The sequence below is a fragment of the Salmo salar genome, chromosome 07, assembly GCF_965601325.2.
Source record: "Salmo salar chromosome 07, fSalSal1, whole genome shotgun sequence".
Lineage (NCBI taxonomy): Eukaryota > Metazoa > Chordata > Actinopteri > Salmoniformes > Salmonidae > Salmo > Salmo salar.
The window spans coordinates 60,407,601-60,551,779 of NC_138297.1; the positions used below are offsets into that span (position 1 = coordinate 60,407,601).

At 44.7% G+C, this 144,179-nt stretch overlaps 2 protein-coding genes across 4 annotated transcripts; both read right to left on the reverse strand.

Moving 5' to 3' along the window:
* Nucleotides 1–26,846: 26,846 nt before the first annotated feature.
* On the reverse strand, nucleotides 26,847–112,856 carry LOC106576495 (voltage-gated potassium channel KCNC2). 3 transcript variants are annotated; one of them, XM_045722299.2, is made up of 5 exons: nucleotides 111,684–112,856; nucleotides 45,356–46,295; nucleotides 43,444–43,620; nucleotides 28,820–28,910; nucleotides 26,847–27,923 (listed from the first exon to the last, which is right to left on the reverse strand). In XM_045722299.2, exons 1-4 carry the CDS (start codon nucleotides 112,233–112,235, stop codon nucleotides 28,852–28,854), a joined length of 1,728 nt encoding a protein of 575 aa, XP_045578255.1. In that variant the 5' UTR covers nucleotides 112,236–112,856; the 3' UTR covers nucleotides 26,847–27,923; nucleotides 28,820–28,851. The 3 variants fall into 3 exon arrangements, with proteins under 3 accessions (XP_045578255.1, XP_082833926.1, XP_045578254.1); XM_082977800.1 differs by having other exon boundaries at nucleotides 26,847–28,910; XM_045722298.2 differs by lacking the exons at nucleotides 26,847–27,923; nucleotides 28,820–28,910 and adding an exon at nucleotides 32,196–32,386.
* An 8,081-nt stretch (nucleotides 112,857–120,937) lies between these two features.
* On the reverse strand, nucleotides 120,938–125,707 carry LOC145850135 (uncharacterized). Its single transcript, XM_082977801.1, has 6 exons — nucleotides 125,360–125,707; nucleotides 124,845–125,071; nucleotides 124,514–124,586; nucleotides 123,207–123,297; nucleotides 122,578–122,687; nucleotides 120,938–121,308 (listed from the first exon to the last, which is right to left on the reverse strand). The coding sequence occupies exons 1-6, from the start codon at nucleotides 125,496–125,498 to the stop codon at nucleotides 121,007–121,009; spliced, it is 942 nt and encodes a 313-aa protein (XP_082833927.1). The 5' UTR covers nucleotides 125,499–125,707; the 3' UTR covers nucleotides 120,938–121,006.
* Between the last annotated feature and the right edge of the window lie 18,472 nt (nucleotides 125,708–144,179).

Genomic DNA, 144,179 nt, shown 5'->3' on the forward strand with positions numbered 1-144,179 from the left:
TTACGCAGGTGGGACGATTTGGTGCCACCTACCCTAGAGAGGTTAAGGAAGTTATTTAAAAACCTCCAAATAACCTTTACATTTCGTTCAAAAATATTCAGAACATAATAACGTATAATTTAATTCTCAAAACGTTAATAAAACCTCCTGGTGACACCTACTCTTGCTCCCTCCCTCCGGCACGCGACGTCACCAGTCTACTAACCACCGGCCTTGGCAACCCATATTGTGCTCCCCATCGTTAAGCACACCTGGACTTCATCACCACCCTGATTACTCTCCCTTCATATAGCCCTCACCAACCTCAGTCATCAGGCTGTATTGGTTCTGCTTTCATGTCCAGACACGTCTTTTGTTTTTGTAAAGCGCTATGTTTGTTATTATTAAACTCACAATCTGCACATACTTTCCTGACTCCCTGCGTCTTCGTTACACTCCCAGTAAAACCTTCTGGGAACCATAGTAAAATGTTCTCCGAACCTCCCTGTAACCAAAAAATGTACATTCCCAGAACAGGCAAAATTTGTACTTCAGTTCTCAAAACTTTACGTTTTACTGGTTATGACACTTGTGGTTTCATTCTCAGAACCAATGGGAAACCAAAGTCTTACATTCCCACAACTGCCAAGGAGCCTAATGTGCTAGCTGTTATGCTTATATGGATGTTTTGTTTCAGCTTAGGGATTTAGACTGAAACCCTGAAGATGGTTCCCTTTGGAAATATCAAATCAAATCAAATCAAATTTATTTTTATATAGCCCTTCGTACATCAGCTGATATCTCAAAGTGCTGTACAGAAACCCAGCCTAAAACCCCAAACAGCAAGCAAAGCATGTGAAAGAAGCACGGTGGCTAGGAAAAACTCCCTAGGAAAAACTCCCTAGAAAAGGCCAAAAACCTAGGAAGAAACCTAGAGAGGAACCAGGCTATGAGGGGTGGCCAGTCCTCTTCTGGCTGTGCAGGGTGGATATTATAACAGAACATGGTCAAGATGTTAAAATGTTCATAAATGACCAGCATGGTCAAATAATAATCATAGTAGTTGTCGAGGGTGCAACAAGCACGTCCGGTGAACAGGTCAGGGTTCCATAGCCGCAGGCAGAACAGTTGAAACTGGAGCAGCAGCACGGCCAGGTGGACTGGGGACAGCAAGGAGTCATCATACCAGGTAGTCCTGAGGCATGGTCCTAGGGCTCAGGTCCTCCGAGAGAAAGACAGAAAGAGAGAATTAGAGAGAGCATATTTAAATTCACACAGGACACCGGATAAGACGAGAAATACTCCCGATGTAACAGACTGACCCCAGCCCCCCGACACATAAACTACTGCAGCATAAATACTGGAGGCTGAGACAGGAGGGATCAGAAGACACTGTGGCCCCATCCGATGATACCCCCGGACAGGGCCAAACAGGCAGGATATAACCCCACCCACTTTGCCAAAGCACAGCCCCCACACCACTAGAGGGATGTCTCCAACCACCAACTTACCGTCCTAAGACAAGGCCGAGTATAGCCCACAACGATCTCCGCCATGGCACAACCCAAGGGGGGGCGCCAACCCAGACAGGAAGACCACGTCAGTGACTCAACCTACTCAAGTGACGCACCCCTCCCATGGACGGCATGGAAGAACACCAGTAAGCCAGTGACTCTGAGGCAGAGAATCCCAGTGGAAAGAGGGGAACCGGCAAGGCAGAGACAGCAAGGGCGGTTCGTTGCTCCAGCTTTTCCGTTCACCTTCACACTCCTGGGCCAGACTATACTTAATCATAGGACCTACTGAAGAGATAAGTCTTCAGTAAAGACTTAAAGGTTGAGACTGAGTCTGCGTCTCTCACATTGGTAGGCAGACCATTCCATAAAAATGGAGCTCTATAGGAGAAAGCCCTACCTCCAGCCGTTTGCTTAGAAATTCTAGGGACAATTAGGAGGCCTGCGTCTTGTGACCGTAGCGTACGTGTAGGTATGTACGGCAGGACCAAATCGGAAAGATAGGTAGGAGCAAGCCCATGTAATGCTTTGTAGGTTAGCAGTAAAACCTTGAAATCAGCCCTTGCCTTAACAGGAAGCCAGTGTAGGGAGGCTAGCACTGGAGTAATATGATCACATTTTTTGGTTCTAGTCAGGATTCTAGCAGCCGTATTTAGCACTAACTGAAGTTTATTTAGTGCTTTATCCGGGTAGCCGGAAAGTAGAGCATTGCAGTAGTCCAGCCTAGAAGTAACAAAAGCATGGATGAATTTTTCTGCGTCATTTTTGGACAGAAAATTTCTGATTTTTGCAATGTTACGTAGATGGAAAAAAGCTGTCCTTGAAACAGTCTTGATATGTTCTTCAAAAGAGAGATCAGGGTCCAGAGTAATGCCGAGGTCCTTCACAGTTTTATTTGAGACGACTGTACAACCATCCAGATTAATTGTCAGATTCAACAGAAGATCTCTTTGTTTCTTGGGACCTAGAACAAGCATCTCTGTTTTGTCCAAGTTTAAAAGTAGAAAGTTTGCAGCCATCCACTTCTTTATGTCTGAAACACAGGCTTCTAGCGAGGGCAAATTTTCAATTTACAATTGATTTGTCAGAGGACAAACCATTCACAGAGACAAACTGATATCTTTCCGACAGATAAGATCTAAACCAGGCCAGAACTTGTCCATGTAGACCAATTTGGGTTTCCAATCTCTCCAAAAGAATGTGGTGATCAATGGTATCAAAAGCGGCACTAAGATCTAGGAGCACGAGGACAGATGCAGAGCCTCGGTCTGACGTCATTAAAAGGTCATTTACCACCTTCACAAGTGCAGTCTCAGCGCTATGATGGGGTCTAAAACCAGACTGAAGCGTTTCGTATACATTGTTTGTCTTCAGGAAGGCAGTGAGTTGCTGTGCAACAGCTTTTTCTAAAATTTTTGAGAGGAATGGAAGATTCGATATAGGCCGATAGTTTTTTTATAATTTCTGGATCAAGATTCGGCTTTTTCAAGAGAGGCTTTATTACTGCCACTTTTAGTGAGCTTGGTACACATCCGGTGAATAGAGAGCCGTTTATTATGTTCAACATAGGAGGGCCAAGCACAGGAAGCAGCTCTTTCAGTAGTTTAGTTGGAATAGGGTCCAGTATGCAGCTTGAGGGTTTGGAGGCCATGATTATTTTCATCATTGTGTCAAGAGATATAGTACTAAAACACTTTAGTATCTCCCTTGATCCTAGGTCCTGGCAGAGTTGTGTAGACTCAGGACAATGGAGCTTTGGAGGAATACCCAGATTTAAAGAGGAATCTGTAATTTGCTTTCTAATGATCATGATCTTTTCCTCAAAGAAGTTCATAAATGTATTACTGCTGAAGTGAAAGCCATCCTCCATTTGCGAAGGCTGCTTTTTAGTTAGCTTTGCGACAGTATCAAAAATACATTTCGGATTGTTCTTATTTTCCTCAATTAAGTTGGAAAAATAGGATGATCGAGCAGCAGTGAGGGCTCTTCGATACTGCACGGTACTGTCTTTCCAAGCTAGTCGGAAGACTTCCAGTTTGGTGTGGCGCCATTTCCGTTCCAATTTTCTGGAAGCTTGCTTCAGAGCTCGTGTATTTTCTGTATACCAGGGAGCTAGTTTCTTATGACAGATGTTTTTAATTTTTAGGGGTGCAACTGCATCTAGGGTATTGCGCAAGGTTAAATTGAGTTCCTCGGTTAGGTGGTTAACTGATTTTTGTCCTCTGACGTCCTTGGGTAGGCAGAGGCAGTCTGGAAGGGCATCAAGGAATCTTTGGGTTGTCTGAGAATTTATAGCACGACTTTTAATGCTCCTTGGTTGGGGTCTGAGCAGATTATTTGTTGCAATTGCAAACGTAATAAAATGGTGGTCCGATAGTCCAGGATTATGAGGAAAAACATTAAGATCCACAACATTTATTCCATGGGACAAAACTAGGTCCAGAGTATGACTGTGGCAGTGAGTACAATTTATGCACAATTCAAGGACAAGCTAGCCTAGCACTCACATGCTAAAGAGAGTGCCTCCATTTCACTCATTGACTGTGCAACACAGAATACTGTATTACAGGCCAGTGAGACATTCCAGAAAGCAGGATTATTAAATTACCATGGTGCTAAACAGCCACATATAACTCTCGATTGTCTGGTTGATTAAGAAAGCAACATTTGTATGTTGGTTGCTGTTGTCAACTCAATTATACCTTGCACATTTTAAGTGAATATTTCTCAAGCACTTTTGGACAATTGGCTGGCTATCTCTTTGATCAAGCTATCTGGAATAGTCCCCAGTGCAGGGAAAATGTAAACAGGGTAACATTCAATGCAGCAGTGCTGTTCACTCATTTTAAAAGTAATTTTAGTAATTTAGCAGATGCTGTTATCCAGAGCGACTTACAGTGCATTCATCCTAAAACAGCTTGGTGAAACAACCACATATCTCCATAATAGTAAGTCAATTTTTCCTCAATGAAGTAGCTATCAGCAAAGTCAGTGCTATTAGGAGCTAAAACCTTTTTTAAAAATGGGGGCGGTAAAGTAGCCAGGCAATAATGAATGGTTCTAATTAATTTCCCTGCCATCATATTTAAGAGAAACTAAAGTAGGCTATGATACTACACACGTGGCTTCACCAAAAGTGGGAGACCGTTCCATCAGGTAAATGGTCAATACAATTTCCATTTCATGTGGGCGTATAGTAGACGCTTTATCAAAACACATAACACCTAATGTGTCTTGTGTGTTAATGACAATACCTAAAAGCTAGAGCCAGGACGATACCAGTGGTGCAATATTTTTTCCATGGCAAAAATGAAAACACGAAGAAGACCTGGCTGCTCACTGAAACATCCTGTCCTGATTTGTCATAGACGCTTGCTAAAAAACTTTCATGAGCAAGCCTTCCTTCATGACCTGGCCTCTGTAAAATGGTATAGAATCAGCTTGATTGTAACGCCCTGGCCATAGAGAGGGGTTTTTTGTTCTTTATTTTGGTTAGGCCAGGGTGTTACATTGGGTGGGCGTTCTATGTTCTTTTTCTAGGTTTTTTGTATTTCTTTGTTTTGGGCCGTGTGTGGCTCCCAATCAGGCACAGCTGAAGTTCGTTTTTGTTGATTGGGAGTCACACATAAGGAGCGGGTTTTTCCTTTGGGTTTTGTGGGGGATTGTTTTCTGTTTTGTTCATTTGGGACCAGACAGGACTGTTTGCTGTCGTTGCTATCGAGTGTTTTGTTTGTAGTGGTTCATTTTTATTAAATATCAAGATGAACACACAACCTCCGCTGCATCTTGGTTTTCTTCCGACGACAGCTGTTACATTGATCCCCTCTATCGAAGAAGCTGGGACCTTCTTTTTTTATATCTTCAGTGATATTGTTAACAAACGCCCCGATAAAGAAAATGAGAATTAAAAACAGGTTCAGCCCCTGGTTCAACCGTGATCTTGCAGAGATACTCCACCTCAAGAATTGCATTTGAGATACTCCAATCCCTTCTAATGCGACTAGCCCCGATACTCCTCCCTTTTTCCCCCCAGCCCCACTACAAAGTTTCTCCCTGCAGGCGGTCACTGAGTTCGAGGTGCTAAAGGAGCTCTCTAAACTTGACCCCCAAAAAACATCTTGGTCAGATGGTTTAGACCCTTTCTTCTTTAAGGTTGCTGCCCCTATAATCGCCAAGCCCATCTCTTACCTTTCCTGCCTCTCCTCTCTGGTGAGGTTCCCATTGCTTAGAAGGCAGCCACGGTGCATCCTTTATTTAAAGGGGGAGATCAAGCTGATCCTAACTGTTAAAGGCCTATTTCTAATTTGCCCTGTTAATCGAAAGTGTTGGAAAAACTTGTCAATAATCAACTGACTGGCTTTCTTGATGCCTATAGTGTTCTCTCTGGTATGCAATCTGGTTTCTGCTCAGGTTATGGATGTGTCATTGCAACCTTAAAGTCCTCAATAATGTCACCATTGCCCTAGATTCTAAGCAATGTTGTGCTGCTATTTTTATTGACTTGGCCAAAGCTTTTGATCAGGTATTCCCAAACTGGGGTACGTGTACCCCCAGGGGCACGCGCAATGCTGTCGGGGGTATGCCAAATAAAAATATGATTCACATTTTCTTCACATTTTCAAACAGTCCATTTATATTTTCCAACAGGGCTATACATTTGGGAGAGTTTTTTTCCTCACCTGAGTAGCCTCGTTTCACTGCCAATAATAGAATTAAACCATCTAGTGTTCAGTGAAATAACACAATGTCAAATACAGGTAGCCTATTCAAATAATTAACAACCAATCACATTAACCGTTACTCTCTCGCTGGAATTCCACTAGTGGTCCGTATGTAGCCAAACGTAGCTGCTGCTCATGTTGGTATCTGTACTGATGGCGCAAAAGCCATGACAGGGAGACATAGTGGAGTGGTAACGCCCGTGCAAGCAGTTGCTCCTGACGCCACTTGGGTCCACTACAGCTTCCACCGAGAGGCTCTTGCTGCCAAGGGAATGCCTGACAGCTTGAAAGACGTTTTGGATACTACAGTGAAAATGGTTAACCTGTTGGGTCTAGGGGGCAGCATTTGCACGTCTGGATAAAAAAAATGTACCCGATTTAATCTGGTTACTAATCCTACCCAGTAACTAGAATATGCATATACTTATTATATATGGATAGAAAACACTCTAAAGTTTCCAAAACTGTTTGAATGGTGTCTGTGAGTATAACAGAACTCATTTGGCAGGCAAAACCCTGAGACATTTTCTGACAGGAAGTGGATACCTGATGTGTTGTATTGACTTTAAACCTATCCCATTGAAAAACACAGGGGTTTAGGAATATTTTGGCACTTCCTATTGCTTCCACTAGATGTCACCAGCCTTTACAAAGTGTTTTGAGTCTTCTGGAGGGAGATCTGACCGAACAAGAGCCATGGAACGGTGATGTCCCATTAGACACCTGGCGCGCTACTTCATGTTGGGTACCCTCGTTCCAATACGTTATAAAAGACTATGCATTCGTCCACCTTGAATATTATTCATGTTCTGGTTAAAAAAGGCCCTAATGATTTATGCTATACAACGTTTGACATGTTTGAACGAACGGAAATATATTTTTTCCCCTCGTTCATGACGAGAAGTCCGGCTGGCTTACATCATGTGCTAACGAGACGGAGATTTTTGGACATAAATGATGAGCTTTTTTGAACAAAACTACATTCGTTATGGACCTGTGATACCTGGAAGTGACATCTGATGAAGAGAATCAAAGGTAATGGATTATTTACATAGTATTTTCGATTTTAGATCTCCCCAACATGACGTCTAGTCTGTATCGCAACGCGTATTTTTCTGGGCACAGTGCTCAGATTATTGCAAAGTGTGATTTCCCAGTAAGGTTATTTTTAAATCTGGCAAGTTGATTGCGTTCAAAAGATGTAAATCTATAATTCTTTAAATGACAATATAATATTTTACCAATGTTTTCTAATTTTAATTATTTAATTTGTGACGCTGACTTGACTGCCGGTTATTGGAGGGAAACGATTTCCTCAACATCAATGCCATAGTAAAACGCTGTTTTTGTATATAAATATCAACTTGATAGAACTAAAAATGCATGCATTGTCTAACATAATGTCCTAGGAGTGTCATCTGATGGAGATTGTAAAAGGTTAGTGTATCATTTTAGCTGGTTTTATGGTTTTGGTGACCCTGTCTTTGACTTGACAAAACATTACACACAACTCTTGTAAATGTACTGTCCTAACATACTCTAAATTTATGCTTTCGCCGTAAAACCTTTTTGAAATCGTAAAACGTGGTTAGATTAAGGAGATGTTTATCTTTCAAATGGTGTAACATAGTTGTATTTTTGAAAAATTTGAATTTTGACATTTATTTGGATTCAAATTTGCCGCTCTTGAAATGCACCTGCTGTTGATGGAGTGCACCACGGGTGGCACGCTAGCGTCCCACCTAGCCCCAAGAGGTTAACTTTGTTAAAGCAAGGCCCCTGAACTCTCGTGTATTTTCTGCACTATGCAATGATATGGGCAGCGACCACGTAACGCTTTGACAAGATACAGAACTGCGCTGCTTATCAAGGGGCAAAGTATTGACACGTTTTTTTTAATTGAGAGACGAGCTCAAAGTTTCCTTTACTTACCATAATTTTCACGTGTCTGACCGATTGCATGATGACGAGTTTCTCACACGACTGGCCTATCTGGGTGATGTTTTTTCTCTGAATGATCTGAATCTAGGATTACAGGGACTCTCCGCAACTATATTCAATGCGCGGGACAAAATTGAGGCTATGATTAAGAAGTTGGAGCTCTTCTCTGTCTGCATTAATAAGGACAACACACAGGTCTTTCCAACATTGTATGATTTTTAGTGTGCAAATGAACTTAAGCTTACGGACAATGTCAAATGTGATATAGCGAAGCACCTGAGTGAGTTGGGTGCGCAATTACGCAGGTACTTTCCTGAAACGGATGACACAAACAGCTGGATTTGTTATCCCTTTCATGCCCTGCCTCCAGTCCACTTACCGATATCTGAACAAGAGAGCCTCATCGAAATTGCAACAAGCGGTTCTGTGAAAATGTAATTTAATCAGAATCCACTGTCAGATTTCTGGATTGGGCTGCGCTCAGAGTATCCTGCCTTGGCAAATCACGCTGTTAAAACAATGATGCCCTTTGCAACCACGTACCTATGTGAGAGTGGATTCTCGGCCCTCACTAGCATGAAAACTAAATACAGGCACAGAGTGTGTGTGGAAAATGATTAAAGACTGAGACTCTCTCCAATACAACCCAACATTGCAGAGTTATGTGTATCCTTTCAAGCACACCCTTCTCATTAACCTGTGGTGAGTTATTCACCATTTTCAATGAACAAATAAGGTTTTATATGTAAGATGGTTAAATAAAGAGCAAAATTATTGATTATTATTATATTATTATTTATGCCCTGGTCCTATAAGAACTCTTTGTCACTTACCACGAGCTGGGTTGTGACAAAAACTCACACTCATTCTTATGTTTAATAAATATATAGTGCGAGTGTGGCAGGCTTACAATGATTGCAAAAAACAACCTTTGAGAGTGCACTGACCCTGGTGCTAGAGGGGGTCGCAGCAGGAGGTTGAATGTTTGAAGGGGTACGGGACTATAAAAAGTTTGGGAACTACTGCGGTAGACAGTAGTTCAATCTGGACCCTCTCTTTCTAAAATTATCCGCCGCCATTGTTGCAACCCCTATTACTAGTCTGTTCAACCTCTCTTTCGTATCGTCCGAGAGGGTGTACCCCAAGGCTCGATCCTAGGCCCCACGCTCTTCTCAATTTACATCAACAACAACAGCTCAGGCAGTAGGAAGCTCTCTCATCCATTTATATGCAGATGATACAGTCTTATACTCAACTGGCATCTCCTCAGATTTTGTGTTAAACGCTCTACAACTAAGCTTTCTTAGTGTCCAACAACCTTTCTCTGCCCTTAACCTTGTTCTGAACACCTACAAAACAAAGGTCATGTGGTTTGGTAAAAAGAATGCCCCTCTCCCCACAGCTGTGATTACTACCTCTGAGGGTTTAGAGCTTGAGGTAGTCACCTCATACAAGTACTTGGGAGTATGGCTAGACGGTACACTGTCCTTCTCTCAGCACATATCAAAGCTGCTGGCTAAAGTTAAATCTAGACTTGGTTTCCTCAATCGTAATCACCCGTCTTTAACCCCAGCTGCCAAACTAACCCTGATTCAGATGACCATCCTACCCATGCTAAATTATGGAGATGTTATTTATGGATTGACAGGTAAGGGTGCTCTCGAGAGGCTAGATGTCCTTTACCATTCGGCCATCAAATTTGCCACCAATATAGCTCCTTATAGGACACATCACTGTACTCTATACTCTTCTGTAAACTGGTCATCTCTGAATTCCTGTCGCAAGACCCACTGGTTGTTGCTTATTTATAAAACCTTCTTAGGCCTCACTCTCCCCCTATCTGAGATATTTACTGCAGCCCTCATCCTCCACATACAACACCCATTCTGCCAGTCACATTCTGTTAAAGGTCCCCAAAGCACACACACCTCTGGGTCGCTCGTCTTTTCAGTTCGCTGCCACTAGCGACTGGAACGAGCTGCAACAGATACTCAAACAGGACAGTTTTATCTCAATCTCTTCATTCAAAGACTCAGTCTTATTGACTGAGTCTTTGACTCAGGACAGTCTTACTGACAGTTGTGGCTGCTTTGCGTGATGTATTGTTGTCTCTATCTTCTTGCCCTTTGTACTGTTGTCTGTGCCCAACAATGTTTGTAGCCTGTTTTTGTGCTGCTACCATGTTGTGCTGCTGCCATGTTGTGTTGCTACCATGCTGTGTTGTCATGTATTGCTGCCATGCTATGTTACATTTACATTTACATTTAAGTCATTTAGCAGACGCTCTTATCCAGAGCGACTTACAAATTGGTGCATTCACCTTATAATATCCAGTGGAACAACCACTTTACAATAGTGCATCTAAATCTTTTAAGGGGGGGTTAGAAGGATTACTTTATCCTATCCCAGGTATTCCTTGAAGAGGTGGGGTTTCAGGTGTCTCCGGAAGGTGGTGATTGACTCCGCTGTCCTGGTGTCGTGAGGGAGCTTGTTCCACCATTGGGGTGCCAGAGCAGCGAACAGTTTTGACTGGGCTGAGCGGGAACTGTGCTTCCTCAGAGGTAGGGAGGCGAGCAGGCCAGAGGTGGATGAACGCAGTGCCCTTGTTTGGGTGTAGGGCCTGATCAGAGCCTGAAGGTACGGAGGTGCCGTTCCCCTCACAGCTCCATAGGCAAGCACCATGGTCTTGTAGCGGATGCGAGCTTCAACTGGAAGCCAGTGGAGAGAGCGGAGGAGCGGGGTGACGTGAGAGAACTTGGGAAGGTTGAACACCAGACGGGCTGCGGCGTTCTGGATGAGTTGTAGGGGTTTAATGGCACAAGCAGGGAGCCCAGTTGCAGTAATCGTCTTAGTTGTCGTCTTAGGTCTCTCTTGTGTTGTCTCATGTCGTGATGTGTGTTTTATTTAATACATTTTTATTTTTAATCCCAGACCCCACCCCCTCAGGAGGCCTTTTGCCTTTTGGTAGGCCGTCATTGTAAATAAGAATTTGTTCTTAATTGAATTGCCTAGATACATAAAGGTTCAATAAAATAAAATAAAGAAATAACTCTTTGTTCCTTTAAAAATCTGCTGTATGTCAAATATTGTGTTACTGGATGAAAACTTGATGTTTGTTTCCAACATTAGGGCTGTTAAATCCGCTTCGCGTTTTGTTTCCTTGCCATGATATTAACAAGTATCTTAATACTGGTATCGTAACGGACCTACTAAAAATAGTAACCTCTTTTGAGGATCCGTGGAAAGAAGCAGAGGAGGCTGGTGGGAAGACCTGAAGGAGGACGGGCTCATTGTAATGGCTGGAATGGAATACATGGAACGGTACCAAACACATCAACCACATGGAAACCACGTTTGACTCCATTCCATTGATTCCATTCCAGCCATTACAATGAGCCCGTCGTCCTATAGCTCCTCCCACCAACCGCCCCTGGAATGAAGGTATTCTCCTCTCTCCTGTCTAGTTCCAGTTTCCATCTAGTACTCTTTCAGAGGTCTCTTAAGTACACCTAAAGAGAGAGAACCAGCTGTACCAGCTGCTGATAGTGTATAACATCAGATAAAACCAGGGGTGAAAGTCCACACACACACACTCCATTCACAGGGACAAGCAATGGGTAGCTACAGTAACAGACTGCTAAATTGGCAAAAAAAAATGTTTATCTAACCGAGTGTGTAAACAGTCAGTGACACATGGCTCAAGCAACATCTCTAGGGGTTTTCTTCCCGGTAGACTCTGGTTGTCTCTGATTGACCATGCTCAGCCAGGACTGAAAAGCTGAGGTGTTGAGGTACTGTAGGTGTTGAGTGGGCGCCAGCTTGCCACAATGTTCATAAAAGGTTTGATCCATAATACCAGGGAGGGAAGATGGGCCGAAGAAGCATCTGTGTTCTTGCTAAAACCCAGAATCTCTATATGGCCACTCTCTATTCCATTCTCTCTCCTTTCCCCTCTATTTCTCCGTCTCTCTCCCTCCCTCTCCTTTCCCATCTATTTCTCTCTCTCTCTCCCTCTCCTTTCCCCTCTATTTCTCTCTCTCTCTCTCTCTCTCTCTCCCTCTCCTTTCCCCTCTATTTCTCTCTCTCTCTCTCTCCCTCTCCTTTCCCCTCTATTTCTCTCTCTCTCTCTCTCCCTCTCCTTTCCCCTCTATTTCTCTCTCTCTCTCTCTCCCTCTCCTTTCCCCTCTATTTCTCTCTCTCTCTCTCTCCCTCTCCTTTCCCCTCTATTTCTCTCTCTCTCTCTTTCCTTTCCCCTCTATTTCTCTCTCTCTCTCTCTTTCCTTTCCCCTCTATTTCTATTTCTCTGTCTCTCTCCCTCTCCTTTCCCATCTATTTCTCTGTCTCTCTCCATCTCCTTTCCCCTCTATTTCTCTCTCTCTCCCTCTCCTTTCCCCTCTATTTCTCTCTCTCTCTCTTTCCTTTCCCCTCTATTTCTCTCTCTCTCCCTCTCCTTTCCCCTCTATTTCTCTCTCTCTCTTTCCTTTCCCCTCTATTTCTCTCTCTCTCTCTCTCTCTCTCTCTCTCTTTCCTTTCCCCTCTATTTCTCTCTCTCTCTCTTTCCTTTCCCCTCTATTTCTCTCTCTCTCTCTTTCCTTTCCCCTCTATTTTTCTCTCTCTCTCTTTCCTTTCCCCTATATTTCTCTCCCTCTCCTTTCCCCTCTATTTCTCTCTCTCATTCTCTCCTTTCCCATCTCTCTGTCTCTCGTTCTCTCCTTTCACATATATTTCTCTGTCTCTCTCCCTCTCCTATCCCCTCTATGTCTCTGCCTCTCCCTTTATTCATTCTATTCTAGCAATGCCTCATTTTGCCAACATCCTCCTATTGTTTCTGTGTAAGCAAGCTGTATGTTTCATTTTAAGACACCTCTCCTTTCTTTGTTTCTTTCTCTCCAAGAAAGTGTCTCACTTTCACTCTTCCCTTCTCTCTCCCTTTCTCATCTCGCTTTCATTTTGCTTGCATCCTTCCCTTCTCATGCCAACTCTTTCTGTGTAAGCAAGTTGTACCTTCCTTACCAAGACCCCCCTTCAATCTCGCTCTCTCTCTTTAATCCCACCTCTCTCTCTGTAATTCCCCCCTCTGTCTCTCTCTCTCTATCTCTCTCTAACCCCCCCTCTCTCTTTCTCGCTCTCCGACTCTGTGCAAGTTGGAAGAGAACCAGACATCTGAAGCCTGTCTATGAATAAACAAAGATGTCACTGTCAGAGTGATTATGTTTCATTATTCTGGAAATGAAGGGCAGTGTTGTCTGGCGCCTCACGATCAATAGCCCCTCTGAAGTTTGTTTGCATTCATGCCTGGCTGCTCGAATGGCAGTTTATAAAGAACCTAGTCTCCTCTTTAAAGTTGTAGTCTGGGATTTATCTAAAGCTAGGAAGGGTTTATCTAAAGCTAGGAAACATCAGAATAAGCCGTAGGGACTATACAGTAGGTATGCTTTGTTTTTGTTCATCAACACTCAATTATAGAATTATTTCAACATATACTGTACGTAGTCTTGACATTGCACATGTGGCAGTGATGGATGTGGTCTAGAGTAGTTACCTGTCCTAATTAAAACGTTAGATAGACAAATGTATTTTATTGTCTAATCAGTGTCAACATATTTCAGTAAACTGCCATATCCAAATACTGTACTAACTGTAAGATACTGTAGTGTACTAACTGTAAGATACTGTAGTGTACTAACTGTAAGCTACTGTAGTGTACTAACTGTAAGCTACTGTAGTGTACTAACTGTAAGCTACTGTAGTGTACTAACTGTAAGCTACTGTAGTGTACTAACTGTAAGCTACTGTAGTGTATTAACTTTAAGCTACTGTAGTGTATTAACTTTAAGCTACTGTAGTGTAGTGTATTAACTTTAAGCTACTGTAGTGTACTAACTGTAAGCTACTGTAGTGTACTAACTGTAAGCTACTGTAGTGTATTAACTGTAAGCTACTGTAGTGTATTAACTTTAAGGTACTGTAGTGTATTAACTTTAAGGTACTGTAGTGTATTAACTTTAAGGTACTGTAGTGTAGTGTACCAACTGTAAGCTACTGTAGTGTACGAACTGTAAGCTACTGTAGTGTACTAACTGTAAGCTACTGTAGTGTAGTGTACTAACTGTAAGCTACTGTAGTGTACTAACTGTAAGCTACTGTAGTGTATTAACTTTAAGCTACTGTAGTGTAGTGTACTAACTGTAAGCTACTGTAGTGTACTAACTGTAAGCTACTGTACTAACTGTAAGCTACTGTAGTGTATTAACTTTAAGCTACTGTAGTGTAGTGTACTAACTGTAAGCTACTGTAGTGTAGTGTACTAACTGTAAGCTACTGTAGTGTACTAACTGTAAGCTACTGTAGTGTACTAACTGTAAGCTACTGTAGTGTACTAACTGTAAGCTACTGTAGTGTAATGTAGTCAACCCCATCTTCCAGGTAATGTAGAGTCAACTGCAAGATGAGAAGTCCTTAATTTGACATGGGACAGTCTCATCTTAATCGTTCCTAAGCAGTGTTATTTGAAGAGCTCCTGTTATACTAATAGCAGACTAGTAATTGGTATGCTGTTGGTGCCTGTCCCCTTGGTGTTCACTGATGAAGTTTCTAATCCTTTTGGATGTTGCCAAATTACTGTTTTGAAGTCAGTTTTCTGGGCAATTACTAGACAACTGGTGTATTAACGCAGACAGACATACATCTTACGGCTGATCTAAGTTACTGGGTTATTGGATTTCCAAACAAGTCTAACTGTACTCTAATCTTCCCCCCCAAAAGAATTGGATTATTCCTATCGGCTCCAAACGCGTCATGTCATTTAGCTGCCATGCTTACACAGAAGAGGGATTTTCCGGGGAACAAGAGGAGCCTGGGCTGGTGATGTCACGTTCCCTGAGTCCTGGGGTGCAACTCAATACTCTCACATTGCTTCCTCTCCTAGTCTCCTCTGCACTACATTGTGGCACCACCAGGAGTTGGGGGCATCACCAAGAGTTGCTTCCTCTCCTAGACTCCTCTGCACTACATTGAAGCACCACCAGGAGTTGGGGGCACCACCAGGAGTTGGGGGCACCACCAGGAGTTGGGGGCACCACCAGGAGTTGGGGGCACCACCAGGAGTTGGGGGCACCACCAGGAGTTGGGGGCACCACCAGGAGTTGCTTCCTCTCCTAGACTCCTCTGGACTACATTGAAGCACCACCAGGAGTTGGGGGCACCACCAGGAGTTGGGGGCACCACCAGGAGTTGGGGGCATCACCAAGAGTTGCTTCCTCTCCTAGACTCCTCTGCACTACATTGTAGCACCACCAGGAGTTGGGGGCACCACCAGGAGTTGGGGGCCCCACCAGGAGTTGGGGGCCCCACCAGGAGTTGGGGGCCCCACCAGGAGTTGGGGGCACCACCAGGAGTTGGGGGCACCACCAGGAGTCAGGGCAACAGCGGGACAGTTTGTTTAGGGAATGTAAAAAATTAAAAATATACATTAAAAAAGAAATCACAGAATGTGACTTAATCCTTGACTTTAAGTTTTGCAAGGAGGACCGGCAGCATGCTCCCTTGCATCCATCGTTTTCTTCCTGTAACATGCTTCTGTGCCAGTCTTTATGGTGTGGGGAAATCCGTTTCAATGATTGGCACCTGCTTGGGATAGAATTGCAGTGGCCACATTCCACATTGCAGCCTTGGGAGAGGGACTACAACTCTTCATAGAGCTGCCCTCCAAAATGTCTCATATAGCTGTTCTGGTTTTCTAGTATGGTGACTTTATTGACTGACAATAAAGTCTAAGAGCCTGCACTCTTAGAAAAAAAGGTGCTATCTAGACCCTAAAAGGGTTCATCGGATGTTCCCATAGGATAACCCTTTGAATAACCCTTTTTTGGTTTCTGGTAGAACCCTTGTGAGTTCCATGTAGAACCTTTTCCACAGAGGGTTCTACATTGAACCCAAAAGAGTTCTACCTGGCACCAAAAAGGGTTCTCTTATGGGGATAGCCGAAGGACCTTTTTGGAACCCTTTTTTGTAAGAGTGTAGTCTTCATACTACACTTTACTAAAGGTTGACTTCTTTCCGCAGTTCAATCATTAGTGAGTGACCACTGCTTTATATATCCGGAGACAAACTACTATTAAACTACTGTTTAGTTGTTACTGTTTACTTCACCGTAGACTTCGTTAGAAGATAAACCATTTTGTCTGCTTCATGTATAAGTCTATGAACCTATCTAACTTCAGAGTATATTAGCTTTGAGGAAATAACAGCCATCAGAATTTCTCACTGTTCATAGGAGAAGAGGAGGTTGGGGAGTCCACAGCTTTAATTAACACTGTTCCTTAACGTTGTACGAGGCTCCAACACTAATAATTGAGTGCATTAGAATTTATCTCCAGGAAAGCTGTTGGCAGCAATCCAGTATCTAATTAAAATAAGGTAAAAATGGATTTCGTTAAAAACATCTTGCCATCTCTTAATTCTCCAATTGAGATCCATTTTCTCACCCATTCACACATTCTCTCCAAGGTATGAGAAGACAAATGGATGCTGGCTTGGCCTAATACAACTGCTCCAAATATGTCAAAACTACACAGTGGTTCAATACACACTGTAGACCACAGTTTCCTGTCTAATTCGAGTGGCTGCTCTGATGTGGTTTCTCTGACCTACAATTCTAACGTTACTCAGACATTACTGCAGCTTACAGAATGTTGAACTTGTTAATTCTAGGCCTGATGAAAATGAAGTTTCTGTTTGTATTATGGATCATGACAGATTTTATATTAGGCACAGAGCATCGCCCAAGCTTCTAAAATAGTGTTTTTCAATACTGGTGGTGAAAATGTTTTATTCCAGCCCGGCACTAATTATTATAATTATAATTTTAAATGTATTTTATTTAAAACATCTCTTTTACTTTTTTATTTGTTAGGCCATCATTGTAATAAGTATGTGTTCTTAACTGACTTGCCTTGTTAAATAAAAAATGTAATAACATTTGTCTAGAACTGCTCTGTACTTTGTCATATATCTGTACATTTTATGTGGACCCTAAGAAGAGTAGCTGCTGCATTTTGCTACACTCGCAATAACATCTGCTAAACGTGTTTGTGACCAATAAAATGGGATTTGATTTGATTTGCATGTGCAGTAGCTAATGGTGATCCTAATAAACTACACTACACTAATAGCACAGATAGAGAAAGGAGCAAGATGTTTTACCAGATGTTTAAATGTGAAGCATCCGGTTGGAATCTCCACTCCCCACCAAATATGGTGAGGAGAGGAAGCCCAGTGGCCGGCAGTGGGAGAGTATGGAGCGAGATGGAACTAGGCCGACGTTCTGCTGATTTTCTCAGTACAGTTTTCTGTTTCCAAAACTAGAATGTGTTACGAACAGAGTGCACTAAGTTTTGTAGTCGTAACCCTTTGCCAAAGTTTCTAAACATTGCATTGTTTTCAAGGAGTGCAAGGGTGAATTGTGTTATTGCACACGTGCACTTCACAGAGAAGGCGTTCCCTAACGGAAATATGCAAATAAATACTACCAAGCGCCAATAGAATCTCGCTAGCTCATGCTTGACTCTGCCCACCTCCTTGCTTGTTCTGTCCCCTATGCTTCATTAACTCCCCATAGAAAATGACTCAGATGAACTATCTTGGGTTAGTTAATAATATCTTTACTAATAGGCCTATATTTGATTTAACTAATCAACCAATGATCAAGCCGTTGATGAGTTCTATCGGGTGTGTTATTAGTACTGGGTTGGGACAGAAATGTGCACTCTTGTGTGACCCCAGGATTGAAAAACACTGTCTCAAACAAAAGGACAATCTTTACGAGACTGATATAACAAAAACAAAAAAACATTTGTTCGATGTCATTTCGGATCCTGGAAGTCACAATTCACAATGATTTCATCACTCGGATCGCAATACTTGGCTTTGCCGCTGGATAAATCTCTAGCCCAAATGGAATAAGATATAGATTCATGTGTGTGGCTCACACTCTCCACAATAGGAGTGGTTGGGGAAAATGACAGCTTAATTGCCTGTTACTTCATCAAGTCTATAAATGCTCAACATTGTTAATGACATGTCTGAGATGTGTTTTTCAATAACCCGCCCCATTCACAGTATGTATGGCACAATAAATCGGCATATTCTTATGTGCTGTGCCTCCACCAGGACAGCCTACTCTTCTGCATGTAGATTCAGTTTTTTGGCTGCAGGCCTAGTAGACACGGGTTCCAAATTGCACCTTATTTCCTTTTATAGTGCACTATTTTTGACCAGAATAGAGTGCCATTAGGGATGCAACCATGAACACATTTCAGTGAGTTCTTCTGAGGCAGAAGCTGTTATAAACAGTTATTTATATTTTTCATGATGATACAGTGGAAGGTTACTGCAGACATAAAGGTTGCTATAGGGAAACCCCTTACTTATAAACCAATGTGGAAGAGAGGCTATCTTAAATGGATACTTCGGGATTTTGGCAATGAAGCCCTTTATCTACTTCCCCAGTCAGATGAACTCGTGGATACCATTTGTTATGTCTCTGTGTGCAGTTTGAAGGAAGTAGCTAACTAGCGCCAGCGCAATCACTAGAAGTCTATGCCCATAGACTTCCAGTCAACGCTAGTTAGCGCTGGCTCGCGAAACTACCTCTAATTTACTTCAAATGCCGAAGTATCCCTTTAAGTGCTCTAAATGGGAGAGCGACAGTGTTCTCTAATTTGCCATCTGGCTGCACAGCAAAGCACAAATAAAAAAAATTAAACATGGCTTTGAGGTATTTAATGTATGAAAACCATTAAGATTGTGTTGACCTGAGTTAAGACAAACAAAAAAAGTAAAGTAGAGTAAAACATCCTAATTAAGTGAGTTAGAGTTCTTGCATTTTTTATGAGATCAATTGTTAGTTTAGTTTAGTACCTGTTAGAGACAATAATGCATTCTCAATGTAACCTCTTTGATTTCAAACAGCTATGTAATTCCTGACAACAGAGACATCTTCTCTCGTTGATCATATCAACTGTATGTACAGTGCATTTTGGTTGAGCCCATTGCAGTGGGCTTGATCGAGCGTGTAAACTCATTTGTTGAGCTAAGTGCAATCACAGAGAGAAGATCATGAATACAAGCGGCCAGTCCTGCAGATACAGGGAACATGTTTACCTCGGCTCTGACCTTGAGAATGTACATACATAATTCACCATTACAATGCCCGATTTAATCAAGTCATCTGTCCAATAGTAACAGACCATTTTGTGGGCGGAGATACTGTATGTCCCCAGTGTAATGGGGCCACTGCTTTGTAATTGGACGGTAAGGAAAAGTTTTAAACGGCTAATTTGTGTTATATAGTGGATATGATAAGATATAGATAGACAGTACCAGTCAAAAGTTTGGACACACCTACTCATTCAAGGGTTTTTCTTTATTTTTACTATTTTCTACATTGTAGAATAATAGTGAAGACATCAAAACTATGATATAACACATGGAATCATGTAGTAACCAAAAAAGTGTTAAATCAAAATATATTTTACATTTGAAATTCTTAAAAGTAGCCACCCTTTGCCTTGATGACAGCTTTGCACACGCTTGGTTGGCATTCTCTCAAACAGCTTCATCTGGAATGATTTTCTAACAGTCTTGAAAAAGTTCCCACATATGCTGAGCCCTTGTTGGCTGCTTTTACTTCACTCTGTGGTCCAACTCATCCCAAACCATCTCAATTGGGTTGAGGTCGGGTGATTGTGGAGGCCAGGTCATCTGATGCAGCACTACATCACTATCCTTCTTGGTCAAATAGCCCTTACACAGCCCAGAGGTTTGCTGGGACCTGTTGATTGTCCTGTTGAAAAACAAATGATAGTCCCATTAAGTGCAAACCAGATGGGATGGCGTATCGCTGCAGAATGCTGTGGTAGCCATGTTGGGTGTGCCTTGAATTCGAAATCAATCACAGACTGTGTCTGCAAAGCAACCCCACACCAGCAAAGCAACCCCACACCATCACACCTCCTCCTCCATGCTTCACTGTGGGAACCACCCATGTGGATATCATCCGTTCACCTACTCTGCGTCTCACAAAGATACGGCGGTTGGAACCAAAAACATCACATTTGGACTCATCAGACCAAAGGACAATTTTCCACCGGTCTAATGTCCATTGCTTGTGTTTCTTGGCCCAAGTAAGTCTCTTCTTCTTATTGGTGTCCTTTAGTAGTGTTTTTTTTTCAGCAATAAAGGCCTGATTCACGCAGGCTCCTCTGAACAGTTGTCTTAAGATGTGTCTGTTACTTGAACTCTGTGAAGCATTTATTTGGGCTGCAATGTATGAAGCTGGTAACTCTAATGAACTATATCCTCTGCAGCAGATGTACCTCTGGGTCTTCTTTTCCTGTGGCGGTCCTCATGAGATACAGTTCCATCATAGTGCTTGATGTTTTTTTGCAACTGCACTTGAAGAAACTTTCAAAGTTCTTGAAATTTTCCGCATTGACTGACCTTGATGTCTTAAATTAATAATGGACTGTCGTTTCTCTTTGCTTATTTGAGCTGTTCTTGCCATAACATGGACTTGGTCATTTACCAAATATGGCTATCTTCTGTATTGTAATGTTTTGAAAATTGTATAACCTGCCTTAATTTTGCTGGACCCCAGGAGCTGGGGTCACCCTATTATTCATGTTGTGTTATAAAATATGTATCATGTGTTATTACATTGTATTATAAATTTGATAGTTTGGATCCTGGATGCTGATTGGCTGAAACCGCATTCCAGCCATGTGTATATCAGACAATATACCATGGTGTAAAGCTAAAATAGTTGTTTACTATTCTTTTTGAAGTATCACTATGCTGTTTGTGATACACCGAAGGGAATCACAAGAGAAAAATGCCACTGTCTGTCCCTATGCCCAGCTTAATCTCTCCAAGGAACTAAGAATAACCAATATGAAAGCTCCTGTTGATAATGACACACACACACACACACACACACACACACACACACACACACACACACACACACACACACACACACACACAAACATTTATAGCTTCCTGCGCTGGGGAATTGTCACCAACATCAGACACACTCACCAGAGTCACACTGGGATGCGTTTCTATGGTGACGTGAGGAGGGGCTGAGGATGTGCAGGATTTAAAAGCTTAATCTCTGTCATGCAGCTGTGCTTCTAAACCACCAACATATGCCTGTCACTCTAACAAGGAGCTAATGGTGAACTGTTACCTGAGATCCCTGATTTAGGAGACTCGATCAACACCCAATGAGCTGAACCTCCAGCCCTTGTCATTCCTGGGACATACAGAGTGCCTGACATTCTGTAGCTTGATTAGTGGTATCTGATGCATTCTAACTGGATGCTTTTGCCTTTGATGACTACAATTTGCGGCTTAATTGTAGCAATGTCATCTGGGTAATATTGCTCGTCAATCATTCAAATACAACTTCTAACTGAATGTTGTACGATAAACTGAAGACACAAAACCATTGTTTACTGACACACACATAAAACAAAATGTTTTACATTTCTCATGGCGTTTCTCATTTTGTGTAGGCCTATTTAAATAGCAGATACATTCCATTATGTTAATCTGATAACCAAATCTAAATGACACATTAAAAAAAGTTACATTTCCCAAGAGCTATTATGGCATAGGATTTTATTTCAATGTGTAGCCAGCCGTCTGATCCAAAGTGCCCAGCAAACACTGAACAGTACCGTCCCTTCAAGTTTCTCCTTTGGTTATTTGAGAACAACATCCACGGAACCAAATTAGCTGGGTGTTATTTGTTGAGAGGCAAATCTTCCATCTGTCTAGTTTAGGGGTGTCAGACACCATGTCGTTGTAAAACAGATGTGAAGAATTCTGTTAATGATTTCTGTGTCTGGGGCTGCTGCGATTCAATGTGTTTGTTAAACAAGTGGTCAGACACCATTAACCATTATTAACCTCTAACCTTGATACTCACACCAAGGCGTCTACACAGGCCTCTGGACCCTCACCATCTCATCATACAAGAAAAAGCCCCATTTCCACATATCAGGAAAAGTCTGTAGCAACACTGAATACTAATATGACGCCTTCCCAGCAAAAGAGGTAGTATAGTCCTTCTAACGAGACCTTAGAGAAAAGATTAAAGGTCCAATGTAGCCGTTTTTAGCTCAATATCAAATAAGTTCTGGGAAACAATTAATTAAGTACCTTACTGTGATTGTTTTCAATTAAAATTGTCAAAAAGAAACATAAATAGCCTCATAGCAAGAGCAATGTCTCAAGCAAGAATTTAGTAAGGACTTTGTGGGAGTGGTCTGAGTGGGGAGGGGGAAATTGAAAACTAGCTGTTATTGGCAGAGAAGTTTGGAACTTTCTTTCTTATTGGTCAAAACTCCATCCCACCAAAACAGGCTGAAATTTCAGGTGGTCTTTTCTAACAGCTCTAACACTAAAAGGAGATTGCCATCATTTTCACAATTTCACAGTATTATTCAACCTCATAGTGTGGAAATATACACTGAGTGTACAAACCATCTTAATATTGAGTTGCACCTCCCCATTTTGCCCTCAGAACAGCCTCAATTCATCGGGACAAGAACTCTGCAACGGTGGACCATTCTTGATACACAGCGGAAACTGCTGAGCATGAAAAACCCAGCAGCGTTGTAGTTCTTGACACAAACCGGTGCGCCTGGCACCTACTACCATACCCTGTTCAAAGGCACTTAAATATTGTGTCTTGCCCACTTACCCTCTGAATGGCACACATGCACAATCCATGTCTCAATTTTCTCAAGACTTAAAACCCTTCTTTAACCTGTCTCCTCCCCTTCATCTACACTGATTGAAGTGTATTTAACAAGTGACATCAGTAAGGGATTATAGCTTTCACCTGGATTCACCTGGTCAGTCTATGTCATGGAAAGAGCAGGTGTTGTTAATGTTTTGTACACTCAGTGCATATGAAACACAGAAACATCACATGTTGGACTATACTGGACCTTTAAGGAGAAACACATTGAACACTATCAACACTACACTTACACATTATACAACTATAGCAGTGTTTAACACTATCAACACTACACTTACACATTAAACAACTATAGCAGTGTTTAACACTATCAACACTACACTTACACAACTATAGCAGTGTTTAACACTATCAACACTACACTTACACATTAAACAACTATAGCAGTGTTTAACACTATCAACACTACACTTTCACATTATACAACTATAGCAGTGTTTACCACTATTAACACTAAACTTATACATTAAACAACTGTAGCAGTGTTTAACACTATCAACACTACACTTACACATTATACAACTATAGCAGTGTTTAACACTATCAACACTACACTTACACATTATACAACTATAGCAGTGTTTAACACTATCAACACTACACTTATACATTAAACAACTATAGCAGTGTTTAACACTATCAACACTACACTTACACATTATACAACTATAGCAGTGTTTAACACTATCAACACTACACTTACACATTATACAACTATAGCAGTGTTTAACACTATCAACACTACACTTACACATTATACAACTATAGCAGTGTTTAACACTATCAACACTACACTTATACATTAAACAACTATAGCAGTGTTTAACACTATCAACACTACACTTACACATTATAAAACTATAACAGTGTTTTTTTTCGACTCGCTGAAATGACCAGGCTGATGTAACTGTTATCAGGCGATGAATCATATTTTAACTGGTGGGCCATTATAGCAACACTCATCTCATTGCTGTTTGGGAGAGCTATAACGCTATCATTACTGCTGTAGTGCATCCAGCACTCAGCACACACCACTACAGCAAGCCCCTGTGGTTGTCCACAGAGGCCTCTGTGTCAGTAACTGTAATTGAGAGCATTTTCTGTGGCTTTCTGAGTACAGAACCTGAAACAATGGCTGAAAATGAGACCCACTCTATTCCCTGATTCACTTTGCTCCCTACTCAACTACACCTCTCTCATACCACACTCATTACACTGTGATTATGAGGATTAAAGCACCACTCTGACGTTGAGAGCTTCGGTTCGATGATCTAAACTTGTTTCCATTCATCAGATATAAATATATTCGTCAATGAAGGTTGGATTCCAACTGATTCTGACATGTTAATCATAATGGGTTGTGAGCTCATTGACCCCAGTCCCCATCCCCTCTCAGCAGTGTGTGTCCCCGTCCCCTCTCAGTGGTGTGTGTCCCCATCCCCTCTCAGCAGTGTGTGTCCCCGTCCCCTCTCAGCAGTGTGTGTCCCCATCCCCTCTCAGTGGTGTGTGTCCCCATCCCTGTCCCCGTCCCCTCTCAGTGGTGTGTGTCCCCATCCCTGTCCCCGTCCCCTCTCAGCGGTGTGTGTCCCCATCCCCTCTCAGTGGTGTGTGTCCCCATCCCCTCTCAGTGGTGTGTGTCCCCATCCCCTCTCAGTGGTGTGTGTCCCCATCCCCTCTCAGCAGTGTGTGTCCCCGTCCCCTCTCAGCAGTGTGTGTCCCCATCCCCTCTCAGTGGTGTGTGTCCCCATCCCTGTCCCCGTTCCCTCTCAGTGGTGTGTGTCCCCATCCCTGTCCCCGTCCCCTCTCAGCGGTGTGTGTCCCCATCCCCTCTCAGTGGTGTGTGTCCCCATCCCTGTCCCCGTCCCCTCTCAGCGGTGTGTGTCCCCATCCCCTCTCAGTGGTGTGTGTCCCCATCCCTGTCCCCGTCCCCTCTCAGCGGTGTGTGTCCCCATCCCCTCTCAGTGGTGTGTGTCCCCATCCCTGTCCCCGTCCCCTCTCAGCGGTGTGTGTCCCCATCCCTGTCCCCGTCCCCTCTCAGTGGTGTGTGTCCCCATCCCTGTCCCCATCCCCTCTCAGTGGTGTGTGTCCCCATCCCTGTCCCCGTCCCCTCTCAGTGGTGTGTGACACAACATCATGTGGAGAACCTGGCACAACTACTCCGCAGAGTTACTAAGACACACAGTATACCACTCAACCAGCACTTATCGTCTGACACCAACACTTCCTTCTCTGTCTTTCTCTTTTTGTCGTTGTTTGTTTTTACGATCAAACCTGCAGACGATCAAAGTCTTTCACTGTAAGTTGCAGTAGTGCCCAGTTCACAGAGACTTTTAGTACAAGTCTTTCACTGTAAGTTGCAGTAGTGTCCAGTTCACAGAGACTTTAAGTACAAGTCTTTCACTGTAAGTTGCAGTAGTGTCCAGTTCACAGAGACTTTTAGTACAAGTCTTTCACTGTAAGTTGCAGTAGTGTCCAGTTCACAGAGACTTTTAGTACAAGTCTTTCACTGTAGGTTGCAGTAGTGCCCAGTTCACAGAGACTTTTAGTACAAGTCTTTCACTGTAGGTTGCAGTAGTGCCTAGTTCACAGAGACTTTTAGTACAAGTCTTTCACTGTAAGTTGCAGTAGTGTCCAGTTCACAGAGACTTTTAGTACAAGTCTTTCACTGTAGGTTGCAGTAGTGCCCAGTTCACAGAGACTTTTAGTACAAGTCTTTCACTGCAGGTTGCAGTAGTGCCTAGTTCACAGACACTTGTCTGTGATGTTTCTCACGGCCCAGGAACAGCGCTCTGATGCTATATACATAGTCACTATTTTGGTATTTAGAAAATGACGGTTGTTATTTCCCCCTGGCTGTCTAAGGATGTCTCGCGCTCGATCTTAAGGGAGTTGGGTACAGCCCGGGGTGTGTGGAGTTTCTTCCTCTGTAAAACACACTCCTATCCCCAGCTGTTTACATCTCCACCACACACGTTTGCTGTTTCCATGGTGACGGGTGTAAAGATAGTTGAGATGTCTCTGAGTTACCGGCACGGAGGGGCTGATTGCCGCCGGACGCCAGCTGGAGAATTAGAGGCAGCACAGGAGAGAGAACTGGGAAAAGGCATATCATTATCACAACGACGGCTATCATTATCGTTGACGATAGGCCGTAGGAGTACAGGGTGACGCTAGATATCTGAATGAAAATGGATCCTTCTTCAATTCGTCAACAGCGTAAAATGGTGTAGCTTGAACAAAGACAATTACAATACAATTACCTGTGTGAGTCTTATGAAAAGGATGGATCTTAGTTGGATCAGCGTTGCGCTATAGCGCTTCCTCTATCATAGACAGTACTTCTCCTGCATTTGTGTGAAGTAAAGAAACAACAATGGTTTAAAAGTTAAATATGTTTATGTGATTTTCTCACATGGCATTTCATTTTACACATCGCTTTGAACGTGATATATGTTGTCATCCTGTTTTACAATTTGACATGTTTTCTTTTTTTAATAGCATGCACTTCAGAATGCCAACAAATGGCTCCACAAATACAGACTTCAAACTGGAAATGTCCTCACATTAAAAGATACAGAACATGAAGCTGGATCAAGCCCAAGTGACAGTTGCGGACGTAATGGACAGAAACACAGTGTTGGGCTACCATGACTTTCACAAGTAAACCAAGCACTCCACAAGAGACACAAAATGACATGTTCTGGATTCCAAAAAATAAACACATTTAAATCACTTTTGTCATAGAAGAATAGATACTGATTGGTGCCCCTTGACATATCAAAGAGTTAAGCAGCAATGTACTACACAGAGAGTTGTGTGTGTGTGTGTGTGTGTGGGGGGGGGGGGGGGGGGGGGGGGGGTCGTCACAGTATTCCAATCCCCCAATTACTGATGGTCAAAATCAACCCTCACTATCAAGTCAATGGAGGGGTGCTTTAGCATTGTCCTGTTATATAGGCTGTACTAGACCAGTGTATCATTTCTTGTGGCAGGTAGCTAAAATCACAGTGCAAATCGGTGCCTTTCGTTTGGGTGTCATTATTGCAAATTGTATCTGATTGTTGGGGTATGGTGTCCAGGATAACACATCTCTACAGGGTACTTTAAGCTTCCTCGTTCTATGTGTTCAAACTAGCTGGAAGAGTGAAACGGGTTTCTTATAGGTTTTCATTTTTCTGCTTTACAACAGCATGTTGTCTAGATGTTACCCTGGAGTTCAAAACACACGCATGTAAACACACACCACAGCAATGACATGGAATCCACCAAAACGTCTACGGGAAACAAAAGCATTGATGAAACCGTATGTCACATTTATTCAACTTATCCCACGCTATTCTCTCTTTACTGTATATTAAGCAGAATTCAGATATTAATACACTCCATTTTCAGAACACATAGTGCCTCAACTGATGCATCTTAATAACACGTATTGCGAGGAGGGATATCATGGAGAGTGATTGATATGGAGCTCTAAGCATGACCCTTTTACCTGGCTTGCAATCCAAAGGACAGATGAGAGAGAGAGGAGCTTCTTGACCCATGTGCTGTATTATGTTATTATTTACAAATACAATATCTAAATAAAGCAGCTAGCCTCGTCTTCCAAGAAGGGTCCTTTTTTTTTTTCTTGTGACAGTTTTATGCTTCACTCAATATCCATGACATTGAGAATCTGGGAAAAAGACAACTTTCCCTGTCCCATCTATTCCCAGAATTCCAATTGACCTCAGTCTTGGACAGTTCATGTTTTCCCAGGCAGCGTCATTGGACCTGACAATCCTTCACCAACAATCCTTCACCGATGTGAGTGTTCTGGTTGGTTCACATCCTTGAGTGACGCTGTGTGATCCAATAGGATCCACACACCAATAGGTCTTGTTAGTCCACTGATTGGCTGATGACTGCCGTCATTCCAATAGGACACGTAAACGGCTAAACAGAATGTAAAGCAGGTGACATCTCTAAATATCAGAAATGCATCTCTCTAATGATAATAATCTATAGTCATTATACCAATAACCACATGCAGATTCATGCTATTTTTGTGTTCAGATATTTGCTTTTCATTTACAGTTTATATGTAAAGATGAATATATACAAATCGATGGCATTCTATGAAGTCATGATCGTAAATGCTCAATCAATGCACAGTATTGCAATGGGAGAGGGGGTGATTCAATAATTATTTTTATATAGAAATATGGAAAGCGCTGGTCGTGAGCTTTTCGTTTTAATTAGGAGACAGTTTGTGTGTTCAGCAACTGTGAGATGCGTCTGACTATGTGCCAGTTGCTTAGCAACCTTCCTGCTACTAGTATAGACAAAGGATTGGCTGAGGCACGTTGCTGAATGGTAATGTCCTCTGTCGTGCGACACACCTGTTAGCATCGGCAACAATTTATGTGAGTAGTAAATTCTCTCATCAATAATGAATTACATCGCTATTAATAAAACAAAGGCTCGGGTTTGATAGGACCATCAAAGGCATTCCTGCTGTCTTTGAAAGAATATACAGAAATAAGTGTGTGTGTGTGTGTGTGTGTGTGTGTGTGTGTGTGTGTGTGTGTGTGTGTGTGTGTGTGTGTGTGTGTGTGTGTGTGTGTGTGTGTGTGTGTGTGTATATGAGTGCACATGCACGCATGTGTGTATAAAGCCATGAGTCATGATGCAGAGGGGGTGCCGGTGTCATTTCCGTGACTACAATTGTTGAATTACCCCCTTCTGCACACACACTAAAACAAAAGGCCATTAGCCAGAGGTGACCACCAGGGATCAGCAGCACAGTGTTCAGCAGGCAGCTCACATGCCATCCAGAATGACAATGTTACCTTTCCGCCAGGGATGTGCCTATCCCCAGCAATTAAAGAATGCTGCTCTCTGCTTGCGTGAAACCAGTAAAGACAATCTCTTTGCAGTTATCTGTGAGTAAACAATATCAGAGACACTTCAGCTTGGCAACACAGCGATTGACAGTTCAATAAGAGCACAATAAAACATTTGAAACAGTAACAAACCAGCATAGCCCACATGCAGAGAAAACAGAAAAACACTGTTGTGCATTTTATGTTGTGTGTTCAGTCCCCCAGGTGGAGGCCAATGGCACGATGCAGACACACAAGTCCCATGCACATTCCCACGGCCCAGGCCCACCGTTTTTAACCTGTCTTCTCTTTAGTTTTTATCTCTCCTTCTCTCTTTCTCACCACACCGCTGGCAGATGATTACACAGGATGATCCATGCAAACAGGATGACCGGGCCCAGCCAGAGGCAGGTGAGAGCAACAGGGTGGCAAGTGAGAGTGACAGGGTGGCAGTTGAGATGGACAGGGTGGCAGGTCAGAACGACAGCGTGGCAGGTCAGAGGGACAGGGTGGCAGGTGAGAGCGATAGCGGGGCAGGTGAGAGTGACAGCGTGGCAGGTGAGAGTGAGAGCGACAGCGTGGCAGGTCAGAACGACAGCGTGGCAGGTCAGAACGACAGGGTGGCAGGTTAAAGCGACAGCGTGGCAGGTGGGAGCGACAGCGTGGCAGGTCATAGGGACAGGGTGGCAGGTTAGAGGGACAGGGTGGCAGGTGAGAGCGAGAGGGTGGCAGGTTAGAGGGACAGCGTGGCAGGTGAGAGCGAGAGGGTGGCAGGTTAGAGGGACAGGGTGGCAGGTGAGAGTGACAGGGTGGCAGGTGAGAGTGACAGGGTGGCAGGTGAGAGTGACAGGGTGGCAGGTGAGAGTGACAGCGTGGCAGGTGAGAGCGAGAGGGTGGCAGGTTAGAGGGACAGGGTGGCAGGTTAGAGGGACAGGGTGGCAGGTGAGAGGGACAGGGTGGCAGGTGAGAGTGACAGGGTGGCAGGTTAGAGGGACAGGGTGGCAGGTGAGAGTGACAGGGTGGCAGGTTAGAGGGACAGGGTGGCAGGTGAGAGTGACAGGGTGGCAGGTTAGAGGGACAGGGTGGCAGGTGAGAGTGACAGGGTGGCAGGTGAGAGTGACAGGGTGGCAGGTGAGAGTGACAGCGTGGCAGGTGAGAGCGAGAGGGTGGCAGGTTAGAGGGACAGGGTGGCAGGTTAGAGGGACAGGGTGGCAGGTGAGAGTGACAGGGTGGCAGGTTAGAGGGACAGGGTGGCAGGTGAGAGTGACAGGGTGGCAGGTTAGAGGGACAGGGTGGCAGGTGAGAGTGACAGGGTGGCAGGTTAGAGGGACAGGGTGGCAGGTTAGAGGGACAGGGTGGCAGGTGAGAGTGACAGGGTGGCAGGTTAGAGGGACAGGGTGGCAGGTGAGAGTGACAGGGTGGCAGGTTAGAGGGACAGGGTGGCAGGTGAGAGCGAGAGGGTGGCAGGTGAGAGGGACAGGGTGGCAGGTGAGAGCGAGAGGGTGGCAGGTTAGAGGGACAGGGTGGCAGGTGAGAGTGACAGGGTGGCAGGTTAGAGGGACAGGGTGGCAGGTTAGAGGGACAGGGTGGCAGGTTAGAGGGACAGGGTGGCAGGTGAGAGCGAGAGGGTGGCAGGTGAGAGCGAGAGGGTGGCAGGTGAGAGCGAGAGGGTGGCAGGTTAGAGGGACAGGGTGGCAGGTGAGAGTGACAGGGTGGCAGGTTAGAGGGACAGGGTGGCAGGTTAGAGGGACAGGGTGGCAGGTTAGAGGGACAGGGTGGCAGGTGAGAGCGAGAGGGTGGCAGGTGAGAGGGACAGGGTGGCAGGTTAGAGGGACAGGGTGGCAGGTGAGAGTGACAGGGTGGCAGGTTAGAGGGACAGGGTGGCAGGTTAGAGGGACAGGGTGGCAGGTTAGAGGGACAGGGTGGCAGGTTAGAGGGACAGCGTGGCAGGTTAGAGGGACAGGGTGGCAGGTGAGAGCGAGAGGGTGGCAGGTGAGAGTGAGAGGGTGGCAGGTGAGAGTGACAGGGTGGCAGGTGAGAGTGACAGGGTGGCAGGTTAGAGGGACAGGGTGGCAGGTGAGAGCGAGAGGGTGGCAGGTTAGAGGGACAGGGTGGCAGGTTAGAGGGACAGGGTGGCAGGTTAGAGGGACAGGGTGGCAGGTTAGAGGGACAGGGTGGCAGGTTAGAGGGACAGGGTGGCAGGATAGAGGGACAGGGTGGCAGGTTAGAGGGACAGGGTGGCAGGTTAGAGGGACAGGGTGGCAGGTGAGAGGGCAGGGTGGCAGGTGAGAGCGAGAGGGTGGCAGGTGAGAGCGAGAGGGTGGCAGGTGAGAGCGAGAGGGTGGCAGGTTAGAGGGACAGGGTGGCAGGTTAGAGGGACAGGGTGGCAGGATAGAGGGACAGGGTGGCAGGTTAGAGGGACAGGGTGGCAGGTTAGAGGGACAGGGTGGCAGGATAGAGGGACAGGGTGGCAGGTTAGAGGGACAGGGTGGCAGGTTAGAGGGACAGGGTGGCAGGTGAGAGGGCAGGGTGGCAGGTGAGAGCGAGAGTGTGGCAGGTGAGAGCGAGAGGGTGGCAGGTGAGAGCGAGAGGGTGGCAGGTTAGAGGGACAGGGTGGCAGGTTAGAGGGACAGGGTGGCAGGTTAGAGGGACAGCGTGGCAGGTGAGAGCGAGAGGGTGGCAGGTTAGAGTGACAGGGTGGCAGGATAGAGGGACAGGGTGGCAGGTTAGAGGGACAGGGTGGCAGGTTAGAGGGACAGGGTGGCAGGTGAGAGGGCAGGGTGGCAGGTTAGAGGGACAGGGTGGCAGGTGAGAGCGAGAGGTTGGCAGGTTAGAGGGACAGGGTGGCAGGTGAGAGTGAGAGGGTGGCAGGTGAGAGCGTTGTGAATCAAGACATACTCCATGACAAGTTCTCCCAACCCCCCCCCCCACAAAATAAAGTGACATTTTTCTTATTTTTTTTATGGAAGCACGTATTTTCAAAGTATCTAAATATAGCAACATGTAAATCTCCCTGATTATGAATACGTATTTACTAAATGTTGTGGCTGCTACTTTTAGAACCACCATTCAAGAGTCCTTTTATTGCCATTATTTAAGTACAACAAAACTGAAGTAATGGGAATTCAAAGTGATGCACAGCTAAGCTACTTCAGGGGTGGTCACCACATCTACCGTTCAAAGCAACGTTTGTATGGAAGAGGAGAAGAGCAGGGTTAGTCTGTTGTCGAAACCACTAAGGTTAGTCTTTAAAGTATATTATATGATTCCAGGATGCTACAGAGAGCTAACGCCTATGAAGCTGGCTTCTGTCGGGTGTTTTGGTGTGGGGGAGGGGGGGGGGAGGGGTGGGTGGGTGGTGCTCAGATGGAAGGCAAGCCTCGCTCTGGGCCGGGCCTCACAGGACGGATGGTATTGGGGAGCGGGAGCGCCTCAGCGGGCACGGTGAACCGTAGGGTGAGGTCACTGGAGACAGCCTCAGGGCGTTACCAGCCAAGCCCGCTATGTTGCTTAAGCTTGGGGACTTCTCACAGCCTTCGGAAGAGCGGGCGAGGGCACAGCAACGGGACATGAACACACACCGGCACGCGTGTATTCCAAGTCCAAGCCAGCCACGTGAATGAAACAAGACAGGAGACAGGAGTGAGACAGACAGCAGTACATACATATGGTGATTCATGCACTTATGTAGTTTCTCATGACACAGGTTAGACGGCAAATGTCCATTTAATTGAAAATGTTGACAGAACTTTGCTTTAATTACTGCTTTTGAAGTTATGCCAATATGAATGTCTCATATAATGGCATCATTACTACGTTTTGTCACACACAATTTATTCAAGCAATAATCTCCTACAGATGTGTTCATATTTCAATTGCTAATTAAAGAGTTTTTATATATATATATATATATATTATATATACACTGCTCAAAAGAATAAAGGGAACACTTAAACAACACAATGTAACTCCAAGTCAATCACACTTCTGTGAAATCAAACTGTCCACTTAGGAAGCAACACTGATTGACAATAAATTTCACATGCTGTTGTGCAAATGGAATAGACAACAGGTGGAAATTCGAGGCAATTAGCAAGACACCCCCAATAAAGGAGTGGTTCTGCAGGTGGGGACCACAGACCACTTCTCAGTTCCTATGCTTCCTGGCTGATGTTTTGGTCACTTTTGAATGCTGGCGGTGCTTTCACTCTAGTGGTAGCATGAGACGGAGTCTACAACCCACACAAGTGGCTCAGGTAGTGCAGCTCATCCAGGATGGCACATCAATGCCAGCTGTGGCAAGAAGGTTTGCTGTGTCTGTCAGCGTAGTGTCCAGAGCATGGAGGCGCTACCAGGAGACAGGTCAGTACATCAGGAGACGTGGAGGAGGCCGTAGGAGGGCAACAACCCAGCAGCAGGACCGCTACCTCCGCCTTTGTGCAAGGAGGAGCAGGAGAAGCACTGCCAGAGCCCTGCAAAATGACCTCCAGCAGGCCACAAATGTGCATGTGTCTGCTCAAACGGTCAGAAACAGACTCCATGAGGGTGGTATGAGGGCCCGATGTCCACAGGTGGGGGTTGTGCTTACAGCCCAAAACCGTGCAGGACGTTTGGCATTTGCCAGAGAACACCAAGATTGGCAAATTCACCACTGGCGCCCTGTGCTCTTCACAGATGAAAGCAGGTTCACACTGAGCACGTGACAGACGTGACAGAGTCTGGAGACGCCGTGGAGAACGTTCTGCTGCCTGCAACATCCTCCAGCATGACCGGTTTGGCGGTGGGTCAGTCATGGTGTGGGGTGGTATTTCTTTGGGGGGCCGCACAGCCCTCCATGTGCTCGCCAGAGGTAGCCTGACTGCCATTAGGTACAGAGATGAGATCCTCAGACCCCTTGTGAGACCATATGCTGGTGCGGTTGGCCCTGGGTTCCTCCTAATGCAAGACAATGCTAGACCTCATGTGGCTGGAGTGTGTCAGCAGTTCCTGCAAGAGGAAGGCATTGATGCTATGGACTGGCCCGCCCGTTCCCCAGACCTGAATCCAATTGAGCACATCTTGGACATCATGTCTTGCTCCATCCACCAACGCCACGTTGCACCACAGACTGTCCAGGAGTTGGCGGATGCTTTAGTCCAGGTCTGGGAGGAGATCCCTTAGGAGACCATCCGCCACCTCATCAGGAGCATGCCCAGGCATTGTAGGGAGGTCATACAGGCACGTGGAGGCCACACACACTACTGAGCCTCATTTTGACTTGTTTTAAGGACATTACATCAAAGTTGGATCAGCCTGTAGTGTGGTTTTCCACTTTAATTTTGAGTGTGACTCCAAATCCAGACCTCCATGGGTAGATAAATTGGATTTCCATTGATTATTTTTGTGTGATTTTGTTGTCAGCACATTCAACTATGTAAAGAAAAAAGTATTTAATAAGATTATTTCATTCATTCAGATCTAGGATGTGTTGTTTAAGTGTTCCCTTTATTTTTTTGAGCAGTATATATATATATATATCAGGCTAAAGACTGCTTTTCATTCAGGAGCTCTAGCATTTGTGCTGATGTTTACAAAGTCTCTGAAATAAAGCCAGCATCAAAAACACAGGGCGTGAAAATGTAAAATAACTATGTTTAAATGTACAATAACTGTGTTTAAATGTAAAATAACTGTGTTTAAATGTACAATAACAGTGTTTAAATGTAAAATAACTGTGTTTAAATGTAAAATAACTGTGTTTAAATGTAAAGCAAGATGATGAGGAGTATGATGATTGTGGAAATGACGGTGATGATAATGGGAAAGAGAACGGCGCTGACGAGCCTGTAATAATGACTGTAACGACAGACAGTAATCAGGGAAATATCACACTATCCTTAAATGGCCTGATCAGCAGGTGGTGCACACCAACTAAATGTACATTAATTTATATCAGCAGTCCTTTTTAAATGTCCAGACACCAGTGAGAAACAAACAAACGGCAAACCAGCCAGACCATTAACAGAGCTGGCCAATCAGCTGGCACAAAGACAGAGGGAGAGGAAGAAAGACAAGCTAATGGGATTGCAGCATCATTACCATACTGCAGACGGATCCGTTTGTTTCAGCGTTTACTCAAAAGGGACGGCGCGCAAATGAGGCCGCTTCAGAACCAGCCAAGCTGGCAGAACAAAGGGCAGCTTCAGCTTGTGCCGACAGGTAGTGCTGGGGACTAGAAAGGACCTCATGTTTTATGCATTAACCGCTGCACTGCTGCGACCGCCACCGCCGGCTGTGGAGGCTGAGACGAGGGCACAGCTGGACGCTCGCCTCGTGGCACCCAACTGTTCCGTGGGCCATGATGATGCAGAGTCGCCCTGTGGTGGGCATGGGTCCAGGTGGTGGGAGGCCCAGGGTTGTCTCATGCCTGGCAGATTGCCTCAAGACCCAGGTGGGCTGAGCATGGCACAGCACTGTCCCGGTCAACACGTGGGGGGCTGTGAGGTTTATGAGTTGGTACCCCAGAGAGATTTACTGACTGGCTTTGTGTATGTCTCCATGTAATGGATGGTTGAGTTAAACAGGAGCACTAACTGTGCAGACATCAGAGCTGCCGTCAATATCAAATCAATGAATCAACCATAACCATTTGAACCATAGAATGAATCATAATAAGAAAAGACTCCTGCAACAGTTAAAAGTATCCTATAGTAATAATGCTATAATTAACATTAACTCCAAATGACAGTTTTAACCATGTCCTTCTACAATTACACACAGAGGAGTGGGTTGATTGCCAGGCCATACAGCAGACCCAGTGTAAGCATGAGATTTAGATTGCCTTCTGGAGAGGCAGTTCACTTCTGTTAAGAGGCAATTAGCAAAAGCGTAACGGAGTTCCATATTACAGTGTAGAATAGATTAACACAGAATCAACTGCTCAAGATGACAGAGATAAAGCTTGGGAATTAAGATAGTGAAGTACGATTTAGGCCTAAACGTTCATTAGACCCAAAATTTAATTTCTCATTCCAACAAAATGGTTCTTTTGAAGACACTATACAGTATGGTAGTGACTTCTAACTCAACACAGGCATCACCTGTACAAACAGCAGGTCATTCTAACTCAACACGGGCATCACCTGTACAAACAGCAGGTCATTCTAACTCAACACGGGCATCACCTGTACAAACAGCAGGTCATTCTAACTCAACACAGTCATTACCTGTACAAACAGCAGGTCATTCTAACTCAACACAGGCATCACCTGTACAAACAGCAGGTCATTCTACCTCAACACAGTCATTACCTGTACAAACAGCAGGTCATTCTAACTCAACACAGGCATCACCTGTACAAACAGCAGGTCATTCTAACACAACACAGGCATCACCTGTACAAACAGCAGGTCATTCTAACTCAACACAGGCATCACCTGCACAAACAGCAGGTCATTCTAACTCAACACAGTCATTACCTGTACAAACAGCAGGTCATTCTAACTCAACACAGGCATCACCTGTACAAACAGCAGGTCATTCTAACTCAACACGGGCATCACCTGTACAAACAGCAGGTCATTCTAACTCAACACAGGCATCACCTGTACAAACAGCAGGTCATTCTAACTCAACACAGTCATTACCTGTACAAACAGCAGGTCATTCTAACTCAACACAGTCATTACCTGTACAAACAGCAGGTCATTCTAACTCAACACAGGCATCACCTGTACAAACAGCAGGTCATTCTAACTCAACACAGGCATCACCTGTACAAACAGCAGGTCATTCTAACTCAACACAGGCATCACCTGTACAAACAGCAGGTCATTCTAACTCAACACAGGCATCACCTGTACAAACAGCAGGTCATTCTAACTCAACACAGGCACCTGTATAAACAGCAGGTCATTCTAACTCAACACGGGCATCACCTGTACAAACAGCAGGTCATTCTAACTCAACACAGGCATCACCTGTACAAATAGCAGGTCATTCTAACTCAACACAGGCATCACCTGTACAAACAGCAGGTCATTCTAACTCAACACAGGCATCACCTGTACAAACAGCAGGTCATTCTAACTCAACACAGGCACCTGTATAAACAGCAGGTCATTCTAACTCAACACGGGCATCACCTGTACAAACAGCAGGTCATTCTAACTCAACACAGGCATCACCTGTACAAACAGCAGGTCATTCTAACTCAACACAGTCATTACCTATACAAACAGCAGGTCATTCTAACTCAACACAGGCATCACCTGTACAAACAGCAGGTCATTCTAACTCAACACAGGCATCACCTGTACAAACAGCAGGTCATTCTACCTCAACACGGACATCACCTATACAAACAGCAGGTCATTCTAACTCAACACGGGCATCACCTGTACAAACAGCAGATCATTTTAACTCAATACGGGAATCACCTGTACAAACAGCAGGTCATTCTAACTCAACACGGGCATCACCTGTACAAACAGCAGGTCATTCTAACTCAACACGGGCATCACCTGTACAAACAGCAGATCATTTTAACTCAATACGGGAATCACCTGTACAAACAGCAGGTCATTCTAACTCAACACGGGCATCACCTGTACAAACAGCAGGTCATTCTAACTCAACACGGGCATCACCTGTACAAACAGCAGGTCATTCTAACTCAACACGGGCATCACCTGTACAAACAGCAGGTCATTCTAACTCAAAACAGGCATCACCTGTACAAACAGCAGGTCATTCTAACTCAACACAGGCATCACCTGTACAAACAGCAGGTCATTCTAACTCAACACAGGCAGCACCTGTACAAACAGCAGGTCATTCTAACTCAACACAGACATCACCTGTACAAACAGCAGGTCATTCTAACTCAACACAGGCATCACCTGTACAAACAGCAGGTCATTCTAACTCAACACAGGTATCACCTGTACAAACAGCAGGTCATTCTAACTCAACACAGGCATCACCTGTACAAACAGCAGGTCATTCTAACTCAACACAGGCATCACCTGTACAAACAGCAGGTCATTCTACCTCAACACAGGCATCACCTGTACAAACAGCAGGTCATTCTAACTCAACACAGGCATCACCTGTACAAACAGCAGGTCATTCTAACTCAACACAGGCATCACCTGTACAAACAGCAGGTCATTCTAGCTCAACACAGGCAGCACCTGTACAAACAGCAGGTCATTCTAACTCAACACAGGCATCACCTGTACAAACAGCAGGTCATTCTAACTCCACAGAGGCATCACCTGTACAAACAGCAGGTCATTCTAACTCAACACGGGCATCACCTGTAAGAACAGCAGGTCATTCTAACTCAACACAGGCATCACCTGTACAAACAGCAGGTCATTCTAACTCAACACAGGCATCACCTGTACAAACAGCAGGTCTTTCTAACTCAACACAGGAACCTGTATAAACAGCAGGTCATTCTAACTCAACACAGTCATTACCTGTACAAACAGCAGGTCATTCTAACTCAACACTGGGCATCACCTGTACAAACAGCAGGTCATTCTAACTCAACACAGGCATCACCTGTACAAACAGCAGGTCATTCTACCTCAACACAGGCATCACCTGTACAAACAGCAGGTCATTCTAACTCAACACAGGCACCTGTATAAACAGCAGGTCATTCTATCTCAACACGGGCATCACCTGTACAAACAGCAGGTCATTCTAAATCAACACAGGCATCACCTGTACAAACAGCAGGTCATTCTAACTCAACACAGTCATTACCTGTACAAACAGCAGGTCATTCTAACTCAACACAGGCAGCACCTGTACAAACAGCAGGTCATTCTAACTCAACACAGGCATCACCTGTACAAACAGCAGGTCATTCTACCTCAACACGGGCATCACCTGTACAAACAGCAGGTCATTCTAACTCAACACGGGCATCACCTGTACAAACAGCAGATCATTCTAACTCAACACAGGCATCACCTGTACAAACAGCAGGTCATTCTAACTCAACACAGGCATCACCTGTACAAACAGCAGGTCATTCTAACTCAACACGGGCATCACCTGTACAAACAGCAGGTCATTCTAACTCAACACAGGCATCACCTGTACAAACAGCAGGTCATCTCTCCCCACACCTCAACACAGCCCCCCACATCACCTGTACAAACAGCAGGTCATCTCTCCCCACACCTCAACACAGGCCCCCCGCATCACCTGTACAAACAGCAGGTCATTCTAACTCAACACAGGCATCACCTGTACAAACAGCAGGTCATCTCTCCCCACACCTCAACACAGCCCCCCAGCATCACCTGTACAAACAGCAGGTCATTCTAACTCAACACAGGCATCACCTGTACAAACAGCAGGTCATTCTAACTCAACACAGGCATCACCTGTACAAACAGCAGGTCATTCTAGCTCAACACAGGCAGCACCTGTACAAACAGCAGGTCATTCTAACTCAACACAGGCATCACCTGTACAAACAGCAGGTCATTCTAACTCCACACGGGCATCACCTGTACAAACAGCAGGTCATTCTAACTCAACACGGGCATCACCTGTACAAACAGCAGGTCATTCTAACTCAACACGGGCATCACCTGTACAAACAGCAGGTCATTCTAACTCAACACAGGCATCACCTGTACAAACAGCAGGTCATTCTAACTCAACACAGGCATCACCTGTACAAACAGCAGGTCATTCTAACTCAACACAGGCACCTGTATAAACAGCAGGTCATTCTACCTCAACACGGGCATCACCTGTACAAACAGCAGGTCATTCTAACTCAACACAGGCATCACCTGTACAAACAGCAGGTCATTCTACCTCAACACAGGCATCACCTGTACAAACAGCAGGTCATTCTAACTCAACACAGGCACCTGTATAAACAGCAGGTCATTCTATCTCAACACGGGCATCACCTGTACAAACAGCAGGTCATTCTAAATCAACACAGGCATCACCTGTACAAACAGCAGGTCATTCTAACTCAACACAGTCATTATCTGTACAAACAGCAGGTCATTCTAACTCAACACAGGCATCACCTGTACAAACAGCAGGTCATTCGAACTCAACACAGTCATTACCTGTACAAACAGCAGGTCATTCTAACTCAACACAGGCAGCACCTGTACAAACAGCAGGTCATTCTAACTCAACACAGGCATCACCTGTACAAACAGCAGGTCATTCTAACTCAACACAGGCATCACCTGTACAAACAGCAGGTCATTCTACCTCAACACGGGCATCACCTGTACAAACAGCAGGTCATTCTAACTCAACACGGGCATCACCTGTACAAACAGCAGATCATTCTAACTCAACACAGGCATCACCTGTACAAACAGCAGGTCATTCTAACTCAACACAGGCATCACCTGTACAAACAGCAGGTCATTCTAACACAACACGGGCATCACCTGTACAAACAGCAGGTCATTCTAACTCAACACAGGCATCACCTGTACAAACAGCAGGTCATTCTAACTCAACACAGTCATTACCTGTACAAACAGCAGGTCATTCTAACTCAACACAGGCAGCACCTGTACAAACAGCATGTCATTCTAACTCAACACAGGCATCACCTGTACAAACAGCAGGTCATTCTAACTCAACACAGGCATCACCTGTACAAACAGCAGGTCATTCTAACTCAACACGGGCATCACCTGTACAAACAGCAGGTCATTCTAACTCAACACGGGCATCACCTGTACAAACAGCAGATCATTCTAACTCAACACGGGCATCACCTGTACAAACAGCAGGTCATTCTAACTCAACACAGGCATCACCTGTACAAACAGCAGGTCATTCTAACTCAACACGGGCATCACCTGTACAAACAGCAGGTCATTCTGACTCAACACGGGCATCACCTGTACAAACAGCAGGTCATTCTAACTCAACACGGGCATCACCTGTACAAACAGCAGGTCATTCTAACTCAACACAGGCATCACCTGTACAAACAGCAGGTCATTCTAACTCAACACAGGCATCACCTGTACAAACAGCAGGTCATTCTAACTCAACACAGGCAGCACCTGTACAAACAGCACGTCATTCTAACTCAACACAGACATCACCTGTACAATCAGCAGGTCATTCTAACTCAACACAGGCATCACCTGTACAAACAGCAGGTCATTCTACCTCAACACAGGCATCACCTGTACAAACAGCAGGTCATTCTAACTCAACACGGGCATCACCTGTACAAACAGCAGGTCATTCTAACTCAACACAGGCATCACCTGTACAAACAGCAGGTCATTCTAACTCAACACAGGCATCACCTGTACAAACAGCAGGTCATTCTAACTCAACACAGGCATCACCTGTACAAACAGCAGGTCATTCTAGCTCAACACAGGCAGCACCTGTACAAACAGCAGGTCATTCTAACTCAACACAGGCATCACCTGTACAAACAGCAGGTCATTCTAACTCCACACAGGCATCACCTGTACAAACAGCAGGTCATTCTAACTCAACACGGGCATCACCTGTACAAACAGCAGGTCATTCTAACTCAACACAGGCATCACCTGTACAAACAGCAGGTCATTCTAACTCAACACAGGCATCACCTGTACAAACAGCAGGTCTTTCTAACTCAACACAGGCACCTGTATAAACAGCAGGTCATTCTAACTCAACACGGGCATCACCTGTACAAACAGCAGGTCATTCTAACTCAACACAGGCATTACCTGTACAAACAGCAGGTCATTCTAACTCAACACAGTCATACAAACAGCAGGTCATTCTAACTCAACACAGGCATCACCTGTACAAGCAGCAGGTCATTCTAACTCAACACGGGCATCACCTGTACAAGCAGCAGGTCATTCTAACTCAACACGGGCATCACCTGTACAAACAGCAGGTCATTCTAACTCAACACGGGCATCACCTGTACAAACAGCAGGTCATTCTAACTCAACACAGGCATCACCTGTAAAAACAGCAGGTCATTCTAACTCAACACAGGCATCACCTGTACAAACTGCAGGTCATTCTAACTCAACACAGACATCACCTGTACAAACAGCAGGTCATTCTAACTCAACACAGGCATCACCTGTACAAACAGCAGGTCATTCTAACTCAACACAGGCATCACCTGTACAAACAGCAGGTAATTCTAACTCAACACAGTCATCACCTGTTCAAACAGCAGGTCATTCTAACTCAACACAGGCATCACCTGTACAAACAGCAGGTCATTCTAACTCAACACAGGCATCACCTGTACAAACAGCAGGTCATTCTAACTCAACACAGGCATCACCTGTACAAACAGCAGGTCATTCTAACTCCACACAGGCATCACCTGTACAAACAGCAGGTCATTCTAACTCAACACAGGCACCTGTACAAACAGCAGGTCATTCTAACTCAACACAGGCACCTGTACAAACAGCAGGTCATTCTAACTCAACACAGTCATTACCTGTACAAACAGCAGGTCATTCTAACTCCACACAGGCATCACCTGTACAAACAGCAGGTCATTCTAACTCAACACAGGCATCACCTGTACAAACAGCAGGTCATTCTAACTCAACACAGGCATCACCTGTACAAACAGCAGGTCATTCTAACTCAACACGGGCATCACCTGTACAAACAGCAGGTCATTCTAACTCAACACAGTCATCACCTGTTCAAACAGCAGGTCATTCTAACTCAACACAGGCATCACCTGTACAAACAGCAGGTCATTCTAACTCAACACAGGCATCACCTGTACAAACAGCAGGTCATTCTAACTCAACACAGGCATCACCTGTACAAACAGCAGGTCATGACCTCATAAACAACCTTGATTCTATTTCTATTGTTTCTATTTGTCTAGTGTTTAGTACTGTTCTGTGTTGTGTTCTTTAGCCTACATTTCAGTGACGACATTTAGCATGCCTTTCAAAGATAGAAGGCTTGTCGTGCACTTTGTCTGCTCTGTCTGGTGCTGCAGACGGATACTACCTTCCTGATGACCTTTAGGGCACAGTGGTGGGAAGACTGGGTCGCCACACAACATGACCTTTCCACAGACACACTACAGGACTGCGCCACTGCAACATCCCCCTATAGCCTCAGGCTGGATTACATTAGTTGACGAAGGCCTCTCTGTCTTCCTCCCCTTTCCTGGGAGGAATTCAACATGTGGGCAGATGCAGGAAGGAGACTTTTCGTGGATCATCAGATTATTGTCCATATCCCAAGGGGTGAGTAGTGTCAACTGATTGCAGCAGTAGGTCTCCCTTATCACACAAGCTAGACTAGTGGATTAGGTTTGGTGGCGGGATTTAGTGACCAATACCACAAATTAAGCCCCACAGCCTTGAATGAGCAATGACAGAAACGCCTAAATGATTTAGTTATGAATCACCATTAATGAATGATGATTTATGAATTCCCAATAATGATGTAAGAATGAATAATGGATAATGGACATTGACATTTGCCATGCCTTTCAAAACCAAACAAAAGCCATGAAAATAGACACGTCCATGATGACGGGTGCTGGTGCACATGCATAAAGATCCTGATCCAGAGGGGTGGTGCAGTACCTGTCTTCCTGACCCCACCGTCGGCAGGGCAGGTGTAGTCACTGGCAGCCAGCAGGAAGCACGTCCCCCCACTCCTCCGCTCCTGCTCTGGGGTGCTGGACCTGCGCATGGGGACCCTCTCCTCTGTGCTGGGGGACATGGTGAGATCACTGCCTCCACTGCCGTCCCCTGACAGCACTGGTGACCGCAGGGAGAGAGGAGGAGGGGGAGGAGGTGGGGTTAAGGGCGGTAGGGCGGAAGAGGGGGCGAGAAAAGGCAGGTCAAGGGATCGAATCAGGACACATCAAACAACCTCCCACATCAAGAGCGCTCGCCAAATGCCACGAGGACCAGGTGCGCTGGGGGACAAGGGTCAAAGGGTGAAATAGACAGGACCCCAATCGATGGTGTCAGCCACCTAGTGCCTGTCTATTAAAGAGCTTGCCAATGTCAAATTAAAACAGGCTGAAATTTAGCATTTATCACATCTTATAATGAAAAAGCTTAATAAGAATTCATCTATTGAAAAAATTCCACTTTGAATTCAGCATATCATTTTATTGCACACAGCATGTTAAAAATAAATAGCCAATGCTATTGTCTGCATTTCAAATTACTCCCCGCCCCCCAAAAAAGAAAATCATGCTGGCTTCTCAACAGATTTAATCTGTGTTTGAATAGATTTATTAAAGCATGGCTAGTTCTGAACTTATTAAATGTTAATATTTCACATCTAATAAAGCAACATATTGCAAAGAAACCAGAGCATGTGCATACCCTGAGGACTTTCTGGATTATAGTTCAAAGAAATTCAATAATTCTCACTAACTTCATGGTCATGTTAACTGACTGATAGTATCTCATAGAACAAAACGTATAAGATCTCCGAAGCCTGTGTTAACCTCTGATGTTATTTTCAGCGTTTATTCCAAAACCCTATTCTTTCCCCATTAATGTTCCCCATAGGAACGTTCTTTTCTTTCCCCGTTAATGTTCCCCATTACTTTTTCCCATAGGAAGGGCTGAACGAACCAGAGGTAACTCATTTTTCCCATAGGAAGGGCTGAACGAACCAGAGGTAACTCATTTTTCCCATAGGAAGGGCTGAACGAACCAGAGGTAACTCATTTTTCCCATAGGAAGGGCTGAACGAACCAGAGGTAACTCATTTTTCCCATAGGAATGGCTGAACGAACCAGAGGTAACTCATTTTTCCCATAGGAAGGGCTGAACGAACCAGAGGTAACTCATTTTCGGTTTTTAGGACTACAAGCTGGCGAGCTCTATAACCTGGAAAAACTCCAAACACCTTTGACAGAACTACTGAAATGCAAAAGATGTGTACCTCCATGATGTGAAGAAAATGTATGAAATGTATGCATTCACTACTGTAAGTCGCTCCGGATAAGAGCGTCTGCTAAATGACTAAAATGTAATGTAAATGTAAATGTAAACCAAGGAGACAAGGGTCAACACTCATTTCCATCAATATCAGACGTGTCAGAGTGATTTACAGATGAACGCCTGCAGGGGAAAAACGGCCACCTACAGTCAAGTCACAAATGAACAATCCCTACTTTAAAACCTCAAGAGTCAAAGGCTTTTTCTGTTTTCGTCCAAAATCTTATTAGTGAAGAAATATTTCACAGCAATCATTCTCATCTCCGACCCATCAATTCCTTTCGCATCATTCTCTTATCTCCGTGGCAACAGAAGTGCTAAACATTCTAAGGACATCAGCAGTGCTAGAGTCTCTCAAGAGGAAAACCATGTGTAAACCCAGGGGGTCTGTTAAAAGGCCACTGTTTTCCACCTGAATGAGATCCCTTATAGATTCTCCCCTTGCCCTCCCCTTCTGTCTATACATGAATAACCCCTAGCCCACTGACAAATTCCACCTTAAGATACAATGGTGGTGTGCTGGCGGTCTCACCTGATTGGTTGCGCTCCAGCACCCTGCTCCCCTGCATGTTGCAGAGGTCCCCCTGGGGGCTGTTGCAGGGGGTGTTGAGGTCTACTTTGAGGCAGGTTGGGGATCCCCCCAGTGCGACCTGGGGGATGTGCCTCTTCCTCTTCTTGGGAAGCTTCTGCTTGGCCATGGCCAGCGAGTAGTACATTCCAAAGTTATTGACGATGACGGGCACAGGCATGGCTATCGTCAGCACGCCCGCCAGGGCACACAACGCGCCCACCAGCATGCCCGACCACGTCTGCGGGTACATGTCACCGTAACCCAGCGTGGTCATGGTGACCACGGCCCACCAGAAGCCAATGGGGATGTTCTTGAACATGGTGTGTTCGCCAGCCGTGGGGTCGTTGGGGTTGGCGCCGATGCGCTCGGCGTAGTAGATCGCGGTGGCGAAGATAAGCACACCTAGGGCGAGGAAGATGATGAGGAGGAGGAACTCATTGGTGCTAGCCTTCAAGGTGTGACCCAGCACCCGCAGCCCCACAAAGTGTCGCGTTAGCTTGAAGATACGCAGGATCCTGACAAACCTTACCACTCTGAGGAAGCCCAAGACGTCCTTAGCTGCTTTAGACGACAGCCCGCTCAAGCCTACCTCCAGGTAAAAAGGCAGGATAGCCACAAAGTCGATGATGTTGAGCAGGCTCTTAACAAACTCCAGCTTGTCTGGGCTGAAGATGACACGCACCATGAACTCCAGGGTGAACCAAAGAACGCAGACACCCTCCACGTAGGTGAGTGCCGGGTCCGTCTCGATAATGTAATCAGGACCCAGGTCCTGCAGGCTGCCGTTGAGCACCGCCTCCGACTTGTTGATGATGGTGATGGTGTTGAATGCCTCATGGGTCTCCAGGCAGAAGGTGGTGATCGAGACCAGGATGAAGAACAAGGAGGCAAAGGCCACAAACTGGAGAAGAGAAGATAAGATAAGGAGAGAGAGAGGGGGGGGGGAGATTAGAGAGAGAGGTAATTAGAGAGACTTTTGAATGTCAAACTCTGTTGTGTCATTGCAGCTCATAAAGCACAATACATACAATCTGGATAACCTTCTATTTACTAATTCATTTATTCACCCATCACACACACAGAGAGAGAGAGAGAGAGAGAGAGAGAGAGAGAGAGAGAAAGAAAGAAAGAGAGAGAAAGAGAGAAAGAAAGAGAGAGAGCGAGAGAGAGAGAGAGAGAGAGAGAAAGAAAGAAAGAAAGAAATAGAGAAAGAAAGAGAGAGAGAGAGAGATAGGGAGGGAGGGAGGGAGAACCATAGCAACGTTAATTAACATCACCTTCATCAAATACAATACACTCCAGAGAGAGAGAGAACAATCTATTAGTACTAGCAATAAACCCAGCCAGTGGCTCACTGGGACGTGGCCTGGCAGTCTTAATGCAGTTAAACCCGCTGACTGGCCCACTCATTCCCTTGTAGTGGGTACCAGTCTGTTTCTGCCATCATGCCACTCCTTTCCACCTTGTCATGCCATGTTTGGTTTGCATGACTGTATGGAGTAGGTAAGAGCTCAAACAGATAAAGGATCAGGCTGGGTTTTTGTTCAGCACATGAGTCACAAATTGTGAAAAATATATTTCTAAAAAGCCATATACAAAAAGAAATACTTGATTGATGGATCTCATTGTCTGAGTTTAAACAGGCAGCACAATTCAGATGTTTTTCCTCTCCACTATTAGGTCTTTTGACCAATCACATCAGATCTTTGGGTCATAAGACAGCAATTAGTATGGAAATGCATCCCTTGTCCTCCACATTACAGATTTACAATCCAGCCACAATGACTGAGTAGAAAGCAGTATAGAATTGCCGTTCTACACAGCACAAGCCCACATCCTCTGTGTAATGGACTCAGACGATCTCTTCAGGTCAGTTCAGATTGTCTCTCGAAAACTAGTCTGTACACATTGCTTTAGATGAGCAGAGTGGCACAGGGGAATTCAGCTTATAGGTTAGTCAATAACAAATATTTCAGTTGAATGTAGCTAAAGGCAATAATTACAAGAGGAAATCCTTGAAGTATATTATTTTCTAATACAATAGACAACAACAAAACATTATTTTTTACATGTGGTGAATGCCAACCTTTTATTAGTCCAGAAAACCCCCTAAATAATAAAGCATGTGTGATTTTAACCAAAATATCGATGCAGAGAGAGAGAGAGACAGAGACAGAGAAGGATATATATTCCTAGGAATGAGTCACCTTTTAATTAAACATCAGCTGTTGATGAGACACAGTGAAGGTTCTTTAATCAGTCTCTCTGTCTACTGCCTATACCTCTGTTTCAGTCTTCACTAGCTGAAATCTCTCTGTCACTCACAAAACATATCTCAGGGTCTGCACAGTGCCCCCACGGCAAAGTCAAGCAGAGACAGGGATGACTAAATAGCCCTCATTGGTCCTATTCATTAACACATGTATAACGATATGCGCTGAGAGTTGGAAAGCAAGTTCAGGGAGTGAGTGTTTTAATGACATAAACAGACCATAATACAAAACACGAACAGAACACAGACAGGAAACAAAAACAATAACGCCTGGGGAAGGAACCAAAGGGAGTGACATATATAGGGAAGGTAATCAGGGAAGTGATGGAGTCCAGGTGAGTCTGATGACGCGCAGGTGCGCGTAACGATGGTGACAGGTGTGCGCCATAACGAGCAGCCTGGTGACCAAGAGGCTGGAGAGGGAGCACATGTGACACCCTGGGTCTAGTTTACTGACCAAAGCCAGAGGAAGTGGGAGATGACAGGGGGATTGATTTCATTGGGACTATGTTGTACAGCCTCAGTGGCAGAGATTGTGACCTTTCTGGTTTGCATGCATCCCTATCCATGTTTTTATGACTACCGTGAAACATTCAATGAATTAGTATATTCTTCAGTGGAAGGCTTTCAGCTTTGCCCTTTAAAAGTAGCCACTATATGTATGAATGTCAACAGCATGGTCGCTACACAAAACAATATACTTCAAAATGTCCACTGCATCACGTGGTTTTGACTTGAGCTCAAAACAGCCAGACCTGTTGTACTCAGAAACTGATTTCCTTGGCAGACAAACTTCAGTCTGTTTGACCCAGATGTGTAGACTGTGTGCGCTGGCGTTTGCATTTGTGTTTGTATGTGCAAATGGAGCTGGGTCCAGAGAGGTGTACAATTTGCTCCTCTCCTCCCTCCATCGCTCTCCCTCCATCTCTTCTAGAGCTCAGAGGAAGTGGTTTCACACCCTCCCTTGTTTTGAATTGTATGCATTTCTGGTAGAACAATATCTAGGGAATAGGGTCCCATTTGGAACGCAACCGATGACTCATGCAGTCTCAGAACGTCATTCTGCACTGATGAAGTCTATCTGTGCATTCATCCTGGCAGTCACTGGTTGCATGCAGCCTTTCACATGTATTATGCATGTCTTTTTCAGAACGTGACTTTATTTTATTCATAAACTTTCTGTATTCTTTTCACCAGGTGGACAAGTTCTAAAAAGGCAGCAGGCATCAGGCAACTGAGAGAAACTATAAATGAAAACCCCTGAATTTACTTTGCAAAGTTAACAAGCATTCGTTGTTCCAGAACCGAGGTACTAGCTATTTAATAATGGATCTCTACAGCGAGCCAAGTGAATAGTCAAGGCCGCAACAGAACAGAACATGAAATCGTGAAGCACATTTACCATTTTGAAGTAAGAGGCAGGCATGGGAGCCATACAATGGACAGAAGCTCAGATGTTTAGTGATTTACAATGTGCCACCACGCCATCTGTTCTAGACAACATCTTTACTTTCCAGAGCTTCACAAAAGCCTTCACCTTTTTCTACTGCATCTACTTCAACATAATATTGAGCACTGAAAACAGATTCATAACGCACTTCCCCCTAACCACAATCTTCTGAAACTTATAGGCACAAAAACACCACTTTGACCAGAAAAACTGTGTGGCGGTATCAACAACAGCTGGGTTAAGTGTGTAAACTGGTCCTCAAAATGGGGAATATCCTCCTTTTAAAGTAACAACTTTACTAATAAATATCTAATGTATCTTGTCTTTATAACTCATACTATTTCTCTTTCTCCTGCCATTCTCATGAACACAAAACAAGAAGACTGCGGCCATGATGCTTCCTTCCTTCCTACCCATGATGCTTCCTTCCTTCCTACCCATGAGGCTCCCTTCCTTCCTACCCATGAGGCTTCTTTCCTTCCTTCCCATGATGCTTCCTTCCTTCCCATGATGCTTCTTTCCTTCCTTCCCATGATACTTCTTTCCTTCCCATGATGCTTCTTTCCTTCCTTCCCATAATGCTTCTTTCCTTCCTTCCCATAATGCTTCTTTCCTTCCTTCCCATGATGCCTCCTTCCTTCCCATGATGCTTCTTTCCTTCCTTCCCATGATTCTTCTATCCTTCCTTCCCATGATGCTTCCTTCCTTCCCATGCTGCTGTGAAGAATAATGGCAACTGTCATTTCACGCTGTGGTGTAATTGTCTCGAATACGCACACACACACATCATTCCCAGAGATGGGGTATATTATATAGTCTCCCCAGCTTCTGTTGATTAATACATAGGAGTCTGCCCCCTGATGACCTGTAACAACTGAATCATGTCATATATCAACTGAATCATGTCATGTAACAACTGAATCATGTCATATATCAACTGAATCATGTCATGTAACAACTGAATCATGTCATGTAACAACTGAATCATGTCATGTAACAACTGAATCATGTCATAAAAACAACTGAATCATGTCATGTAACAACTGAATCATTTCCTGTGACAACTGAATCATGACATGTAACAACTGAATCATGTCATATAAACAACTGAATCATGTCATGTAACAACTGAATTATGTTATGCAACAACTGAATCATGTCATGTAACAACTGAATCATTTCCTGTAAAAACGGAATCATGTCATGTAACAACTGAATCATGTCATATAAACAACTGAATCATGTCATGTAACAACTGAATCATGTCATAAAAACAACTGAATCATGTCATGTAACAACTGAATCATGTCATGTAACAACTGAATCATGTCATATACCAACTGAATCATGTCATGTAACAACTGAATCATGTCATGTAACAACTGAATCATGTCATGTAACAACTGAAACACGTCATATAACCACTGAATCATGTCATGTAACAACTGAATCATGTCATGTAACAACTGAATCATGTCATGTAACAACTGAAACACATCATATAACAACTGAATCATGTCATATAACAACTGAATCATGTCATATAACAACTGAATCATGTCATGTAACAGAGGGGCTGCCGTAGACACACAGAACACACACATGAATCATGTCATATAACAACTGAATCATGTCATATAACAACTGAATCATGTCATAACAGAGGGGCTGCCATCGACACACAGAACACACACTAATCATGTCATATAACAACTGAATCATGTCATATAACAACTGAATCATGTCATAACAGAGGGGCTGCCGTAGACACACAGAACACACACATGGGAAGGCAGACATAATGCACACATACACTCTCTTGCATACACACACACACACACAAGCATACACACATCCTCTCTCTCTCTCACACACAGAGAGACACACACGCATACACACATCCTCTCTCTCTCTCACACACAGACACAAACGCACGCATACACACATCCTCTCTCTCTCTCTCTCACACACACACGCACGCATACACACATCCTCTCTCTCTCTCTCTCTCTCTCACACACACACACACACACGCACGCATACACACATCCTCTCTCTCTCTCTCTCTCTCTCACACACACACACACACACACACACACCACACACACACACACACACACACGCACGCATACACACATCCTCTCTCTCTCTCTCACACCCACACACACACGCACGCATACACACATCCTCTCTCTCACACACACACACACAGGGACACACGCACGCACACACACGTCCTCTCTCTCACATATACACACACACACGCACGCACACACACATCCTCTCTCTCTCACATACACACACACACGTTATGTATGACAGGCATCAAAATGCAAAAAAAAAGAGATGCTGCTTCCATTCCATCTGATTTAAACACTCTAAACACAGTTGGTATGCCTAATGAGTTTAGGGAGCATTAGCATGTGGAAAGCACCCCACCATATAAATCCTACTTTGTGGTGCGTGGAGGTTTGACGTCCCTCCTGGCTGAGTGTTTGGCCCAATGCTCCCCGCACTGAAACAAGTTCCATCCCTCTTAAGGCCTCCGTAGTGGCCTGATCCAATCAGAGGGCTCCATCAGCCAACCCAAATATTTGACGGGAAGCAATCACATGCCCTGGCAGAGAAGACGGGGCAAGACGGGCCCTCTTGATAAAATTAATCACTGCACTTTGCCGTGTGGATCTGTCGCGTCCGTCGCCTCTTGGACCTACGCATGTTCTCAGATCACAGCAGAGACTTGAGGAAAGGGGCCATACAACACAGTTCCATTAGACCACTGCCCCACAGATTAGGTTAACCCCTTTGACTAGAGAGCTGAGACGAGAGCCAAGCTGCATCCCGAATAGCACCCTATTCCATACATAGTGCACTCCTTTGGACCAGAGCCCTATGGGCCCTGGTTAAAAGTAGTGCACTACATAGTCAAATCAAATCAAATTTTATTTGTCACATACACATGGTTAGCAGATGTTAATGCGAGTGTAGCGAAATGCTTGTGCTTCTAGTTCCGACCATGCAGTAATATCTAACAAGTAATCTAATCTAACAATTTCACAACAACTTCCTTATACACACAAGTGTAAAGGAATGAATAAGAATATGTACATATTAAAAAATATATGAATGAGTGATGGCCGAACGGCATAGGCAAGATGCAGTAGATGGTATAGAGTACAGTATATACATATGAGATGAGTAATGTAGGGATGTAAACATTATATAAAGTGGCATTGTTTAAAGTGGCTAGTGATACATTTATTACATACATTTTTCCATTATTAAAGTGGCTAGAGTTGAGTCAGTATGTTGGCAGCAGCCACTCAATGTTAGTGATGGCTGTTTAACAGTCTAATGGCCTTGAGATAGAAGCTGTTTTTCAGTCTCTCGGTCCCCACTTTGATGCACCTGTTCTGACCTCGCCTTCTGGATGATAGTGGGGTGAACAGGCAGTGGCTCGGGTGGTTGTTGTCCTTGATGATCTTTTTGTCCTTCCTGTGACATCGGGTGCTGTAGGTGTCCTGGAGGGCAGGTAGTTTGCCCCCGGTGATGCGTTGTGCAGACCTCACTACCCTCTGGTGAGCCTTACGGTTATGGGTGGAGCAGTTGCTGTACCAGGCGGTGATACAGCCCGACAGGATGCTCTCGATTGTGCATCTGTAAAAGTATGTGAGTGTTTTTGGTGACAAGCCGAATTTCTTCAGCCTCCTGAGGTTGAAGAGGCGCTGTTGCGCCTTCTTCACCACGCTGTCTGTGTGGGTCGACCATTTCAGTTTGTCCGTGATGTGTACACCGAGGTACTTAAAACTTTCCACCTTCTCCACTACTGTCCCGTCGATGTGGATAGGGGGCTGCTCCATCTGCTGTTTCCTGAAGTCCACGATCATCTCCTTTGTTTTGTTGACATTAAGTGTGAGGTTATTTTCCTGACACCACACTCCGAGGGCGCTCACCTCCTCCCTGTAGGCTGTTTCATCGTTGTTGGTAATCAAGCCTACCACTGTAGTGTCGTCTGCAAACTTGATGACTGAGTTGGAGGCGTGCATGGCCACGCAGTCATGGGTGAACAGGGAGTACAAGAGAGGGCTGAGAACGCACCCTTGTGGGGTCCCAGTGTTGAGGATCAGCGGGGTAGAGATGTTGTTTCCTACCCTCACCACCTGGGGGCGGCCCGTCAGGAAGTCCAGGAACCAGTTGCACAGGGCGGGGTCGAGACCCAGGGTCTCAAGCTTAATGATGAGTTTGGAGGGTACTATGGTGTTAAATGCTGAGCTCTGATCGATGAACAGCATTCTTACATAGGTATTCCTCTTGTCCAGATGGGTTAGGGCAGTGTGCAGTGTGATTGCGATTGCGTCGTCTGTGGACCTATTGGGGCGGTAAGCAAATTGGAGTGGGTCTAGGGTGTCAGGTAGGGTGGAGGTGATATGGTCCTTGACTAGTCTCTCAAAGCACTTCATGATGACGGAAGTGAGTGCTACGGGGCAGTGGTCATTTAGCTCAGTTACCTTAGCTTTCTTGGGAACAGGAACAATGGTGGTCCTCTTGAAGCATGTGGGAACAGCAGACTGGCATAAGGATTGATTGAATATGTCCGTAAACACACCAGCCAGCTGGTCTGCGCATGCTCTGAGGACGCGGCTGGGGATGCCGTCTGGGCCGGCAGCCTTGCGAGGGTTAACACGTTTAAATGTTTTACTCACGTTGGCTGCAGTGAAGGAGAGCCCGCAGGTTTTGGTAGCGGGCCGTGTCAGTGGCACTGTATTGTCCTCAAAGCGAGCAAAGAAGTTTTTTAGTTTGTCTGGGAGCAAGGCATCGTGGTCCGCGACGGGGCTGGTTTTTCTTTTGTAGTCCGTGATTGACTGTAGACCCTGCCACATACCTCTCGTGTCTGAGCCGTTGAATTGCAACTCTACTTTGACTCTATACTGACGCTTAGCTTGTTTGATTGCCTTGCGGAGGGATAGTGAACAGGGTTCCATTTGGAACACACTCCTAGTCCAGCTAACAGACACTATAGTTATACTACTGAGCTGCAGCCGTAACGGATACCATGAGAGCTCTAGCGAGGAGTAGGACATGTTGTTGGTACTGTATAGACATCCTGGATGCAATTTCTACTGGATGCAACAACATACTTACAATTGAGCTATAACTTTACCATAGGGAGTTTGTGAGAACAAATGAGCCACAAGCTTGCTAACCCTCTGAGCTAATGCCATAGGCTTGGGGAGCTAATACGAGTCTTCAGGTATCCGGCAAGGTCATTCGTCATGTGTGGTTCACCAAACCTCTGTTACACTTACAATGAAGCACTATACAGCGAAGCACTATACAGCACAGTCATCCCAGTGGGGGCAAAAACCAGACGGATCCATCTCAGCCTGGAAACAGAACGTCCATCTTGGCTCCAATTCCACACACATTGCTTTGACTGCTGGCACAACAGCAGACGTGGATGGGCAAACCCTGGCGTCAGTCCATCAGAATTAAAACCCGATCAGGCTACTACTCCTTTGCTATCCGTGTCATCATCAGCCCGACACATTCGACCAATCAGAGGGCCCATTAGCCCTATCTCCTCTGGACACCCATCATCTGTAGGAGATGGAGGTTGCATCTTAAAATGGCACCCTATTCCCTAGTCAAAAGTAGTGCACTATATAGGGTGTAGGGTGCCACTTGGGATGCAAACGTAGAGCTCTGTAGCTCTACCAACCATGGGGAGTCCAAGTCCTGCCTATGAGCCTCCCCATACTGCCCTGGCCTAGTGCCCAAAAGACCCATCCAGCACTAAGCCTTTGTGACGTCATCTCCCACCAAGGGGAACCCAGAGGTTTCCGACATTAATATGGAACCCAGGGGGGCACTGTTTATCTCCTGCTTTCCAACCCAGGGGGGCACTGTTTATCTCCTGCTTTCCAACCCAGGGGGGCACTGTTTATCTCCTGCTTTCCAACCCAGGGGGCACTGTTTATCTCCTGCTTTCCAACCCAGGGGGGCACTGTTTATCTCCTGCTTTCCAACCCAGGGGTGCACTGTTTATCTCCTGCTTTCCAACCCAGGGGGGCACTGTTTATCTCCTGCTTTCCAACCCAGGGGGCACTGTTTATCTCCTGCTTTCCAACCCAGGGGTGCACTGTTTATCTCCTGCTTTCCAACCCAGGGGGGCACTGTTTATCTCCTGCTTTCCAACCCAGGGGTGCACTGTTTATCTCCTGCTTTCCAACCCAGGGGGGCACTGTTTATCTCCTGCTTTCCAACCCAGGGGGCACTGTTTATCTCCTGCTTTCCAACCCAGGGGGGCACTGTTTATCTCCTGCTTTCCAACCCAGGGGGGCACTGTTTATCTCCTGCTTTCCAACCCAGGGGGCACTGTTTATCTCCTGCTTTCCAAACCAGGGTGCACTGTTTATCTCCTGCTTTCCAACCCAGGGGGCACTGTTTATCTCCTGCTTTCCAACCCAGGGGGGCACTGTTTATCTCCTGCTTTCCAACCCAGGGTGCACTGTTTATCTCCTGCTTTCCAACCCAGGGGGGCACTGTTTATCTCCTGCTTTCCAACCCAGGGGGGCACTGTTTATCTCCTGCTTTCCAACCCAGGGTGCACTGTTTATCTCCTGCTTTCCAACCCAGGGGGGGGCACTGTGCATCTCCTAAAATGATTACTGTCGCACACAGACCCTCTCATCAAACATGCCATATGGAACATGGAGTATGCTGGTGGTGTCATGTAGACTGTATGGTTTCAGCTGAATGTGTTAAGACAGGATAACAAGTCAAGAGAGGGATGATTGGTAGCACTAGTGCACCACCATACATACTAATACTGAATAAGAGAGGGATGATTGGTAGCACTGGTGCACCACCATACATACTAATATTGAATAAGATAAATGAATAATGTCAACCATATTTGCTCGTCTTGTCGGCTCAAGTTTCCTGTGCCTGTTCCAGAAATAAACAGTAGTTAAAACCTACATCATGTACCGCAGTTTCCGGATCTGTTCATTTACAAACGACATAACACATATGTAATTAACCTGCCAAATAATAGATTTTCATCTCAGCTGAATTCTTCAGAGACCTTGAAGAGTCTGGCGTTCATAATAAGGTGAAGCTGATGAAACAGTATTCCCAGGGAATATCCTCCGGAGGAAACAGGAGTGAATTGTCCCCATGTAACAATGAAGTCCCACACAAAGCCATTGTCACACACCCTGCCTGCTCTTCTCTCTTGATCAAGTGCATGGCGCCATGTTAACGGCAACTTTTCTGACAACTTGGCATGGTAAAGTTGTGTTGTCGAGAGAGAAAGAGAGAGACAGGGAGAGAGAGAGAGACCAGGCTGAAGAGAGAGAGAATGAGAGAGACAAAGAGAGAGAATGGGGGGGTGAATGGATGTGTTCATGGCAGAGAAAGGAAAAGGGTTTCCCCCTCTTTTCCCCAAACACAAACGCAGCGGAGAAGAGATTTATGTGCTGACAGACTAAGAGACAGTATCCATTGGAGTAAAAATAGAAAAGATGGAATCAACCTCAACTGAAGATGATTAGAGGTAGAGAAAACCCTTCCTCTATGATAGACATTTGCTATTCTCTCCCTCGCTCTTTTTCTCTCCCACTCTACGTCACTGTCTCCCTCTCACACTTACCCTGGCTTCCGTTCTCATTATGCATCTCGCTGTGACATGACAGCAGATGCGCTCGGGGAACCCTTCTAAAACCCCATAGCTTTTGGCAACCAGCCAGATACCGGGTCTAAAAATAGCCTATCAAACATTTCCAAACGTTCTAATTTGAATAATTCATTATTACGTTCTCTCATAAAGTCGATGTGGAGGGATGAGAAACTGACAGTTGGATCCTTGCCAGGCATAATACTGTCTGTCCATAGAGCTTCTCAGGGCCAGGCAATAATAATACTCAAAGCAGCTGTCCAACAGAGACGAATTGTAAACTGCAGGCCTACACGTGTGCCCTACCATGTGTAGGAAATCAGTCGGAGAAGAAACACTGGCCCATTAGAGGTCAGAGGTCAGGGATTGCACAACTACAAGACCCAGGTCATCCTGATGCTGGGGCAATGACATCAATGGCGGAGACATACACGACAACAGCAGGTAAAAATAAACATAGTTCGTGGCCTGCCCAATGGGGAAACTATTTGGTTGTCATTCACAGGAATGGTGTATATAGGAAAGGAGTGGTTCAAACACCTTAAGAAGTACCAATGTGCAGTTTGACACGTTACAGAGACTGAGGAATGAGCATTCTAAACACGTGAGTATGTCTGTGGCATCAGTGAAGGTCTTTCTTGAAATACCCTCCACATAGAGCATCCATGTGTTGTCATGCCAACATCACACACAACATACTCTATACGCCGTACTGTTCTTCATTCACTCATCTGGCCGTCAATATTTCAAGACGAGCTTCTATCGACAGACATGCTATTGACTCCCCAGAGCTTGTGTTTATGAGAGCACATGTAGAGGATGCATAAATATCCATCATGACACAGGTGATGTTCACCGATGGGGGGAAACCCCATGAAGAGTGCATCACAGAGACATGACCGATGCATGGCGGCGTTATGGTGATGTATTGCATTGATGGACTGTCTATATGAGATGTAATGAAACACGTCTGTCTGTCTGCACTGCATTACTTGACATTTTTAAGGGGCTTGGTGGAGATCCTTGTCCCAGAGACCATACTGAATACTGTCCAGTATTTGGACAAAAACACACACTTCCTACTCATGAGCAGGTAGCCTGGAAGTTAAGAGTGTTGGGCCAGTAACCGAAAGGTTGCTGGACGAATCCACGAGCTCACTAGGTGAAAAATCTGTCAATGTGCCCTTGAGCAAGGCACTTAACCCTAGTTGCTCTGGATAAGAGTGTCTGCTAACTGACTAAAATGTAAACACAAAAAGTATACCTATTCTATTCGAGTAGCCATTTGGTAAATTTGGCTGGGAGAGTCCAGTCCAATTGCTTGTAGCTACTTGAATGCTCTCCTACCAACAGCCTTGTCATAAAACAAGGAAATACATAAAGGAAAACTTCACCCCAAAAACAATATTTTGGTATTTGTTTCATTAGTCCATTGTTGACATAGTCCCAAATGTTTTGCTTGTCAGCATTCAAGTTTTCAAGATAAGTAACTTTCAAAATACACAAATCAACCCCGTAGGATGCATTTTGCTAAAACTAAAATATAGTTTTTGGGTGAAGTTTTCCTTTAATAAAAGACAACTCTCCTCAGACTAGTCTGTAATGTTCTAGTCAGGTTCCCTTCCTCCCTGACTAAATATCAACACATGGAGAAGGCTGTGGCCGGCAGACATCTTTTGCCTGCAGTCTTCTCCAGGTAGAGAACACAAGGGAGATGAAAGTGGTACATGCTCCAGTTTCTTGATCAATAGTGTGTGTGTTTATATACGTGTGTGTGTGTTTATATACGTGGTGTGTGTGTGTGTGGTGTTTATATACATGTGTGTGTGTCAATGTCAGAATCCAGGCTTTTTTCCTCTTTGATAAAACCTAGTTGGCAGGCATTTGTTCAGCCCTCCCAGAGCTTCCGGAATACATGAATATATTATTGTCATTTTGAAAACCAACATGCTATCACCGTGTGAGGAGAAATACATGGGGGGGAAATCCTTACAGTATGCGTCAATGCCTTGTCAGATGTATCACACGCACGCACACACACACACACACACACACACACACACACACACACACACACCCTGCATGAACTCAAGAACAGACATCCACGTTCACGTGTACACACAAACACACACACCTTCCTCCCGGCAACTCTTGATGAAAAATATCCGCTCCTCGAATGAATAGCTCTTTAATTTGTCACTTAATGGACTGATGAATAGTTTGTTCCAGATTTAACATTCTGCTTTTTTTAGTATAGCATTAGCAAAGTGGGTCACCTAAAAATAGCGGGTTGGGAGGAGGGTCAGAGGTACAGGCTGTCTGGGTAATTTCCCTTCCCACTAGCCCCAGTGCTGTTGGCTGATTGGCGTTGGCATAAATAATCTGTTTACCATCCACGGTGTCCAGGCCATCCGTTATACAGCCAGTGGGAGTGGATACTGTGTATCCTGTACCATCCACGGTGTCCAGGCAATCCGTTATACAGCCAGTGGGAGTGGATACTGTGTATCCTGTACCATCCACGGTGTCCAGGCCATCCGTTATACCGCCAGTGGGAGTGGATACTGTGTAACCTGCAGACCTGAGAAATAAAGCTTGATGGGGCATTTAACAGTTTAGAGGTCAAGGCTATGGAGGATGGGAGGGAGGGAGGATGGGAGAGAGAGGGATTGAGGCAGGGGTTACTTTTCTGCCTGGCTGGATTTCCCTTGCCCTTCCCTTGTTTGCTTGACCGCAAAGAGGACTGGTCATGATGACAAAACATCTAGGCTGCATCCCAAATGGCACACTATTCCCTACATAGTGCACTACATTTGATGCAACCCTTGACTAAATGTCACATTAATTCAGAGATGTTTTGATCTCGGAGGAGTACAAATCGATGGAGACATGCATTTAAAATGTAAATTCACATCCACAAGATTTAGTTGAGTTATTAGGGAGAAGTCCACTCCATTGAGCATGTCGTCGTCCCCCCCGTCATAAAAACAAGCTGCCAGATCTCTTCCTGAGAGAGCAGCACTGGGTCATTATACCTGCCAGATCTCTCCCTGAGAGAGCAGCACTGGGTCATTATACCTGCCAGATCTCTCTCTGAGAGAGCAGCACTGGGTCATTATACCTGCCAGATCTCTTCCTGAGAGAGCAGCACTGGGTCATTATACCTGCCAGATCTCTCCCTGAGAGAGCAGCACTGGGTCATTATACCTGCCAGATCTCTCCCTGAGAGAGCAGCACTGGGTCATTATACCTGCCAGATCTCTCCCTGAGAGAGCAGCACTGGGTCATTATACCTGCCAGATCTCTTCCTGAGAGAGCAGCACTGGGTCATTATACCTGCCAGATCTCTCCCTGAGAGAGCAGCATTGGGTCATTATACCTGCCAGATCTCTTCCTGAGAGAGCAGCACTGGGTCATTATACCTGCCAGATCTCTTCCTGAGAGAGCAGCACTGGGTCATTATACCTGCCAGATCTCTCCCTGAGAGAGCAGCACTGGGTCATTATACCTGCCAGATCTCTCTCTGAGAGAGCAAGTCTAGTTCACTCTATCTGCCAGGCTGAAACATTGCCCACCCGAGAGCCATGATTGATTTTCTAAACAGATGGGTTATAATGCATTTATTTTGATGTTGTTGTTTTTCTCTCTCCCCGACACCAATAAAGGAATTTAAAAATAGAATGTTGGGGTTAAGAGCAGATACGTATAATGCCCACGACGTGAAGTCTGTGTGATCACATTTTTCAATTTTAGCTTTGAAGCGAGAATAAATATAATATCAGGACAACTATTAAAATCTGAGTCTTATCACACACACTGATAGTCCAACAGATAGCAGCACTTTCAACACTTTCTCCTCTTCCTTTGACATGCCATCTAGAAGCATCGTTACTATCATCTATGACATATTATTGGGGCTGCGGCCCTGGCTGGAAGAGACGGATGAGGATGATGTAGTTGCTATGGTGATGCGGAGCATGAGGCCGGGGTTACATAAGTTGTCATTGAGGACAGCGGACAGGTGTGACGAAGCCTGCCCGTTGTCCCAAAGGCTAGCGGTTGAGTATCATTACTTTTGACAATGTTCAGTCAACGTTCAGAGGACCTTATCGCAACTGCTTACTTTCCAGGATGGCCGGACACGGTCGGAAATGGTGGTTTCCATGGTGAGGGTCCCAACCCAATCACTCACCCAACTAAATGTATTTATAAAGCTATTTTTACATCAGCAGTTATCACAAAGGGCTTTACAGCAGTCCGGCCTAAAGCCCAAAGACCAAAACAGAAGCAGAGGCACAGTGATTAGGAAAATCTCCCAGAGGAAAGAAACCTTGAGAGGAACTAGGTTCAGAGAGGAGGCCCATATTCTTCTGGCCACCCTTATCCCACCCCCAGGCCAGTTGATGTGACTACCCTGCATTTTCACACTTATTTATACACAGCGAGATGGACTCCCAGAGTTAACCACTACTATTCCACACAGTGATGTCTCAGGATGGTAAGTTGGTGGTTGAAGATATCCCTCTAGTGGTGTGGGGGCTGTGCTTTCGCAACGTGGGTGGGGTTATATCCTTCCTGTTTGGCCCTGTCCGGGGGTATCATCGGATGGGGCCACAGTGTCTCCTGACCCCTCTTGTCTCAGCCTCCAGTATTTATGCTGCAGTAGTTTATGTGTTGGGGGGCTAGGGTCAGTCTGTTATATCTGGAATATTTCTCCTGTCTTATCCGGTGTCCTGTGTGAATTTAAGTATGCTCTCTCTAATTCTCTCTTTCTTTCTTTCTCTCTCTCAGAGGACCTGAGCCCTAGGACCATGCCTCAGGACTACCTGACATGATGACTCCTTGCTGTCCCCAGTCCACCTGGCCGTGCTGCTGCTCCAGTTTCAACTGTTCTGCCTGCGGCTATGGAACCCTGACCTGTTCACCGGACGTGCTACCTGTCCCAGACCTGCTGTTTTCAACTCTAGAGACAGCAGGAGCGGTAGAGATACTCTCAATGATCGGCTATGAAAAGCCAACTGACATTTACTCTTGAGGTGCTGACTTGTTGCACTCTCGACAACTACTGTGATTATTATTATTTGACCATGCTGGTCATTTATGAACATTTGAACATCTTGGCCATGTGCTGTTATAATCTCAACCCAGCACAGCCAGAAGAGGACTGGCCACCCCTCATAGCCTGGTTCCTCTCTAGGTTTCTTCCTAGGTTTTGGCCTTTCTAGGGAGTTTTTCCTAGCCACCGTGCTTCTACACCTGCATTGCTTGCTGTTTGGGGTTTTAGGCTGGGTTTCTGTACAGCGCTTCTGTACAGATCTAGGACAGGTAGCACGTCCGGTGAACAGGTCAGGGTTCCATAGCTGCAGGCAGAACAATAATGTTCAGAAGAATAATGTTCATATAATAACATGCATATGAATGCACACCATATTCCCTGTTACTACAGGCCTATAACTTTAAGAAGAATACATCACAATACTCATGCATGTGAACTAAACTGGACAAATCTAGACCTCTGTATATTTCATTATCAACAAATTACTGATAATTGATTCATTATATCAACCAACCAACCAACAAATAAAGTAATCAACCAACTAATCAGCCAACCAATTAATCAATTAATTAATCAACCAATTAATCAACCAACCAATGAATCAATGAATCAATCAAGCAACCAATGAATCAACCAACCCCTATCAATCAATTTACTGAGCGTTCTGTGTGGATATTATTAGTATCATTCTATGACTGATGCATTGTCACCTGTCCTTAGTTCTCCATTCTAGCACTGTTTGATTCAGTGGGAATTTATGACACTGCTCCACAAGCTTTAGATTACATTTGTTCCCTAAACAGGATCAAAGTGAACAGAGCGACAGCAAACTGGTGTTTATCGCTTCGCCATCAATCTATTCATGGTGTATCTGCTGAATTATTAATATCACTCGTGCTTACAGTCTGATCCCAGATCAGCACCAATTAGTGCACAGGTAAAAAGTGTTGCCTAATTCCCCCCAAAAATGTCAGTTTACTCTGTGTTGCTAAGGCTGTGTGTAAAATGTTGATAACACTGAAATGAGCCATGTCTCTATAAATGGTACTTGGACATCCATTTGTATTAGGTGATCCTCATTTAGAGTCAGTCCAGGTAGGAGGTGCCAGTTGTCCATATCTTTGAGGGTCAAATGATTTCCTGTCATTAAGGCTACAGGTGACACAGTCCTTGCAATTCACTACACAAGGTGGCACAACCATTTACCAAACTGCATATTCATGAAGTAAACTGATATTCTAAATCAAATTTTCCTCATTGGTTTTCAATTTCAGTTTATTTCATGTGTTGATTGAACTGAAATGCATGCAAAACATGCAGTATATCTCAGTATCTATCATAGCTCTGGACTGTGGAATTCAGAATGGGAATTCCGTTAATGGAACCCCCAGTCTGGAAAACTCTAATGAAGAGGGATGATGGATGACCTAGACACCCAGAAACCAGCCCAACAATCCATCTCCCCACCCTCCTCCTTCAATAATGGAGTTCACATGAAGACACTCAGCATACACGCTACTGAGTGGAGCAGCGGTCTAAGGCACTGCATCTCAGTGCTAGAGGCATCAATACTGACCCTGGTTCGATCCCAGGCTGTATCACAACCGGCAGTGATCGGGAGTCCCATAGGGTGGCGCACAATTGGCCCAGTGTCGTCCGGGTTAGGGGAGGGTTTGGCCGGGGTAGGGGAGGGTTTGTCCGGGGTGGGGGGGGTTTGTCCGGGATAGGGGAGTGTTTGTCCGGGGTGGGGGGGGGTTTGTCCGGGGTAGGGGAGGGTTTGTCCGGGGTAGGGGGGGGTTTGTCCGGGGTAGGGAGGGGTTTGTCCGGGGTGGGGGGGGTTTGTCCGGGATAGGGGAGTGTTTGTCCGGGGTGGGGGGGGGTTTGTCCGGGGTAGGGGGGGGTTTGTCCGGGGTGGGGGGGGGTTTGTCCGGGGTAGGGGGGGGTTTGTCCGGGGTAGGGGAGGGTTTGTCCAGGGTGGGGGGGGGGGTTTGTCCGGGGTAGGGAGGGGTTTGTCCGGGGTAGGGAGGGGTTTGTCCGGGTTAGGGGGGGGTTTGTCCAGGGTAGGGGAGGGTTTGTCCGGGGTAGGGGAGGGTTTGTCCAGGGGAGGGTTTGTCCGGGGTAGGCTGTCATTGTAAAATAAGAATTTGCTCTAACTGACTTGCCTAGTTAAATAAAGGATAAATAAATAAAAAATCACTATCTAATCACTGAAATGCAGAAAAAAATAACCTGATTAAGAAAGATTCATGAAGATCCCAGTCACTGTCACTGTATATAAGGTCCTAGGGAAATAGTGTGTCATACTGGAGAGTTTTGAATGACTGAAAACAGTCCTATGACATGTATCCTCAAAGTGATAAATCTTTAACTACAACGCAAAATTCAATCTACAGGGAACGCTTCAAGTATAGCATTTAGTCATACATAAGGATGTTTCAAACACAGTGCATTCAGTTTAGCAGTCCTAATGATGCACTAACTTGTATTTGGTGCATTTTAATAAGAGTGTTTAGTGAATTAACATGCTTGCCTGACTTCTGTGCAGGCTGCCATGCAACCTGAGAGGCACAAAATGACATTTGGGAGCAGCATTAGCTTGGCTCGCTAGCAAGTGCATCACGCAGGCACCCACTGGCAGACAGTGCACGGCCGTATGCATATGCCTGCCTTACCTTGCTCAGAGGCAGGCAGAGAGGTAGGCAAAGAGGAAGACAGGCAAATAGGCAGGCAGGCAGACAGAGAGGCAGGCAGAGAGGCAGGCAGAGAGGCAGGCAGAGAGGCAGGCAGAGAGGCAGGCAGAGAGGCAGTCAGGCAAAGACTACAATCCCCTAGCGGATACATATCAACTCTTAGCGTTAGGGGGAAGCTATCTAGGCATTTCACATCCAGTTAGCCCAATTAGTCTGTAGGGAGCCAGGGAGCTCATGGAGAGCAGGGTAGAACAGTACAGTACACAAAGAACTATGGAGCCTCACGGCACCAATTACCAGTAGTGGGGGTGGAGGAGTGGAAGGGGTGGAGGGGTGGGAGGGTGGGAAGGGTGGAGATGGGTGGAAGGGTTGTAGGGTTCTAGGGGTGAAGTGGGAGGGGTGGGGATGGGTGGAGGGGTGGATTAAAGGGCGACTGCACTTCTTGATTTGGCCTCGTTTCGAAGATTGCTCATTAAGAAATGCTAGTGGCCATGACTGAAGCCAAACAAAAGCTGTCTTGGGGGTGTGGTTTGATGTGGGTGTGTTATGTCGTATACTGTACCCTGGCAGGTACTGTTGTTTGTCCCTCCGTAGCAACAACATAGCCACTTCCTCAAAATAGTCACTTCCTTAAAATAGTCTGAATTAATCTAAGATAAAGAAATCTGTAATTAATTTAGACGTTTCTGCCTAGGTGGAGGGTTTGATGATGCAATTCTACATTTAGCTAAGGTGTTTGGTGCAGCATTTCTCATGTAAAAATAGACATTGCACTGCATACAGTCTATCGAGTCGGGAAAGTCTGGCTGCGTGCTCAGGACTGATTTCTGAGAACAATAACACGTCTACAACAAACAAGTTGTCATACTATTGTAAATTAAGCACAAGTTACAGTACACGCTTTTTATCAGTCCCCAAAATCTCTTGCTAACTAGCTAAGTTCCAACTGTGTTTGTTAATGATGCTAGCAAGTAGTAGCTAACAGGCACGTTGAGCAGCCAGGCCACAATCAGCTTATCAAGTCACTGGCGAGTGGCGACGTGTGAGCTTCGGTACCGTTTAGCTTTTTACAACTTTCTCACTATCTTTTACCAGAGTGTGCATCTGTCTGGCAGTGTTTCATTGGGAATCATGTTACTAAACAGATCACGGGGCGACACAAGATATTTATACAAATAAGTTTTGGAATATTGACAAGTTGCAGTTGGTATTCAAGTGCTCTCTGATCGTCTCAATTCTCATTTTGCCCCAAAAAGTGGCAGACTGGAGTGATTGACACTGTCAAACACATCAGCAAGTGGCCACTCCATAAAGGGCCTAGGGCCAGAGGTTATTTCAACATAACTTTGGGGACGTGTTGTCTTATGAAAACAAGTCTGAGGCGCTGTGTAATGGGCAGGTATGTCTCTGTGTGGAGGTTCTGGGAGCTGTGATTGGATAGAGCGTGTGCAGCTGATAGAGTGCAATCAACACAGCTGCTTCTGTCTTGTTAGTGGGCACGGTGCCAGTGGGCATGGTGCCAGTGGCCATGATCTTAATCCATACCCACTACTCCAGTAAGTCGTGAAGAACTCACCTACAAAACTCAGCTTTGGACAAGACTGACTTTATGACCAAGATGATCCTATTTATACTTTGTAGTCAATTTTGAAACTAGAGTTTAAAACCAGAAGAGTTGGTTCTAAGGGGCAGTTTACCTTTTTACGGGTGTCAGCGCAACAGACATCCCACTGGGCACAGATGTCAGTTCAACGTCTATTTTTGCTTAAGTTGTCAACTAACGTGAATTCAACATGAAACATAAAATAAAAAATCACAATGTCATTGGATTTAGGTAAAAAGTTAGATATAAAAAAAAAGAAATGTCTTGACTTTTTGCAAATCCAATCAGTTTTCCACGTTGATTCAACGTCTTCACATAGATTTTTTGTTGTTGAAATGATGTGGAAACAACATTGTTTCAACTACTTTTTGCCCAGTGGGATTGATTTAAATGTGCTTGTATAAAAATAAAAATTCAGCAGCATCGCTGTGAGGCAGAATGGATAATGTGTACAGTTCGTTATCCCAACTCGACTATGATAAGCATCACAGCAAGGCTGCGTGCATCCAGAGCACAGCCCTGGAGATTGATGTGGGGTAAACATTAAAGGGATTGCTAGCGTGATGCAGACGGCTACAGTTCAGATAAGAAATCAAATAGCAGTGCAGTGTTGTTGTTGTTGTGTGTAAATGAACCGTTGTGTGTGTGTGCGTGTGTGTGTGTGTGTGGACAGAAGCAGCATGGACACTCAAAAGACTATGTCTCTGGCGTTACCAGTACCCTGCCTCCTGTCTGTACTGTAGCCTGCTTGGTGCCCCTGCACTTGGCTGCTGGTGGGTATCACCTTGCGTAACCAAAGCACACACTTGCTCGCTCTCTCTCCCCCAAATCCCTAATGTGAGGATCCTGGACTGCTCCTTCGAACAAACGGGTGAAATGAATCCCTTAAAACACTCCTCGAGTTCCTTCGCCCCTCTCCCCAAGTCTCCAAGTGGATGATTCTTGCAATTCCCAGCTGCTTCAAGGTCATTGTTTCTCCATGTCAGACAGAGAGAGAAGAAAGAAAGAGTAGAAGGGAGGGAGGAATGAAGGGAGGGAGAGAGGTAGGAAGGGAGGAATGAGTGCATCCTCCACTCGCTCCTTGATTTCCTCAGTCTCTCCAGGCCCGAATAAAGGCCATCTCATAAATCGCCACGGCAACCATCAGTCACACCCCGTCGCCAACCGGCGATGAGTGATGACCAATGTTGCTTCTCCATTGTGGAAGTGTGCGCTACGCCCTAGCGCTCCTGGCCATACCAGGCAACAACACCAACTCTCTGTATGTGCTATTAACAATCGTTAGAATTTCTAACCCCTCAGGAAGGCTAAAGTGCTTTTACCACTGGCAGGTGGACAATGGGTGATATTTTTATGAAGTGACAGGTTGAGTGATGTGGGGTTTTAAATAAGTGGAGTCATTGTTGCCGGGGTTACATATTTGAACCCAAGGAACTGGCTCCAAGCTCCCTGGTGAGTGAATTGCTTCACACCAGTGGAAGTCTAAGTGGCAATAGGGTTCGTCTCAGAAGGTAACAGCCAAATGTCTCCTCTAATGGCACTTATCTCAGTCTTCATGACGAACTGACCAGTCTTAATCCTTAATGAGAGAAATGCCATTAGAGGTATACTGGACACCCAGTGGAATATCACTCCCGTAGAGAGGACGGTGTGCAATTCTGAGGAGAAAAGCTAAAAAGGAGTTATTCACTATGAGAGTCCATAACGTGAAAGCAAGCCATGTGGAATGGTGGGATATTTCTGGGTTTGTGTGCAGGCAGGGCTCATGGCAGCCTGTGACAGGTGTTGGATGAAGGAGACCCTGTAAGATATGGAGAGCCTGGAGCTGCCTGGTGACCCGGACAGCACCACCCTGGGCCCAGTCTTCCAGTACATTGGCTGGAGATTACTTGGCAGTCAAACGGGGCTATTTCTGTTTTTAAAGCTTCATTTACTGCTGCTGGCTGGTGACAAATGGTCAATATCTGACCTCTCAGGCTTGCCATTTTCCACCTTCACATGGAGTTTTCACTTCACATCTAAAAATATTGACGCTTGAAATAACAAACCACCACCACGCTCCCTCAGTGTGAGAGGAAAATAAACCCATTGAAAGGCGCTGGTTGGCTAAAGACCCAACAACTGAAGAAGTCTATGAATAAATACAGCCATGCTGTGAGAATTGGATGATACAGCCCACCAAACGCCTTCCCTGGGTTTCTTGTGGTACAGACGGAAAGTGAGAGGCAGAGAGATGCATGCTGTCTCATAAAAACAGGGTGAAACACTTCTTCTTCAGAGTGGGAGAGGAGGAGAGGAGAAAAGGAGGTGTGCCAGGGGATCAGTGCCAGCCAGACTTGCAGCGAAACTTGCCACACGTCTTGTCTTACAGCACTGGGCGGGGGACCGAATAGCGCTACAGGGGGGATTACATGGGGGGGAAAGGGGATATGGGGAGAGAGGGAGGTGAGTTGGGAGATGCACATGGATTGGACTGTTCACACTGTTCCATAAAAGGGGAGAAGTCCAGAGGAGAGTCAGAGGATGGGTGGGGTGGAGGCCTGGGGTACTAAGGGTCAGGGGGTGCTGTTGATGATGATGATGAGGATGGTAATGATGATGGTGACGAAGATGATGATGCCTTTATTTGTATCCATTAGGAAATGATTTCTGTCACACAGCCACACAGCATACCAATGCATACCTCTGTGATCACTCTCAATGCTTCAAAACCATCAGAGCAAAAACTCTATAATATCACAATGCTGCCTTTAGAATCATCAAGCTCCATTTTACAATGATGTAAAATGTATTCAATTATATGAAAATGTAGGTCAAGGTCAAATGTGGCACAGTCAAAGTCACAGAGGACAGGATGGGGGTTCCCAAACTTTTTTGGTATCAAAAAACTCCAGCATGTAAAGAAACGGCCAATCAACGGCCAATGTTCTTTTTAATTGAGGCTATGACAGTCTATTAGAAATCAGTCGGACGGTATTTGAATCTGAAGGAAATATGGTTTGAAGTGACTGAAATGCATCAGAAAGGTAGAAAAGATCTTCCTTGTAGAAAATAACATCATTATTACATGTCTTACACGGCTTGTGGACATTGTAGTGTCTTTCAGGGAGTCTTTCAGTGATGGGGTCAAAATGTGTGTGTGTGTGTGTTCTACCTGTTCTGACAGATCACTTCCAGTTTCCACAAGTGAGAGGGTGCTCCATTCTCATCACATGCCCTGGGATGGACCTAACTGCACAATTAGGTGAGACTGAGGAGCTCTGGGAAACAGCAAACACACACAGGTCATCCAGGAACACAAGGAACGAGTTCAGCTTTCCTGACTCGCTCCTCTCCCATCCTCTCACTGTGGAATACATTACTTCATCATTACGGGGCGGAGTGCGGCTGACAGCATCGGTCTCAAATAAAAAGTGATCCCATTGATGGGTAATCATCTTGGTCTTCTGGTTTATTCTGGGTGACAGCTCATCCCCCTTCTCCCTCATTTACAGCGAGACAATGCGTCCGTGCATGTTTAAGAGGTAATAGCTACATGTCATTTTCCTGCTTTATCCTCAGCGTTTAGTGAGACTTGGCCCCTGTTCAGGGTTGCGTTTGACTAGACTGAAGAGTACACACCGAGCCACTTTGAGTCATTCTAAGCGCGTAGTGTTAACATTTCCCCGAGCACTTAAACACTTGCCCTCTGGTTTAATGGCTATTGATTCATCTTCCCTGTTTAATACGTATAAAAAACACTGTTATAAAACAGTGCCGACTGAAGTCGGTGCCAAGCCATAGGGAAAATATAGAAGTTGGCCAGCAGACAAGGATTCCCAGAATTAAACCGTTAACTATTGAAAAGAAGCATCCCTCTTTCTGAGAACGGTTTCCTGTGTAGGTTGGCACCGTTTGCCATTAGAACGCAGTGAGGGAGGAGGCATTTTGGAGAAAGTTCCCCAGGACTCCTTGAAGTCATCATTTAGCAAAACCCCTTTAGTGTAGGCCTAATCCCTCCTCTCTCAATGATATACAAACCAAGGCTATAATACTGTTAACAATATAATACTATAATATAATACTGATATAATAATTAATATAATGAGTAATTAATATAATATAATAACTAATATAATAAAATATAATTAAATACTAATATAATAAATAATAATGTATTATATTATTATAATATAATAATATAATAATATATATAATACTGTTAAGAAGTCAAAGATGTGTCAACAATGGTCTCCTGCTCACTCGTCTCCACGGGGCTGGGGCTGTGGCACTGCCGATGCCAGGATATATCAATGAGCAACTCTATGACTCTTGGTTGGAGTTGGATAGGATGTACGGCCGGAGGGTGACAGACCGGGGCTGTAATGGCCTTGTCACAGTGACAAACGGTGCAGCGTTTGCTATTGGGTCATTCTCACGAAACGGACATTTGACCAACAATTTCTCATGTGTCATTTTCACAAACTTTCCTCTTGGATCACTGAGATTAGGATCTGTATTTAGCTATTTCATAATTATTATGATGTTTTTTCATCCGATTTGATGTATTTTACTACAATTGCCACAAAATACCAAAACAGTCCAAAAACGTTAAACAAATCAAGTTCTAATATTTTTTAACATTGCTCCCCTAATGAAAAGGCCTGATTTAAACATTACACAGAAATTACAAATATTTTAAATGAAATTATAAAATTATAATACATATAAATTCGACTTTTTCCCCAATTTAAGCTTTTTAGTTGTTTTGGTAATGAGAAGGCCAAGTGGGGTAAAGGGAGTGTTGGAGAATCAGAACCTCATTTTGAAGGCATTTAAGCAAATAAATGAACTAAACCTCTACTTCTCCTCTAGATGATGCATCATGGGTGAATAAAAGTTTATTTAAAAACTGATTGGAGTTTTTACAGGAACTTGATAAAGTGTTACGGTAATGAGACGTGTCCACAGACACTGTGTTTGTACGTAATAAATATTATAGTTTAATGTAAACTTCAACAAGTATACAATTTTTATGATTTATGGACAAACTACAGCAACATACTTTGTGTTTCATTCAAAGAAGTTAGGTTTTTGTAAAGTAAAATTGTATAAAATGACCTGAGAATTTAATCTGGATGCATTTCAGTAATGACAGTTTGGGGTGAACATGTTAAATGTATCTAAAATAAGACATCTTAGTCCTCAGAATACTAGTTGATTTTTGCAGATGCATCTTTACACAGTCCCAATATTATGAGAGCACTGGGTTAAGTGTAACACAATGCCACTGTGGTAGTTCACCGTGTCATTGGACTCCACAGGCCATAATCACCTCTATTTGGAAGGGTTAGGAGAGAGGACTATAAAACGTGACCTTTGCTTGGGCGCTAGTGATTCTCGTGGGGCCAGAGACCTTCCATTCCTATCCTGACAGGTTGAAACCTCCCTGATGACACTATGTAGACAGGAGGAACACTATACAGCCACAGTCCCAGCTACAGGCTTGGATAATATGTAGGCAGGAGGAACAGTACACGGCCACAGTCCCAGCTACAGGCTTGGATAATATGTAGGCAGGAGGAACAGTATACAGCCACAGTCCCAGCTACAGGCTTGGATAATATGTAGGCAGAAGGAACAGTACACGGCCACAGTCCCAGCTACAGGCTTGGATAATATGTAGGCAGGAGGAACAGTACACGGCCACAGTCCCAGCTACAGGCTTGGATAATATGTAGGCAGGAGGACAGTATACAGCCACAGTCCCAGCTACAGGCTTGGATAATATGTAGGCAGGAGGACAGTATACAGCCACAGTCCCAGCTACAGGCTTGGATAATATGTGGGCTGGGGGAAGGGGTGAGGAATGGGGGGATGAGGAAATTGAGAGAATTAAGGGGGAAGAGGAATTGGGGATGAGGGGGATGTATTCACAGTCACACTGCGAAACCGCATCTGAAAAAATCTGCTCATAGAGTTGTTTTACCAATGATAACTTACAAAAGGAATTCTGGGCTTCTCGGAAAGAATCCAGTCCTTGGATTTGTCCATTCTTGTCGTTAACTCTAGATGGGGCAAGGCTATAAATACTGAGTTGCTGGATTTTTTGACCTTATAAGCCAAGTCTTCTCAGAGACTTCTTGTAAAACATACACATCACAGACTGCCAGGGAAGGAAATAGCTCAGTTTGTCTCTCTCTCTCTTTCATTTAGTCTCTCTAAGTTATAGCCAAGAATATCCTAACCAATCTGAGGTACTGAACAAGAGAAAACACATGCTTACCTTCACAGAGAGACAGACAGAGAGAGAGAGAGAGAATTTAATCAATTTTAGAATAAGGCTGTAACGTAATAAAATTTGGAAAATTGAAGGGATTTGAATACTTTCTGAATGCACTATATATTATGACACGTGTTTGTTCAATTTGGTGTTCGGCAGCGTTCGACAGGGTTTTTTTCGGCTGGTCGAGCACACCATTTTTTTTATTGAATCTCGTCGAAGTTCAGTAGCCAAAGTCTATGCCCCTAAGTCTGTGATTGGTCAACAGTAGGGATTCTTCAATGAGGTGTTGTCACGACTTCTGCCGAAGTCGATGACCCTCCTTGTTCGGGTGGTGCTCGGCGGTCGACGTCACCGGTCTTCTACCCATCATTGATCAATTTTTCATTTTCCATTGGTTTTGTCTTGTCTTCCTACACACCTGGTTCCAATCCCATTCATATCATGTTGTGTATTTAACCCTTTGTTTCCCCTCATGTCCTTGTCAGAGATTGTTTGTTGTTTTGCGCGTGTTGTCATTTTGGGTGTGCTACAGGGTTTTGATACCCATGTTTCTTTTTTATTGTACTTTGGTTTTTGGAGTTTGTTTTACTTTATTAAACTACTCCAGTTCCACCAAGCTTGTTTCTCATGCCTTGACTTCTCTGCCACCTACATGCACGTCTTGACAGGTGTTTGCAGTTAGATATAAAATTGCGCGACTAAGACCTTGGCAAAAACGTCTAAATTAATTACAGATTTCTTGAGCCATCTTAGATTAATTTGGATTATTTTGAGAAAGAGTACTGGCTATGGCATGTAAAGAGGGACAAACAGTAATATTGATAGTTTTTTCTCGATTTTCAAGCGAACCTATGTATGCAAACCCCTTTATACTCCTGTAACACCTGAATCCACTCTATGAGCTGGCCAATGTCCACTGACGCTACAGTTGAGTTGAGTCCCAAATGACACCCTATTCTCTACATAGTGCACTACTTTTGACCAGATCCCTATGTAGCGCACTATATAAGGAAGTAGTGCACTATATAGGGAATAGGGTGCCATTTAGGGTGCAGCCTTGGCCTCTGTGTGACGGCCCACACTGGCTATCGATGGGCGTTAGGGTGGGTTGGAACCCACAGTCCAAACACATTGCATCCTGGGTGTGGGGGAGTGAGACCCTGAGGGCCATGGCTGGGATGTCCCAGAATACCACTACCGTTGCTGGGCAGGAGACGCCACCTTTCACCCCTGTCCACACCACCATCACCACCCCCTCACACACACGTGGCAACAACGCCCAGGGTTGTCAAAGTCACTGGTTTCTCCCGAGTGATGTTATACATCAGGGTCCATAAAGAGGCCCACCACGTATTATATCTCCTCAGCCGTGGGCTCAGAGGTTTACAGTACACAGGTCAGGGTTATTCCATCAACAACAGTACAGTGATATTGGAATGCATCCAGAAAACAAAACGTAGTTGAACAGTGTGGTAAAGAGAGGATTACCAGGGATACTTGCTTATGAACCGTTTAGACAGCATGGGTCAGGTATATTCCATGCTTGATAGTGTAGTGATATCAAGTATACCCAAAATGAGATAGTGGTAGTTGTACAGCGTGGTTTGTAGACAGAGGATCTGTAATGCTGAGGTGCTATTCTGTTGAACCACCTCAGACTTATGGTCACTGTTAAGATACCAAATGAATGACTGGAGTGCATTATGCAACAAGGGGGAGATAGTGGACTCAGTCTCTCAACGGCAGTGGTTCCCAACCCCTCACAGTTTCCCGGGATGGTTGTTGGGCCTTACTTGATTTGAGAGGTGGCATGAAATGTACCAACTGTGAGATATGTGAAATAGGGGTCCCTGGGGGGAAAAGCTTGGGAACCCCTACTGTAAGGTACAAAATGGCCGACATTATTGCTCCGCTTCTTTGCGTGCTATGGACTAACCACATCATACTTATTTCCCTGCTGTCTCTCAGCAGATCCATTAGATCCACTCAGCCTGCCGCGCCAGGGTTCTGGACAGACATCAGGGCAGCGGCATGTCGACAGTCACGAACAAACGATGCATCGTGGGACAGATCAAGGCAGCGACTCTGACATGCTCAGCTGAGGGAGCCTCAGATCTGCCGTGAGAGATTAGGCCAGAGCTGTGGAGACAACGAGGCTTTTTCCTGATGGCTAGTGACATCGTCTCTTAACATTTACTATGAGCTGATCGCAAATGTATTTATTTTCTCTTTTCTCTCTCAGGACTCTCGGGAGTCTGAGGTGTGATGCTGTAATGTTATGTCTGTCTGTCTGTCTGTCTGTCTGTCTGTCTGTCTGTCTGTCTGTCTGTCTGTCTGTCTGTCTGTCTGTCTGTCTGTCTGTCTGTCTGTCTGTCTGTCTGTCTGTCTGTCTGTCTGTCTGGCTGGCTGGCTGGCTGGCTGGCTGGCTGGCTGGCTGGCTGGCTGGCTGGCTAGCTGTCTGTTCCTCTCTCTCTGTCCATCTGTCTGTCTGTCTGTCTCTCTGGCTGGCTGGCTGGCTGTCTGTCCCTCTCTCTCTGTCCATCTGTCTGTCTGTCTCTCTCGCTGTCTGTCTCTCTGTCTGGCTAGCTCCTGTAGTTAAGGAGTGGGGAGTGACGTTGGTGGCTCATGTGATCTTTCGCTCGCTTGGCTAGGCCGAGCATGGCACAGATGGTGTCAGTGCAGGGCTTCTCCAGTGCCACAGATATCCTGTGGTATATCACTCACTCTAAAACTGTCCAGTCAGTAACATAACAATGGTCTGTTTACTAAAAGGGAAAGAAGACTTAGAAATGTAGAAAATAGGAGGAGAAATCCTACCCTCATTGAACATTGATAATGGTAAAAACATTTATATATTACAAAAAGCACACGACACCTCAAACAATGCGCTTAGAAAGTGCAATAGTGGTTTGACATCTACACCATCCAATTAGCTGGATGCTACATTGAGGGGTTGAGAGATCCATGGGAGGCGAAGCAAAAGCTAACCGGAGTCAGTGCCTCTGAGAGCAACACACACTCTCATTACAAATCACTAATGAGAAGCGGGCAGGAGGACACAAGACTGTGAGATAGCAAGATAGTCGCTAGACAGCGCGAGGAGGAGCTGCTATAGTGATCTGTTCTGGAGTGCCAGGAGAAGAGGGAGGACAAGTACTGCATCCTGAATGGCACCCTATTCTATTATATAGTGCACCCTATGGGCCCCTGGTCAAAGCTAGTGCACTGTATATATGAATAAGATGCCATTTGGCACGCAGTCCAGCTGTGTAATAGACATGGATACAGATGGGGTCCCTCCACTTCCCTGTCGAATGTCTCATTGGTGTTGATAGCCACTCAGATGGAGTGGACCTAGAGCTCAGTGAGAGACCCTCTAACAAGAGTCACTCCAGCACTGTGCTAAAGGGACTTCTAGACTGCGTCCCAAATGGAAACCTATTCCTTATATAGTACCCTATGATCCCCGGTCAAAAGTAGTGCACTATATAGGGCATAGGGTGCTATTTGGGACGCAGTTATAACAAGAGAAATTCACGGTTCAGGCAGTGTGTTTGGCTGTGAATGGAGTGAATAGCACAATTGTTTGAGGAGGGAGGGGATAAGAAGGTGCTGGAGTGAAAAGGGTATATTTACATGCTGAGAGTGTTGTCAATGTAGCTAGACACAGAACAACGTTTATACCTGATACTGTCGTTAGTAGGACAGTACAGCTGTCAGACACAAGGAGAACATGTAGCAGAATGTATTTGGTAACACTTGTAGTTACTAAGTGGTTACTATGTAACTACATGTTAATACAATGCTACTACAGTTATTACTGTGTAGTAACATACAGGTATGGGGACAGATTAATTGTGGATAGGGGGCAGTATTTTCACGTCCGGATGAAAAAACGTACCCGATTTAAACTGGTTACTACTCTTGCCCAGAAACGAGAATATCCATATCATTAGTAGATTTGGATAGAAAACACTCTGAAGTTTCTAAAACTGTTTGAATGGTGTCTGTGAGTATAACAGAACTCATATGGCAGGCAAAAACCTGAGAAGATTCCAAGCAGGAAGTGGCCTGTCTGTGAATTTGTAGTTCTTCTTTTGGTTCTCTATCGAAACTACAGTATCTGAGCTGTTACGAAGTACTTTCTAAGGCTTCCATTGGCTCTCTAAAGCCTTCAGAAAGCGGATTGAGGCATCTCTGGGCAGAGTATACTAGCACAGTTTGTCAGTGGTCTGCCTGGTGACAAAGAGATTGGATATGCGCGGTCCATGCTGTTTTTTCTTTTCCTCTTTGAATGAATACACTATTGTCCGGTTGGAATATTATCGCTATTTTACGAGAAAAATAGCATAAAAATTGATTTTAAACAACGTTTGACATTCTTCTAAGTACGGTAAAGGAACATTTTGAATTTTTTTGTCTCGAAATGGCTTTACAGCGAAAGCAAAACATTAGATTATGTCAGGAGAGTACCCTGGCAAAAATTATCACACAGCCATTTTCAAAGCAAGCAAATATGTCACAAAAACCAAAACCACAGCTAAATGCAGCACTAACCTTTGATGATCTTCATCACATGACACACCTAGGACATTATGTTATACAATACATGCATGTTTTGTTCAATCAAGTTGATATTTATATCAAAAAACAGCTTTTTACATTAGCATGTGACGTTCAGAACTAGCATACCCACCGCAAACTTCCGGTGAATTTATTAAATTACTCACGATAAACGTTTACAAAAAACATAACAATTATTTTAAGAATTATAGATACAGAACTCCTTTATGCAATCGCAGTGTCAGATTTTAAAATAGCTTTTCGGCTAAAGCACATTTTGCAATATTCTGAGTACATAGCCCAGCCATCACAGGCTAGCTAATTTGACACCCACCAAGTTTGGCCCGCACCAAACTCAGATTTACTATAAGAACATTTGGATTACCTTTGCTGTTCTTCGTCAGAATGCACTCCCAGGACTTCTACTTCAACAACAAATGTTGCTTTGGTTCCAAATAATCCATAGTTATATTCAAATACCTCCGTTTTGTTCGTGCGTTCAGGTCACAATCCGAAGGGTGACTTGCGAGCGCATTTCGTGACAAAAAAATTCAAAATATTCCATTAGCGTACTTAGAAGCATGTCAAACACTGTTTAAAATCAATTTTTATGCTATTTTCTCGTTGTATTCATTCAAAGGCTGAAAGAAAAAAATGGAGTAGTCTCGTGGACGCGCATCTCCAGTGTCACTGTTCCCAGCCTGACCACTCACAAAAACTCCTGCTGTTTTTCGCCCAGAGACTGCAGACACCCCATTACACTTTCTGGCGCCTTCTGAGAGCCAATGGAAGCCTTAGAAAATGTCACGTTACAGCACAGATGCTGTATTTTCGATAGAGATGCTACAGAAGGACGACAAATTGTCAGACAGGGCACTTCCTGTATGGAATCTTCTCAGGTTTTGGCCTGCCATATGAGTTCTGTTATACTCACAGACACCATTCAAACAGTTTTAGAAACTTTAGAGTGTTTTCTATCCAAATCTACTAATTATATGCATATTCTAGTTTCTGGGCAGGAGTTGTAACCAGATTAAATCGGGTACGTTTTTTATCCGGCCGTGCAAATACTGCCCCCTATCCCAAACAGGTTAATGAGAGTCTTGTCTTTAAAATGGTTGAAAATAGTCGTATGTTTCAAAAACTGAAATTATAGCATTTTTGAGGTTTTTGTATTTCGCGCCACGCTCTACCATTGGATATTGGTGAGGCGTTCCGCTAGCGGAACGTCTGTCCTCAACAGGTTTTAAGGCAAAGTGTTACCATGTTTTTTTACTCCATAAACTGGTCATGTAAAGCAATGCTATTTTGAGAGGAAACACAGTATTGCTTGAAATAAGATATAAATTAATTGCAGAAAGACGGCCATGGAAAAAGTAGTGAGGATAAATAGACAGCGGTCTTTGAAATTCTATCTGTGTCACAGATTACATTTGAAGCCTGTGATGTCTTCAGTGCTGTTTGTCCACTACTAACCTAACGTAGCAGGCGTATAAGAAACGCCTGAAACTAGATGCCCTACATACTGGTCTTGACAAGAAGAAACAACCTGTAGGGGGAGGTTCTCTTCTGCACTGTTCGACCAATCCAGTAAATGTGGAGGAAGGGTTAAGATGGAGTGTCGCCTTGTTAACGTCCAATAGTGGAAGTTGCCTCGGAGGCTCTCTTTTCCTTTCGGCAGAGGCTAGCTGACTACAGCAGTCAAACGTATATTTCTGGGTGGCTGAAGGGAAAAATATCCTTTTGTGTCCTTCAACTAAAGTCTGACTGACACGTTCAGCTTACTAAAGCAGGACTTCCAACAGACTTTCCCTAGAGAAAGCTCAAAAGTTGAATCTCCTCAGAGAGAGAGAGAGAGAGAGAGAGAGAGAGAGAGAGTTTGCCCAGTTCCTGAAGAAGGATCCAAAAAAAGGAGCTACCTCTGACAGGGGCGGTCTGATCTGATGGATCACCACAGCAACCAAAGACCGGGTTACCGGGGGAACAGGGTAAACTGGAGACATTACACTAAAGTCCAACATGGCTGAAATAGGCTTACACCAGTGATGAGTTAGTACAAGAGACACTATGGTAAATATCATTATAAAAAGGTGCCCTTCTCGAAACGTTTATTTCATTGCTCTCTGCCATATTTGTGGGGGTGTACTGTGATCGTCTCAAATTAACTTTAAATTCCTTATCATACCTTTCCCAGTTATCCCATCTCACTCCCAGCCGCCAAAACAGGCTGCCAGGGTTAAAGGACAGCGTATCATCATGGCTCACCTACAAGAGGGAGGTGGAGGATTAAAAAGCCCTGTGGTTCAGCCTCATGTCTATTTAAAAACACTTCCTTTTTATAATTACTCTGAGGAGCACCAGTGAATGCATCCAATATGGCACCCTATTCCCTGTGTAGTGCACTACTTTTGACCAGAGCCCTATGCCATTTGGGACGTAGCCTTAAGAAACAGCATACAGTGGGGCAAAAAAGTATTTAGTCAGCCACCAATTGTGCAAGTTCTCCCACTTAAAAAGATAAGAGAGGCCTGTAATTTTCATCATAGGTACATGTCAACTATGACAGACAAAATCAGAAAAATGTTTCCAGAAAATCACATTGTAGGATTTTTAATGAATTTATTTGCAAATTATGGTGGAAAATAAGTATTTGGTCACCTACAAACAAGCAAGATTTCTGGCTCTCACAGACCTGTAACTTCTTCGTGAAGAGGCTCCTCTGTCCTCCACTCGTTACCTGTATTAATGGCACCTGTTTGAACGTGTTATCAGTATAAAAGACACCTGTCCACAACCTCAAACAGTCGCACTCCAAACTCCACTATGGCCAAGACCAAAGAGCTGTCACAGGACACCAGAAACCAAATTGTAGACCTGCACCAGGCTGGGAAGACTGAATCTGCAATAGGTATGCAGCTTGGTTTGAAGAAATCAACTGTGGGAGCAATTATTAGGAAATGGAAGACATACAAGACCACTGATAATCTCCCTCGATCTGGGGCTCCACGCAAGATCTCACCCCGTGGGGTCAAAATGATCACAAGAACGGTGAGCAAAAATCCCAGAACCACATGGGGGGACCTAGTGAATGACCTGCAGAGAGCTGGGACCAAAGTAACAAAGCCTACCATCAGTAACACACTACGCCGCCAGGGACTCAAATCCTGCAGTGCCAGACGTGTCCCCCTGCTTAAGCCAGTACATGTCCAGGCCCGTCTGAAGTTTGCTAGAGAGCATTTGGATGATCCAGAAGAGGATTGGGAGAATGTCATATGGTCAGATGAAACCAAAATATAACTTTTTGGTAAAAACTCAACTCGTCGTGTTTGGAGGACAAAGAATGCTGAGTTGCATCCAAAGAACACCATACCTACTGTGAAGCATGGGGGTGGAAACATCATGTTTTGGGGCTGTTTTTCTGCAAAGGGACCAGGACGACTGATCCGTGTAAAGGAAAGAATGAATGGGGCCATGTATCGTGAGATTTTGAGTGAAAACCTCCTTCCATCAGCAAGGGCATTGAAGATGAAACGTGGCTGGGTCTTTCAGCATGACAATGATCCCAAACACACCCCCCGGGCAACGAAGGAGTGGCTTCGTAAGAAGCATTTCAAGGTCCTGGAGTGGCCTAGCCAGTCTCCAGATCTCAACCCCATAGAAAATCTTTGGAGGGAGTTGAAAGTCCGTGTTGCCCAGCGACAGCCCCAAAACATCACTGCTCTAGAGGAGATCTGCATGGAGGAATGGGCAAAAATACCAGCAACAGTGTGTGAAAACCTTGTGAAGACTTACAGAAAACGTTTGACCTGTGTCATTGCCAACAAAGGGTATATAACAAAGTATTGAGATAAACTTTTGTTATTGACCAAATACTTATTTTCCACCATAATTTGCAAATAAATTCATAAAAAATCCTACAATGTGATTTTCTGGAAACATTTTTCTCATTTTGTCTGTCATAGTTGAAGTGTATGATGAAAATTACAGGCCTCTCTCATCTTTTTAAGTGGGAGAACTTGCACAATTGGTGGCTGACTAAATACTTTTTTGCCCCACTGTATGCCAAGAAGCATTAGTAGCTGGCACGCATCTGGTTAGATAAATCCTCTCACACGCTGTAGAATATTTTTTGTCCAACAAGGCTTGGAATGAATGGAAACGGCGTGCTTCGCTAATGTCAGGCTTGGCCGAGAAGGTCAATCTCTCACGGCTCGAGCAACATTGGAATCAGGCTGTTAAAATGGCCCTAGCCCGCAGTGCCTGACAGTACTGCTCTGGACCCATCTATCTGGTTTCCTCATTCACCTCAACTCCTGTGGAAGTGCATCAAATGAATTAGTGTGTTATCAGTTGGGAGTAATGCTTCATCCAGATGCTTTCTAGTCATTCTACTACAGGGACAGGAGCCATGGTGCTGATCTCAAGTCAGAATGTGTCAAGAAAAGGAACGCTTAAAGGGGCAATCAGCAGTTGCTACATCCATTTTTGGAACTCATAAATGAATGATATGTTGGCATCAATTGTTGAAGAATGTAACTTCTAAATGTCTCGAGTTTAACAGTGTTAACAGAACCCAAAATATAAGCATGTTGTATTTCAATGTTTGTAAACAGTCTTTTTTATTTTATTTTATTTAACCTTATTTTACTAGGCAATTCAGTTAAGAACAAATTCTTCTTTACATAATAGTAAATGTCAACAAACACTATATAGCCTCAAAACATGGTTACAACTATAATTTTGATATGGTTAGTCCTTGCATCCATAGCGCTGTCTATGAATTTGAGAGTGGTTACATTTCTCCAGGTCCATGATTGTTGCTTTAAGGAAGATGGTGGTACAGAACAATAAGCTGTGCTGTTGTTAAGCTTCACCACATTGGAAATAACCTCATTTAACAGTTTCATGTGTTATCCTGTGGGATTTCTTTGTACTTTTTAAACTGTACGATCAATCAATCAAGTATTATTTGTCAGTTTTCTGTTCTGCCTGTCTGTAAATGAACAAATTGTTCTTCTTCTCCAGTCCCCTCCCCTCCTACACCAAAGACTGTTGAAGGGCATGTGTATTTTTGCGAGGACAAGCTTTATACGTGTGTGGTCAGCTGCCTTGCAAACTAACAGGACATGAGGTAGGCGTCTGAGTTTTTTTACCCCTGCTTTTCAGTCAAAGTCCAAAGGTCACAAAGCATCCTCAATTAAAGTGCGTGTGTGCTGGCTTCACACAGAAAAACATTTGAAGTACATTTCTCCCAGAAATCTCTCAAAATGATCAAGCAAATAATTTGTTATTGATTGAGTCACAGTGCAGAGGGAGAAAAATTTACCTCTTGGGCCCACCGAGCGAGAGAACCTCTCTCAAGCCCAGAGATTTCCCCCGCTGCTTGTATTTTCTGAATGCTACTTTATCGTTCCGACTTCGCTCAATAGTGCTCCACAAAAACATTGCCCCCTGGGAACCTATTCAGAGGGGCGGGAAGAGCAAAAAGGTCACTCAGCGCTAGACTCAGAGCAGTAGCAATACTGAGTGGTAGTGGACGCCAGGGGGGCTGGCTCAAAAAATCTGCCACCCGCCCTGTGGGGCGGGACCGACCGTCTTGGCAATTTCCTACACTTTGTGTAAGGCCCATTTACAATGTGGCGGCCATTATTGTTGCTCTCCAAAGTGCCTCTTCACTTGACCCATGTCTCTTTCTGAGCCAAAACAATTGTGTCTCTCCTCCCTTCAACAATTTAGAGGATGAGCCACGGATGATTCTAACCTGTCAATCAACCAGACACCTCCTGTTTCTCTGTCTTCTGATTGTAATATAAAATCAATATAAAGTATTGCGGGCCAACAATTGTATCAGTGGGTTGAATGAATCGAGCTTGTAATTTAAAGGTGGCACGGTCTAATGCCTAAGGGGCCCTTGAGCTTGCCAATAAATGTTTCTGGCACTATGTTAGTGCCTCAAGACCGCAGTTCGAGCCAGTTTGCTAAAGGAGGAAAATAATCCTTCCATTAACAGGTAATGTGAATTATTATGTGGATTATAATTAATGGACATTTTTGTAGGGGTTAATACATTTTTCGTAAGGGAAAATCAAGTCTGGAATTTCAAAGTGGAAATTACAGACTTCAGAAGCCTTTTTAAACCTCAAATACACTACAAGTTGTACAATTCATGAAAGTTATCCTGAACTGTATTAAAGGGTGAGGATTAGTAGTGACCTCCTCCCCAGGCTCCTGCATGTCTGCTTGGCTGTTCCCATAAACACCTCTTTCTTCCTTTTTACACGTTTATCTATTTCTCCCCATGTTATTAACTCTTATTTTACTATTCAGGGGAGCCCAATCGAGACCAGAGTCTCATTTCCAATGGTGCCCTGAGGACGTAAAATAAAATATAAAACTACAAGATACAAGATACAATAACAGGTACATTACATTAGAACATCACAAACATCACAGGCATCATAAACAAGTTATTAAAGTCAATCAATCAAAACAATTGCACACCTCGGTGAACACATTTATCATCAGGGTTTTAAACTGCCCTAGTGGCACCAGGCAATCCAAATGTAATGAATTTTGTAAGTGATTCCCCCCCAAAATAAAACCCCCCAGATATATCTACTTCCGTGGAGACCCGAGGAACCTCAAGAGTTAACCAACCCTGTGAATGGGTTTGGCATCTCATGTTTTATACTTTAACAACAAAGTCAGACTTTAATGAGGACCAGCCAACTTACGGAACTTTAATGAGGACCAGCCAACCTTTTGATAAGGGCGCAGCGGTGAGTATTAAAACTGTTACCTGTGATAAAACGAAGGGCGCCATTGTAGACGGCATCCAAAGGTTTAAATGGTGTCACCATAGTCAAGAACTGTCAGGAAAGCTGACTGTATAATCTGCTTCCTGCTATTTAAAGAGAGGCAATAACTATTTCTAAAAAAGAAGCCCACTTTAAATCTTAGCTTTTTAACAAATTCATCAATATGTTTTTTAAACATCAAATCTTTGTCAATTCAAATGCCCAGATGTTTATAGGTGGGAACCCGATCGATGAGAGAACCATCCAATGAATGAAAATGTAGTCCATCTGAAATGTTTTGTTGAGAATTAGAGAACAACATGTATTTTGTCTTGCCGACACAACACAGCCTACCTCCCAAATAGTGCCCTATTCCCTATATAGTGCACTACTTTTGGCCAGGGCCCATAGGCTCCATTTGAGACAAACACAGATTCTACTCCCACTTACAGTGCATTCGGGAAGGATTCAGACCCCTTCCCTTTTTCAACATTTTGTTACCTTACAGCCTTATTCTAAAATGTATTCAATATATTTTTTTCCATCAATCTACACACGTTATGACAAAGTGAAAACAGGTTTTTAGAAATGTTTCAAATTTTTATGGAGAAAAACTCCCTGAAATATCAAATTTTTCAGACCCTTTGCTATGAGACTTGAAATTGAGCTCAGGTGCATCCTGTTTCCATTGATCATCCTTGAGAAGTTTCTACATCTTGATTGGAGTCCACCTGTGGTAAATTCAATTGATTGGACATGATTTGGAAAGGCACACACCTGTCTATATAAGGTCCCAGAGTTGACAGTGAATGTCAGAGCAAAAACATGTCACGTCCTGACCATAGTAAGTTGTTATTGTCTATGGTAGAGTTGGTCAGGGCGTGACAGGGGGTGTTTGTCAGTTTTTGTATTTCTATGTTTAGTTTCTAGTTTTGTATTTCTAGGTTAGTTTTTGTTTGACATGACCTCCAATTAGAGGCAGCCGGTTGTCGTTGTCTCTAATTGGAGGCCATATTTAAGTTGATGTTTGTCCCACTGGTGTTTTGTGGGTGATTCATTTTGTGAGTAGTGTATGCCTGCTCTGCGTCACGGCTTTCTTGTTTTTTGTATTTCAAGTTTATTGTTTATTGCATGAGTTTCACGATTGAATGGAACTACGATCACGCTGCGTATTGGTCCGATCCGTCTGAAAGCCCTGACAGAATCCCCCACCAACAAAGGACCAAGCAGCGTGGAATGGAGCAGCGGGAGTCGTGGACGTGGGAAGAAATCCTGGATGGGAAAGGACCCTGGAGGCAGGCTGGGGAGTATCGCCGTCCGAAGGAGGAGATCGAGGCAGCAAGAGCGGAGCAGCGATACTATGAGGCGCTATATCCACCAAGAGGCAAGGACGAGAGGCAGCACCCAAATATTTTTTTGGGGGGGGCACACGGGCAGATTGGCTAAGGCGATTTTAAGACCTGAGCCAACTCCCCGTGCTTACCGTGGGGAGCGAGTGACCGAGCAAGTACCGTGTTATGCGGTGATGCGCACTGTGTCGCCAGTGCGCACTCACAGCCCGGTGCGCTCGGTAGAAGCTCCTCCCTGTTGCCGTGCTAGAGTTGGCCGTCAGCCAGGTAGAAGTGCGCAGGTTCAGCGTATCTGGTCTCCAGTGTGTCTCTTCGGTCCAGGTTATCCTGCGCCTGCTCTACGCACGGTACCCCCCTTTCACCAGCACAGCCCAGTTCGTCCTGTGCCGGCCCTCCGCCCTTGCTTGGCTCAAATCACCATTCAGCCAGGACGGGGTGTGCCAGCTTTAAGCTCCAGACCTCCGGTGCGCCTCCGGAGCCCAGTACGTCCTGTGCCTCCTCCTCACACTCGCCCTGAGGTGCGTGTTACTAGTCTGCCGCCTCCTATGACAGTCCCACGCATCAGGCCTCCAGTGCGCCTGCCCAGTCCAGGGTGTCCTGTTCCTGCTCCCCGCACTAGCCCTGAGGTGCGTGTTACTAGTCTGGCACCTCCTATGCCAGTCCCACGCATCAGGCCACCAGCAACGCTCCTCAGCCCGGAGCCTCCAGCGATGCTCCTCAGCCCGGAGCCTCCAGCGACGCTCCCCAGTCCGGAGCCTCCAGCGACGCTCCCCAGTCCGGAGCCTTCAGCGGCGGTCCGCAGCCCAGAGTCTTCAACGACGGTCTGCAGCCCAGAGTCTTCAGCGGCGGCCTTTAGCCCAGAGTCTTCAGCGGCGGTTGGTGGTCCGAAGCCTCCGGTGATGATCCATGGTCTGGTTCCTCCGGACATACAGAAGCGGGGGGATCAGCGGGCGGTGGGGGTACTACGCCAGGAACCAGAGCCGCCACCATAGACATTGGTCACCCACCCTACCCTCCCTTTGTGTTGTGTTTTTTTTTGGGGGGGGGGTTTGTTGTTTAGTTTGTTTTTTGGGGTTTTTAGGTGAGTTTTTATTGATATAAAGAAGGACATTATCGAACAAAAGGACCATTTGTAATGTAACTGGGACCTTTTGGAGTGCCAACAGAAGAAGATCTTCAAAGGTAAGGCATATATTATATCGCTATTTCTGACTTTCGTGTCGCAACTCCCTGGTTGAAAATGATTTGTTATGCATTTGTGTACTGGGCGCTGTCCTCAGATAATCACATGGTTTGTTTTTGTAGTAAAGCCTTTTTGAAATCTGACACGGCGGCTGGATTAACAACAAGTTAAGCTTTTATTTTGATGTATTGCCCTTGTGATTTTTTTTTTTTATAGATATGCTAAAGAGCCCATCTTGAATCTATACAATAGCCTCTTCTGTCACACCCTGATCTGTTTCACCTGTCTTTGTGATTGTCTCCACCCCCATCCAGGTGTCGCCCATCGTCCCCATTATCCCCTGTGTATTTATACCTGTTTTCTCTGTTTGCAGCCTGGGAACTACCGATGGATCTCGACTCGCTCATCGCCGAAGGAAGGAGAAGAGAGTCGATTCCACCTCGCCTCCGAGGTATCCTGGAAGTCCCCGACGGCTCCGTTGCCGAGAGAACCCGAGGCTACCCAAGTTTCTACGAGAGCCTCCGAAGACTGACGATTCACCTCTTCCCGAGCCCATGAAACTAGGCAGAGATAGGCTGTCTCCAGCTGAACGTCTATACAGGCTTCACACTAAGAGTTGCTTGTATTGCGGGACTACTGGTCATATTCGTCTCCACCTGTCCACTAAAAGACCAGGCTAAACTAAAGTAAACACCTCCCTCTGCAACTGGATCCTGGACTTCCTGACGGGCCGCCCCCAGGTGGTGAGGGTAGGTAGCAACACATCTGCCACACTGATCCTCAACACTGGAGCTCCCCAGGGGTGCGTGCTCAGTCGCCTCCTGTACTCTCTGTTCACTCATGACTGCACGGCCAGGCACGACTCCAACACCCTCATTAAGTTTGCAGAAGCCTAATCACCAACAACGACGAGACAGTCTATATGGAGGAGGTCAGAGACCTGGCCGTGTGGTGCCAGGACAACAACCTCTCCCTCAACATGATCAAGACAAAGGAGTTGATAGTGGACTACAGGAAAAAGAGGACCGAGGACACCCCCATTTTCATCAACGGGGCTGTAGTGGAACAGGTCTTGGTGCCCCCGCACATTGACTCTGTATCGGTACCCCCCTGTATATAGTCTCGCTATTGTTATTTTACTGCAGTTCTTTAATTACTTGTTAGTTTTATTTATTTTTCTTATTTGTACTGCATTGTTGGTTAGGGGCTGGTAAGTAAGCATTTCACTGTAAGGTCTACACCTGTTGTATTCGGAGCAAGTGACTAAAGACATTTGATTTGATTTACTCTGCGCTGCCTGGTCTCAGCCAACCCCATCACCTGGAGCCAGCAGCTTGTGTGGGTCGAATACGCCCACAACACCCTTCCCTGCTCTGCCACGGGCCTATCACCTTTTGAGTGTTCCCTGGGGTATCAGCCCCCGCTCTTCCCTGAGCAGGAAGAAGAGGTCGGCATATCTTCTGCCCAGATGTTTGTTCTCCGTTGTTTTCGTACCTGGAGGAGAGCCCGGTCGTCCCTCCTCAAGACCACCTCCATGTATTGACGACAAGCGGATCGCCACCGGACCCCGGCTCCCCGGGTATAGTCTCGGGCAGAAGGTATGGCTGTCCATCCGGGATCTGCTCTTACGGGTGGAATCCAGCAAACTCTCCCCCCGGTTTATCGGCCCATTTCCCATTACCAAAATCATTAGCCCCTCTGATGTTCGTCTTCTGTTGCCCCGTACCCTTCGTATACATCCTACCTTTCATGTGTCCAGAGTTAAACCTCTGTCTCACAGCCCTTTGTCTCCTGCTTCCTGCCTGTTTCTTGCTCCTGTTTTCTAGTCCTTCCTGGTTTTGATCGTTCTGCCTGCCCTGACCTGTCGTTTGCCTGCCCCTGTTGTTGTAATAAACTTTTGTTACTTCGACACAGTCTGCATCTGGGTCTTACCTAAACATAATATATTCTGTGACAGCAAGGGCACCGCCCTCTAGCCACCGCTACGTGTGAATGACATTGTATCAAGGACACAGGAAAAATAAATCACGGTTCTGATAGTTTTGACATGGAACTTCACAATGGGTTCTCCAAATCTCCAGGAAAGTATACCGGGGGCCAAATCATTAGGACTCATGGACATGTCAAATGCCACCTCTGACGCACAGATGGAGCAGTGACTAACAAATGGTTTTCTGATCAATATAAATTGGTGTTGAGTTTTGTATGTCATAATTGAGAAGTGTCCAAGCTTGAGTTGAAACATAAAAACTATGGGTAGGGAAGTTTGATTGCTGAACACAAGGTATGTTAAACATCGACCTAATCAAGTTGCAGTACAGTACTGTATTATTCTCAGAACCAGAGTATGTGAGTGGAGTTGAAAAATAGGCAATATGGCAGGCCTATTGGGCCAAATTCAATTATAGCCTATTGTATAGATAATATAACCTTTTAAGAGGTCAGATTTTTTTGTTTATAAACACTTTGTTACAATAACACACTTAGCTAGCTACCCACCTCATTCCTTTCTGCTAGCATATGCACATAGTAAGTACACCATCATGCTTTCCGGATACGTGTTTTTTCAGATTCCACTATGATTCTTTAGTTGTGGCCACTACATCACAGCACTCCCTCTCTTGCTCTTGGTCCTCCTCCTCTTTGTAAGTCACCTTGATTTTGCACCTGTGTGTTTCATCAGTTTCTTTATGAAAATATTTAGCGAACTCCATGACAGTAGCTAAAGCAAAGGGATATAGCAGCATACAAGTAGACTACAAATGCATTCTGGGCCGCTTAAAATCCCTGCCTCCACTTCAAGCACCATGGAATGTGACTATGTGAGTATGAAAACCAACTCTGAACTTAAAATAGTTAGTAAAACAGTTCTATTCCAAAATCTTTATGTGTCAGCTATTTAGGGATGTTTCTGTAGAAGCATAGTGAAATAAGAAAAACCAATTGGATGCTAACATTCCTGTTGGGGCTAGGGGGCAGTATTTGCACGGCCGGATATAAAACGTACCAGATTTAAACTAGTTACTACTCTTGCCCAGAAACGAGAATATGCATATAATTAGTAGATTTGGATAGAAAACACTCTAAAGCTTCTAAAACTGTTTGAATGGTGTCTGTGAGTATAACAGAACTCATATGGCAGGCCAAAACCTGAGAAGATTCCATACAGGAAGTGCCCTGTCTGACAATTTGTTCTCCTTCTGTAGCATCTCTATCAAAAATACAGCATCTCTGCTGTAACGTGACATTTTCTAAGGCTTCCATTGGCTCTCAGAAGGCGCCAGAAAGTGGAATGACGTCTCTGCAGTCTCTGGGCGAAAAACAGCAGGAGTTTTTGTGAGTGGTCAGGCAGGGAACAATGACACTGGAGATGCGTGTCCACGAGACGACTCCATGTTTTTCTTTCAGTCTTTGAATGAATACAACGTCGCCCGGTTGGAATATTATCGCTATTTTATGAGAAAAATAGCATAAAAATTGATTTTAAATAATGTTTGACATGCTTCGAAGTACGGTAATGGAATATTTAGAATTTTTTTGTCACGAAATGCGCTCGCACGTCACCCTTCGGATAGTGACTTGAATGCACGAACAAAACGGAGGTATTTGAATGTAACTATGGATTATTTGGAACCAAAACAACATTTGTTGTTGAAGTAGAAGTCCTGGGAGTGCATTCTGACGAAGAACAGCAAAGGTAATCCAATTTTTCTTATAGTAAATCTGAGTTTGGTGAGGGCCAAACTTGGTGGGTGTCAAATTAGCTAGCCGTGATGGCCGGGCTATCTACTCAGAATATTGCAAAATGTGCTTTCGCCGAAAAGCTATTTTAAAATCTGACACCGCGATTGCATAAAGGAGTTCTGTATCTATAATTCTTAAAAGAATTGTTATGTATTTTGTGAACGTTAATCGTGAGTAAATTCACCGGAAGTTTGCGGTGGGTATGTTAGTTCTGAACATCACATGCTAATGTAAAAAGCTGTTTTTTTATATAAATATGAACTTGATTGAACAAAACATGCATGTATTGTATAACATAATGTCCTAGGAGTGTCATCTGATGAAGATCATCAAAGGTTAGTGCTGCATTTAGCTGTGGTTTTGGTTTTTGTGACATATATGCTTGCTTTGAAAATGGCTGTGTGATTATTTTTGGCTGTGTACTCTGCTGACATAATCTAATGTTTTGCTTTCGCTGTAAAGCCTTTTTGAAATCGGACAATGTGGTTAAATTAACGAGAGTCTTGTCTTTAAAATGGTGTAAAATAGTCATATGTTTGAGAAATTGAAGTTATAGCATTTTTGAGGTATTTGTATTTCACGCCACGCGATTCCACTGGCTGTTGACTAGGTGGGACGCAAACGTTCCACCTTGCCCAGGGAGGCTAACATTAGCAATGTGCCAACAGGACAAACTAGGACACCCAAACGGTTGTTTGATTCTCCCTAGGTAATAAAACGGTAGATTGATTCTCCATAGGTAAGAAACCGTTGGATTGATTCTCGCTAGGTAAGAAAACGATTAAAAACCTATCTGACTGTCCTTTGTCCTACTTTCACACAAAAGTTAGAAATATCAAACTTTGATTTCACCTTGGATGATGAAATGCCAAACTTGGCCACGGGCCACAGTCCTCTCCCTCTAATGAGCCGGCTAGAACCTCGATGTATGATGTTCACACATCTGTCTAAAGAACATGGGGGCTGCCTTTGAGGAACAAAGATACTCATCACAGGCAGCGCGAACATAGATATATCGTCCCTGACACAGATAAGGCTTCTGTCCTGCAAAACGCTGTGGCTCAGACTGACTCCGTACCGGAGCTCCTGATTGTGATCGGTGAAACACAAAACGCACCCGAGCGGGACTCTTCCTGTCAGGGTCAAGAGGGGTCGAGGAGGAGAGGTGGGGGCCCCAGGGGTGTGCTCCAAATGGAGGATTCTTAATAGCGAGGGTGGGGTATCTACCTGGCCTGGATCACTGGACCGTATAGAGGAGAAGAGACAGCCAGGGATAGTGCTGTTACTGTTATACTGTATATTCTCCAGGTTGGATTCCCTAACCCCTGGGTAGTCAAAATAACTGGTCTATACATTCTCCAGGATGGATTCCCTAACCCCTGGGTAGTCAAAATAACTGGTCTATACATTCTCCAGGATGGATTCCCTAACCCCTGGGTAGTCAAAATAACTGGTCTATACATTCTCCAGGATGGATTCCCTAACCCCTGGGTAGTCAAAATAACTGGTCTATACATTCTCCAGGATGGATTCCCTAACCCCTGGGTAGTCACAATAACTGGTCTATACATTCTCCAGGATGGATTCCCTAACCCCTGGGTAGTCAAAATAACTGGTCTATACATTCTCCAGGATGGATTCCCTAACCCTGGGTAGTCAAAATAACTGGTCTATACATTCTCCAGGATGGATTCCCTAACCCCTGGGTAGTCAAAATAACTGGTCTATACATTCTCCAGGATGGATACCCTAACCCCTGGGTAGTCACAATAACTGGTCTATACATTCTCCAGGATGGATTCCCTAACCCCTGGGTAGTCAAAATAACTGGTCTATACATTCTCCAGGATGGATTCCCTAACCCCTGGGTAGTCAAAATAACTGGTCTATACATTCTCCAGGATGGATACCCTAACCCCTGGGTAGTCACAATAACTGGTCTATACATTCTCCAGGATGGATTCCCTAACCCCTGGGTAGTCAAAATAACTGGTCTATACATTCTCCAGGATGGATTCCCTAACCCCTGGGTAGTCAAAATAACTGGTCTATACATTCTCCAGGATGGATTCCCTAACCCCTGGGTAGTCAAAATACCTGGTCTATACATTCTCCTGGTTTGATTCCCTAACCCGGGGGTCGGCAACCCGCGGCTCTAGAGCCGCATGCGGCTCTTTAGCGCCGCCCTAGTGGCTCCCTGGAGCTTTTTCAAAAATATGAAAATGGAAAAAGATGTTGTGAATATATTTTTTGTTTTAATATAATTTATTATCCAATGCTGTAAAAATGTGTATAATAAATATTTAATTTCAACATTTCTGTCAACGAAGATTTACGTCATAGCCTGCGACACACGTTTCTTTCAGCTCGGCGTAGTGCCAGACAGGTGGCTGTTGCAAACAAACCGGCGGGTGTGTCATGGGCCATGGATCCCAAAGGGAAAAAGAGAAAGATGGCTGAGGAGAACAGAGGATTCCACAGTTCTTGGACCGAATCATTTGCTTTCATTGCCAATGCGGAAGGATTGCCTGCATGTTTGCTTTGTAATGAGAAGTTGTCAAATAACAAAAAGAGTAACGTGGAAAGACATTTCCATTCTTCCTGACAGTTATAGGAACATGAAGAAATATGCATTTTGAGTATTATCCATCTTTGGATCAACATACCTGTGCGAGCAGATATTCTCAAACATGAACTACATAAAATCCAAATATCGCACCCGCCTCACAGATGAGAGCTTGCAGTCCTGCGTGAAGATTAAAGTTACATCTTACATGCCCGATGTTGAGAAGCTGTCCAGTGATGTCCGAAAACAGAAGTCACATTAAACGGGTAAGAACACAATCCTGTCATAGGCACATATTTAGTAACAAAGTGGCTGTTTTTATAAAGTGATTTCTGATTTTTGTCAGTATATATTTGGAATGACACATAGGGATATTATTGTGTTTTGTTGCTCAGGTCCGAGGATGGCTGCATTGTATTGTGCGTGTCAAAAGAGAAGAGGGTGCTGCTGCATTTTACCCTTGCACATTTGCAGAAAACTAAAGAGAAGAGGATAATGCACAGAAATCGAACTTAAACTGTATTATTTTAATTTGATATACTTTACCTTTTCAAAAGGCTGCTGTTTTATTGCACTCTGTCTGTTGCCCAGATAATGGGGAAAAGAGAAGAGGATTGTATGGTATTATTGAGGGTTGAAATGCATTTTATTTCCATGGGGAGGTCTGAAATTACAGGAGGCCTATTATGCACGTTGCACAGTTTGTAGTTGTTTTTTCGAATCCTAAAATAAAAATGACATCAAAAATCTGATTTCTGTATTGTATTTCTATAATTTCATCGATGCAACGAAACATAATACATTAATATTATAATGGAAGTTAAACTTAAAGCACCATCGTACAGCAGAGTAGTCACGTGGTGCGTCATTCTCTCCAGGATGCGCTGCAGGTAAAATAAACGTTTAATCATGAATGCTCATTATGTATTTGTAGCCTACTTATCATTTTGATCGTAGGCTAATATAGCTAATATAGACACTTACAGCATGTGTTGCCTTCATTATAAGGCTTATATAAGGCTTTGAATTTTTTGCGGCTCCAGACAGATTTGTTTTTTGTTTTTTTGGTCCAATATGGCTCTTTCAACATTTTGGGTTGCCGACCCCTGCCCTAACCCCTGGGTAATCAAAATAACTGGTCTATACTGTATGTTCTCTAGGTTGGATTCCCTAACCCTTGGGTAGTCAAAATAACAGGTCTATACTGTGTATTTTCCGAGTTGAATTTCCTAACCCTTGGGTAGTCAAAATAACAGGTCTATACTGTGTATTTTCCGAGTTGAATTCCCTAACCCTTGGGTAGTCAAAATAACTGGTCTATACTGTGTATTTTCCGAGTTGAATTTCCTAACCCTTGGGTAGTCAAAATAACAGGTCTATACTGTGTATTTTCCGAGTTGAATTCCCTAACCCTTGGGTAGTCAAAATAACTGGTCTATACTGTGTATTTTCCGAGTTGAATTTCCTAACCCTTGGGTAGTCAAAATAACAGGTCTATACTGTGTATTTTCCGAGTTGAATTCCCTAACCCTTGGGTAGTCAAAATAACTGGTCTATACTGTGTATTTTCCGAGTTGAATTCCCTAACCCTTGGGTAGTCAAAATAACTGGTCTATACTGTGCATTCTCCAGGTTGGATTCCCTAACCCTTGGGGAGTCAAAATAACTGCCCTGTCCTATCGAGATGTGTGACACTGGGAAGCACATTAGAAGCTTTGATCCAGGCTTTTTCCAAATCTGACACTGACAGGGAAAGGACAGTACTTTTCAAGAATCATGTAAATAAATGTTACTACTACTACTAGAGGGGAAAACTAGCCAACCATGAAGGGTCTTCTCAACAGTTGGTGTCAGCTCTCAGTCTTAATAAAGTGACACCAGCCCCATGGCAGTACAGTAGATCTCAGCCTTAATAAAGTGACACCAAGCCCCCATGGCAGTACAGTAGATCTCAGTCTTAATAAAGTGACACCAAGCCCCATGGCAGTACAGTAGATCTTAGCCTTAATAAAGTGACACCAAGCCCCCATGGCAGTACAGTAGATCTCAGTCTTAATAAAGTGACACCAAGCCCCATGGCAGTACAGTAGATCTCAGCCTTAATAAAGTGTCACCAAGCCCCATGGAAGTACAGTAGATCCCAGCCTTAATAAAGTGACACCAAGCCCCCATGGCAGTACAGTAGATCTCAGTCTTAATAAAGTGACACCAAGCCCCATGGCAGTACAGTAGATCTCAGCCTTAATAAAGTGACACCAAGCCCCCATGGCAGTACAGTAGATCTCAGTCTTAATAAAGTGACACCAAGCCCCATGGCAGTACAGTAGATCTCAGTCTCAATAAAGTGACACCTAGCCCCATGGCAGTACAGTAGATCTCAACCTTAAAGTGACACCAAGCCCCATGGCAGTACAGTAGATCTCAGTCTTAATAAAGTGACACCAAGCCCCATGGCAGTACAGTAGATCTCAGTCTTAATAAAGTGACACCAAGCCCCCATGGCAGTACAGTAGATCTCAGTCTTAATAAAGTGACACCAAGCCCCATGGCAGTACAGTAGATCTCAGCCTTAAAGTGACACCAAGCCCCATGGCAGTACAGTAGATCTCAGTCTTAATAAAGTGACACCAAGCCCCATGGCAGTACAGTAGATCTCAGCCTTAATAAAGTGTCACCAAGCCCCATGGCAGTACAGGAGATCTCAGCCTTAATAAAGTGTCACCAAGCCCCATGGCAGTACAGTAGATCTCAGCCTTAATAAAGTGACACCAAGCCCCATGGCAGTACAGTAGATCTCAGTCTCAATAAAGTGACACCTAGCCCCATGGCAGTACAGTAGATCTCAGCCTTAAAGTGACACCAAGCCCCATGGCAGTACAGAAGATCTCAGCCTTAATAAAGTGTCACCAAGCTCCATGGCAGCACAGTAGATCTCAGCCTTAATAAAGTGACACCAAGCCCCATGGCAGTACAGTAGATCTCAGCCTTAATAAAGTGACACCAAGCCCCATGGCAGTACAGTAGATCTCAGTCTCAATAAAGTGACACCAAGCCCCCATGGCAGTACAGTAGATCTCAGCCTTAAAGTGACACCAAGCCCCATGGCAGTACAGTAGATCTCAGCCTTAATAAAGTGACACCAAGCCCCATGGCAGTACAGTAGATCTCAGTCTCAATAAAGTGACACCAAGCCCCCATGGCAGTACAGTAGATCTCAGCCTTAATAAAGTGTCACCAAGCCCCATGGCAGCACAGTAGATCTCAGCCTTTATAAAGTGTCACCAAGCCCCATGGCAGTACAGTAGATCTCAGCCTTAATAAAGTGACACAAAGCCCCATGGCAGTACAGTAGATCTCAGCCTTAATAAAGTGACACCAAGCCCCCATGGCAGTACAGTAGATCTCAGCCTTAATAAAGTGACACCAAGCCCCATGGCAGTACAGTAGATCTCAGCCTTAGTAAAGTGACACCTAGCCCCATGGCAGTACAGTAGATCTCAGCCTTAATAAAGTGACACCAAGCCCCATGGCAGTACAGTAGATCTCAGCCTTAATAAAGTGACACCAAGCCCCCATGGCAGTACAGTAGATCTCAGCCTTAATAAAGTGACACCAAGCCCCCATGGCAGTACAGTAGATCTCAGCCTTAATAAAGTGACACCTAGCCCCATGGCAGTACAGTAGATCTCAGTCTTAATAAAGTGACACATATAGCAGATGGAGAGGGCTTGTCACAATTATACAGTTGATCTGTGCCTGAGAGAGAAACAGCCTATGAATCTGCCCTTTACCATCCTTAGTGGTGCCATAACTTCACTAATACAGCACTGGGATTCTAATTTTTTATTTTCTCCCCAATTTCGTGATTACGATCTTGTCTCATCGCTGCAACTTTTTGGGGTTTTTGGTTACACAGCTTCCAATTTTTTCACTGTGAGAATATACATTTTTCTTTCCTTGATTCCTTGCATCCTCTCCTCGCCTCCTTCTCAAAACGCATTGGAGGAGGTTCCAAGGTACTTCCCCTAATCTACTCCTTCGATGCATTTTGAGGAAGGCGCGAGAAGAGGGGAGACGAGGACGTGAGGAATCAAGGAAATTCCATGGAGATCCTCCCTCCATCTCTGATGGTGTGTGCCTGATCCTTCCTCTGACGTGCAGCGGAGCGGAGTTTGACATTCTGATTTCTGCCAGAGGGCAGAGGCAGCTCATTGACCCTCTGTGCGACTTGCTTCTTCCCTGAGACGACCTCCAGAGAAGCTTATGTTACATGGGGCCCGTCTCAAATGGCACCCTATTCCCTACAAAGCAAACTATGTTCATATTCTGTATACACCTTATGGGCCGTGGTCAAAAATAGTGCACTATGTATAGTAAATAGGGTACCATTTGGGATGCACTTGTTCAGTCAATACCCAAGCTGACTGGGCTTTCACACAGCACCATTTATAATTGTCTTCAAGACACCCACTTGACAGGTAACTAAGATATGTAGATGTTCATAATAGGGTCATAGTATATATCAGTATAGCATCCAATTCACTTGAGAAAATACCTCACTGATATGAAATATTGCATGGATTGAGTGGTGCAGTTAAACGTATATAAATATTGCATTGTGCCATTAATCAATATCAGGTCAATTACATATAATATAGAAGGCGAGGTTGTCAGTATCCCACCCACTGATCCTGTTGAATTCTTATAAACCTAGGCCAATATTCATAGAGAGTAAGAGAGCTGATCTAGGGTCAGTTTAGACTTTTAAGTCATAATGAATAAGAAGGGGGACCTGATTCTAGAGCAGTACTCTAGGATGATTTGTGAATACAGGCCCAGATTTTATTGAAAAATAATGGGCAAACACATACTGAAGTCCAACTTTAACAACAGCTTTGCTGTTCATACACTGATCACATAATTTGTGTATTAGTAAGGCATCTGCCCTCAATGAACCCATTATCACAGAGACACCATTTACCCTGGCACACTGCCGAAGGGCTGAACGTTTCGTGCTATGATCAATCATCCATTTCAAGCTCTCGCTCTGCCTTTCAGTTTTCTGTACGTCCAAAGTTTAACCGCTTCTCGTCTAATTGGCCACCGAGCCCCGGTTGGCTATATTAAATAATGGGCACCACCTTTCAAGCCACGTCTTTGAACCAATGGAAATGATCAGTGCAGCGAGTTGAAAGTCGCATAGTTCATTCCCCAGGATAACCAGGCGTGCAATTAGCATTTGACAAAGATAGGGGAAAAGAAATGGCTTCCTCCAGTGTTTGGAGGCCTGTATTTGGGAGGGGGCGGAAGAGAAATTAATTAACTCTGTGGCTTTTTGCTGCTTCACTCGAACCTGTGGCTATCTGACGGCGAGGCGGATGGCCCACCCCTGGCCACGAGGAATCTGACGGCGAGGCGGACGGCCCATCCCTGGTCACGAGGAATCTGACGGCGAGGCGGATGGCCCACCCCTGGCCACGAGGAATCTGACGGCAAGGCGGATGGCCCACCCCTGGCCACGAGGAATCTGACGGCGAGGCAGATGGCCCACCCCTGGCCACGAGGAATCTGACGGCAAGGCGGACGTCCCACCCCTGGTCACGAGGAATCTGACGGCGAGGCGGACGCCCCACCCCTGGCCACGAGGAATCTGACGGCGAGGCGGACGCCCCACCCCTGGCCACGAGGAATCTGGCGGTGAGGTGGACGGTCCACCCCTGGTCACGAGGAATCTGGCGGTGAGGTGGACGGTCCACCCCTGGTCACGAGGAATCTGGTGGCGAGGTGGATGGCCCATCCCTGGTCACGAGGAATCTGGCGGTGAGGTGGACGGTCCACCCCTGGTCACGAGGAATCTGGTGGCGAGGTGGATGGCTCATCTCTGGTCACGAGGAATCTGGTGGCGAGGTGGATGGCCCATCTCTGGTCACGAGGAATCTGGTGGCGAGGCGGAAGGCCCACCCCTGGTCACAGGGAATATGAGGTGACAACTTAATTTCGTCGCCATGCCGTCGAACGCCTCTGCCAACGTCTCATCACGGCCGTGACGTTTTCAGTTTGCTGCCTGGCCTCCAACCGCGTCTGGAAATAAATTCTCTCTCCTCCAAGTGTTAAATGAACGATTGGATTTGCAAATCACAGGCCTGCTAAGATGGCCTTCTGCCATGAAGGGAGGAGAGGGGAGTCAGTCCCCAGAATATCCCTTGCTCTAAATATGACAACTCCACTGATTCATTAGTCTGAGTTCTAAACAACATGGACGCCCTTGTGAAAAGTGTGACAATTGACTAAAGACCTCCAGAAGGCCTTTAAATCCTTACAGACAAAAGCTAACCATAAGTATGACATACTGTCATGCGAGACACAATTAGTATTACCAGAGCTCAAACACTCCAACTTTCCCACAGTTTTGCTATTCACTGACGGCCAATTGGGGGTTTGATTTGGAAAAAATATATAAATCAGTTTTATTAATCACGTTTTTAATGTGTGAGCGGAAGAGTTGAGGGATGGAGCTGGAAAATGTAATGCTTAATACGCCCATTGTCCTTAGGAGGCACTTGATCTTGGTGAACAGTAGGAACATCAATAATGTAGCAGAACTCCCAGACAAATGGCATTTCTATTAAAACTAATGTGGCCCTGTGCATATCGGGCCCCGCTTGGAGCATTACGTTGGAGGAAGGAGTGCTTTCTGAGAGCACACACACCTTTCTCATGCATGCCATCACCATCACATCCATAAATGCATGAAACAGGCAATATACTGTATCTCTCTTATCCTAATCAATTTAAAAGAGCAGTTTCCGCTGAAACATGTGGGTTGGTGTAAGAGAGGTGGTTCAGAACCAGCCTGAGACGATATTTAGGCTTGAGCTCGGTGGGCTAAAACAGCCCTTTGGTGAACAAGAGACTCTCGGTTGGTCACAGGTGCTTATTCCAGATATATGAATGTGCAGAACCACTTGGTAGCTTTCAGGTTCCAGCACCTCAAAACGTCTCCTATTAAAACCTCTGTCCATACTAGTGCCCTCTGACCAAAGATCTTACCAAAGCTGAAACGGCCTCAATTCATCAATGTGACGTTACCACAAATGCCCTGCTTCAGACACAAACAAAGCAAGTATGAAGCAGGAGGCACTCTCTTGCGCACACGTGCAGATACAGTGTACGTAAAGATACCTACGTGGGTGATGCTAACAAGGGCAGCCTCTTGCTTTATGACCTCTCAATAGAGTCTTTGTTTGTGCCACCGTTTATTCTCAGGTTATATCACTGAGTCTCAGCGCAACAGCTGAACATGTTCCATTCCAAGATCAAGGTTTCTATTTCTAGAACACATGTGTTTTCGATAACATGCATGAGATGCCGCATTCATACATATTTCAAATGCATATCATTCAGAGGGCGTGTAGCAGTAACCCCCCACCCCCCTGAACATTAACACTATGTGGGAAGTTGCTTTAACAGGTCAGAATCTCTCAAGGACAAGGGGAACACTGTGTGGCAATGGATAACTTCCCACAATCCATCAGGCTCCTGTCCTTCCTGAGCGATGATGGAGGTCGTTATTCCATCCTGACACCTCCACGCCACAGCCTCTCCTTCACATGTGGTCCTTTAGACAGTGTATTTTGTTTTAACTGGTAAGTGTAGTGATATTTCTTTATGGCTTTTGGCCAAGAAATGAGTTGATGCCGCATGCAGGAAAGGAGGGAGAAAGTGGCGTGGATCAGTCACCTGTCGTGGATCAGTCCTACGTCATGGATCAGTCACCTGTCATGGATCAGCCACCTGTCATGGATCAGCCACCTGTCATGGATCAGTCCTATGTCATGGATCAGTCACATGGCATGAATCAGTCACCAGTTATAATGTGGTTGACTACCATCATGGATCAGTCACCTGTCATGGATCAGTCCTACATCATGGATCAGTCACCCATCATGGATCAGTCCTACATCATGAATCAGTCACCCGTCATGGATCAGTCCTACATCATGGATCAGTCACCATCATGGATCAGTCACCTGCCATAATGTGGTTGACTACCATCATGGATCAGTCACCTGCCATAATGCGGTTGACTACCATCATGGATCAGTCACCTGCCATAATGTGGTTGACTACCATCATGGATCAGTCACCTGCCATAATGTGGTTGACTACCATCATGGATCAGTCACCTGCCATAATGTGGTTGACTACCATCATGGATCAGTCACCTGCCATAATGTGGTTGACTACCATCATGGATCAGTCACCTGCCATAATGTGGCTGACTACCATCATGGATCAGTCACCTGCCATAATGTGGTTGACTACCATCATGGATCAGTCACCTGCCATAATGTGGTTGACTACCATCATGGATCAGTCACCTGCCATAATGTGGTTGACTACCATCATGGATCAGTCACCTGCCATAATGTGGTTGACTACCATAAACAACAGTAGGAAAATAAGTCTACTTGTGAGCACTTGATGATGACGAGGCCAAAATAATAGCTCCTTAACGACGTGGCTCTCCACTCTCTCTAATATTGTGAGTTATTACACTCCAAAGGAAAAGAGTGTGGGATGATTGACGGGAGAGATTAACGTGACTGGCAGTGGCTACAAACATACCCAGCGGCGTGCCGACGCCACCCACGCACAGGCAGGCATTTGCCCTTCCTCCTCTTCCAGCGTCAGGTCTATTGTTGTTTGCATGTCAGGTTGAATTCCCTCAAAGGGCACAGCAGTCAGTTGTTAGCATATCACCGGGTTACCTTGCACTCCTAAACTTAGACAGAATAAGCCTATAGGTGCTTGTAATGCAGAACAGGCCTATAGAAAGGCACAACGGGCATATTATGTGCCAGCTTTAACACAGGCAGGCTCTCTCTCACAGACCTGTAGCTGTGACGATTCACCACAGAAAGAAGCAGACTAACAAAACCTCCTTCATCCACCTAGCTGCTCAGACTATCTTATAGGAGACAATGTTAAAAACGCATGCATAAAGATGACGGCCCTATTGGCACTCAAAAACATTTAATACCTTTTTTGCATCCAATATGCAAGTACATAAACAGTTATGGAGCGGTGGTGGCGGTGGTGGTGGGGGGGGTCATATTTGAGCGAATTCCTGAAATCAAACGGTTTCATGGAGCAGGCAGCTCTGAATGAAAACAGGAAGAGAGCGAGCATGTTGCCATGACAACAGGCTGAGCGAGCACAAGCCTAGGCCGGGGTCGGAAGCATCTCCAGGCGTGCGGCGGGCGGTAGCGGCAACCCAGACGGTGTGGGTTTAACCTCTTAAGTGGCGGGAAGCAAAGCGTCAGTCTCTGATGGGATCATGGGAAATGAAAGAAAGCGTAGGAAAGAGACAGAATCTGGGCGTCGGAAGGGGGACCTCCGCCTTACTGTATACAGGCACAAACATCATGATAATGGTAATGAGTTGTTTTACCATCCCGATCCTGCCACGGCCAACTACAGAGATACAAGGACAGACAAACAAACTGATTAGCAACACAGGAGAACACACAAACACACACACACACACTGAACGTAGCTTAAGGGGAGAACAGTATGGATTCATCAATCTGTAGGACACACACACACACACACACAACTGCTGTTGTTATCAGCTAGCATAAGTATTCACAGATGGAGGAGCACATTGACATTCGGAAGCCTGCTATGTGACGTCAGCAAGGGGAATTTGAAGGAGCTAATTCTAAGGGTTTTCCTCCAATCAGTAATCGGTTCCCAGCACTACCAGAATTCTCTGGGCATTCTAAGGCCAGTTCTAGTTCCTATTCCATGAGAGAGTTTCAATGAACACTGGGCAAATAGACACTAGAACACATCTGTAGAATGATGTCTGAAAAGGAGAAACTCAAGTCATATGGAGCTGTAGCTCTTGCACCTTCACATACTGTACAAACTCATGGTGTGCATCTCAAATGGCACCAAATTCTCTACATGCTGTGGGAATAGGGTGCCAGGGAATAGGCTGCTATTTGGGATGCAACCATATAAAATCAAATTTTATTGGTCACATACAGATGTTATTGTGGGTGTAGCGAAATGCTTGTAATATCCATACACACGTATCATCATCATAATCACCACCCCAACTACTGTTGTCATTGTCACCATCACCATCATAACCATGCACCATACTGCCCTGTAAACAGAAGCAGCACTGTTCAGAACACATTATCCTCCCTACAGCAAATCCCAGACTGAGCTCCTGACTGTGGTATTGTGGTCTTCCTGTCTGTTTTAGCAGAGGTCCAAGTTGAGGGGCACGGAAGAGGTCAAAGTTGAGGGGCACGGAAGAGGTCAAAGTTAAGGGGCACAGCAGATGTCAAACTTCAGGGGCACGGCAGTGGTCAAAGTTGAGGGGCACGGCAGAGGTCAAAGTTGAGGGGCACGGCAGTGGTCAAAGTTGAGGGGCACGGCAGAGGTCAAAGTTGAGGGGCACGGCAGAGGTCAAAGTTGAGGGGCACGGCAGTGGTCAAAGTTGAGGGGCACGGCAGAGGTCAAAGTTGAGGGGCACAGAAGAGGTCAAAGTTGATGGACACGGCAGAGGTCAAAGTTGAGGGGCACGGAAGACTCTAGATGGCTTTGAGAGAACTCATAATATGACTACCTCAAATGGCAACACCAGTGTTAATTAAAACAACTGGCGATAACTTCTCAAGCTTTAGCTTGACAGAAAACAAAGCCAGGATAGGAGCTGACCCACAATATAGCTGAACAGGGCCTGTGTTCTGGGACCTGTCCTCGCTTTCATCAGTCATTGCTGAAAGGCATGTGAGATGTGGGGATTTGGTCCCTCCGTTAAGTGTTTGCTATAGACATGCTCTCTTGTCTTGGTGCTAGTCAGTGCTAGTAGGAAAAGCCAAGTGCATTTTTCACTGTCTGATCCATGGGACTAATTTAAGATAATGCCCAGTGGCATCAGTCGTTCTCTGGTATAAGTGACTGAGGGGAAGGCGGTGGTGCCTGGAGTTGCAGCAACGCCAACCAGCCATCTAATTTCCATGGGAATAAGTCCCCATTATTCTACTTTAACACCCTGTCAAGGGAGGATTAGGAGCCTGTGGGTTCTCTAGCACACGCAGTCTGGGGAGGTGAGAGATCTCAGCCTTGCAGCGCTCAGGGGAGAAGTAAAGCCCAGGAGCACAGGAATAACATGAGAGAGGGGCTTAGGCATCAAAGTGAAGCAGTCAGGCAGCCTCCTCCACCACACTGAGACATGAGATTACCATGAGCATCATCAGAGGAGCATGGGGGAGCGACCTCTATGAACACAATAACAGAAACACTGTAGTTGAAGGCTGAGTTCTTCTCTGTGTCACTCCGTTCTGACTCCTGAAGGGGGGGGGTGTGTGTGTGTGTGTGTGGGTGTGTGTGTGTGTGTGTGTGTGTGGTGTGTGTGTGTGTGTGTGTGTGTGGTGTGTGTGTGTGTGTGTGTGTGTGTGTGTGTGTGTGTGTGTGTGTGTGTGTGTGTGTGTGTGGTCATCGTCATAACCCCTCCCACTAACAGTTCGCTAGGTATTGACTAACTGACTGGAAGAAGGCGAGATGCAAGGTCAAAGACAACGCCTCCCTTCCTTCCCCCTTGCCACTACCTTAAAAATGTAGATTGCTGGCAGACAGAGCTTTGGATTAGACGGTTGGGGAAATAATGAATTATTGACTGGATCAATGGTCCAGACGTTTTATCGCCTTGTGTGGTGCTCGCTATACTCCTGGTATGGTGCTCTCTATACTCCTGGTGTGGTGCTCTCTATACTCCTGGTGTGGTGCTCTCTATACTCCTGGTGTTGTGCTCTCTATACTCCTGGTGTGGTGCTCTCTATACTCCTGGTGTGGTGCTCTCTATACTCCTGGTGTGGTGCTCTCTATACTCCTGGTGTGGTGCTCTCTATACTCCTGGTGTGGTGCTCTCTATACTCCTGGTGTGGTGCTCTCTATACTCCTGGTATGGTGCTCTCTGTACTCCTGGTGTGGTGCTCTCTATACTCCTGGTGTGGTGCTCTCTATACTCCTGGTGTGGTGCTCTCTATACTCCTGGTGTGGTGCTCTCTATACTCCTGGTGTGGTGCTCTCTATACTCCTGGTGTGGTGCTCTCTATACTCCTGGTGTGGTGCTCTCTATACTCCTGGTGTGGTGCTCGCTATACTCCTGGTGTGGTGCTCGCTATACTCCTGGTGTGGTGCTCTCTATACTCCTGGTGTGGTGCTCTCTATACTCCTGGTGTGGTGCTCTCTATACTCCTGGTGTGGTGCTCTCTATACTCCTGGTGTGGTGCTCTCTATACTCCTGGTGTGGTGCTCTCTATATTCCTGGTGTGGTGCTCTCTATACTCCTGTTGTGGTGCTCTCTATACTCCTGTTGTGGTGCTCTCTATACTCCTGGTGTGGTGCTCTCTGTACTCCTGGTGTGGTGCTCTCTATACTCCTGTTGTGGTGCTCTCTCTACTCCTGGTGTGGTGCTCTCTATACTCCTGGTATGGTGCCCTCTATACTCCTGGCGTGGTGCTCTCTATACTCCTGGTATGGTGCCCTCTATACTCCTGGCGTGGTGCTCTCTATACTCCTGGTATGGTGCCCTCTATACTCCTGGTGTGGGGTCAAAGACAGTTATCTAATGGAGACTTTGATTGACAAGTTATGTCAAGATGCAGGAGAAAGAGAGGGATCAAATAAATAAATAAATAATATTGTTATTGACTGTATCTATGTATCAAAAGGGGAGTGGCCAGTGTAGCTATGTATCAAAGGGGAGTGGCCAGTGTAGCTATGTATCAAAAGGGGAGTGGCCAGTGTAGCTATGTATCAAAAGCAAAAGGGAGAGTGGCCTGGTCCTTTATTTACATTTACATTTGACATTTTAGTCATTTAGCAGACACTCTTATCCAGAGCGACTTACAGTAGTGAATGCATACATTTCATACAATTTCATACATTTTTTTTTTCTGTGCTGGCCCCCCGTGGGAATCGAACCCACAACCCTGGCGTTGCAAACACCATGCTCTACCAACTGAGTCTCAGAGAAGGTGTGCTGATCAAATCAAATTGTATTTATCACATGCCCTGAATACACCTGGTGTAGACTGTACAGTGAAATACTTACGAACCTTTCCCAACGATGCAGAGTTTAAAATAATAATACAAAATAAAATAGTAACTAACACAATAGGAATATGATAAAATACACAAGAATGGAGCTATATACAGGGAGTACAGTACCAGATCAATGTGGAGCTATATACAGGGAGTACAGTACCAGATCAATGTGGAGCTATATACAGGGAGTACAGTACCAGATCAATGTGGAGCTATATACAGGGAGTACCAGTACCAGATCAATGTGGAGCTATATACAGGGAGTACCAGTACCAGATCAATGTGGAGCTATATACAGGGAGTACCAGTACCAGGTCAATGTGGGGCTATATACAGGGAGTACCAGATCAATGTGAAGCTATATACAGGGAGTACCAGTACCAGATCAATGTGGAGCTATATACAGGAAGTACCAGTACCAGATCATTGTGGAGCTATATACAGGGAGTACCAGATCATTGTGGAGCTATATACAGGGAGTACCAGATCAATGTGAAGCTATATACAGGGAGTACCAGTACCAGATCAATGTGGAGCTATATACAGGGAGTACCAGTACCAGATCAATGTGGAGCTATATACAGGGAGTACCAGATCAATGTGAAGCTATATACAGGGAGTACCAGTACCAGATCAATGTGGAGCTATATACAGGAAGTACCAGTACCAGATCATTGTGGAGCTATATACAGGGAGTACCAGTACCAGATCATTGTGGAGCTATATACAGGGAGTACCAGATCAATGTGAAGCTATATACAGGGAGTACCAGTACCAGATCAATGTGGAGCTATATACAGGGAGGACCAGTACCAGATCAATGTGGAGCTATATACAGGGAGTACCAGTACCAGATCAATGTGGAGCTATATACAGGGAGTACCAGTACCAGATCAATGTGGAGCTATATACAGGGGAGTACCAGTACCAGATCAATGTGGAGCTATATACAGGGAGTACCAGTACCAGATCAATGTGGAGCTAAATACAGGGAGTACAGTACCAGATCTATATTGAGCTATATACAGGGAGTACCAGTACCAGATCAATGTGGAGCTATATACAGGGAGTACCAGTACCAGATCAATGTGGAGCTATATACAGGGAGTACCAGTACCAGATCTATATTGAGCTATATACAGGGAGTACCAGATCAACGTGCAGAGGTACAATGTATTTGAGGTAGATATGTACATGAAGGCAGGGTAAAGTGACTAGGCATCAGGAAAGATAATAATAAGGTATTTGAGGTAGATATGTACATGAAGCCAGGGTAAAGTGACTAGGCATCAGGATAGATAATAATAAGGTATTTGAGGTTGATATGTACATGAAGGCAGGATAAAGTGACTAGGCATCAGGATAGATAATAATAAGGTATTTGAGGTAGATATGTACATGAAGGCAGGTTAGAGTGACTAGGCATCAGGATAGATAATAATAAGGTATTTGAGGTAGATATGTACATGAAGGCAGGTTAGAGTGACTAGGCATCAGGATAGATAATAATAAGGTATTTGAGGTAGATATGTACATGAAGGCAGGTTAGAGTGACTAGGCATCAGGATAGATGATAATAAGGTATTTGAGGTAGATATGTACATGATGGCAGGGTAAAGTGACTAGGCATCAGGATAGATAATAATAAGGTATTTGAGGTAGATATGTACATGAAGGCAGGGTAAAGTGACTAGGCATCGGGGGGGGGGAGCGATGGCAGGGAGTGACTAGGCATCGGAAGGTGGATTTGAGGTAGATATGTACATGGGCGGGAGGACTGGCCGGGAGCGGTAGAGGAGTGACTGAGGCGGGAGTGCAGGCATCAGGATAGATAATAAGGTATTTGAGGTAGATATGAACATGAAGGCAGGGTAAAGTGACTAGGCATCAGGATAGATGATAATAAGGTATTTGAGGTAGATATGTACATGAAGGCAGGGTAAAGTGACTAGGCATCAGGATAGATAATAATAAGGTATTTGAGGTAGATATGAACATGAAGGCAGGGTAAAGTGACTAGGCATCAGGATAGATGATAATAAGGTATTTGAGGTAGATATGTACATGAAGGCAGGGTAAAGTGACTAGGCATCAGGATAGATAATAATAAGGTATTTGAGGTAGATATGTACATGAAGGCAGGGTAAAGTGACTAGGCATCAGGATAGATGATAATAAGGTATTTGAGGTAGATATGTACATGAAGGCAGGGTAAAGTGACTAGGCATCAGGATAGATAATAATAAGGTATTTGAGGTAGATATGTACATGAAGGCAGGGTAAAGTGACTAGGCATCAGGATAGATAATAAGGTATTTGAGGTAGATATGTACATGAAGGCAGGGTAAAGTGACTAGGCATCAGGATAGATAATAATAAGGTATTTGAGGTAGATATGTACATGAAGGCAGGGTAAAGTGACTAGGCATCAGGATAGATAATAATAAGGGTAAAATAAAGAGCGGAGTAGCAGCAGCAAATGATGAGTGTAAAAGTCTGTCTGTGTGAATGTGTGAATGTGCGTGTATGTATGTATGTGTGTTTGTGTTGTGTCGGTATGCGTGTGTGTGTAGAGTTTGTGAATGTGTGAGGGTTTTGTGTCGGTGTAAAAGCTTAGTGTGTGTGAGTGTGTGTATATAAATTACATTTTTACATTTTTTTTTACATTTTAGTCATTTAGCAGATGCATTTAACCAGAGCGACTTACAGTAGTGAATGCATACATTTCATAGATTTTTTTTGTATTTTTTTTCTTTTCGTACTGGTCCCCCGTGGGAATCGAACCCACAACCCTGGCGTTGCAAACACCATGCTCTACCAACTGAGCCACATGCGCACATCCATAAAGTGGATGTGCGCAGGGTCAGTGCAAGATAGAGTCAGTGCAGACAGTTCGGGTAACATTAATTGAATATTTAGCAGTCTGACTATTTAGCAGCCTTATGGCTTGGGGTAGAAGCTGTCTCTGAGCTTGTTGGTCTGAGAGCCGATGCTTCGATACCGTTTTCTGGTCCGCACCACCCTTTGTAGCGCTTTGCTGTCAAGGGCGGTGAAATTGTCATACCAAGTGGTGATGCAGCCAGTCAAGATGCTCTCAATGATGCAGCTGTAGAACTTTTTGAGGATCTGAGGGCCCATGCCGAATCTTTTCAGCCTCCTGAGGAGGAAGAGGCACTGCTGTGCCCTCTTCACAACTCTGCGGGTGTGTGTGGACCATTTTAAGTCCTTAGTGATGTGGACACCAAGGTACTTCAAGCTCTCGACCCGCTCCACAAAAGCTCTGTCGATGTGGATGGGAGTGTGCTCTCCCCTCTTTCTTCTATAGTCCACAATCAGCTCCTTGGTCTTACTAACATTGAGGGAGCGATTGTTGTCCTGGCACCACACTGCTAAGTCTCTGACCTCCTCCCTGCAGGCTGACTCATGATGATGGTGTTGTTGCCTACCCTCACCACCTAGGGCAGGCCCGTCAGGATGTCCAAGATCTAGTTGCAGAGGGAGCGGTTCAGTCCCAGGGGCCCAGGCTTGGTGATGAGCTTGGAGGGGACTATGATGTTGAACGCTGAGCTGTAGTCTATGAACAGCATACTCACATAGTTATTTCCTCTCGTGCCCAGGTGAGAGAGGGCAGTGTGAAGTGCAATTGAGATTGTGTCATCTGTGGATCTGTTGGGAAGGTATGTGAATTGGAATGGGTCTAAGGTGTCTGGGATGATGGTGTTGATGTGTGACATGACCAGCCTTTCAAAGCACTTCATAATTACAGATGTGAGTGCTACAGGGCGATAGTCATTTTGGCAGGTTACCTTGGAGCTCTTGGGAACAGGGACAACGGTGGTCAATTAAAATGATGTTGGGATTACAGACTGGGACAAGGAGAGATTGAAAATGTCTGTGGAGACACCTGCCAGCTGGTCTGCGCATGCTTTGAGAACACGCCCTGGTATTCCATCTGGCCTGGATGCCTTATGATTGTTAACCTGTTTTAACATTTTGCTCACATCGGCCATGGAAAGCGAGATCACACAGTCACATGGAAAAACAGGGGCTTTCACGCAAGGCACAGTGTTATATTCCTCGAAGCGAGCATAAAATGCATTTAGCTTGTTTGGGAGTTCTGCATCGCTGGACAGCTCATGGCTGGGTTTCCCTTTGTAATCCGTTATCGTCTGCAAACACTGCCACATACAACGAACGTCGTAGCCGGTCAATTAGGATTACACCTTTCTCCTATAATGTCATTTTGCATGTTTGATGTCTCTCGTCAGAGGTCGTAGCGGGATTTATTGTATGACTCCATGTCCATGTCCCGTTCACTGTAAGCGGTAGCGCTAGCCTTTAGCCCAGCGCAGATCTAGGATCAGTTGTGCCTTTTAGATCATAATGGAAAATGATTACATGGGCAGTGGGGATCCTAGATCAGCACTCCTACTCTGAGTGACAAGCTTTGTGGATACGGGCCCTGGCTTCATTATTCTATTAGCTCAAGACAGCCCTGTCTGTTTCAAGGCACCATCAACAGCACAATCTCCCCAGGGAGATGCTATTAATGGGCCTCCTGCTAGTGAGAGATGAGCTGGATATAAACAAGGCCGTTTAGGCAGGAGGGAGATGAGACAGAAGGTCATTTTAGACTCCGAAAATGATGGGGTACACATTGTGACATGACAGTGGCCAGGAGCCTCTGGAGCGCTGACTCCACAGCCAGTCGGCCAATGAGATGGTTATTTACTGCCTATTGAGCAAAACAACTGCAGGCCAGTAAACACTAGTCCTGCACTGGTCATGTGAGCATACAGTCGGCATGGATAAGGTGTGGACTGATAGGTACATATGTAGGAGGCTCACCCTAACATTTCAGTAAGAGAAGACACGTTTGCCAGGTGTACAATGAACAAATGATTGACAGCAACCTATAGAATTCGACTTAAATCAACAAGAAATAACTGATAGATAACCAAGTATGCAAAAGAGAATTGTAAGTGACAATTAGTCTAATGACCTCTGCGATACGTAAAGATTCTGAAATACTTTCTCACGCAGGCTATTAATAAGCGGGGCACATCTCACTCCAACATGTCAAATTGCCCATGAGCATTTCAATCAAAAGCAATCAATTCAAGGTCATGTTTTAGTGTTTACATTGTTGCAATGATCGAATTTAGGCTCATGTTGTGAGTAATTGCGGTAAACATTTAAAATTAATTGATATGTTAAACTTATATTTTGAAATTAATTAATAATTTTAAATAAATAACCGCCCGAATCCTGTTCGTAAAAGTAGGCTTAATGCCAAATACGTAATGTTTCTGGTATAGGATTGCAGATAAATGGTACAATTTGGGAATATGGTGGTGTGTCTAACCACAGGTTCTACAATAGCCTATTTCTGTTGAGCGACGGACCATTCCATCACCCCTCTATCATACGTCATGCTCAATATCAAACAAACCCAACCGACAGAAGAAAAAAAATCATTTGGTGCTATCAGAAAAAAAACAGTAATCTAATTCGTGGAAGATTTCTACTTGTTTCTCAATATCATGGATAAGTAGTGTAGGTTAACTTAAATATGTATTTACGCACCACAAGTATAGTGCATTGATATGTTTAAATGCATAATTGTGTATGACAAAAAGAGGAAAAATATCGAGTTTTAATTATTTGAACTATATTCAAGTTTAAAAGGTGATTATGAAAGCAGTCGTGAGGGAATCATCTTTGATGCACACTGAAATGTGAATAAGCAGACAACCTATGTCCCTTACAACGAATTTAAAATGTTAATAATGTATAATCTATGTTATATTTGTGTAATAATTTGTATTTTATTAGGAGGAATTGATGTCTAATGTAATTACACTTTTCTGTGCAAAGAAGGAATCGGGGGAACTTGTGCATGGACTGTTATGTGAGCTCTCCACACAAGCGCGCGCTCTTACCCTTGCAGCTCTGGAAGAATAGGGATCCTCAAATAGATTCCAAATCACCGGTCGCCACTTTTTCCAGCGGCTGATATTAGGATCAACCACGTCCTCAATGCCGAGTCTTTTCCCCGTCTCTTCGTCGTCGTCTCCATTGTCAACGTTTATATCGAACACATCGAGCGCCTCCTCGGCGTCCCTGTGTTGGCGATAGGTCATCCAGCAGCAAGGCTCCACGTCCGTCTCATCGATTCCCCAGAAGGACAGCTCTTCCTCGAACAGCGGACCACAAACATCTGCTGGGCAATGAAGTTTCCCGGTTCGATAGTAGTTAAGGACATAAGCGAATACCCCTGGGTGGCGGTCAAAAAAGTATTCGTTGTTCCGCGTGTTGTACTCTATGAAGCCGGGGACTTGTTGCAGCTGATCCAAAACGGACTCGATGTCAGAATCGGAGGCAAGAAGGGCCAGCCGAGTCCCCGGCAGTGTCCTCAGCGTGTTCTTGTACGTCTCGTGCCGGGTTCCCCCAACGTTGAGGATTATCCTCTCGTTGTCGTCGAACTTACCCATCGCTCTGTATAAGACATGACTTGGTAAATAAGGTATATCGAGTGCAGTCCAGAGTAACAGCGGGCACGGTGCGTACACACCCAGTTGGGTTAGAAAATCTCACGAAAGCCCGTTTGGATTCAGCTGAGAGCAGCCACTCCAAATTCAGCCTGGAGCTCTCATTACGCTTGGTGAAAGTGCTTTACCAATCTCATCGTTGTTGGTGGTTTGGAAGAGAGGATCTTATCGCTTGTCAGACTCCCTCTAGTTCCTCCTTGTGCGAAGGATCTGTCAGCCAGTAGCTCCAAGCACAGGCAGCGCTGGTGATGTGTGCCTTGGCGGTGTCTTTACTCTCTTCTCCGCTCAACACTTGGACAGATGAAGTCAAACGAAACCATTCCAATTATTGATTTGTAACCTTGAGCTCTGTGACCTTTTTTTAAGGTCATGACAATGCCGTGGTGAATAGCAAGTAAGCAAACCTGGATATGGTTCTCTCCGAAATGTGAGTCTTTGACGAGAAACGACGTCAAGGGCACACCCTCTCCCTTTCTGCACACAGGTTGTCTGTTGCTATAGTGTGTGTGTGCGTCCGTGTTACTAGCGATCCTCTCACACGTGCGCATGTTGCTATGTAGCAACGATCACTCATTACATTTGGATTGGCAATCAAAATAGTTGAAATTTATGCCAACGAACATCTAGTGCAACTTTTTTCAGCTTTTATGATTCGCCGAAATAAGATGTTGAACGTGAGTGTTCTCAACAGGTCAGATTGCTTGACTGAGAAACATGGCTCGTGTGGATCCCGTTCTATTTCCATCACAGAGTGTGGTCCTACATTTCATAGTGCAATTATTTATAGGAATTATCTTCGATCTGGTTTCACACTGACGCGAGATGCGCTTTCAAAGCGAGGGAGCTGTCCTTTCAGCACCTTACATCTGTGACATCAGCAACCGCAGGAAAATAGTTCAACTTTCGGTTCCATTTGTTGGGTTCTATTTCAACACGTTGATTTAGCTCACATGGCATGCTGAGTGGTTTAATTCGAGCAACATAGGCTATCAATTACATTCTCATAATAACTCGTGATTCGGACCAGTTGCCAAGAGCAAAACAGAACTGGTCAGGTCAGTCTCTCTCTCTCTTAACGTGTTGAAGAGATCGGCCACAATACACTCTTAGAAAAAAAGGTTCTGGATTTAACCAACATTTTTTATTTTGGTTCCAAATAGAACCCAATATGGAAGCCTGTATGGAACGCAATGGTTCTATATGGAACCAATTTCGGTTCTATACAGAACCTTAAGTGTTGCCATATATGAAGCAAGCATAGAACCCTTTTTGGAGTAACAACGCATAGGCCTATATGCTACAAAGTGGTGGGAATTAGCCAATGCGGAAAATAAACAAAATAAAGACATCGTGAAATCAAGGCACTCAAGCCCAAAATGTGACATCTCTTTGAATGTCTACACTTGGTTGGGTGGCACTAGAGAGCGAGTCTCCTTTGATGTGCCCAGCGCAGCTCAATCAACAGGATGAGGCGTTGAGAGGAGGATAGCTATAATTACGCGCATCATATTCCCCGATGTACATGCAGTAAAAACGTGCCACGCTCTGACTGAACAGTAATGAAAACTCACTTCTCATCTACAAAGGGGGAAAACTCCACTCCCATTCAAAGTTTATTTGTTTTAGAAATGTTAAATTACAATTTACAAACCGTAGCCAATGAGAAGAGTAGGTTATAGCCTACATATACAATTGGGCTGTAAATAGAAAAGGAGGGGAAAAACGAGGCTTTTCTCAAAATGGTTATCTATGGGGGGAAACAGAAGCCTCAATCTGGGACATGGTTCTGATCAGAGCAATTTAACCGTCTGTTTCATTGGCGTTTTGTTTAATACTATTGGGAGCCATTCATCATGCAACATTATGGCCTTCAGCACATGTGGACTGAAAGGGTCTTTCCCAATAAACAGCTCACTGGGCACAGATGCCAATTCAATGTCTAATCCATATGTTGGTTCAATGTAATTTCATTGAAATGACATGGAAACAACATTGATTCAACCAGTGTGTGCTCAGTGGGAGGTATACTTCCACATGACCAATACAAGAACCAAACAACCAGCAGCACCTATCTATTCCCCCTCTCCCACAGCTCTTTGCTAAAAATAGAACAACCAGACTGCCAGAGAGCTGATCTTTATCAGGAAGTGAAGGGTAAAAAATAAGTTTCACAGAGCCAAGGTGGTTCCTAGGCTGCCTATATCAGCCATGTAGATCTGCATGGCCATTTCTCCAGGGAGAGGTCTTGCAGCCTGGGTTTGAATGCATTTGGGTTCAAGTGCAAGTCCAATTTTTACACAATAATTTTTTCATATTTTAAGCCATATTCTACCCCAGAGGCACATTTAGATGCAGAAAGCACAATGTCCAAACTCTTTAAATATATGTCTCTGGTCTACCCACCCTCTCTGTCTAGTAGGCCTAATATCTATTTCATGGATATATTTCATCTGAATCAACTATAACTTAAGCAGCTAATATAAACAATATAATGAAAATCTTTCAGAAAGATTACATTTTCATAAAACTAGGAGGGGGTTCGTATGAGTAGAGACATTTCCTAAAAATACCCTTCAACTAGCTTAGCTTAATGGCTAATGTTTGACCTTCCATTGTGTGGTACTCACAGCTTATTTTACACAGTTCAGACAAATTAATCTTTTCAGAGCAAATCAACTAAGACACATTCAAATGGCACTAGTCTGAATGTGTCAAATCAGGCCTGATACAAAAACAGAACAGATAGCAGCACTTAGCTAACATTTAACATTTGTCAAGGAGCTATGGCAACAAGATACTTTCTTCAAGAGCAAGGAGCCATAGTATTGTAGCGAATGGCGGGGCAGGGAAGTGAACCCGGGTCGCTGGCGTGAAAAGCAAACACTCATTGCGCCAAAAGGGTTAAGCCACTTGGTGGGAATTGTGACATGGCTCATATATAGCGAGGATCGCTACACTGCCCCCTCCGAACAGGAAGGCACGTCCCCGTGCTTCAACTGCTCAGCCTCCTCACACATCCGGGCTGTGCTCTCCGATGGCTTCAAAGCCGCCATCCCACTTCTGACACCAGCATAGCAAACTGCAGGGTAGGGAAGCTGGCTTGAAAGGTCGCTGGCTTGAAAGGCAAACACCATACACATCGCGCTGACAGGGTTAACCCACTTGATGGGAATTGTAACATGGCTCACGTCCAGCATAAGGACCACTAGTGGGTTTTGTTCACTGTAAGCTACTCCCATTTGACCAAAGATATTATTATAGTCAGGAAACTAAAAGGTTTTCATGGATATTAGCCTTATCAAAAAATGCATTTTGTTCAAAAGAGTTTGACAAGTTTGGCTCTGAGGGTGAAAATGAAAGATAATTGGTTACAATTGTGATAGAGAAGGCTGTTAAGAAGCGATTCATTCTATACAAAGTCCTGAGCGCTTACTGAATCGGCAAAGCCTTGCCAATAGGAAGCCTTTTCAAACATCAGCTAACACTTTCACAGAACTATGAGAAAGTGACCTTGTGAAGGCTGAGATGCAGTGTTCCTGAACACACACACAAACACACAACCTCCTTGCCGTCATTTCAGCATGAACTTTTTGTGCCGTCCTGTTCGGCCTATCCTAATTTTATCCCAGATCGTGAGCTCTCCCTGCTCTCTCTCTCTCCCAGTGGACTAGCTTGCTGACATTTAAGATGTCCAATGAACAAGCATCTACAGTTCTCTGTTCGTCCTCCACGATAAAGGTGGAGAGAGGACACAAAGAATCAAGGAAAGACTACATTGCAAACTAGTGCAAGACAATACCCTGGCAGACAATGGGTGTCTTTAGACCACACAGAGCTTCAGCAAACACCATGTGCTGGTTTCCAGGATACAGATGAAGCCTTGTCCTGGACTAAAAAACATGGTCAATTGAGAATCTCCATAAAAATGGGTTAGTCCAGGACTAGGCTTCATCTGTGTCTGGGAAACCAGCCATTTGAGAAACGTTCAGGACTTTACTCAGTCTCAGGGGTCCTAGACTACAGGCTTAGTGTAAATTGGCAGACAAAGGAATAACGATTAAAAGTTGTGTACCCACAGGACCACTGAACGTCAGGCTGAAAGTGCTCCATCTTGAAAACTTGACTACTGACATGCAAAACTGTTTGGGATCGTATTAACAGTGGACTATTAAACAAACAAATACTAAGACAGTTTGAGTGAACCATCACAATAAACTTCTGGACACAACCCAAATTAGGAAGGGTTTTGGTATAGTTTGCTTCCGTTTGGTGACTATCTTCTGCCACTATTAGGCTGAGTTTACACAGGCAGCCCAATTCAGATCTTCTGCATATCTGATACCTATTTGAACTTCTCCCTAATGTGTAAACAGCAACAACAACAAAAACACATGGAATCTGATCTTTTGACTTCCGATTTATAGCACCAATCCTGATACAAACCCCATCCTCCATATGCGACCTCTGTCCGGAAGCTCAGATCAGATGTTTTTGCTCCGAAGTGCTCTTTTGTGTGTTTTTTTTGCACAGTACCTTCTGTTACCGTGACAACCACCCCAACATTTAAAATGAACATTGCATCTGTGTGCTGGTTCAGAGCCTACATTAGTGTGAATACGCAAATCTGATATGGGTCACATGTAAATCTGAGTGTGGACTTTCAGAAAAAAAGGCTGGATATAGGATGAAAATCAGTTTTGGGTTCTTAGGGTGGCTGTGTAAACACAGCCTTAGGCTAAACAGCATATTCTTATGCATTATTCAAGTTTGGAAAGTGATTTGAACCCTACATGTCAAATGACGTCAGTTGAGCTATTAACCTGTAGTTTCCTTACAGGGTTTAGTGGGTGTGGAAAAGAGGACCACAACAAGCAGAACCACAGGGTTGCGTTCAATACGGCATGTAACTCAAAACATTTGGTGCCTGATGAACACGGCCCTGGTATCATAGCACTGGTTACATGTGAAAGGACTCCCTTTGCTGCCACTGAGTGTAATTTAACTTTATTTAACTAATTGACAAGCTCGGGTATTGCAGTGAAAGTCAGTTGAATCTCTGGGGTAAATTTGGACCTGATTAGATGGAAACTGAGTTACGTTCTGCTAATTAAAAGAGGCATATTAATTTGTGGTGAATGACTGTGAACCTTCACAATTAAGCTACAAGTATACAGTACATGTCTAGCTAATATAGCTTCAGGATATTATTTAGGGATTTTAATGTTTCTTTAAAAATGTCTTCCCTCTTGCTAAAACATCTGGTCAATTATTTTTGAAGTGTTTGTCTGACATTCAGTCAAGGCAATGCGGTTCTGACTGCTATATAGCTCAGTTGGTAAGAGCATGAAGCAAGCAACATCCAGGATTAGGTTGTGGGTTCAACTCCTGCAGGGAATGACATACACAAAGTGTAAGGTGCTTTGGATAACAGTGTCTGGTTAGAGGCATATACTGTTATATAAGGCAACGGTCAGACTATTTGTGATCTCTCTCAATGTAGAGAGGAAATAGTTTAAATGTTTTACATGTGAACTGACATTTTGATTTTGCTCAGATACAAGCAGGTCTAAAAGTATTGAGCGTCTGACAAAGATTCTTCTGGGGAATTGCATTGAAGTATTGTGTTCCTCTACCGCCATCTTCTGTATACAGAGGGCCATTACAAAGTGCAGTCTGACTGCTCTTTTCTCAGTGGAATTATAGCAGTAGATATCCACTGCCTGCTGTGGGTAGGTTTTTGACTTAAAGCTCTCTTGTGCTTAGCTCATTCATCCACAAGTCAGCCTGAGGTATGAATGATACTGCAAATCAAATCAATCCATCAAATAGATTCATGAAATGGAGTAAATATTCACAAAAAAAGGGGTTGCCACATAGCACCTTTATTTTCTAGTAAGGAGTGGAACATTTTCTCCCATCTTTCAAGGTTCCTCAGTTATGCATACCCAAGAGCACAGCTATACAAAATAAATAGAGTTAGTCGACAAATGACCTCTCAAACAGGAGACAAACATCGCAGTGTTTCTATAGTTTCAAGATATATGAATTGTGTGTTCGCTAAATATTTGCTCCAAAGCTATAGTTAATCACAAGACAAGATATTTGTCAGTGTTTTGAAAAGTCTTGTGGTAGAGCATTTCTACACAGACATGATTATTTGATTGCTGGTACAGTATTACTACACAGTTCACGTCACCATATTCCCTACATAGTGCACTACTTTTGACCAGAGGCCTACTATATAGGGAATAGGTAGGGTGCAATTTAAGATGAAACCAATGAGATTATTTGATTTCTGTTCTATCCTGTAGTTTCACTGGGTTGGTGCTAACCAGAGGCTAACTTCTGTGTTAACTACAGTCAACAATAGATAACATAAAATACTTAAAAGGAAAGAAATATAAAAGAGCAAATTGCATGGTTGTGTTGGCTAAATACACATATAGTGCTTAATCTGAACTACAAAACTGGACAAAAGCCCGAATAGAACGCAAATTAATTCAGACCAGGGTTCTCCAACTCTGCTCCTGAAGAGCTACCCTCCGATAGTTCCACAAACGGGTTTGTGGGAACCTAACTGGATTCCCCTTATCAACCAGATAATTATTAGGATCACGTGTACTAGATTAGGGTTGCAGAGAAACCTACTGGACAGTAGCTCTCCAGGAACAGGGTTGCAGAGAAACCCACTGGAGAGTAGCTCTCCAGGAACAGGGTTGCAGAGAAACCTACTGGAGAGTAGCTCTCCAGGAACAGGGTTGGAGAGAAACCCACTGGAGAGTAGCTCTCCAGGAACAGGGTTGCAGAGAAACCCACTGGAGAGTAGCTCTCCAGGAACAGGGTTGCAGAGAAACCTACTGGAGAGTAGCTCTCCAGGAACAGGGTTGGAGAGAAACCCACTGGAGAGTAGCTCTCCAGGAACAGGGTTGGAGAGAAACCCACTGGAGAGTAGCTCTCCAGGAACAGGGTTGGAGAGAAACCCACTGGAGAGTAGCACTCCAGGAACAGGGTTGGAGAGATACCCAGTGGACAGTAGCTCTTCAGGAACAGGGTTGGAGAGAAACCCGCTGGACAGTAGCTCTCCAGGAACAGGGTTGGAGAGAAACCCACTGGACAGTAGCTCTCCAGGAACAGGGTTGGAGAGAAGCCCAGTGGACAGTAGCTCTCCAGGAACAGGGTTGGAGAGAAACCCACTGGACAGTAGCTCTTCAGGAACAGGGTTGGAGAGAAACCCACTGGAGAGTAGCACTCCAGGAACAGGGTTGGAGAGATACCCAGTGGACAGTAGCTCTCCGGGAACAGGGTTGGAGAGAAACCCAGTGGACAGTAGCTCTCCGGGAACAGGGTTGGATAGAAACCCAGTGGAGAGTAGCTCTCCAGGAACAGGGTTGGAGAGAAACCCAGTGGACAGTAGCTCTCCAGGAACAGGGTTGGAGAGAAACCCACTGGACAGTAGCTCTCCAGGAACAGGGTTGGAGAGAAGCCCAGTGGACAGTAGCTCTCCAGGAACAGGTTTGGAGAGAAACCCACTGGACAGTAGCTCTTCAGGAACAGGGTTGGAGAGAAACCCAGTGGACAGTAGCTCTTCAGGAACAGGGTTGGAGAGAAACCTACTGGAGAGTAGCTCTTCAGGAACAGGGTTGAAGAGAAACCCACTGGACAGTAGCTCTCCAGGAACAGAGTTGGAGAGAAACCCAGTGGACAGTAGCTCTTCAGGAACAGGGTTGGAGAGAAACCCACTGGACAGTAGCTCTCCAGGAACAGAGTTGGAGAGAAACCCAGTGGACAGTAGCTCTCCAGGAACAGAGTTGGAGAGAAACCCAGTGGACAGTAGCTCTCCGGGAACAGGGTTGGATAGAAACCCAGTGGACAGTAACTCTCCAGGAACAGGGTTGGAGAGCCCTGATTTAGACTACATCATCAATACATTCATGATTGTCCTGCATCTCCCTCTAGTAAGATAACTCATGCAGTTGTATTCACCAGGACATTCAAGATCAGTTGCAGAAAAAAAAACACATGCATAAGATGTCTGAAAACAGGCAAATCATACCACAAGCCAAACGTCACAAGCGTGCACTTGTATCTGGTAGACTCGAGTACGTAGTAGAAAAAAACTAAATGTAGGTATTTATAGTTAACTATGTTTGACATTTTGTATTATTTTGACTATTCTATGACGTACGGATTGCAGTTGCAAGATTGCATAACAACACACACTTTGGAGTCTTTATATTTAGGGCCGTAATGACCCTTTCTAAAAGATGGTAGCATATAATGAGATGTACAGGGTTTCCAAGCAGCAGTCACGTGATGAAAACACATTTACAGGTGCCTTACATACTAACGTTTGGTTCAAGGATGGAAAACTCAGGCCTCATACTTGGGGTCTGACAAGGAAAACCTCCAGACCTAAGTCAAAGGTTATATGGAGTTAGGCTTCTGGGGATTTTATTTGTCAGGAGTAAGCCCTAACCCTACACATAGGCCTAGCCAGGGATCTGCTATGCTTTAAGGGATGGCACAGAAAAATACCTTTATCACACACAACCTTGGACAAAATCCTTTCACATTGATAGCTGCCCTTTCTTATTCAACTGCGAGCCAAAAGCAAGAGCATTATTGAACAGACTGCAGTAGTGCCATTAAGAATGAGAAAATACATGTATGGCTTTATTCATGTACAGTTTAAAACAACCCCCTTTTTTTCCTGTTCATTCCAGCCTGTTACGTCGTCTGAGCCCAGTTGTAGGCATTTCTTCTGGAATGCTCTGGGCAAGGCCCATGTCCTCAATGTTTGTCTCACAAGAATCGTCCAAGGAGGGCATGTCCTCCTCAGCATCGGTCGCTGAGTACTCATCCTTGGATTCAGGGTGCTGCTGGTGGTGGACTGGCTCCTCCTCTTTCACGACACCACTTTGATCGTCTTCCGCAGGAGCGACCACCTCTGGCGAGGTGTCGCTGTGGGCTGCCAGAGACTCGATGAGGTCATCCAGGTTCCTCTCGCACTGCGGCTCTGAAAGACAGAAAAGGGAAAAGTTGCGACCGTGCGCCACAGTCACCGCAAATAGACACCCCATTTCAGGATGGTGTGTTTGAGTCATGATGTCAATACTGCTCATGTGGATCATGTATGATGGGGTGTGTGACTGGCTGCCCAGCTCATTTAGCCCCCCCAAAAATGTGTTTGTTCACTGTAAAAAAAATAGTCAGAAAGTTACTTTTTGGAGCTGAATGCCAAACCATTCAGGAGAGAGAGGTGCTACAACCTGGCCCATTTTGGATACCATACCAAGAAAACCAGAGTAATATCAAATAGGGAACACGACAGAATACATTTAAAATGTGTCTTTTTTTTTCTTGCAACGGAAAACAAAATAGTTTATTTTTATCCAGGGGCCTCATTTATCAATTGTGCTGAATTTCAAACTAATTCTGGGCACGTGGAGATCCTAGAATTTGCGTACGCAACAAATTGTGGAGGTGTTGCCAGAATGTTTTAATCTTTTTACAGTGACTTTTTCAAACTAAACATGCGAGACCCAAACTGCGAATTCCGCAAGATTGACTGTCTATTTGAGAAATGTTAAACTAAGTGCTACAGCCCACACTGCTTCAACACAAAAGACCAACTGTTGTTCAATATTATGTTTCTATCTCCTGCCTTGGTATAGGCTCTGAGATGAAACATGTTATGAGGTCACACTCCTGCACGGTAATACTCCATAGCCTACTGTTAAATACTTGAAATAGCCTAGGCTGCCAGTCTATTTCCTGTCAGGTAGCTTAACTATTGAAAGGTAATTATTTGTCCTATTGTAGCAGGAATAAACCATTCACGTCAGAAAAGGACAGATGTCCTGCAATATGATTGATTTGCATAATAAATATACAAGCCCAGCGATCTCCTTACCAACGGAAAATCTGTTTCATCATTACGCTTCGTGTTTATCAGCATTGTTAGTAATTACAGTAATTACAGTGTCACCAAGCAACGCAGCTTCCACAAAATAACAATATTTGCTTGCAATACAATTCTTCAACGACTAGAAGTTGTGTGTAGGCAGAGTCTGAGGTGTGTGTGGAGATACGTACACTTTCCTGTCAAGTTCAAATATGATAAATACCAACCACAGCGGGGAAAAAACTTGCAGAACGTAAGGTTTAGTCTTTTTGTTTTGCGTACGCACCTTTGATAAATGAAACCCAAAGTAGTCCCTATTTGTCTGTTTTCTTCCATTTGGTGCCTAATGAACATGTCCCAGCAGGAGGTGGGGCCACATACCTTCAATGTTAAGGGGTGGGCAGTCCATGCCTCTCTTCTTCATCAGGTGGCGGATGGACTGGAGTTGGGACATGATCTCGTTCTTCTGTTCCTGGGCCACAGACTTGACACTGGAGAGGAGCGAAATGGCCAGGAGAGAGCAGGGTCACTGAGGACAGACCTCTGGGAAACGCAGGTTCAGTTTATAGCTCCGGGATGAAGTTTCTCTAGGGACAGATCTAGGATCAGCTTCCCCAATCCTAACCTTAACCATTAGTCAGGGAAATGCCAAACTGAGACTAAAAAATAATCGAGGTCTAGGCCCTAGGGTCCACTTCACCCAACACCCAGTTGATACAGAAATGTGCTTCGGTAAGACAATCTCCTATTTGGTGCCTAGTCAACACACCACAGAGTCTATTACCATAAACCCTCTTAGATTCAGCAGAGTCAATAGTGTCAACAGTTTATCAAGACCATGCAACGTCCCCTAATAACTGCTATTACTACCTGGTCTGGATAAACTGCTCTTAATCACGACGGACATGTATTTATTTACATGGGGTATTATTTACTGAGCAATATTACACAGAAACAGAAGACAAACTGGAGCTCAGTGGTTTATGGGTCAGGTCAGTTGGCTTACTTACCAACTTGTCAATGGGTCAAGTTGGGTGAGAATGGAGTTGAGCATCTTCTCTGTTTGCGCTAGCCGCTGCTCCAGCTCTGTAAGCTGATTCTCTATGGAAGGAGACAAAGCCACCATGTAAAACAAACAGCTGGTTCTCTATGGAAAGAGACAAAGCCACCATGTAAAACAAACAGCTGATTCTCTATGGAAAGAGACAAAGCCACCATGTAAAACAAACAGCTGATTCTCTATGGAAGGAGACAAAGCCACCATGTAAAACAAACAGCTGATTCTCTATGGAAGGAGACAAAGCCACCATGTAAAACAAACAGCTGATTCTCTATGGAAGGAGACAAAGCCACCATGTAAAACAAACAGCTGATTCTCTATGGAAGGAGACAAAGCCACCATGTAAAACAAACAGCTGATTCTCTATGGAAGGAGACAAAGCCACCATGTAAAACAAACAGCTGGTTCTCTATGGAAGGAGACAAAGCCACCATGTAAAACAAACAGCTGGTTCTCTATGGAAGGAGACAAAGCCACCATGTAAAACAAACAGCTGATTCTCTATGGAAGGAGACAAAGCCACCATGTAAAACAAACAGCTGGTTCTCTATGGAAGGAGACAAAGCCACCATGTAAAACAAACAGCTGATTCTCTATGGAAGGAGACAAAGCCACCATGTAAAACAAACAGCTGGTTCTCTATGGAAGGAGACAAAGCCACCATGTAAAACAAACAGCTGATTCTCTATGGAAGGAGACAAAGCCACCATGTAAAACAAACAGCTGGTTCTCTATGGAAGGAGACAAAGCCACCATGTAAAACAAACAGCTGGTTCTCTATGGAAGGAGACAAAGCCACCATGTAAAACAAACAGCTGATTCTCTATGGAAGGAGACAAAGCCACCATGTAAAACAAACAGCTGGTTCTCTATGGAAGGAGACAAAGCCACCATGTAAAACAAACAGCTGGTTCTCTATGGAAGGAGACAAAGCCACCATGTAAAACAAACAGCTGGTTCTCTATGGAAGGAGACAAAGCCACCATGTAAAACAAACAGCTGGTTCTCTATGGAAGGAGACAAAGCCACCATGTAAAACAAACAGCTGGTTCTCTATGGAAGGAGACAAAGCCACCATGTAAAACAAACAGCTGGTTCTCTATGGAAGGAGACAAAGCCACCATGTAAAACAAACAGCTGGTTCTCTATGGAAAGAGACAAACCACCACCATGTAAAAAAGCATCTGCATGATGGGTAAGATAAACATAGGTATGCAAACAGACTCTTGTGGTACACCACATGGACACAGCACACACCTGTCTCCTCCGACTTCTTGGGACCTTTGGCATCCTTATTCTTTTGGGCTTGGGAGTCATCTGCAGACTTGATCTTAGAGATAGAAGGGAGATATCAAAAGTCTGAGCCGTATGTGTGTTTAGTCCACTCAGGCTCAGACTGACAGTATTACCATAGTTCACACAATCACGTTTGCTCTGATTAGCAATCAACTTTACTCCAATCCCGCTGTCTGTCTGTCTGTCTGTCTGTGTCTGCATGCATGCATGTTTAGATATCCCCAAGCAACCCCATCACAATCATCACTGCTACAACGTTTTTCGATGGTGGAATTCCTGCTCCAGCCTATACCTTCAGAAATTTGTACGCTGCAAAGAGGCCGACTCCGATGGCGTAGAGCGGCATCAGCGTGAACACGTAGCCCTTGTTGCTGTTGGTTTTGTATTTGTCACCCTTCATCTCCTGCTCCATCATCACCTTCATCTGCTGCATGTTCTCCAGGGTCTGAGCTTTGTTCATGGAGCCAGGCGTGTTCTTGTTGACCGGCTGCCCTCTCACTGCACCTGGTCCTGGTCCCGCTGAGAAATAACGTGACAGAATTAGACGATGGTGATGATTATGATGAACAGGCCTATTCATGACAGTTGTCTTATTGCTAAATCCTTAAGAGGCTACGATGTTGCACACTTTTGCAAATAGACAGATATCTTGTTTTAAATAAGTTTGACAATTTTGAACATAGTAAAACGTGAGGCTACTAAACAAATATGCCACGGCAGGAGCAACACATTGCATAGGCTAGGCCTACACAATATGACGGTGCAGTCACATTGCCAATTCAAATACTATTTTAAAATTCATGCTACCTTTTCTGTTGTAGCGAGCATCAAAACCTCTTGTTTCCTTCGCTCCGGATCCTACGCCGAACATTCTAGGGAACACCACAAACGCAAACAACACCGCCGTAAATGCGACAACCACTTGCTGGGACGATGAGAAAACCATATCCTTCTGCACCGTAAAGCACCAGAACAGCGACGAAATCAACCGGAGCCTTTGGTCCAGACGTGCAACACCGAATCTTTAGCGTTTCTAGGCTATTACGCAGAAGGGAAACTGACTCATTGCCACTTCAAGCTGAAAACCACGTAAATCCTGTGCTGACTATTGAGGTACATATGAACGGTGCTGACTGAAGATAAACAGCTGCTTCTTCTTCGTCATCTTCTTCAGGATTTGGTTGACGGATCGCATCCAACTTTTAGGTGTATACACCGCCTCCTATTGTACTGGAGTGTGAGGCCAGTCACGGCCTATCTATTCTGATACAAATATATATGCAACATGTAAAGTGTCGGTCCCATGTTTCATGAGCTGAATTAAAAGATCCCAGAAATGTTCCGTAAGCACAACAAGTTTCAACTTTTGTGCACACATTTGTTTAAATCCCTGTTAGTTAACAGAGGAGGGGTTTCTCCTTTGCCAAGATAATCCATCCACCTGACAGGTATGGCATGTCAATAAGCTGATTAAAAAACATGCTCAATACACCGGTGCACCTTGTGCTGGGGAAAATAAAAGGCCACTCTAAAATATGCAGTTTTGTCACACAAAACATGCCACAAATGTCTCAAACAAATGTCTCAAGTTTTGAGGGAGTGTGCAATTGGCATGCTGACTGCAGGAATGTCCACCAGCGATGTTGCCAGATAATTGAAAGTGAATTTCTCTACCATAAGTCGCCTCCAACATCGTTTTAGAGAATTTGGCAGTGTGTCCAACCGGCCTCACAACTGCAGACCATATGTATGGCGTCGTGTGGGTGAGGGGTTTGTGGATGTTAACAAAGTGCACCATGGTGGCGGTGGGGTTAAGGTATGGACAGGCTTAAGCAATTGCATTTTATCGATTGCAATTTCGATGCACAAAGGTACCGTGATGAGATCCTGAGGCCCAGTGGTGTAAAGTACTTAAGTAAGAATACTTAAAAGTATTACTCAAGTAGTTTACTATTTATATTTTTACTTAACTACATTTCTAAAGAAATGTACTTTTTACTCACATTTTCCCTGACACCCAAAAGTACTCGTTACATTATGAATGCTTAGCAGGACAGGAAAATGGTCCAATTCACGCGCTTATCAAGAGAACCTCCCTGGTCATCCCTACTGCTCTGATCTGGAGGACTCACTAAAGACACTTAATTTGTAAATTATGTCTGAGTGTTGGAGTGTGCCCCTGGCTTTCCAGTAAATAAAAATAACAATGAACGGTGCCATCTAGTATGCTTATTATAAGGAATTTGAAATTATTTGTACTTTTACTTTTGATAATTAAGTATATTTTAGCAATTACATTTACTTTTGATAGTTAAGTATATTTAAAACCAAATACTTTTAGACTTTTACTCAAGTAGTATTTTATTGGGTGACTCACTTTTACTTGAGTCATTTTCTATTAAGGTATCTTTACTCAAGTATGACAATTGGGTAGCTTTTCCACCAATGTATTATCATGCCATTCATCTGCCGCCATCACCTCGTCATCACAGCATCACACTGCATGGCCCCATGTCACAAGGATCAGCACATAATTCCTGGAAGCTGAACTTCACACAGCCATTGAAGAGGAGTTGGACTACATTCCACAGGCCACAATCAACATCCTGATCAACTCGATGCGAATGAGATGTGTTGCGCTGCGTGAGGCAAATTGTGGTCAGAACAGATCCTGACTGCTTCTCTGATCCACGCCCATGGCTTTTTTTTTTTTAAAGGTATCTGTGACCAACAGATGCATATCTGCATCCCCAGTCATGTGAAATCCATAGATTAGGGCCTAATTTATTTATTTCAATTGACTGATTTCCTTATGAACTGTAACTCAGTCAAATCTTGGAAATCGTTGCACGGTGCGTTTATATATTTTTTACATTATTACCTTCATTAGTCCTCTTCCTCTAAGGATGTGAAATCTAGCCCTAGACACCACCACCTACACTCATTAAAAACCCACTGCCCCATTCCACTACTTTCACCCTATCTGCTCCTGCACCATGCCAACGGCCTGGGAGGACGGGACACCAGCCCTCAACACACCCTGGAACTCTTCTGAAGTCACATTTCATATAGCCAAATATGTCTCTGCAGCTGCCACCACAACATCTATTTTCTGTGATTTACGTTTCATTTCTGTGGTACAGTTGATAACCATTGATATGAACGCTAAGAAGCCAACCTTACTGAAGCATAAATCACTCGTTGGCCTATCCCTCCCTCTGTGCTGGCACAAGTTTCCTACTCACCTCCTTCCTACACACTGCTGCAACATGACCATAAACGCAAGATTAACAGCTCTTATTGTGTGACTTCCTTGATTGAGAATATGTTTATTAATGCGGCTTCTTCAGTTACTGGAGTTGAGTTAACCTAGTGAATGTTACTGCCACCCATTGACCTGGAGTGAAACACACACACACACACACACACACACACACACACACACACACACACACACACACACACACACACACACACACACACACACACACACACAAAACTAGTTCATCCACTTCTTTGTTAACAATAGTCCTAGATCGCACATTGTTTAATTATGATATCTTAGAACATTTTAACAGGATGATTTAATAATATTGAATTTCGCCCAAATCCAAATCCAGTCAGGATGTTCCCCTGCACTACTTGGCCAACTCACAATAGAAGTAAATACAAGAAAATCTGATAGCTGCTACTTGGAAGGATTAACTACAGAAAGGAATTTGAATGTAACCTGACTCTTTATCATCAAACCCACGGGCCCTTTGGAGAAGGTGATAGATAATTAGGGCTACAGACTGGTGACAGACATCTCTGGAATAGGTTGCTTACATACAGGTTTTTGATACCATTTATACTCTTTCAACTATAACCACGCTGAAATGTGCAGACTGACTGAACTTAGATTGCTTCAACACAGATTTTTGCAACCATTCATACTTTATACACTGTAACGCTTGTTGTATCCCCATTCATTTCAAAGATGGAATGCAGGCTTCAACATTCTTAACTGAAATCGCTGCCACAGAACTTACAGGTTGTTGAAACTAAAACATTTTGAGAGCTTAAAAAGACATTCTATGGCTTATAATGTTATAGTACTCACTCTAGCCTACAATACTACTCCATTATAACCCATTATAATAACTCCACACCTACAAACCACCCCAAAACAACTCACTTTAACTAACCCATAGCTAATGACAACCCTATTACTACCACTACTACTTTTAATTCACAACCTTCAATACTTCCCTGCATGTCAGGCACTGCTTCATGACACCAGCCAGTCATGTGGAAAACATAAAATAGCTTGAGGCAAGTCACAAAACCTATCCCGTGAGCACACACACACCTAGGTCAAACACCTGTTCCATGAGCATTCACACACACACACACACACACACACACACACACACACACACACACACACACACACACACACACACACACACACACACACACACACACACACACAGCTAGTACTAGTGCATAACTAACACCCCTATTGACCTTTTTGTCTTAATCTATTTCCTTTTACTTTGTGTCACAGTTATTATATACAGGCTATTTAATTCTTGAACAAAATGTTTTTCTCCTAAAGTACTTGATGTTAAAAGATGCTCTTGTTTCTGTTCATTTAAAAAAAAGAAGAAGAACATGTTTGTTCACTTTCTGGATTTCAAGATAATTTGTTACACAATGATGTCACTTTTGTATAGTAATACATTCAGATTCAGAAAACCTTAATGTCCCCAGAGGGGCAATTTATTTTGCAGCAGTCATAAAATATATCACATTTAAAACATTTTTAAAAAATATCAAAGGATATTTCCAAGCAATTAGGCAGGGTAAGTGCAGTTTCATAGTGCAAGTGCCAAGTGCAATTAATCCAATATTTTATTAAGTTGCAGAATTGCATTTGGAATAAAAGTACTTGGCCCTATTTTTTTTAACTTTCAGTAGTCTGTACCTGCATCCAGAGGGAAGGAGCTGGTATACGGAGTGGAATGGATGGGAAGAGTCAACCGCTATTTTATTAGCCTTCTGGAGGGCTCTGCCCAGGTAGAGAGATGACAGTTCCTGCTGTTGCTGCCCCATGATTTTCCTGCAAGTCCTGACTATCTTTCAGAACCTATTTTTCTATGCAACTTTGATATTCCCAAACCAGCAGGTCAAGTAGTAGGACAGAATGCTCTCAATGAATGATTTATAATAGAGAACCATGATGGTTAGATCAACATTAGAAAAGTACAGTTTCCGTATGAAATACAGTCTCTGTTGGCCTTTCTTCAAAATAGCGCCAGTACACTGATCCCAGGACAGCTTGTTGTCAGTGACTAGCCCAAGGTATTTGTACTCCTCCACTATTTCAATGGGCTCACAATGGATCAGCGATGGTGTGTGCATAGTCGTGTTCCTTTGAAAGTCAATCACCAAGTCCTTTGTTTTTTTTATGTATTTAATTTTAGATGGGATGACTCAAACCAAACATTAAAATCATTCAGAGCCGGCCGGGCTCTGTCTTATCCCCTTCAAGTAGAGTGAACAAAGTGTCGTCAGCATATTTGATCAGGTGGCGGCCTGGGAACTGGCTCCGGCAGCTGTCTGTATACAGTATGTATAGTACTGGTGAAAGAACACTGCCCTGGGGGGTTCTAACTGAAGCAGTGCGCACCTCAGAGAGTGTGTTGCCAACTCGTACCTGCTGAGACCTATCAGTTAGGAAGTTGGTGATCCATGTGATAAGCATTGCATCAAGTCCGAAGTCTCCTCTCAGTCTGTCCGCGAGGACCAATGGATTAATTGTGTTAAATGCTGAGGAGAAATCTGTGACCATGATACACACATGGGTTTTACTGCCCTCCAAATGCATGTTCACCAGATGTAAAAGCTAGAGGTTGGCATCATCTGTTCCTCTCACTGACCGGTGTGCAAATTGGAGGGGGTCAAGAAGGTGTCTGGTGGTGTTGATGATGTATGTCTTGATGATCTTTCTAAGAGATTTAATCAAGATAGAGGTAAGAGACACAGGTCTGTAGTCATTTGATGCAGATGGATGAGAGGTTTTTGAGACAGGTATAATAATAGATTTTTTTCCATAGAGATGGAATTTCCAATGTATCCAGGGACCGCTAGAAGAAGAGCAGAAGACACTGCAGAAGACACCTCTCAGCTGAGTGGAACAGTGTTTCAAGACACGACCACTTATGTTATCAGGCCCCGGGCTCTTTCGTGCTCCGGTGCTTTTGAACACTGGTCCTACTTCCTCATTGCTGACATGGGCGCTCTCGGTTGCCATGACATCCTCCTTCACACAGGAAGGGGGAGCGGGGCCGCCCCCTGCTTCAGGGCGGGTGAATAACTTGATTAGTTCATTGGCTGTAGAGAGGCACACCCTCTCATCCGGGCGGGGATCGATACGTTGCCTCCCTTTGAAGGGGGCATTTGCCATATTCTTAATGCCCATCCAGGCAGAGTGTGACATTATCTGTTGCACCTTATCCTTCTACTGGAGAGTCTCCCTGTGACATTATCTGTTGCACCTTATCCTTGTACTGGAGAGTCTCCCTGTGACATTATCTGTTGCACCTTATCCTTGTACTGGAGAGTCTCCCTGTGACATTATCTGTTGCACCTTATCCTTGTACTGGAGAGTCTCCCTGTGACATTATCTGTTGCACCTTATCCTTGTACTGGAGAGTCTCCCTGTGACATTATCTGTTGCACCTTATCCTTGTACTGGAGAGTCTCCCTGTGACATTATCTGTTGCACCTTATACTTGTACTGCAGAGTCTCCCTGTGACATTATCTGTTGCACCTTATCCTTGTACTGGCATCTCACCTTTTTTATCTCTTTCTTCATCTCTCTCTGTACCTCTTTTCTTTCGAGTGGATTTCCTGAGGCAAACACTTGTTTCTTCTTGTTAAGTACCAACAATTCGTTCACTGCTCAATGCAAATGCACAAAGAAAGACTCATCTGGGTCTAAACTTCAAATTCCAAAGTGTCAAGTCAACATGACAGTCTGCACAAGGTAATGCTCTTTATTATTTATGATTCTCTCTTAATATTTGCTATGTTGTGACTATTAAGAAATGTACAATGTTTAAAGGTGACAGACAATAGTTGTTTAACAGATAAATTCTTTGTAATATTGAATTTCATTTATTTCGCAACGAACATATACAGCGAGATGTACATTGTATTCCCAGAGGATAGCACTTAATAGCATTAAAACATTTAGCCAATTTATATATTTTGCTCATGGTAGTTTACACAAATTAAGCTCTGTGAACTCTGAAACTGTTAATTGAATTTCAAGTTTACAAGTTAACTTTGGATGAGTTTCAGTCATATGTGAAATAAAAAAAAAACTATGAATTGAGGATGATTGCTCTTACAACCAAAAAAATAGTCTCCTAATCAGACCCATGTTCAAATTTGAGGTATTTCAATAACTTTCAAAGACATTTCGAAGTAAGTACTTACTTGAAAATACAAGTAGTTGAATATTGGAATGTATTTGGAAATACACTTGGAAAGCATTTTTCTGCATTTGAAAATATTGAAATATAAAAATATTTAAATACTCTATGCATTTGAACCCACTTTCTGTTTGTTCCTAGAGTATTTGGAAGAATGTGTTTGGAAACAATATTTGAAAATATTTTTCAGATAGTAGGCTATTTGTAGGACATGTTAAAAGAGGTAGCGAATTTTGACCACATAATTCTCATATTCACACATAAAATAAGTATTTCAAATATAAATACGCATGTATTTGTACCCAGGTCTGCTCCCGATCCTGATAATTCCATGTAATATTTAGTTCCCAAAGTGTCACTGTACTCTAAGAGGAACTGACATTTGTTTGAATCTAGATTTTAGTCATTTGAACTAACCATGAACATGTAAATATAACGGTATAATGTTTGGTTCTTTCAATCTGTGCTATTGTCTAAAATGTAGGTTCAGGTCTCTTGCTCTTTCTCTCTCTATCATATTTTAAACAACTTGTAGAAAATACACTTTATGACACTGTCATAAAGAATTATGACCATCATAATCATATAAGCCAGATAGGCCTATCACGTACATGCCCTTATATCAGTCATCTGTCAAAAAGAGGATGTCTTGTCCTGCATCTGCTCTTGCACAGAAAAAAAATGTATGAAATGTATGCATTCACTACTTTAAGTCGCTCTGGATAAGAGCGTCTGCTAAATGACTAAAATGTAAATGTAAAATGCATTCATCCCAGTCATCAGCAACAGAGCATTGGGGTAAGTGCATGTCTGACATCATTTTGTGCGCAATTACAATGATAATTTAATATGGTCAATTTTTAAAAAAATACTATGGACATGTAGGCTATGGTGTAATGGAATGTTTTGCCTTGAGTGGTAGGTTTTGTGGGTTTTGAAACTCTTATGTGTCATAACCACCCATAAAATATCGTATTATATGTCACAACAAGTCTAAACATATGTAACAGTGTTATGAGCATATTATGACTGGTTATGTCAGCTGTTATGACATAGTATGACATGGTTATGACCGTGTCATAATGTGTTATGACACTAGGTGTCAAGCAAAGTGTTACCTTATATTCATATATTTCCCCTTTCTGTAATACACGATTTCCAGTGTTTTGTTTGGGATACTCGGGTTGATGGTCACTAGCCTCGATGCTGTATATTATGGAATAAACTCATATCTGTTGATAGTGTTTGATGCCAGACTGGAGATACAAGGACCGAGGACACACTGATTATTATTGTATTGTCTGAACACTGTGATTCTGTAGCAATGTCACTTACTTGTTTGGACTTCCCACAAGCCTCGTGGGCTGATGTTTACAGAACAGTTGTCTGCTGATTAGGATATAAGGCCAGACATTTTCTCTGGTTCTGTGCTGGAAGTATCTCCCTGTTGCAACTTGTAATAAACTGGATAGATTTTTTTGTTGCCTTTATCTATTACTTCTGTTTTGGTCACCTGTAAATTCTTCTTACGAGTACCATCCACGTATACTCCTCTACTTTTCTCATCAGCACTTCAATTTAACCACTCAAATGACAGCCCAGTCTTCAAAGACAGTGCTGTCCCTGAACTCTGAGGCGGTGTTCTCACTCAAAGATGGCATCAACTTTAAGAAAATGGAGAGCTGAAGGCCTGCAAGAACCAATGCAAACACCAAGGAGGCCTGTTCATCAAAGACATAGAGGACTTAGATGGAAGGTAAGTAGACTTAAAGGGGAAGTTCAGGACTCTACAACTAAAGATAGCTGGAGTTTGTAGTGGCTGTTTAGAGAATACCGAACCATGGATTACAGTTTCTCCTGGCCCATAGACTACTTTCAGGCTGAGGAACCATCTAACATCAACATGGTAAAATCATGAACTTCCTCTTTAATACCGAGGCTTAGATATAACATATCTATTCAATGGGACTTAAAGGTTTTTCTGATACAGGACGGTCCGATGTACAAAACACTACTGGAAGCTGAACGTCTCAACTATGCAGTATGTGAACCCTCCCAACAGCTTCACACAGGATGAGCTGGGTAAGTTGAGCTGCCATTTCCTCAACCTGAAAGGTTATTGAATGGCTTTTGAATTAGTCTATTTGCCATTTTAGCTCTATTTGCACATCTGTAGGCCTAGGCATCTGTTTCATGGCTGTCACTTTTCCTGGGTCCTCTTTTAACCCCTCTGATGTTAGCAGGTGGACAATGTAGGGCACTTCCTTCTGCCTGAGCTGCAGCTTTTTCGGATTCAGCTTGATATTGAGCTTCCTGCATCTGTCCAGGAGCATTTTCAGGTTTTTGTCATGGTCCAGAGTCGCCGCTTCATCGTTGTCTCCTTCTCCCACAATCAGGATGTCCTCTGCAATGATTTTGACTACTGGAAGACCTTCCATTGCCTGGTTCAACTTCCTCTGAAAGATCTCTGGGGCTGGACTGATTCCCATTGGCATGCACAGCCACCTGTAGCGTCCCGTGGGAGTAGAGAACGTGGTGAGATAGCTGGATTTCTCCTCCAGTTCCACATGCCAAAATCCGTTTTTTACATCACAGAGAACACGCGTGCTCTGTTCAGATCTGACAGCACGTCTTCAATTGTCTCCTCTTGAGCACCTTGTTGAGAGGTTTCGGATCAATACACACTGTTAGTTTTCCAGATGGTTTCTTCACTAAGATCAGGCTGCTAATCAAATCTGTGCATTTTTCAACTGCTTTTATCATCCTTCTTTTCTCAAAAAATAAATAAATAAAATAGACCACTGAGCTCCTCTTTGAGTGGTTTATATAGTGCTACTGGCACTCTTCTCTTTGGCAGCTGGACGGGCTCCACTCGCTCATCCACTTCCAGCTTCAGTTTGCCGGGTAAGCATCCATCTCCCTGAAATACATCAGAGTACTCCTGTTTAATTTGCTCTTTAGTCCAGGATCCTGTTGTTTTCTCGATGGCCAGGATGTTGTGATGCTGCACATTAATCAACTCCATTGCCTGGATAGCCTTACTGCCTAGAATGGGCCTGTGCACATTCTTGTTGAATACGATGAACTCAACTCGGTAGGTTTTCTTATTGCGTGGATTGATCACTTTAAGTGTGCACTTCCCCAGTGGCGTCAGAGTACTCTTGTTATACATCAACAATACCTGACTGCAGGGTTCAAGGTGACTGGCTTTTATGGGGTTTGCAGGAATAACATTAGCACCACAATCTAGCTGAAATCTGACTGACTTTTTGTTGACCAGCATGATTGTAAAGAGAGCTGCATTAGGCACTGTGGTTTTCTCCTGCACCACGTTGATGCTCTCTGACTTTGGCCCTAATGTGATGCAGAGAACATCCTCACCGCTCTCTCAACAGAGAGATTGTCTTTTGTACTGACCACACATAGGGTCTCACAAATCTCTCTGCCTTTTTCCTCAATGAGATAATACAGTAGCTTCACTTTGTAATCCTCAGGTTTTTCTCTCATTGTAAGAGCCATGTACAAATTGAATTCCTCTTTCCATCTTTTCCAGGTCAGTGCTAAATTACAATCATCATAGTACATTTTTCACAGAGGTTTCAGTGCATTTTCCATGGTGATTTATTTGTAGAATGGAATGTTAGCTACTCACAAATCTTTTTGTATCCAATAGCCAGCTAGCTTTTAGCATAGAGTCACTCACGATAGCCAGCTAACGTTGACGTTCGGTGCGATGACTAGCCTGTAAATGCGGCACTTTTTCAAACTGCCGCCTGGGATGTATTCTTCACTGACATCGATGAGATCCAGGTTCTTTTAAGTACCGTTATCACCCTGTTTCAATATGCTTTGTGTTGTAGTCACGACAGACAAAGATATAAAGTTAAGCAAACTTTACTAGGCATGTTGTCAACAAGCACATTAATAAAGTAAGTAACAACTGGTTTCCGTTTCCTGTGTAACATCAATATTGCTACAATAACTACGAAGCAGCTCTCCAAACATACTCCCAGCAGAACCAAAAAAAGTCACTTTTGTTTCCCGGACAATGACCGGCCCGTCATGGGATCCTGTAACAGCTTGTCTGTTGTGTGGCGGAAAGAAGCGCAGGAAGCAGCGAACACTGTGTGGTAATTGTAATAAACCACAAGCACAAAATAAAAGGTTTCCCAACAACAGGGAAAATACACTCGACAAGCACAGTCGAACAAAACGCAGTCGACACACAGAAAGACAATCCCGCACAATAGGGAGCGGACCAGCTGAACTAAATAGCCCTCTTAATGACTAACTCAGGGCAGGTGAGAAAACATAAAAAAAGGGAAAAACAAAAAGGGAATCGGTTGTAGCTAATAGGCCGGTGACGACGACCGCCGAGCGCCACCCGAGCAGGAGGGGGCGCCACCGTCGGTAGGAATCGTGACAGTACCCCCCTCCTGACGCGCGGCTCCAGCAGCGCGCCGACACCGGCCTCGAGGCCGACCCGGAGGACGAGACGCAGGGCGATCCGGACGGTGGCGGTGGAACTCCTTCAACATGGATGGGTCCAAGACGTCCTCCGCCGGCACCCAGCACCTCTCCTCCGGACCGTACCCCTCCCAGTCCACGAGGTACTGCAGGCCCCCCGCCCAGCGTCTCGAGTCCAGAATGGCCCTTACGCTGTACGCCGGGGACCCCCCGATGTCCAGGGGGGGGGTGGAGGGACCTCCGGCACCTCATCTTCTTGTAGGGGACCAGCCACCACCGGCCTGAGGAGAGACACATGAAACGAGGGGTTAATACGGTAATAGGAAGGGAGTTGCAACCGATAACACACCTCGTTTATCCTCCTCAGGACTTTGAAGGGCCCCACACACTGCGGCCCCAGCTTCCGGCAGGGCACGCGGAGGGACAGGTTCCGGGTCGAGAGCCAGACCCTGTCACCCGGTGCGAACACCGGCGCCTCACCGCGGTGGCGGTCAGCACTCCTTTTCTGCCTAGCACTGGCCTCCTTCAGTGAGTCCTGTACTGCTTTCCAGGTCTCCTTGTAGTGCTGAACCCAGTCCTCCACCGCAGGAGCCTCGGTCTGGCTCTGGTGCCATGGGGCCAGGACTGGCTGGTACCCTAACACACACTGGAAGGGTGACATGTTAGTAGAGGAGTGGCGAAGTGAGTTCTGGGCTAACTCCTGCCCAGGGAATATACCTCGCCCACTCCCCTGGCCGGTCCCGGCAATACAACCTCAGGAACCTGCCCACCTCCTGGTTCACCCTCTCCGCCTGCCCATTGCTCTCGGGGTGATAACCGGAGGTTAAACTGACCGAGACCCCCAGCCGCTCCATAAACGCCTTCCAGACCCTGAATGTGAACTGGGAACCCCGATCAGAGACAATATCCTCCGGCACCCCGTAGTGCCGGAAGACGTGGGTAAATAGGGCCTCCGCAGTCTGCAGGGCCGTAGGGAGACCGGGCAAGGGGAGGAGACGGCAGGACTTAGAAAACCGATCCACAACCAGCAGAATCGCAGTGTTCCCCTGAGAGGGGGGAAGATCTGTCAGGAAGTCGATAGACAGGTGCGACCATGGCCGTTGCGGAACGGGGAGGGGCTGTAACTTCCCTCTCGGTAAATGCCTAGGAGCCTTACTCTGGGCACACACCGAACAGGAAGAGACATATGACCTCACGTCCTTAGCCAAGGTGGGCCACCAATACTTCCCCCTTAGACTCCGCACTGTCCTCTCTACACCAGGATGACCCGCCGCAGGTAGCGTGTGCGCCCACCGAATCAACCGATCGCGAACATCGAGCGGCACATACATGCGCCCCACAGGCACCTGCGCAGGCGCAGGTTCCAACACCAGTGCCCGCTCGATGTCCGCGTCCACCTCCCACACCCCTGGTGCCACCAGCCTAGACGCTGGAATGATGGGAGTTGGATCGATGGGTCGGTCATCCGTGTCATACAGACAGGAAAGCGCGTCGGCTTTAGTATTAAGGGAACCCGGTCTATATGAGATGGTAAACCTAAACCGGGCGAAGAACATGGCCCACCTTGCCTGACGTGGATTCAGTCTCCTCGCTGCCCGGATGTACTCCAGGTTTCGGTGGTCGGTCCAGATGAGAAAGGGGTGCTTAGCCCCCTCAAGCCAGTGTCGCCACACCCTCAAGGCTTTGACTACCGCTAGCAACTCCCTGTCCCCCACATCGTAGTTACGCTCCGCCGAACTGAGCTTCCTTGAGAAGAAAGCGCAGGGGCGGAGTTTCGGTGGCGCACCCGAGCGCTGTGATAGCACGGCACCCACCCCAGCCTCAGATGCGTCCACCTCTACTACGAACGCTAAATACGGGTCCGGGTGCGCCAACACGGGCGCGTCGGTGAACAGTGTCTTCAACTTCTTGAAGGCTCCGTCCGCCTCCGTCGACCATCTTAAACGCGCCGGCCCCCCCTTCAGCAGTGAGGTAATGGGAGCCGCTACCTGGCCAAATCCCCGGATAAACCTCAGGTAGTAGTTGGCAAAGCCCAAGAACCGCTGCACTTCCTTCACCGTGGTTGGAGTCGGCCAATTACGCACGGCCTTAACGCGGTCACACTCCATCACCACCCCCGTGGTGGAAATGCGATAACCCAGAAAGGAGACGGCTCGTTTGAAAAACTCACACTTCTCAGCCTTAACGTATAGGTCATGCTCCAGCAGTCTACCAAGCACCTTGCGCACCATGGACACATGCGTGGAGCGGGTGGCGGAATATATCAGAATGTCATCGATATAGACAATCACGCCCTGCCCGTGCAGGTCCCTGAGAATCTCGTCAACAAAGGATTGAAAGACGGCAGGAGCATTTTTCAACCCATACGGCATGACGAGGTACTCATAATGGTCTGATGTGGTACTAAAGGCGGTTTTCCACTCATCTCCCTTCTTGATACGCACCAGGTTATACGCGCTCCTGAGATCCAATTTTGTGAAGAACTGTGCTCCGTGAAATGATTCCACCGCCGTAGCGATAAGAGGTAGTGGGTAACTAAACCCCACCGTGATCGCGTTTAGACCTCTATAATCAATGCACGGACGCAGACCTCCCTCCTTTTTCTTAAAAAAAAAGAAACTTGAGGAAGCGGGTGAGATGGAGGGCCGAATGTACCCCTGTCCCAAGGACTCCATAGCCGCCGTCTCCTCTTGTGACAAGGGGTACACGTGACTCCTGGGAAGCGCAGCGTTAACCTGGAGATCTATCGCAAAATCCCCTTGTCGATGAGGTGGTAATTTAGTCGCTCTCTTTTTACAAAAAGCGATCGCCAAATCGGCGTATTCAGGGGGAATGCGCACGGTGGACACCTGGTCTGGACTCTCCACCGACGTGGCACCTATGGAAACTCCTAGACACCTCCCTGAACACTCCTCCGACCACCCCTGGAGAACCCCCTGTTTCCACGAAATGAGGGGATTGTGACCAGCCAGCCAGGGGACCCCCAGCACCACCGGAAACGCAGGTGAATCAATAAGAAAAAAGTTAATGCTTTCCTTATGATTCCCCAGCGTTACCATGTCCAGCGGCACCGTAGACTCCCTGACTAGCCCTGACCCTAATGGTCGGCTATCTAAGGAGTGCACGGGGAAGGGGGAATCTATCGGCACCCGTGGAATGCCCAGCTTAATGGCAAGTCCACGGTCCATAAAGTTCCCAGCTGCGCCTGAATCGACTAGCGCCCTATGCTGGGAAGAGGGAAAACATTTAGAAAATGAAACAGGCAAAAACACATGACCAACAGGGGGTTCTGGGCGAATCTGGTGCTGACTCACCTGAGGTGACCGAGAAGTGTTCTACATGCCTTCTCGACTCCCAGACTGGCTCCTCCAGCACCGGTCGGCCGTGTGTCCTCTCCGACCACAGCTGGTGCAGGAGGAGCCACCTCCTCCGGTGCCCGTTGGCACGGCCCCCCCTACCTCCATAGGGGTAGGGGCGGGGGTGCACAGGGGTGGAACGGGCAGGACCCTCTCCGAACGCCCGCGGGCAGCCAGCAAATTGTCCAACCGTATGGACATATCAATGAGTTCGTCCAGGGATAGATTGGTGTCCCTACAGGCCAGCTCCCTGCGGACGTCCGCCCGGAGACTACACCGGTAGTGGTCTATGAGGGCCCTGTCATTGCACCCCGCTCCAGCAGCCAAGGTCCTAAACTCCAGCGCGAAGTCTTGAGCGCTCCTCGTCTCCTGCCTGAGGTGGAACAGCCGTTCAACCGCCGCTCTACCTTCGGGGGGGTGGTCGAAAACAGCCCGAAAGCGGCGGGTGAACTCTGGGTAGTGGTCCCTCGCCGAGTCTGGAGCGTTCCAGACCGCATTAGCCCACTCCAGAGCTCGGCCCATCAGGCAGGAAACGAGGGCACTCACGCTCTCCTCTCCTGTAGGAGCAGGTCTGACGGTGGCCAGGTACAACTCTAACTGGAGAAGAAACCCCTTGCACCCAGCCGCCGTCCCATCGCACTCCCTCGGGAGTGCCAGGCGAAGCGCGCCAGAGCCAGACGTCGTAGGAGGAGGAGATGGTTGTATCGGGGGGGGGGGATGTAGGTGGAGAGAGGATACCACTCCTCTCCCATCGGTCCATCCTCTCCATCATCTGGTCCATGGCGGATCCGATGCGATGCAGGACCGATGTATTATGAAGGACACGTTCCTCCATCGAGGGTAGTGGAGTGCCCGCTGCTCCCGCTGATTCCATGCTCTTTGTGGTGCGGGATTCTGTAACGGCTTGTCTGTTGTGTGGCGGAAAGAAGCGCAGGAAGCAGCGAACACTGTGTGGTAATTTTTAATAAACCACAAGCACAAAATAAAAGGTTTCCCAACAACAGGGAAAATACACTCGACAAGCACAGTCGAACAAAACGCAGTCGACACACAGAAAGACAATCCCGCACAATAGGGAGCGGGCCAGCTGAACTAAATAGCCCTCTTAATGACTAACTCAGGGCAGGTGAGAAAACATAAAAAAAGGGAAAAAACAAAAAGGGAATCGGTGGTAGCTAATAGGCCGGTGACAACGACCGCCGAGCGCCTCCCGAGCAGGAGGGGGCGCCACCGTCGGTAGGAATCGTGACAGATCCTCAACGGTTCTCTAACCTCCCAGAGACCACAGCAAAAATCAAGCCTCTCAGAAACTGTAGACCTTCCGCTGCTTCCTAAAATGATGGGCAGTGAAGGAACAGAACCCCAAGATAACGTTATATCAAAGCTTATTATCCAAATGTCAATCATATGATTAAGCATCTCTCTTTATGTTACTATCTAAACTTCAGATTAAGACTCATTTCCACATTCACACAACTCTCATATCACAGTCACACAATGCTATTCCCAAACATACCGAATCAATTATATGTTTTTCGACAATATTTCAACCTGCAGGAATATTTTCTCATTTCTATCTCATGGTTAGTTCCTAGTTCCTCTAAAATGGGGTACAGGTTTAAAACAATTACAGGTGTACATTCCCATCTTATACTATATCATAAATGGTCTTAACTAGTTCACACAGATTCAGGATGTTTTAACGTTAAATGGCAAAAACTAGTTCACACAGATTCTAGATATTTAACGCTAAATTACCAAACCCATGGCATACCTGGCTAGCACATTTAAAATAATTGGAATTCACCACTTCTGAGGGTCACTTAGACGGTCACACAGATACTTTTCAGAATGAGGTCCTTATTCCAATAGGGTTTCACCAGGTACCGTGCTTCACACAGAACCCACAGTCACCCTGGCCCCTGGCCCCCACAGACCACACCAATCCCCACTGTGATCAATTCAGTGTCAGGACGGCTCTAGGTCATCCACAACCGACCACTGATGGGTGTCTTTGAGTCGACATCCTCCACTGACTCGGCCCTGTTTACGCCTCCAAGGTGCCCCCCTCACACAGGAATTCACACTCAGAGCCTACGTAACAAAGACTTTTCTTAACCACTTCGTGTGTGTCGCTCACCTCTTTATTTATTTTTTAACTAAGTTGGAGATGTGGTATCCACTCGGCTCGCTGCCTCTCAGATCTTAGGTTGGTCCATCTGCTTCGTTCCCGAAGTGTGGTCTCCCTGAGATCCCAAGTTTGAGGGATCCCTCATGCACCATTTACCCAGGTCATCAGGAGCAGTCACCAAGTGAAGATTGACATCCCCATTGCCAGATAATCTATAAGTGTGTGTCATATTCTATAAATGGTATATAAAGGGTGGTGTATAAATGGTGTATAAACTATGTATGTTTATACACCATTTATAGAGTATGAGATAGGTTTATAGATGATATGTGAAGCATTTATGTAAGATATATTAAGCCATTATAAGTTGTACTTAGTTTAAAGTGGGACCCTAATTACGGAAGTAAGCAGAAATGTAGATTCCAATTTAGATTCCAATTTCCTCATGAGGATGAGTATACAGAAAGACAGGAAGTTTTAAGATAATTCCTGAAAAATCTATTTTCAGCTACCCAACCATAAAATCCCTCTCTGCGACGAGATCGGATGTTCCTATTTATGTTGGCGACACATCAAGGCCAGTGTTCTGGTAAGGGTTATGTATATATATACATACATATATATACACATACATACATTATATATATATATATATATATATATATATATATATATATATATATATATATATATATATATATATATATATATATATATATATATATATATATACACATACAATATATATACATACAATATATATATATACATACAATATATATACAATATATATATATATGTCACACATTAATATGGTTTTACAACCATAAAACAAATGAGGGTGTCAACTTTGTGGGTTTATGCTGTCCTCGTTTGAATAATGTTACAGGATGCTGGAGAAAAGTCAGGTGCAGCTGACAAATATCAATGTAGTTCCCTTTGGCATTTGGCAAAACGTAAGCATAAACAGCTCACTTTGTATGAACAGTTTATACGATACAGGAACCTCTGTCAAAAGGCTCTTCTTTAATGCCCTTCTCCTGTTGTTATCTCCGTCAGATTGATGAGCACCTCAGATTCATGATTCTGAAGGATGAAGTGCACCCCGAAATGGACACCTGTATCATTGTTGAATATAAAGGTAGTCTTCATGTCCTTTGAAAGAGCACATGGTGCTAGCTTCACCAGAGTCCTGGGTTCAATTCCTGCAGTCACTGGAAGTCACTTTTTTCATAAAAGGGTCTGCTAAGTGGTATATACGCCGGGTGTACGAAACATTTGGAACACCTTTCTAATATTGAGTTGCACCCTCCTTTGCCATCAGAACAACCTCAATGCGACTCTATTGGCATGGACTCTACAAGATATCGAAAGCGTTCCACAGGGATGCTATGCTGGCCCATGTTGACTCCAATGTTTCCCACAGTTGTGTCAAGTTGGATGGATTTATTTTGGGTGGTGAACCATTCTTGATACACACGGGAAACTGTTGAGCATGAAAAACCCAGCAGGGCTGCAGTTCTTGACACACTCAAACCGGTGTGCCTGGTACTTACTACCATACCCCCTTAAAGGCACTTAAATATTCTGCCCCATAATGTAGATGTCACGTTCGTTGGAATAATCGGACCAAGACGCAGCGTGAGTAGCGTTCCACATCTTTATTAATATAAAGTTGTATTTTTTTTAATTTCATTTCACCTTTATTTAACCAGGTAGGCAAGTTGAGAACAAGTTCTCATTTACAATTGCGACCTGGCCACGATAAAGCAAAGCAGTTCGACACATACAACAACACAGTTACACATGGAGTAATACAAACATAGTCAATAATACAGTAGAAAAAAAAGTCTATATACAATGTGAGCAAATGAGGTGAGATAAGGGAGATAAAGGCAAAAAAGGCCATGGTGGCAAAGTAAATACAATATAGCAAGTAAAACACTGGAATGGTAGATTTGTAGTTGTCACAGTTGTCGTACTGGAGAGAAGACCAAGGCGCAGCGGGAATGTGAATACTCATACTTTTAATAAACTCAAGTAAGGCATCCACAGGAAAAAACAAACACGACAACAGGAACAGTTTTGCAGGCTCACAAAACGCAGTGCAAAAACAACTACCCACAAACCCAGAGAAAAACACACACTACTATATAGGACTCCCAATCAAAGGCAACGCAACACACCT

Excerpts from the sequence above, each read along its gene's own strand:
- LOC106576495 (XM_045722298.2), bottom strand. The coding sequence starts at position 112,235 with ATGGGTAAGTTCGACGACAACGAGAGGATAATCCTCAACGTTGGGGGA. Across the intron at positions 46,296-111,683 it reads ATTCTTCCAGAGCTGCAAGG|TTTGTGGCCTTTGCCTCCTT; the intron begins GTAAGAGCGCGC and ends TCTCTTCTCCAG. Across the intron at positions 43,621-45,355 it reads GCTGGAGCGCAACCAATCAG|TGCTGTCAGGGGACGGCAGT; the intron begins GTGAGACCGCCA and ends TGCGGTCACCAG.
- LOC145850135 (XM_082977801.1), bottom strand. The coding sequence starts at position 125,498 with ATGGTTTTCTCATCGTCCCAGCAAGTGGTTGTCGCATTTACGGCGGTG. Across the intron at positions 123,298-124,513 it reads CAAGAAGTCGGAGGAGACAG|AGAATCAGCTTACAGAGCTG; the intron begins GTGTGTGCTGTG and ends CTCCTTCCATAG. Across the intron at positions 122,688-123,206 it reads CTTGACCCATTGACAAGTTG|TGTCAAGTCTGTGGCCCAGG; the intron begins GTAAGTAAGCCA and ends GCTCCTCTCCAG.